A 144,179-nucleotide genomic window follows, 5' to 3' on the forward strand; every position below is an offset into this window, starting at 1 on the left:
ACAAATGCCGGTGTGACTGCTGTTTATGGGGTTAATACATATTTGCTATCTTAAATCCCAGAAACTTTCCATCGTGACATCATAATAACATAAAACATGAGCTGTATAGGTCAGGGATGGTGCCGTGACTAAATTACTACACAGTTTCAAACAAAAACCCATAAATACTGTGAATGAGATATTCCCCACTCAGATTCTGTAAAAAAAAAGTTAGCTTGTATTTTTACCTTGGCTTTACGTAGTATTTGTGATACACAGTCTTCATACACACTGTGCACATCTGAAACAAACCCAGTTGAACAGAACAGAACAGAAAGAAATGAAAATACAGCTGCAGAGGTATGAAAACAGGTTCCAGATGAGGATCAAATGATTAGAAAATATCCAAACATTGTATCAGCAGGTCTGCAGCTCATCTATTGGTTCTCATCCATACAGTTGTACTTAAAGGGGTTGAAGGTCAATTGGCCTCCACAGCAGGGGCTGGGGCGAGGGGCTCAACAGAGGGGCTTAATACACTTTTATTATAGTAAAAGCATTTTTTGTTGATGCCTCCAAATCAAGTTCAAAGTCTTTCACATGAGTGACCAGTGGTATTGTTTTGCACTGAATTTCAACCTAGAACCGGATTCACATCGGGTTTAGAAGATGAAATGATTGATGATACAAATATATCAAACAATAAAGTATTCCCCTTCAAAATAAAGCCACTTGTTGAATTGGGTAACCTGTAAAAGGGAATCTAATCTGTTTTACTCCTACAGTAGTCTGGTGTTATTTAAGCAATAGGATGTATAAAATGTTTACAGAACTGTTGCAGCTATCAGCGGTAGACTGAGGGCAGATACGTGTGTGGAGAAAAGCAAATCTGTCTTGCAGAAAGTGTTTTATCAGCATTACCAGGTGTGCAATAATTATTGCATTTCTACGCTTATGTGGCCTTCTGTACGATTTATGACTAATTATCAAAAAAAGGCTGAATGTGCGATAATGTGACCATTTCATGAATGCATGTTTGTAATCAGCTCACGACAGTCTGATGATGGGACATGTTTCCAGCCCATCATGCGAGTGGAAGATTCAGGTTTGTTTGACTCAGTACAATGAGCAAGGAGGTCTTCATTACTTTGACCATATTAGTATTTCAGCTTGAAGGGCCAAATTCTTCTATACAAAAACACTCATAACCACATGTCTTCCATTTGAATTTAAAACCTATTCAATATATTATTGTGACTTTTGACTATGTTGATGGTGTAAAGACCTCCGTCTTCAATAGAAGTCAATGCATTGGACGAGAAGCTGGTCCTTATCCAAGATGGTGGCCACAGTCAATGATGCTTATACTTACTACATAGACTATAAGTTTCAATTTATTGCCTGTTTGGCTCGTCATGCAGCTTATATTGGGCAGTCACTCAAAGGGGCCAAATTATACACAATTCACAATTTCCAACAGTAATATGCATCATCATACTGAAGAATGAAGAAAATCTGTCATCTCTCTTCCTGGCTTGTTTCAATTTTTAAAAAGTGTTTTCCAACGAGCGAATCAGAACTAAAATCCTATATTGTGTCATCGGGGGTTTAGCCAATCCTAATCAAGGTAGACCCTCCCTTTGACCCTCCCACAATTAGGCAGTATGCTCTGGCTAATGGCATCACCAGGGGAACTACTTCCTTGTTTCCTAATCTCCCCAAGATGGGCAGGTGTGGGTGGAGCCAGTCCAGCTCACACAGACACTGCAGATTCTGAATGCAGCTCATATGATCCACTATTCAAATGGATGAAAATCAAGGAAAAGCTGAATTTGGGGCAATACAATTGTGAAAACAATGTTTTTGGACCTATGAGACCCATGTGAAAGTGTTAAAGCTGTATAATATGATCCCTTTAAGAAAAGGTGATGTTTTCATATAATTGGGACATATTTGCATAGGCTGCTTATATAAGCTCCTTGGTGAAACAGTTTGAGGTGTCTTATGCCAGTACATACTGTCTTGGACCACTACATGGCACTGACTGTAGAATAAACTGCAGAACACTGTAGATATAATGAAGAACACACTGAAGAACAGACCTGGGCATATTATGGAAACATCCGACCCTCTTCCTGTCCCAGACCAGACCACATGATCTTCAAGAGGCTGCAGCCCAACTTTACAAAAAACATGGCTCAGTCAGATAATAGAATATATGACAAATAGACATCAACATGTCAGATTTCTGCTTCTCCGAGGAACTGGAGAACAAGTTTGGCATCTATGTATTAACATTGGGATATTTTGATTTGATTTGTATCTGTTTTATATTATCACAGTGGAAACACATTCAGGGATATTTGATCTTAAACTGAATTATTCACAATAGTCTATGAGGAATGTTAAAAAATGACTTTTAGACAGTCTGTGAAGAACGTTAAAGATCCCAATTATAAGTTTTTGAGGCTTGTGTTTTATTGAGCTTATAGTTGACGCAATTCTACTCCTTGAGTGGTATCAGTGGGATTATTTGTAAACTCATCAGTAGCTCAATTCAAAACTATAATATGTTTGTTACCTTTCCAAAACAAACATTTTAATCAAAGTGCGACTCTTTAACTTTTCACTCTCATCGTGAAGTCCAGTCAGGCTATTTATTGTTTTCAGAGAAAAAAGGGCAATTTTCACATTTTTAATTATACTGGATACATATAGCGCTCTAGGTTGCTTGGCAACAACACTGCAATGTCAAGTCAGGTTTGGCATGATTTATTATCACAAAATTTTATCTCTGAGCTTAGAGGTAAGAAGAGGAGCTACGGGCGACGGCATGACGGGTAATTACACCGAAAAACTGACTGCTTTGCTGAATGTTTTCTTCCAGTATCTTGAAAACTGATATTTTCCTACGTGCCTCCTCCTCTCTGCCGCTGACAGGATGATGAGAATTCATTTATATTCTGCATGATATGCTAATAGAAGCATTGAATATTGCATCATAATCCACTACATTTGGAGTCCGTCTGAAGAGATTTTCTCACAAGCTGAACCAGTTGTGTCGGTAGCAGTGCAGTTATTTGTCTATGTACAAATAATAGTGCTTAATTAAATAATAATAACTTTATTTGTATAGCACTTTTCTAAACTCATTTACAAAGTGCTTTACATTAAACTCCAATAAAATTAAAAATGAAATACAGAGCATACAATTAAAATAGAGATAAGAATAAATGAAAACTAAAAACAAGAGAACATGAGTGTCTAAAAGCCAAGCGATTGAAATTAGTTATTAAAATGAGACTTAAAACAGGATACTGAGTTTGCCTGTCTGAGATCTTCCGGAAGGGAGTTCCAGAGCTGAAGGGCCCAGACAGCAAAGTCCCGGTCGCCCTTGGTGATGAGCCTAGTTTTTGGAACCATTAGTTGGCCCCTGCCAGAGGATCTCAGACAACGTGCTGGCTTATCTACATAGTGAATTTATCAACCAATCATTTTTCTGTGTTGCCTGCTCTGTCATGGTTTTTTTTTTTCTCTGTACTGCAGAGGAACCAAGAAAGAAAAGCCCCAGATAAACATAGTATTGATCTCTAAGACTTTATGAACAACTGTTCTGTCTGACTATCAATAGGAGATTGATTAAAGCTTCAACAAGCTTTTCCTGCTTCTTAAAACATGTTCTGAAAAAACAAGAAAAGAAAATTGCAGTAAATCAAATTGTACAGGAGAAGTGTTTGGGGAATGTGGAGATTCTGTCCTGCATTTTCCTGTGCAGCACTTTTTTACTTGAACATGTTCAGTAAACATCAGAGCATCTGATTGGCCTTAATAAGCTTTTTTGAGTGGGAGACTTATGGCCTCTGGTGACTGAAGTAATTATGAGAGAAACACTATATGGAATAGAGCCACATGACTTAAGGCCTCAAAAAAGTCATCATTAAATATGCAGATAGATACAGACAGTGTTCTGTCCATTTTCTGCGTGCATCACGTGCATGACATTGATATTGTCATTTATAAATGAGATATTTAAGGTAGAATTGGTAAATGGATATCACTTAGATAGCACTTTTCCACCACTTGAGCAGTCCCTTGCTTTACACTGTTAATATTACAGTAAAAAGGTGGCGCAGCGGTTAGCGCTCTCTCCTTTCTGTGTGGAGTTTGCATGTTCTCCCCATGTGTGTGAGGGTTTCCTCTGGGTACTTCGGTTTCAGCCACGGTACAAAAAACATACACCAGGGGTCCCTGAGCAAGACCCTCAGCCCCCACCAGCCCCCCCCCCCCCTCCTGAGCGCTGCGCTATGTGGCTGCCTACACTGGGTCAAACCGGTGAAGAAATTTCCCCAAGGGGATTAATGAAGTATGATTCTTCTTCTTCTAATCAAATTTACCCATTCACACACACACACACTCATACACACCAATGAAGGTGGCTGCCATGCAACGTCCTCAACCCATCCATTTTGAGCCATTTGGGCTTCAGTGTCTTGCTTAAGGTCACTTCGGCATGTGCACATGGTGAGATGGGGAGACGGGGAATCAAACCTGACCATTTCACTAAATCCTAACTGCGTGTGAGTAATTGAGACGCATAACATTAAACAAAGAGCATTTGAGGAGTGCTCAATATTGTTAATGTGTTTATTTTGGGCATTTTTAGCATCACTACTGGTGTGTGTATAAATGTATATATATATAATAGCATGACATTTTGCTGAATGTTGAGTGGGTGTTGTCTCTTCTGCTGCCAAAGTGCACACCTGACATGTTGAGCATTAATATCACCAAGCCTCTGAAAGTGTGCTCTGCTCAGATGGTACAGCAGGTTGCCTTCTGCTCCAAAGGTGAGCAGTTTGATCCCGCATCATGACCATTCACCGTGTGTGAGAATCCTGTTGTAACACCTTGAAGGGAAGCTGTCACAGTTTCTGTCTGTGAATCATTTTTGGATCTCAATGAGTGAAAAGGGCTGTAAATATACACATCCATCCTAATTACAGCAAGTTTAAAATAACTAAATCTCCTTTCATTTGACTTGTGGGCTGTTCAAGGAGACGTCCCAACATGTACAGATACGCACTCACTGAAACTAAACAAAGTGCACCATGACAACAACAGGAATCTACTAAGGCACAAAAACAGAAATGATCAAATGCGTACAGATCACACCACTGCTTCCTTTGCCTTTTTTGTGTGTGTTCTCTGTGAGCTACAAAGAACACAAGTAAACAAATGACAAAACAAAAAATATTACTTTAACATTTTCTTAAAACGTGTTTGCATGTTGCTGGTGAAGCTCAGCCGCAGATATTAAAAGATGCTTATTTTCTCTTGAACTTATGTGGAGGTGTACAAGTGAAAATGAAAACGAAATGGAAAATCCTGTGAAAAGAAAATGGCGCTTTGAAAGACGGGTGAAGCTTTGTTTGTTCCTAAATTATGCAGGAGCGGCACAAAAAGAAAAGTATCGACTTGAACTCTTGTTGGTAACAAGAAAAGAGAATTAGACTTTTGAACAATCTGCCGTTTCTCTTTCTTGTAGAAATGATTTGCAACTTAGAAAGTTCTCAGAAATGGATCCATCGCCTCGAGCAACTGCAATTACTGTCAGCCTGAGATCTGACTGTGCGAAGCCATCTACATTTCTGTTAATTTGTTTTTTACTTTGAATGGATGCACTTCATGGTTAATTTTCAGCCAACCCAGAAAATAACAGCTCCATTTTTAGTAGCCTTTCGGGAGGTTGGTGCAGCCTGTCGGTGATTCTTCCAGCTTTTTGATGCTATATTGATGTGACGTCTGAAACACAAAAGCAATAAGTGCAAATTATAATGAGTAGCAGAAAGTCTCCCTAATGTATGCAATGTTATGCAACACTCTAAAACCAATTACCGACACTGAGTGTATTCCCTTCTAAACAAAATACCAAATGTAAGATACGAAATGATTGTCTTTTGACAAATTAATGACTTTTTCCACAACAACTTTGTGTCCTTCAGCTGGGATTTCCATAGAAAGCCACTGTTCACAAAAGCACTTCATAAAAACACTCAGCAGGAGGAAACCTGACCCAGTGCCCTCAGCACAGCCCTCCAAAATAACCCCGACCTCATCTTGCGGCAGAAGCGTCTGCTTGATATTCCCGACCATAAATGAAACATACTCCGTGTTTTGCTGGACCGGCTCATGCGTTGCCCTCTGGTTTGATTCGAGTGCACCTCTGCGCCATCTTTATGCAAAGCACACTGATGAAGCAGCCACTTATCATTAAGAGGCTGGCGTTGTTATACATCAGGGTTCTGTGTTATCAGCTAATATATGCATTATTAATCTGGACGAGGTACAGCACCGCATCTGCACGCATACCTATTAGGAGGCAGAGATATAAATTCCCACCCACGCTTATAACACCGTCATCAGGGAGGGGGGAGTGTAGTTTACAAGACAATCCTCTCTGTGTTGATGTGAGAAAACTTTTGTTCACAACACCTTGTTCAGTCTGGCAGCAAAGACCAATACTCGATGGTGAGCCAAGTTAATCCAAGAATAAAAAAAGAAAGAGGATATTTATATGTGTAGACACGTTGTGATAAAGGGCAGATTTATTTCCAGTCTGCAATCTACATGTGCAAATGACACACACACAGATGTCATGAGAATATATACCAAAGCTGTCACATCTTTTTCTTTAGAATGTGATGGTTTCTGTGTGGGATGGATGATCAAAAGACAATCATTTCAATGGTGCCACAAAATGCAAGTACAACAGAAACACATCCACTTCAACTTATTTAAGAAATAAACTTTTTTTTTTTTTTAAAAAAGGTAAAACTGGAGGAAAATTTCTTTGGTGTAAAGTCTCATTGTAGAAAAAGAGAAATGACTGAATGTAGTTGTTGCATGTGAAAAGTTCTGCAAAAAGAGCTGGAGGTATTTACATATTCCAAGCATTTAGCATTGGAAGCTGCTAAATGGTAGAGAGTGGTGTCTCAACTGACATCTGATCAATCAGTTTGCACCAGTGGACTCTAAATGAAGGGGGTATACATAAACTATTTTGATGATAGATGATGGATTTGGCTGCTGGAGACTGGGGTACCCCGAATGGAGAGACCTGCACTTTCTCATGAACTGACTCCCATAAGAAACCTTTGGGATCAGCTGAATTGCTGTGTAGAGGCTTGTAACTCTGTACCCCAGAACCTTAATGGCCTGAGGGCTGCACTTCCAGAAGAGTTTGATGCCATGCTTCAGCAGACGATAAGTCGACTTGTAAACAGCCTGAGACGTTTTTGTCAGGCTGTGATTGATAACTCATGAACACACGACAAGTTATTGAGACACTGACATTATATGTTGTGCTGTACCCACCACCGTCTTTGGCTTTTGTTTCAATACATTGTTTAAAATGAGAAAATCACCATGGCATGCTTCGATTTAAACTTTTGACCTTTTCCATAAACGTTATCCGCAAACCAAACATCTCTAACTTGTTGTTAAGAGTGCATATAATGAAACTTTGAATATCATTTATTGAACTTCTGTTTTCTTCATATTTGTTTTCAATAAATTCCTCAGAAGTAATAAAATAATTTGAGCAATGGCAGTTTTTGGAACCTGTACCTCTGGTGTGCTCATCGTAATTATTACACAAAAAATTACAGAAAAGCTTAATAAAAGTAAATGTCACTAAAATGTTAAATGTAACTGTTTAGGAGATACACTTAATGATTAGCCATCATTTCTGTTGTGTAATCGAAAAAGCTCCATCAATATTAAGGCTGGCTTTGTGTCTTTGCTCATAAGAAGACCATTGGGAATCGCCGCAACAATAATTATGTTTTTCTGTCAGTCACTGAGAATGATGACAGATTGCATCATAAAGATTGCAACAGGAATACTTTTCAGGGGAAAGGGCTTTGCTGCCATAGATCAAAAAATATGTCAAAAACATCACAGAGCCTTTGTTTTTCCTCTGTGGTGTTGTTGTTTCCCCTTTGTACATCTGAGCTGCTGTAGCTGTCTGAGACTTAAAGAATGACTACATTATGCATCGAACCACAAAGATTAGGCTTTAGCTAATGGCTTCAGGCTTTTTTTTTTTTTTATTATTATTCCAAGAACTTAAATTGACATAGAAAGTATTAAAAGCAGGAAATAGTTATAATGTCTCCATTGTGTCACTGTATATAGATTTATAAGTTGTGTTTCCCCCCGTTTCCATGGATATGGAGACGGAGCAAGAATTCCACCTTGGGAATCGTTTCCAAAAAGTTGCATTTTCAATGGCTCTGAGCACCGTTTTGGTGTAAACTAACCAGAGGTGGAAAGTGACAAATTACATTTACTCATGTTACTGTAATTGAGTAGATTTTATGTGTACTGTTTTTAAGTCGTTTTTAATCTCTGTAGTTTTACTTTAACTTAAGTATGTTTTTTTTTTTTTTTTTAACTATTGTACTCCACTACATTTTCAATTATATGTTTCCGAGTATAACATTTACTGCAGTGAATGATGGGTAGGAGAACAAACTGCCGCTAAAGTCACATTAAAGATGGAGTCCGATGTCGGTGGTACGGAGCCAACGCAAAGCAAAACCTCATCAACTTCTGCAGAGGTTGAACTCGAAAAAAACCCGATGTGAACGGTCCTATTTAAGGGACCACTTCAGCTTGAAGTGCAAGAAAGGCAACAGCATTATTATTCAATGTAAGCGGTGTTTGTCCAGAGAGGCCGCGGTAGATTTATATCCCGTTGACTTTCTTGTGCTGCCCAGGAGAGACCATTCTCCTGCTGTCAAAATAGAAACCAAGTAACTTTTACTTTTACTGAATCTTATATGAGCTACTTGTTACTTTTACTTGAGTAAGTTTTTCGACTGGTAATTTTACTTGTACTTGATAAAAAATTTTATCAAAGTAATTGTATTTTGACTTGAGTAGAATATTTTAGCACTCTTTCCACCTCTGAATGTAACTCTAAAATTCTATTTTCACGTGAAATCATGGTCATGTAACGGGACCTTTGATCTGTGATAGACAAGTGACTTGTCCAGGGTGTTTCCTGTCTTTCTCCAAACATCAGCTGTAAACTGCTCTTTAAACCATGTATGGAACATGGATCATTAGATTGATCGATGTGGTGTTATACCTTTTTAGTGGATCTGTCTGACCACAGATTATAAAAAAACATTCCTCATTTTCACTTCTCAGATGATTTTCACGACTATTTGTCAGCTGTTTCAACAAGTGCATTTTATAATTGCATAACTTTGCCAGTTATTAGTAGCCTTTGGCCTGACCACTAACTAATAATACTTTATTAATCCTCCTGGGAAAATTCCTTTTTCCCCACATTGACCAGTCCTATTTCTAGTTTGCAGAGATGCAGCCACATTAAGGAACTCCAGGGTGCTGATGGGGGGGGTCAAAGGTCTTGCTCAGGGACCCACAATGGTGACCTGTCAGCTGTGGGACTCGAATCTGCGAATCACATGGACGTTTCTGCTGCAGCCTGAACAGAGTCGTGTCCGTGTAGTTGTTAGTAATCCCTCCAAACGCTTCGAAACGGAGCTCTGAGTGCAGCAGCGGTGGCAAGCCGGCAGGCAGCAGACGATATGCGGCATTAGAGACAAGAGTGAAGGAGAGAAGACAGAAAGCAGAGGGAGGGAGGGAGAGAGAGAGGGAAAGTTGTAGGGAGGCAGGAGGAGAGAGAAAAGTAGGAGGTGTCTGATAGTCGGGGGGGGAACTAAACTCTCCCCAGGGGGAAGGTTTGTGTCAGCCACATGCTCCGGCTGGTCCTCACTGACTCAGGTCTTTTGTTATGCTGATTTACTCAGCCTTTTGTCCCAGACACTGATGGAGCACAGTGTGTGTGTGTGTGTGTGTGTGTGTGTGTGTGTGTGTGTGTGTGTGTGTGTGTGTGTGTGTGTGTGTGTGTGTGTGTGTGTGTGTGTGTGTGTGTTACAAGAAAGAGAAGACTTATTTAGTTTCCAATGCAAAGCAGGCTCAATCTGAAGTGGACGTATCAATAATCACATAATACAAAAAAGGAAAAAAAAAGATGTCGGCATAATGCGATGTCGCACAAGTTGAGGGATTTTCAAAGTGTCTGAGGATGAGGCCTTCCTCGGAGTGCTTCCACCACATTACACTCGAACCCCCCATGGCCCCACGCTCACACCCTTTGTCTCAGGCCAAGTATGCCACAAGTTTTTTTTACTGCAATTGGTTGTTGGGATCCAAAAACAAAACATTCTCATATTTGGTCTGCCACTGTTACGCTGTCTTTCTTTGAGTACAAAATATTATTTTAAGAGTTCATCTTTTTTTCATATAAAATCAGTTGTATAAATGAAATGCATAATCTTTCCACCACTTTTTTCATATCAACATTATGCTGTCAAAACTAGTGAGAGTAGTATTGTGCAGATCAGCACTGAAATATTGACACTTCAGACACCAGATATGTCTGTTGAAATATCAATATCTGCATTGTAATTACTCATTTTAGAAAGAAAGGTGTGTTGACTCTTCAATGTTGCTATTTAGGTTCTACATCTTCCTTGTTGGCATTCTTCTCCACATAGGATCAGCGGTGCTATCATGGCTGTATAAATGCCACATACATGTTGGAGCGCGAGATCAACAAAACTGAGATACTTTCTGATGAAGACTGACCACTAACAGTCATGTTTGAAGCAAAGGTGAAGCATATGAAAGAATACCACAGCTCCTGGTATCTTTTAAATGACAGAAAATACCTTCAGCTCAATTCTCTTGGCACATAAGGTTTGGATCACTCTTACACATTGGGCTTGTGTAAAAAGTCACAGTGAGTCAAATCAACTACGATGTAATTCATTAATTTCAAAACTTTTCAAACAAAAAAATAAAAAATACAAATTAAAAGCTGGGAATGGAATGTATTGGATTATAAATTTACTAGTGTATTCATTTTCTAACAAACATTCTTGCTTTGAATCTACATTTGTTTGTCATTTGTAATATTTATATTCATACATTGACATTGCAATGAAACATCCAGTGGTTAATAAACATCTTCATACCAATACATAGGATGGATGGATGGATGGATGGGGTAAAACAGAAGCACAGAGAGAGCGAGAGGGAGAGAGAGAGAGAGAGAGAGAGGCACGTGTCAGGATGAGAAGTGAACCTACTCAACGGGGAGAGGGAGAGAGAGTATGGGAGAGGGTGTCCCTCTTCTTCGTGTCCATCCCCCTGTGTTTGACGTCACGGGCTGAGAGATACAAAACCAGCTGCTCTCGGCAGAGCTCCTCATTCGATTTGCCTTCACACGCTCTGGCATACCCCCTCTTCAGTTCAGCACTGGCGTCTGCACTCAGTCGCGGCGCCACGCTCGCCACGACACCCGCAGCCACCACGCATTCATCTCCGCACACCGACATTGCACTCCAGCAACAGGACAAACCACTTCCTCTCTCACTCCTCATGACTTCCAACATGCTTCGTATGTTGTGAAGGAATTCCTTATTTTCTGTGACGAAAGGAGTACTACAGCTCTCTCTGACCCAGACCCCATCCCAAAGACCAGCAGATGTGAGCAAAAAGGAGAGGCGGAGAGAGGGGGAAACACAATCTCCCACACACCCACCCCTCCTCAACTTGAGGAACAATAGTCAGCCTCCAGTTGGAGGAGAGGGGTCAGCCTTTGTCCCTCTCCCCCCGCACTCCCCGCTCGACTGAAGAGCAGACAGACGCTGTCACATTGACCTGCTGCTGCGAGAAGAGAGGACGGAGCAACACAAGCCGCTGCGCTGTCGCTCGGACTGATTCAGTACCTGGACAGTTCCAGAGCCACGGGCAGAGTCAGCACGTGTTTTCCTTCATCTCCAGGACTTTACTTTGATTTTTTGGTCCGGAGAATAAAAATCCAAGGATGCAGCCACCGATCTCACTCCAGCTCGGCCGTCCTTGTGGTCCCTCTCCATCCCTGGGAGCGCCGGGCAGCATGTTCAGCCTCCCGCAGCTGGAGGAGAAGCAGCTATTTGAGAAGTTTTGGAAGGGGACTTTCAAAGCTGTTGCCACCCCAAGACCAGAGAGTGTCATTGTCGCCAGCATCACTGCCCGAAGGAGAGTGACTGAGTGAGTACTTTTTGAAATATACATCAGACAACCGTGGGGAAAGCTGTCAATGACTGTCAGAGAGAGAAACGTCAGACTCTTGCTGGCTGGATTCCCTAACTTTTTAAGATTTACCCTGATGCATGACATCTACATGCTTGTGTGTTCATAACACATTTTCACAATGATTTTCACACTCGGCAGAACCCAAGTTTTGTCTTTTTAGTAACAGAAGGAAACGGCAACATTTCCCACCAAATGGACATGTATAGACAAACACACAGAATTGTTCCATCAAAATTGGGATCAAATTGGTGGTGTAATTGTGATTTAGACCTTCATCAATACAGTAAGACGTCTATCAATTGTCAGCACTTTTCACATCTTCATTTTAGAATGATCAACACAACAGGGAAAAACAATGGATCTGACACATATGCATTGTGCTACATCTGTTCATGTTAGCAATTTGATCAATCGAATGGATCAAGCCTGCCCAATGTTGTAATACCAATTAGTACCACAAGAGGGTTCAACATGTTGCTGTGACTTCTGTTTGGGTCAAAAAGAAAGAACTCGCAGCAGGTGCCAAAACTAATAAATAGAGCAGTGAACTTAAACTGAACAAAAGTCTTAAGGTCTTTGCAGCTACCATGTAACACCAACCATTTCTTTGTCAGTCCTTTTAATTTGGATGTGACATCCTTGGTAAACCTAAGCTTAATTTTTCCCAAAAAGCCCAAACATCCTTCTAACCATATGTTGGAAAATCAGCACATACTGGATTTCTGCAGGACCTTAGGAATTCAGATGTGTTTATAAATTACCACCAAGCACACATCTGAACAGTCTTTCAGAGATTATATATGCAGCTGAAGGTGACGTGGAGCCGAATGCCGCCGGCCTGAAGACTGTGATGTTCAGTTATTTGCCCCCTTAAAGGTCATGTAGGAGCATCTTTGGGCCTCTGTCAGACCTTTTTCTTTTCTTCCCTTGTGACATGGCTTGATGCCAGAGTCTCAGCTGAAGACGACACTTGTCACGTGATTTTCCCTCCCCCCCGAGCCTTCATCCCTTCGACCAAAGGTTAGCCACTGCAGTCACAGCCTCGGAGGGGATGGTGATTTTGTGATGCCCTTTTTCTGCTTTCTCACTGCTGTTTTGTTTTGATCTCATCCTTGTCTGCACTTTCAACTTTCATCTGCAAGGTTCTGACGGTTTTATTTAGCATTTTTAGTTATCAAATATTTAAGCCATGCGACTTGTATGTGTTTGCTTTTGGTGGAGAGTCGCTGTTGGATCTCATCAATCGAGTTCTGCGTTTGGGCAGTTTAGGGCTTGTCCACATGAGAACGCCGTTTCATGTAAATGCATCATTTTTGGCTGATCAGCCACACAACACGGCCTTTTAAGAGCTTTTTTATTTGTTTTGGTTTTTAAACATGGGTTCCAGAGTGGGGTGATTCTAAAACGCCTCGCCACGACCCTCTCCGCAATCCGCAATGTCACTTAATGACCACAGCAATGGTGGACTACACGCTCCAGGTTGTGCTGCCGAAGCTACTGATAATAATAGGTTTAAAAAGGCCAGGTGTTGGATTTCTTCAGTACAAGGGGAAGCAGGAGAATTCTCTTCTCCTCTTCTCTTGTTCGTGGTCTCCGTGTCTTCTGCGTTTTTTGGTGTATTAAAGGGGCACTGTGACTCACAGCGCCCCTTAAAGGCCTGGCATATGTACTACATCATGTTTGAACTGTGTTCATAGTGACGTGTGGACGGAATTATTTTGGAGAACGCCGGGGAGAAAAAAAAGATCATTTTGGCTCGTGTGGACGGGGGCTTAGTTAGAAGTTGCCAGGAGCTCCAGCCATTGTTGTGTTTACTGCTCCATCTACCACCTGCTGAGAGCTACCCAAACACCGGAGTGACTCACCACATGGGTTGGAGATGTGACCTGAAACCAAAACCCATGATTCAGTGCAGCCAAACATTTTAATGCGGACAGCAACCTATGGTGACCTTCCTCTAATCCAGGACACATAAAGAAACACACGCCCCACACTGATAGTGATACAATGAAGAAAAGATCGAAAACATGACTTATTATGACCAATTTCTTGTGATTCTTTGTAATCTGGATAGTGACAGCCATCCATAATAAATAATTTACACTGTTCGATTCCATATTTTAGCCATTATTGTGAGCTCGCTTTTAACTAGTGCAAGTTGTGTCTTAGCAAGCTCTTTTTTTCCTACCATAGTCATGTCATTTATCTTCCATTTTAACTATCAATATAATTGTTAATTTGTCAGATTCAATTATAGGTTATATTCATGCACTTTTAAAGATCTGCACTCCTGTTTAAATACATGAATATTTGAATATTATATATATATAATATGTATATATGTGTTTGTGTGTATGTATGGTCATTACCTACCATACCTTCACATACAAAGTGTACTTATCTATCAAATGGAGTTGCTTGCTTGGATGACCTTTAAATGGTTTGACACAAACTATCAACTTTCTCTCATGTGAAATTAACTATGTTAATGAGGATTAGAATGGCCCATTTCATCCTACATCTGCACAGGCAGTGCAAAGGCACAGTGAACCAAATAATGTGTCTTTAATGGCTTCTATTACAGCAAGACCATAATGCTGCACATGGCCTGGTTATAAAAGATTTTATTAGCTTGTATGATATCCGGGGGGGGGGGATTTTATTGGAAGAATATGAACAAAAAAGACTTTGTGCCATTGTAACCTCGGCTCTATAATCTGAACAAATAACTGCAGTCTCAAATTTCGGTCAGTGAACCAAAGATATGATAGAATCAAGTCTATTTGTGGAGACAAAGAAAAGAAAAGTAAAAGGATCTAGATAAAAAAGAAATGTAATGTGGCCAGCTGCCGCGATCTGGGCAGCCTCTTTTGCAATAGCCAGAGACTCTGGAGCGCAGCCCAGCTGTCTCTTCAACTTTAGCTTCTTTGGGGAAGGAGGCTCTCCTCCAGTGGCTCTGCCCTCTTCACGGGCTCCGTCCGGATGACAGTGATGATGATGGGATAGTGTTGCAGGGGTAGGCAGGAGAGCAAACATCCCCTGGAGAGCAGACGTAATGTTGTTAATTCACCCAGGATCTGTTTGCGGAAGACAACAAGCACATATAGTCCGGCGGAACAGTGTGTATCTAAAGGAGAGGGAGGAATGTAGAGGGACTTTTTGGTTGATACAAATTGTAAATAACGAGTGAAACACAACAAACAAAACACAGCGCTGGGGGAATGCAATTGCAGGGAGAAAGGAGGCTCGGGCATCCTCCCTTCTCCTCCTTGCTGCACTGTTGATTTGTGCCCGAGCAGAGTGTGACTGGGGAATGCTTAGACCATCAGAATGCATGGCCTCAGGCTCACTCCTCTGCCTCGATCTCTCTCCAAGAGGAAACATTATTATTCACTGTGGATAACTGAGGGGTGATGAACAATTGTATTGAAAGCGAGAGGGCATTATGTACAACAAGAGGAGATGGAGAGGCAGAGAGGAGGCAGAAGGCGAGCCACGGGGAGATGTTTCATGTTCAATCAGCATGACTTTCTTTTTCTCCGTGTGCCTCAATTCTCCTCCTCTTTCTCTCTTTCAATTTTACTCCTGGAATTAAAGAAAAAAAAGAAAAGAAAATGCTGTGGGGACGTGATAGCCACAGAGGAGTAATTAGAGTTTGTTGTTGTTCCTCTGTCTTCTCCGTCTCCTCCTCAGGCCACTGGCATGGAGGAGGGGAGGAGTTCACCAGATCTGTGCAGCTGGGTGGGGCTTTTGTTCAAGACCATTATGACCCCGCAAGCTGTTTTGTTCATGGGTGGGGGGGGGGGGGGGGCTCCTCATTAAAAATGCAACTTGGCTAACTTCAGGTTGTGTAGTGTGTAGATATGTGTTTGTGTGTGTTTGTGTGCATTCATGTGCATCTGCACTGGGGATGCTTTTCCAGCAATTGTGAGGATTTGAAGTGTGTGCGTGTGTGCGTGTGTGCGTGTGTGCGTGTGTGTGTCTCTGCTGCGTTAGTGGGGTCTTGTCCAACTCTGGCAGATGGTAAGCTAGAGAGAGTGCAACGGGAGGGGTGTGTGTGTGTGTGTGTGTGTGTGTGTGTGTGTGTGTGTGTGGGGTAGGGGGTTTCAGGCCTCTTACCTCAGCAGATGCTGGTTTAACGAGTAGAGAAAGAAGCGGGTTTGGAGAGGCTTGTAGGCAGACAGCCCCAGTGGGACCGTGCACTGGGATGGACAAAATAACATAAACACCTTTGAATTGACGGTAATGCCGTCCACCTGCAGCCGGAGGACTAATTACCACCCTATTCCCAGGAAAACGGGGATGTGGAATAACACAAAACAGGTTGCACAAAAATCATTTTCCTCCTTTGGATTCGGTATCAGCTGCACGGTGGTCGTTCGAAGAGGAGCTAACTAAACTAATGTGTTGCACTGGCTTTTCTGTTAACTGCACAGAGAGGGTTTGGGAACCGAGGAGATAACTTGCTGCAGGTTGGATACAAGAAATTAAGAAACTCACAGCAATTAAGAAAATGAAGAAAGTCCTCATCAGGTTCTATGTGATTTCATTTGTACAGTCGTGGAGATTTCAGGTCAAACTGGATGCTACACGTCTGTCATCCTCACTGTTTTGGCAGTTTAATGTTTGTTGGGCGTTTCCAAGAACTCCGTCCATTGTTGTTTCAAGTGTTGGCACCTGCTGCTTTTTCTTCTCCTGTTTAGTTGTGAGCACATTAGATGCTAGAAATTTCCACTGCACCATGTTGTGGTACAAAGTGGTATTACAAGACATAGTGATTAGGGGCCAGCTGGTTAGCTTTGGAAGCTTTTCTTGATCCTTGAAGAAACATCTTGGTTATAATGTCAAAATTATAGTTCACTGAAATTACTTGATTAGTCAATTACTTTTGAATAAATCTGTGTTGTTTTTTTGTTTTGTTTTTTTAAATTAGTTTTACTATTTCCTTGAGCCGTCCTGGAACCTCTTTTGGCCCACAGGCCTTATGTTTGAAACCCTGCTTCACGTGTTAATTTTCTCAATGAGCTTAGCAAATGTAAAGGCCTTTTTACCATCGACCGTTGTCCTCAAGAGTTTGTGCCACCAGTGTTGTGCACACCTCTTCAGGCATCAAGATCACACAACTTCTAAGACAAAATGTCCCTTTCAGTTTCTCCAGCTCCCGCCCCAGTAAAGCCTGCCGGAGCACCCAGTGCCCTTACAAACAAGCAAACAGAGGCATCGAAATGCTTGAGTGAGAATAAATGAATACTGGATGTAGTGAAACATCAAGGACTAGCGTTGGGAGCGCCTCCTGGGAGGAGGCGTCCCTCCCTTTGTCCCGCTCTCTCTCCGCAAGAATGACAAACAGGATTTAGTGATGGATGAGGGGTTTGTCTGCTGTTATACATCTCTCTGCCCGTGCTTCTCCCCTCTTCATCGCTGAGTATCTTTACCCAACTTGTCTCTCTTTCCTCACGTCAGTGTCTCTCTCCTCGCCCGGCTCAGTATCTTTTCAGTGTGCGTTAACTCGCCCTCTGTGTGTCTGTGTCATATTACTGAGGGCAGGCGGGATGTGGTTGCTGAAGCATGCTGACAAGGGAGTAGGAGATGATGCCAACTCCCCGGGCAGAAATCACCAAAATGGATTCGTATTTGATATTGATTCTGGGATCTGTCTGAATCAAACCACCGTCTGCAGCTCAACACTTGATGCACTGCGCTGGTGTGTTTTTTTTTTTTTTTTTTTATAGCAGGAGGCTTTTCTTACAACAGAAATAATAATTGGTGGACTGGATTTACGTTTATTAGATCTGCGTGGCTAATCCCATTGAGTTAACAAGCCACAGACATCGTCACCGCTTTTAGCCGTGTGCTAGAACACACTTAAGAACGTCTGAACAGTGATAATGCTTAGAACCTTTTTTTAAAAATAATATGAAACAATAGACTGCTAAAGGAAAGAACCTAATGCCATAAAACTGTGTAAATAATATGATGTAAGATCTAGTCTTGTACACGCACAATAAGAATATGTATATATTTAGCTGGTAAATAATAAACAAGTGTGTATAACTAAGTCAGGTTAAGTGATGCAGAAACATGAAAATCTATTTCCACTTAATCTTTTACATGAAAGGCATAATTTTTTTCATTTTTGCTTCAGAAGAGTCTTGCGTTTACACGGTACGACAAGATGGTGCTTTTAGTTGTTGTTAGGTGGAATGAAACCACACACGAGCACAGAGAACAATACACTATAAATATTAAAAATGAAGAGTACATGGACATTCGTATGGACAGACGATGAAGCTGGAATGTGATGATGGTGACTCTCTACTATAAAACTACCAAGTCCCAAGGAGACTATGGACTGGGGGTCATGACACTCTGGAGGCAAACAGTGTTATTGTCCATCAACTCACGCATGTGCAGAGGAACTGTTTACTACAGCAATGCTGCACATACGAAGTAGTGGCATTTCTTGGACGTTGTGTTTTCCCAGCAGGTTTTTAAAGAGCTTCTCGAATAAATTACAACGATAGAATATTTTCTCAGAGTTCGGCGATGCTGTCAAAGATTTGTGATTCAGGAAATTTTAATTATGTTCCATTTTTAGTCATAATGTAGAAAAGTGTTCTATAAAGAAGCCATTTCTTTGGAGCAGGGTATTTTGTGGGAAAATAATTGCCTGCAGTAACTGATGACGTGAGTGATTGTTGCAGAATAAGTGCAGTACAGAGTTTTTTCTTAAAAAGCTTTTTCATTATGTTGAAAAAAAGTGAAAAAGCAGGCGCTGTTTCCATAACTGCCAATTGCTGGATGAACCTAATGCTCAATCCTACTGTGTCAGCAGCAGTTAAATTATAGACACAATGAAAGTATCAGATAGAAATTGCCTTTTAATGTAGTTATTAAATTCAAAAGATGGGATCATTGTAAATAACTAATGATTTGTCCAAGTTTGACATCCTGAACTCAAGAGCAGTATTTGATTTTAAAAAATGAAGTTTGATCACAGCCAACTCTCTGACTTCCCATGTTGGTGTGCACATGTTCACAAAGAATAGAAATTAATCATCGTTTTATTTCAGCCGACATTGGAGGCTTGAAAGAAAAGGTCACTGCTGTCAGCGGCAGAGGAATACACACTGTGCAATGTTTGACACATTGATGTTTGCAGCATCAAACATTTTTCCATGTTCAGTTGTTTCGTTATCATGAGGTTAAATAATCTCATCTTATCTTACCTCCATTAAAAATTGTCTCATGATTAATGGGGCAGGTTAAAAAAATTTAAATAAATAAATAAATGACTATATATATATATATATATATATATATATATATATATATATATATATATATATATATATATTTACAAAACAGTAAATAATAAATTAGTTCATTCTATTCTGCAGTCAAATGTAGACACTTAACTTAATATTCAAATGTATCTCGAACGTTAACATCCATTACGAAAAGCAGCAGCAATCGTCATGGCTTGATCAGGTTTTGTTGAATTATGTTTAAGTGAATGAAGGATTGTTCACCATGGATTTGTACATGTAAATAAGTGTTTAAGTCAAAATACAACAGAATAGTGTACCTTCAATGGTTGTTTGGATCTGGTGATCTGTGATTTCAGCAGATGTGTTTTTGTTTTTTGATGCAAAACCTCTTAATTTACCTACAGGTATATAATAAAGTTACCTTGACCTTGATCTTGACCTTTAAATATTGCAAGTAAGTTAAGTGCTTCCCAAAAAAAAAATATCAAGAAATTAAATAGATTTCTCCTGATTTCAGCATTTAAAAAAAATGATTAATTAGATAAAGACTTAATGTACTGTAATCCAAAAGGAGCTATTATTTTGAGATTTACTTTATCATTAATTATCATTATACATCAAACTACATCTTACAGTTTTGCCAGGATGCATTTCTTTGCTGAAATGTTTTCTCTTTTTGAACTAATCCCATTGTTTTCTGTCCCTCACTTTGACTCGTGAGACAGGCCATGATTAATGCTTTCCACACCAGGCGATGCTGTCATGTACTCCATGGTAAAGGCGACCCACTGAGGCAACAGTTCACCATGTCCGACTGCTTCTACACTTATCAATTAACTATCCAGCAGCCGTCCATATTTCCTTTCACCTCTTTCATGCTCTCACTGTATCGTGAACGTCAGCGTTAAATCATGAAATTCTCACCGAGCAGCAATCTAATTTTGTCTTAATCTATAAAAACTGTGCATGATTTAGTCATAAGATTCAGTGAAGGAATTTGTTCACTTTATCTCCCAAAAGAAAAAAAAAAACTGACAGCAGCACATTACCAGCAGAATGAGAAAGATGGCCACTGGCTCACAGCACAAAATGACTGTAATAAATCACCTCAGGGGGAGTTTGAAGGTGTTATTGATGAATGCCAATGACTCGACAATTACTTCAAAAGGTGATATTTCTGCCTTTTTAAAGCATGCGCTGACATTTCCAAAATTTCCCTCACATCTAGGTATCTCCAAGGCGATGTGAGAAATGAGTTTAGCTTTAATGACACTTCCATCGATCTGCGAGACGATACTCTGCACTTTGTGTGCTGACTTTTGATGGATGTTTAATACAGCGCCAGTACGGCGGGTGTAAAGGCTGCACGAGTCCCTGTGAATGGAGACCTCAAAGAAGCCTTCGCGATCTGAATCCAGTCAATATTGCTGTCCTTTTTAGAGATCTCATGCATGAAATGGTGCGAGGTGGTGTGCTTGTTTGAGTTTATGAATCGGTGGAAAAAAAGCTGCTCTCAGTCTGAGGCATGTTAACATAGATGTGACCCTGGATGAAGCGAGTGCTGGAGACGAATGAAGCCACAAAAGGTAACATCAACATTGCTTTAATTTATTTACTTTGAGCCACATTGATGCAGTAATTGTTAATAATTTTTTCTATTTATTCTAATGTAATATTCTAATATTCTGAGATACTGGATTTGGGGTTTTCATTAGCTGTAAACCACAATCATCAAGATTTAAAATAACAAATACCGGAAAAACGTCACCCTGTGCGGAATGAATCAATATGATTTATCAAGTTTTCCTTTTTGAATTGAACCACTGAAATAATGTAACTTTCGATGATGTTTTAATTAACTGAGAACAGTTCAAATCCTGTTGACAGATCTCAAACACTATTCAGAAACATTGTTGTGTAATGCGTTATATGCAACAAAAGTTGCTTCTAATTGTTTTTTTCCTTTATTACTACTATGATTAGATTTGAGGTCACATCTATCACATTTGTTTTTCCAAGTATTGCTCAGACTCACTTCGAGTTTGTATGCAATTATTGTAGTTGTGCTTGTTACTAATGCGTCATCATTAATTTGGAAGAAAAACAACTAAAGTTAATAAATGTGGTCACTTGTTGATAACAAGGTTTAAAAGGGCGAGCTGAAATTGGCCGTAGCTGTTGGTGTGAGCTGTGGAGAGGGTGTGGGTGTGTTTCTTGATTTGGATAATTCCTTCAGAGCTAAACAGCAGCAGCAGCATTTTTGAAGATGAAAGCGGCGAGCCAAGCGTTAACCCATTCCTTCAAACATCAGCTCTAAGCTCCTGTGAAATTTCCCCTCAGGCAGCCCGAGTTGCCGGCGTGTGGTCCACCTCAGTGAGGAAGACATCAAGTAGATCCTCTTTTGCTCAGAAAGGTGCTGGTTAGTGAGAAGCCCCCAATCCCGACAGGCGCCATGCCATTTGTACTATTGTGTGTCCATAATCTACAACTTGTGATTGCAAGGTTTGGATCTTATTTTATGTAATCGGAACTGTTCCATGTCTTGCATCTAATTCTGCTTCATATTATTAAGATCCTGATACGACATGGTTATGGAAACTATGGACCATGTTTATAACATTATAGGATTATCTTGTGGCGCTTTCCCTTCATTTCTGTACTGATAACAACAGAGATTAAGAAAGTACAGATCGACTTCCACTCCCTCTCATGTTTAGGTGCTAGCTGGAGGCGTTATCTTTGCACAATGTCCCTTCTTTGTTAAATCTATGAGCCGTGCAGTATCTTATAGAAGGCAGAGCAACATCCAGCACAGTGGAAATGTGTTTGCCAGTATTAGACCAATGCGTTAGTCCTTTTCACCTCCACTAATTACACTGTTTGGATGCAACATACATTTGTACCCATGTCTGATACCATAGGTGGTCTTAAAATGTGGAGTTACATTATTACATATCTTTCAGGAGCAAGTTAGTAATGTGGTTTGTTTCTTTTATGCTAATTGTGTAAATAACAAACAAAACCAGGGTTTAAGTTGACAGCATTGGGGTTTTTTTTCTCCATCTTTATTCTTAACTGTGTAGATCGGGGAAGTCGAACTCATTTTACTTCTGGGGCTACATACAGAACAATTTGATCTCAATTTGAGGGGACCAGTAAATAATAGCATGAGGACTCTAAATCTCTTTGTTTTAATGCAACACCGTATTAGTGTGTCATTAAGAAGTTCACATTTAATGAACATCCCTTTTCAACACGACAAACCTTAAATTTAGAATTAAAGAACAGCAATTTAAGCAAAATCATATCTCAGTTCACCATGTGCTCGTTACAGCTTACAGATCAGTGAATTTCTACTGTACAGTTTACATATTCAAATGATAAAACATTTGGCCACATGTAGTCGAAACTCGAAATATAGTGGGCGAGCTCAAATCAAGAACAGAATAACACATTTTATTGAAATAATGCAACATGAAAATGATTTGCCTTTTTTTTAAACGGTCTATGCTGTCTTTCTCTAATTACATTGTTAGTTAATGTGATGTACTACAGATCACGTTCTTACAGTCTAACATTACTTGAGTACTAAATCGTACAAAGACTGAGCATGACTCAGTTTCTCACCAGCTTAAGGATTAAACCGTGCATCCTATCACCTTCCATCTTGATCATGCATCATTAAATAAATATGATGCCATTAAAAGTCCAATAATGTCCATTCAGATACAAGAGACACACATGGTAAACGCTTGCACTACAGCTTTTAAAGTTGTGTAAACCATATTTTCCTGACAGAGCACTGAAAATGACATAAAATCAGCATATTTCATTTCAGTCAAACGCAGAATTCTAGCTTCAGTTAAACCTACCACGCTTCTACATGTTCTGCACCAGTGGACAGATTTGAAGTTTTAATGCTTGAATTAATTAAATTCTGTAATGATAATGGGAAAAAATAGAAGAAGGAAGAAATCAGCCCGGTTTAAAAGTTACCGGCTTGTTCATTAAAATTTGAAGTGCTTGCGGACAGATGCAGACTGAGCGGGAGGAGAGTATGGAGCTCCTCTGCACCTGCTGCGAGAATCCAGTGCACTGACATTTAAAAACACTCTTGGCATTTAAGTCTATTAACATAGTAAATTGTGTTGCTTATTCAGGTCGTGTGTGTGTGTGTGTGTGTGTGTGTGTGTGTGTGTGTGTGTGTGTGTGTGTGTGTGTGTGTGTGTGTGTGTGTGTGTGTGTGTGTGTGTGTGTGTGTGTGTGTGTGTGTGTGTGTGTGTGTGTGTGTGTGTGTGTGTGTGTGTCATTTTGTCTGCTGAGCAGGAGCTCAACAGGAGTAAATATAATACATGAAGACTTTAAAGCGAGGATACATAATCAATCCATGGAGACCTCATGAAGAATATACTTGCTGCATTTTTTCTGTTGTCTTTGTGTTACAACTGTACATATAACAACAACAACATCAACAAAAACTAATCAGGTATCTTAAAATGCAGCAACACAGCAGGTTAAAGTGCTGTAATTCTTAATGATAGTGTTATTTGTAAAAAGTCTTGTGGGCTGATAACGTTGACTCCACTTGACTTTAGTTGAAGTTGCAGGCACAGACAGATCCATTCATCCTCTACACACACTATCTTCCGGGTTGCAGGGAGCTGAAGCTGATCCCAGTTAAGCCTGGACAGAGCCGTCCATTTCTGTTTTATACCACTTCATCCAACCTAGGGCAGCTATACACTCAAAAAGCGTTGAAATAGTACCCAAAAATGTTTGTAAAACAGAACACACAGGGACACCCAGGAAGTCCAAACTTGAATCTGAGGGCAGGGTACTGAGTAAACATGAGCTGGAATTCATAGAAAGGCATAGATAGACGGATGAAACAGACGCTGTGACAGACTGGACTGAGGGCTTAAACAGACACACTGGCAGGCAGGGCTGATGAGACCCAGCAGACAACAATCAAAAGTAATCGGGGACGAGAGGGAGCACAGAGGAGAACACAAGGGCAAGGAGAGTTACGCTGGACATCAGGCAACATGAGGGAATCCAAGACATGAAGACAAAGTACAAAACAAACAGGACTATGACGCTGTGTTAAATGAAACATCAGAAGTCTCAATATACTAAATAGCTAAGAATTGAGATGATCATTCAATTCAATTTGAATTTCTATAGCCCCATATACAACACTGTCATCTCATGGCACTTTAACAGAGGAAAACACAACAATTATCAAAACAACATCAATGTAATAGTTCACAGATTCACAAGGAGGTAAAACACTGGAACTCGATTTCAGTTCACTTAAATGATACTTGAATAATTCCTCATTTCTTTCTTTGCTTCATTGAATTACTTTAGAATGCATGGGTGCTGTATGAAGAGGACATGCAGAACATTGTTGTTCTACTTATGTGCTGAAATACATCGTATAGCAGTTGTCACCTTGCGCAGTTCATCGTAGGCGCGGCAGCGTTTCAAGTGAAAACCTATCAGGGTTTGTTGGGAAAAGTTTCATGTTCACACAGTAACATTTTGAAAACGATGTCTGTTTACATGGAAATGGAAAAAAAAATATGTAGTGAGCATGTAGGGCCACTAGTGAGTGCTGTTGTTTGCTTTTGTAATGAGAATACATGCAAATAAGCAGAGAACAGAAGCGCAGATGCCGCCATTGTTGTTATGGTTCATCTACTCGCACATGTGCATGAAAACAATTTACTACGGCTGTGGTGGGCATGCACAGTTACAACATTTCAGAAATAGTACAATTTTCTCATTTCCAGAGTTTTTCCAGAGTGTGAGGGGTTTGTTTTTTTTTGTGTTTTTTTTTTTTCAAAAGTTGTGTTTATCCTCATTTCCATGGAGAGAGAAGCTGAGCATTTTCTAAAAGTTTCACCGTGGGAGTCATTTGCAAAAAATAATAGTTTTCAGTGGCTCCGAGCACCACTGTCATGTAAACAGACACACAAAACGCAACAAAAGTTTTTTTGATTTCACTCGAAAAAAGTTTCCGTGTTACGTATCCTTCTGTTACACAGTGTAACAAGTAAAACTGTCCCTGGGAGCGTTTAGAGTCGCAGAGCTGCTGGAGCCAATTCGATACAAACACAGAAAGTCACACTCTCATTCGAATGAAATTAAAATGTTGAATTTGAATGTGATGTTAGAGCAAACCGGAGTACCCAGAGAAATCTCATGCCTGCATTCAAACAGGCTTAGAGCACATTACCTTGAATACCACTCAGGATGCTGATCTTGTTGCTGCTGCGAAGCTTAACTTTGTTCAAAGGTGTTGAAAGATAGTGTGAAGTTTTTCAGTGATGAAAACCAACAAACACAATGAGGTCAAAGCAACTACCTTCATAAGCAAATATCAGCGGGGACTGCTTTGCTTTCTCTTATTGTGTGCCATACAGATACGTATATAGTGCATACAGCAGCACGTGAAAGCCACATGCTGTGGACGGCGGAGGATGTGGCGGCTATATGTCATTGACTTATTGTGGAAGGTGAAAGAGAAAAAAAAAATCCACAGGCAAATAAATGAGAAATGAAAAGGGAAGATTAGAAATGAATGGGAAAAAGTGGTTGAAAAGTAGATGGTTCTAAATGGAAAATGAAAGAAGAAAAAGTATGAAAGGAGGTTGGAAATAAAGAAATAAAAGGGTTGTGATGTGAGCGACATTTTGAGATTGTCCATTTCAGGTCGCTGGAGCAGCCAAGGTTATTACATTTGACTGGATATCATATTCCAGCCCATGAATAGAAATCTTTTCTGGAGTCTCGGCCAAAGGAAATTGAATTGTGTGTAGGCACATAATGTACAACATTGAATAAACCCATAATAGAGAATGAGAGGGGAGGTGAAACTCGCCTTTGTCCTCTGCTGGCTCAACATGAAATGGACAGTAGTAAATCTTCCAGACAGTAAGAGATGACCTATTCCTCTGAGCGATTCATTACCACGGAGTGTGGCACTCGTAGAGGGACGGCTCGCTCATTACAGCCTATTAGATCTTCAAAAGCCGGAGATGTCCCCACGCATAAAAAAGGTATGAGCCAACTTTGGGCTTTAACTGCTAATTATTTCCGCCTGCAGTAAAAGAGGCAGAGCTCTGAAGAGAAACATAAACACATGTAAATTGTAAGTGAGCCAAAGACTTAATTTCCTAAAGTCAAATATCACCGTCGAATATATTCTTAATGACAAGTTCTGGGAATTGATCCTTTGCCCGAGAGTTGGTATGACCGCACACACTTTTGCGCACAGATCCAACATTTAATCCCTCCCCGAATTATATGCTGAGGATGACAAGTTAACGTCTGACAAAATATAGTCATCTAAAAAGTACTGTTGTTGAATATGTAAGATAAGTAGGTATACAATATGAATTCTAAGTAAATTCAACTATAAGATTTTGAATTTACTACTGTAAACATATTTATTCAATTATTTGACCTTCGTAAAAGTAATGTCATCCCTTTTAAATCTGTTCTGTTTCTTCTCCAGCTTGTTGATATGTATGTCTTCAATCTGTAACTCTTTTTCGGCAGAAGCTTCGTTTACATGACATTTCAAAGTGACGTGATTTTAAACCTTCATTGATTTTGGGGTGTCTGTTTACACAAAAACGGCACTCCGAGCAACTGAAAATGAAGCTTTTTGAAAACTGCTCCCAAGGTAGAACTTTTTGAAAATGCTCCGACTCTGTCTTCGGAGGAAAGGAAGAAACGGAGGAAAACACAACTTTTCTGAAACAATGCCACAGCACATATGTACTACGGCCGTCTGTGTACTTGTGACAAACGCTCGGCTCTGTCAGATAGCGGATCTATGGAAGTCACACAGATGGTTCTCACTTGTTTTCTATGGATGTTTCATGGATTATGGTTGATTTATCAGGGATTGAAGCTTTAGATAATATGTCACTGTGAAATTACCTGCTTCCACTACATGCATGGACGATCACATTTTGCAAAAAATTGCAAAATGTGTCTTGTGTCTGAAAGCAATCAGCTAACACATTGTTGATTAGGAAAAGCATTAGAATAAATACATTAGAAAAAATGGAGAGGTTGCAGGAGATTTTCTGGTTGTCCATCAATATGACAGACGGGGTGTTAAACTGTCATAACCTGTTAGCAATCTTTAATATTCTGTTGATCTAATCATTTAAAAATACGGTCTATCTAGCATTTGAGTTTAGTTAATATTTCTCATTAAGAAACCAACAAACAAGGTATTTGATGGTGCATATATTACTGCATGGAGAAAAACATGAACAACGTTTCAGACTGTGGGGACACTTTTCGATGTAATTTTCAACTTTTTTTGTTGCACATTGACAGCCAAGGCCAAGATTACTTTGGGAACATATGAATATAAGTTGACACAAATAAAAAAGCAGGATAAATTATTCATAAGCATATTAACCTGGAAGAAATAGCTCTGTCCTCATTTTCTGAACAATGAATTAATCAACCCAATAAGGAAAATGTGTGACATGTAAAAACTACTTTTTTTTGGAGTTGGGGTTTGGTCTGTTGCTTTCAAAAAGATGAATTGCACTACATCTAGAACAAAGACTCAGCTGTATAGAAATTAATCCAGCAAGAAATTTGGTTTCTCTTCCAACAGCGTCATTGATTTGTTTCATCCAGTTGTTTGTCCACTGAGGACATTTGAGTATCTTTGTGAAGCTTATGCTGATATTCCACTGACTAAAGGTTTTTCATTATGCACTCGAGTTGGAGTGTCTTGCTCTATGACACATCTGTAATGATGAAACAACACTACTGCAAAACTATGAAATCTGATTCATAATTTTTGTTTTTCCACCTTTTGATGTTTTCTGTCTTTTTGCAAGTCAAAATAAGATTTGCTATTGACGGCAACTACAATGTCAGAACGAGTCACCAGGAACAGATAACACGATGAAAGCCATTTGAACAATGAGGATCTCTGTCACTTTAAATATGATATGCTTAAAGAGAATATATGTAATATTTGTACATCAAAATATTCCAAGCTTGTCAGCAGAATGTGAAGAACCAGCAGCTTTGACATCATGTCAAACATATTTGTATAATTTGAGGCACAAATATAAATACATCAATATGAATATAGAAGACATGCAGTATAAAACCACAATTATAAACCAGATCATTGAGACATGAGAAACATATACAATAACTGTAACATCACTGAGCAGAAAAAACAAGAAACCAGGAGGGGAAGACACTGAAAAGGGACAGAAATAACAAATGAAGTCCTTGAAACAAACATGAGGCCCCGTTGACACGACGACGTTTCAAGTAAAACTGCATTGCAAGTGACAAATGTTTTCCATTTTAACTCAGAAACGTGAAAAAGGGAGCCTAAGGCAAGCGTCAAGACACCTTGACCTACCCACTCTTCTAATGCAACTCCAAAACCAAGATGGCCGAATGAGTTTCCCAACTTAGTGTCTCCTTTCTTTCCCATTAAAGAACTAAGAACCGATACATAGTTAAAGGAGTTGTCCTTACCAACATCAGAAAACAGGACTGAGAACAGATTGAACACCACAGTCATTCGCTGTTGTGGACAATTAAAGTGGCAGTAATAAACTGTCATATACCGTCGCTATAAAGTACTGCTGGTACTTTTTCAAAGGCAACAGTTTGATACGTGATAAGAAATAATGATCTTATTCATCGATTAGGATTCAAATTGTCAGTTGTTGCCCAACTGCATTGTCCTCAATGTAAATGATACACTGTGACAGGTTTTGAATATACAGTTGCACCAACAGTCATAACCATAATAAGATCAGTGGTGCTTTAGGGGGGGGAGACACATAGTTATTGCCACATCCAACTGGAATGTGCCATTAGTTAGCACGATCACTCATAATGACAGCGGGCTGAAATCTTCCTCACTCCGAAGCTGCGCTGAGGCAAAACCCCCATTAAATATGCATGCGCACCCCAAGACTCGGCATATTGGAAAATTTGAAAAATCTCATATAATAGGCCGAAGCTCGTTTCACGCTGGCAGCAAATTTAACTCAACAGTCCCGGGAGCATCTTATTTAGGTCCACACACACTCATGCAAAGACTGTCCAGACGAGAAGTTTCACGTCTTTCTTCTACACCTACTATTAACCTTTTTTTTTCTTTCTTTTTTTCTTTTTTAACCATGCGAGTTACGTCTTGTAACCGGACCTGAAGCGGCCATGGCATTCTTTATGAAAATGCAAACTTATCAAAGTCAACTCCTCATCAGTTAAATTAAATCATTTCAAGGCTGAGTGGCTTTCACATCTCTGCCTCCTCCTCCATTTTTCATTTTCACTCCTTGCCCATCCTCATTTCTGGAAGATGGTCTGCCATTCATGTGAAATTGCCGCCATTTGCATATCTGATGCCGGGGTGAGGGTGGAAGCTGCGGCTGCGTTGGTGTCACGAATGCAATCGGAGATGGTGGCGCGGGAATTAATTAGCCCGCCGCATCACTTCCTTCCCCTTCCTCGCCCGGCTCTCACCTCTACTGTCACTTCTTGACACCAAATGTCACACAATAACAAGCAAATCTATAAACCTGCAACACCTCAAAAAGATCACACAGTGTGAAAGGCTGGCTCCCTTTGTGTTCACTTCTTTGTAGAAACTTCCAGGTGAAGTTGCATCAACTTTGAGTCTTGAAATGTTTGGAGTTTTTTTTTTCCCCCCAGCTGGTTCTACATGTTAAGCTGCTAACGTGACTGAGAGTTTGGATCGTTCCGTTCACATTAACAACTGAATAAAGTCTGAAATAGAGTGAACGGGTTTATAGGCACCAATAACAATACACAACCTCCTCAAGCGAATGACCCAAGCTAATCAGAAGTGTTTACACGATGCCATTTTATTCAAATTGGTGTTCAATCATTTTCCTTATGGTCCATGTAACTGCGGCTAATGAAAAGCAACTTTCCAAACGGTCACAAAACTGCAACATGTTGGAATTTATGCCACTAAATCTTTGATAATTCCGGTAAGAATTGCCCTAACACTTCAGCCTGATTTTATTTTTATTCGTGTTCTCAACAGTCGGTTATAAATAATCACTCCATTTCACATTGTGCTTTATGTTCTTATTCAAGCATAAAAACATAGCCACTAGACAGGAGTCCCTTTTTTCTGCATGCTCTTTTAAAGTCATAATATAATTTTTATTGCCTTTTAGAAATAAAATATGACTTTATTATATCTGAGGGGTTGACAGAGATTGTTGATCAATACCTACGTCGCCCAATTTTATGGCACGCTCAGCATATATCAAGCAGTTTTAACTGCGGTTATACCCGCTTTAGGGAAGGTTTTAATGTAACGTGAGGACGCACACAGTCGCAGACTGTGAAGCTCCCTGCACAGTTAAGCACTTTAACAGAGGGGGAGGTACGTGAACGATACCGTTCAGTCTGCTTTATGTCAATTCAGAAAATCTGTCACAGCCTGCCTGTTTTTTCCCACATTAAAGGCAGATTAATTCAAAGAAATGTAGGACACTCGGAAACTGTTTTAGTCAACAAGAAAAAAAAAAAAAAAACAGCCGTTGAATTGGAATTGGAAAGAAATAAGGACAGTGCCAAGTGAACTAGATCAGCAAGACTGTGATGAATTAAGAAAATCCATCATGCCTTAACCTGATGGGATGATCATTTCTGCTTCATTGGATTTCCGATGTGCACATGTACAGGCACACTTGAAAATGTTAAAATTTGCTTTTGTTTAAAGACACAGATGTGAAAGTTGCAGACTAAATATAAAGATTCACCACATATATTAAAAGTAAGTCGCACAAGACGAGTAATGTTTTTATGGCCTGTCCCAACAGCCATTCACAATATCTTATAATGGTAAAAACATTTGAAAGTGCGGCATTCAATCAAAAGTCAAAACTTACGGGACAAGAGTAGAATTCTAATTCTGCAATACATGATGCTGGATGTCGAGCTTCAAATCAGATTTCAGAAGCACACGCTCCCTTCTGCCACGCGGGACAGATACAGATCAGCACTGCCAGAGTGACAAGCTGATTCTGAGCAGCGGACGAATCCAGCATGACAAGGTCAACGTCAAGGTCAAAGTGACAGTGCAGCCCGGGTGGAGAGACGTTCAGGGAGGGCACAGACGTGTTGTTCCAAACCCGTCCCCCCAGTGTGCCACTTCCCAGCGTGACTGTTATTCCCGTTGACAATCCAGTGGCCGACCCGTCCCACTGAGAGCTGATTAGGACAAATGGAGCTGACAGGTTTGTCGCTGTTCTCCGACTAGGAGAGACAAGCCAGGAAGTGCAGTGGAAATCCCCTGTTCTGTCAGGACGGATCTCACAGAGCGGCGATACATGAAATGATCCTTTCAGCAAATTTGGATCACTTACTTCAAACCATTTGTCTCATTCTTACTGATCTTTCAAACCAGTTCCCCAAACGACTGAAAACACTCACTTGTCGAGGCGGTGATCTCTCAAATTGTAACGACTTCAGCAAAGGAGACGTCTGTGTTGCAGTTTTATATCTGCAGACTGCAGAAAATGATTCACACGACATCAGCATAATGCTCAGACACCCATAAGATTGGTGTTTCTGTTGCTCAGGTTTGTGGGAATGGCTCATTTCGTCCCTTAATTAAGTTCAGTAATAGCCTTGTTAACAGCCCAGTCATTAAACATATGTTAAATGTGGTCAGTGGAAGCGATTTGATTGCTCCGGGTGTCATGAGTGCAGAAATGACTTTGCAGATGCAGTTCAGTAAATGGATTGCTGAATCATCCTCTCAATGACCGGTCAGTGTTTTGGAGGAGTTGGAGGTTTTGATGATAAACTGCTCGGCCAGGAGTGTCAATGAGAGGACTGCAGTGTGACGCTGCTCTTCACTTTGAGTTTGAATATTTGAGGGTATTTGACTTTGATGTCAGAAACTCATCAACATAATGCGCCGGCAGCAACTTTATTGCCATAGTTATTATATTCTTTTTTATTTTTGGTGCCCAGATGAGGAATTCTGATGACTTTTCTGATCCCCTGAGGTATCATTAGGTTTTCTTTTGTGTCTCCATCAGTCCTCACTGAAGTTATATTTTGTTCTTCGCTCATCATTCATTTTAAATGTGTTTATTACTGGAATTTTTATGTGACAACCTTGAAAGTAAGTATCCGACTGCTGATGTGATTGATTACATCCAGATGGCTATTTCTATGGTCAATTGAATGGTGAGAGTAGTAGTTTAAAATTCTTCAAATACATAAACATTTGTGTCATATATGTATATATAAAACCGTAGAGCAGAGGTCTGCAACCTTCACAATAAAAAGAGACGTTTTTATTTTTTTAATCTTTCCAACAAATGAAAATTAGCTGAAGCCACAAAACCTTTGTAACCTTCACAATGCACTTGCTTTTAACGTTCATCAAATATTTCTTAATGTATATCACTCAAAACACTGTAAATACTGCTTCCTTTCCTTTGTGTGACACTGTGTATGTACAGTATATAGTTGTTGCTATATTTTTCTTTGTGCCTCATTACTGCCTCTTGTCCAGTTTGTCATTATAAATGAGAACTGATTCTCAAAAGACCTACTTGGTTAAATAAATAAATAAATAAATAAAAACGGAGATAATGTTCATGCATGTAGAGTTTTTCTATAAAGACTAATACTGAGGTTTAGTCATATAATTTATTAAATACAGTTGAGAATTGCTGATATTTTAATAAATCTAAAATTTGTAGCTTTTGTAGTGATTATTTTAACTGCTTTACCAGATTGAGCTGAAGTTGCCTCAAATATTTCCTTTTAAACTGTTTTGTCAGCTTTGAGTTGTTTTCATCATTTCAGTCATTTTTGTTGTTTTTTTATTAAAACATTTTGATTTAACTATTTTTTATTTATTTTTTATCCTTTTAGCTATTTCAGCCATTAAGGACTCTCAAATAATTAATTTGTTGTTTGCTCATATCAATCATCCAACATCTGCTCACACTGTATGACAATCTGTTCACCTCCAAAAATGGTCTTTATTTGGATTTATTCATGGTCATCTTACTCAGATGCATAATGCATCGCCTGAGGTGAAACGCAGAGGGAAGATAACTTTGAAGCAGGTGACAGGAATTTTACTTCACAAATGTCTGAAATATTGTTTTAATTTGTCACTTTGAACTGCAAGTAACAGTCACTTTGAAAGAGCTTCTGCTGTGCAACCAAACCAAAAATAATGTAAAAATCTTAATTGACATGTAAATTCTAAAGCTCAGAGAGCCACTGCTGAATGACTGAAGAGGTTGCAACCTCCAATCGACCTTCATATTTTCTTCTATCGTGCATAAAGTGCCACACATGTATAAACTAGGAAATATATAATAGGAAAAAATTTTTACATTGAAAAAGATGAATAGAGAATGAAAGTATGTAATAACTGTATCTAGATCCGTTGACTAAATCTTTTCTCTATTATGAACTCATTGGTCTTTTTTTGCCAGGAACGACTTTATGATAAATGTCATGTTGTGTATTTATGAGGAATGACCAAAGATCTGTGTTGCTGCACCCTGAGTACAAACAGAAACAGCTGAAGACCAACTACATATAATTGCAGATTTCCTTTACCTGGTCAATACACACAAGTAGTGCGTGGCCACTAAAAGACTTAATCCACCGTCCTCTTCATTTCAGCTTCAACAGTCCTGCTGGATAATAAGTAAAACACTTGAGTTTCCCTAAAAGAGACAAACATCTGCCTTAATTAAAACCACTGGAGTCCCTGAATACACCTAAGATACAGGAAGTATATCTGCAGTGTCAATTATGTTACATCAATGCCCCAAATCCCTCAAATAACACACAAAAAATTCAAAAACAAATTGAGACACAACAGAGGTAAGCGCCTCTGTGAATGTTAATGAGCAAGTGTTGAAGGCAGCAGGTCCATCTTTTCCTTCTCACAGCAAGGGCATTAGAAATGATTAAACATGTATGCATTGCATTATGTAAATTTAAAAAGTAGATCGTCATAGCTGGCATCATCATTTACACGACTCCGTGCAGCTCCGTGCACAATCTCGAGGGAAGCATTACCCAGTTGGAAATTAATTGCGGAGACAGTAGATCACACGGTTAAAGCTGCCATGTGTAACATGAAGCTTCCTCGAGGATTTTACTTTGCTCTGCGGCAATATAAGATTAACAAACACGCTCGGCTTGGATTCCATGTACTAATTTAAACCTTCAGAGGTCTTCTCACAGCAGATTTTGGTCCTGCGAACGGCTCAAGCATTTTTCCTGTTTCATTAATTTCTGATCATACCATTGAAGTGGAGACAGATTTTAGAGAAGCTTTTTAGTAGTTCCTGACACACAAAATTGTGAGAACTTGCCGACAAAATCTTTCCGGAAACTTCACTGACACTGTGCTCTCGTCCCTTTTCAATCTGTACTACATCTTTGGCCTTTTTATATGGAAATGCCTGAAAGTGGAACCCTTCATCACTGTGGCCACCTTTTCTTTAAAAAGTTACCAAGCTGACCTCTGAGTTGGTCAAATGTTTCTGTCTCAGAAGATGGGAGCAATGGTAGACATACTTAACTGGGTGGTAGTTGTGTCTCTTGAAATATTTTGATATTACCTCCCTAGATAATCACTATAGAATAATCTTTTTGAATAATTTAATGGACTTTTGCATTCACTTTTAATAACTGTTCTTACGTTGGTTTATGTCCAGTTCTAGCAGTCTTATCTTACTGGAAGAAATATACCAGACTGATGCCTTTGTGTCAATTTTGCGTTCACTTAATTTTACTTAGACTGTGTGATTGTCCTTGGATGTGAGCTCAACCATTTTTTCAAATAATTACAAAAAAACACAATATGTTTAATTGACAAGAGAGTATGTTCTTGTCATCCGTGCCATAATAGCGTACTCGTGAGAGGAAGTGCTTTTTTGTTTAGTCCAGGACAATAGTTTCTGCCTTCTGTTTGTGGAGTTCCTCCTCCCGCATGCCGCTCAGTGGTGGGTGAGCTGAACTCCATCTTACTTACTTACTACTCCAACTTATTACCTTGTTTCTTCTTCTTTCAATACTACTGCAGCCGTGAATGACTTAAGTTGTCAGCACCTTTATTTCACTTTGAAATCAGCTTCATATCTTGCTGTGTCGAGGCGATCTGTTATACTTTTGTTGCGAGTAAATCATCAAACACAGACGACCCTCATGGAATGAATCACGAGCTCATGCACTTGATGACAGATTTGCTCTGACAAGAGCAGTTCAAACAAAAGTCACTGGGACAGTTGTTGGAATACTGTGAATATCTAAAAATGACTGAAAAGTGCGTGATTCATGAAGATGTGTGTGATCAGCCACAAACTATCAGTTTGTCTTTCAGTTTAAGCAGGCCTTCAAAAAAATTGCCAAGATTGAATCTCATCGACAATCCAGCTTTGTTGGCTGTTGTCTTTGACCTTAAGAGTAAACTAATTATAAATCGAAACATCAACCATCCTCTCATATATGAAGATATGAGCACTGCATGTCCGCCTGAATTGATCTTGTAATCACATTCATCTCACAGGATTGTGGTGATCTGGGGACATGCTGCATAATTATAAGGAATATAATTAATGTCGAGCATATGAGCTCATTTCAGTAGCTTCCTATCACTTTTGATAGAAGCAGCGACACACTGCCATTCCCGTTTTACATCGATGAAAGAATCAGTTATCACTCCCGCCCTGATTCATTTGGAAAACATAAAAGCCTCTCTGATAACCACATAATTAAACTGTTATTTTGGGGCATTCAATTTAAACTTGGGCTCAGCGGTGCCCTTGTAGGAGAAACAGAATAGCTTTGTCTCAGCACTCTCTTTCACTCTCAAGACAGTTTAAGGAAATCTAGTTGCAATGAAACAGCAGATCTGACGAGAACGAGGGCCCTGGATTAAATGATTTTCCTTTGATCCGACCGCAAGTACCTTTTGTCCTCCTCTAAATGGGTTCCAAGCTCAGTAGAAGACTTCTGAATTATTGAGGCGATGTGAGAAGTTTGACAGATATTTTTTTTTCTCCCCATTTTCCTACGTTGCACCGCGGGAAACGTTTGGCAAAGAGTCCAAAGGTTCAAAACAGAAGAGAAATCTGCTGGACGTTTGAAATCATCGCGCCGCCTTGAAAACTTCAGATTTTGAACATCTGTCTCATCTGATCACCTTCCACATTAACCCACATCGCCTGTATTAGATAGGTTTCAGGACTCGCTGCAGCAGAGCGCAGTGAGGTGCATTACATGTTGTGATGGACATCGGGCTGCCAGCTCCACTTTGACTACAGGACATCGTCATCCTGTTTGATATATTCGGTTTGGGGGAGGAGGCGGTCTGCGGCCGATCACGAGATGATTTGCATAAACAAATAGATCCTGACTGGTGGCATAATCCCTCTCATGATGGCCAAAGGGCAAACTTAATGTACTGAGATATCAACGTCAAAGTCAAAGAGCAGAATAGCATCTATTTTTAATCCACTTAAGCGAGTCCTTGATTCCCTGCAAATTCCCCTCCGTTATTCTGCCTGATGAAAAATGCTTTTGAAATACAGCTCTTTTGAAATACAGGTGGTGTGCATGAATCAAAACCACGGTGTGTGCGTGCGCGTTGATAAGGAAAACATTTCGTTGGAACTCACTCTGCATAACAAATACCCAAGAGACATGTGTGCTGGTTGAGCACAACCCGTGGATGTTTTGGACGTGGAGATGTCGGAGAGGAAAAAAAAGAAAAAGAAAGAGAGGCAATTGGCTCGTTGACTTTTCTCTCCTCCTTACCAGAAAACCCCCTCACCGCTTTAAGTGATTGACATATTTACTCCTTCTCCAGCAGAGTCCTCCACCATCTCTCTGCTGTCTGTCACTGCCGTTAACGACACCTCATGCTGTAAAGAACGGGCCGAGAGAGGCGAGATGAGGGGCTAATACTGTATTGGAAAAGGATGAATAATCTCTCAGACATGCTATCTTTTCTCATAAACTCCGGAGCGAGAGAGGACAGTCTCTGACAGACAGACTTCTTGATTGACGGACAGCCAGCAAGGTTAGCCTAAGTCGGATTGTCGGAGTTTAAATTCCCATATATCAACGTGCCGATGTAGCTTTCAGGTCATCATCACGGCTGACCGAATGTGCTATCAGCGCTAATCCTGGCCCAGCCAATCGTTCCCTTTTCCTCAAAGGCCAAATTGCTTCAGTACGTGTTGAGGTTTTTTAATCATTTCCATTTTTTTTTTAAATAATTCAAATATAAAGTAGGAGGACGTGTTTATGAATTTCTTTCTTGATATGGTCCTTTGTAAAGTGTTTTTGCCCTAATTTGACTTTACTAAACAGAATCTGGCATATTTACCCTGAAACTAAAACCAAGACCTTCCAAACCGGAGCCCAAGAACTTTGAGCTAAAGTGGTTTTGCCAATGAATCTTTTAGTTTGCTTTTCACTAAAATCCCATCCGGTCAGTTTGTTGTGATTTTTGTGGAAATGCTTTGCAGAATTGTTGACAATAGTCATAACACAATTCCTGAATTATCCACACCTTTTTGAAGTGGTTTTGTGTTTGTGCTTCTGCCAGCGCAGGACTAGTTACACGTAGAAATTCCTGCGAAAGAAAAATAAAACTACTAAAAATAAATGGGGCTCGCTCAAACAAGGCAGACCGACATAAATATAAAGGTTTTCATGGCACTATTTAGCTGGCCCACCCCACTCAAGATGAAATTGGCCCCCATAACTGAAATGTGTTTGACACCCCTGATAAAGAGCTTTTGACACTTGCTGAGTTACAATACCTAAAAGTAGTTGTTGTTGTTGTTGTTCATGACTGTTTGGACGTACCACACTTGCCCTCTTCGTCAGCTCGGATCAGCACAACTGTCCACAACCCTGAATTGGATAAATTGGTATAGAAGATAGATGGATGATACGTCTGTATTTCATTCAGCTTAAAAAGTGATAGCTTATATGAACTGCACAGAGTTCCCTCCCTCATTTTTCTCAAGTGAGCTCAGGTGAACTCGGCTTGAGTCACTTTCCATCGTTGTTCTTCTGTTTTTCAAAATATGCTGCCACTGAAAATTGGCAGCGTGTTCCCATTTCCCCCCAGAGAGGACAGAGCTGACCCCCACTTCATTCATGATTCACTTTAAGTTTGTCCTACCTTCACTATTATTGTTGCTTCTGAAAAATATGCAAACAGGATTTCTGTGATAAAAGGAAGAGTTTCCTTTCTATGCTCGCAGTCTGAGGGACCGAGCTCTCAGGGACTTCGGCTCCTCACTTCAGTCAGGGTGATGTTTGCTGACAAGGGTAACAAAAAAAAAAAAAAAGCTGTCAAGACACGGCTGCAGATGTTTGAAGCAGACGAAAGGCTTTATGTTACGCACCACATCCAAGCCTTAAGGGAGATTTTGGAATATATCTTATTTCCCAGTATGTTCCGCTCAGTGGAAAATCATATGAAATGTGCAATTCATAACATTGTTTGTTTCTTTATGTTATGCAGCGGCAATGAGGTTTCATACAGTGATTACATATGCTTGATTTTGCCTACGCATCACACATCCTGAAGTCCTGAGGCAGTCTGGTTTCACGCTGAACCCAGAGGGATAAAAACCTGAGAACAGGATTTCAATCAGCTCAAGCTTCCTGTTGTAAGATTAAAACAAGGTGTATAAAGATGCTTTGTTCTGAGGGAAGAGTGACTTGCAGGAAACTTTTCTTGTTTTTTCTGAGGTTATGGGCTCAATCCTCACCTCTGTCCAGCTCATCATTGCTGTGTGAGAGGGTCTGAATCAGTACTCATCATGTAAAAGAGACTGCTAAAAGAATAAAAAACATTTTTACTTCATCATCAGTCTATTATGACCTCCTTCCTTTCATTTTGAAGCCTCCTGCTTATTATGTGGAGAGTAGATGGGCCAGCCTTTAGCTTGACTGTGATGCTGCAGTCTGAAAATTCTCCAAAGACATGAGCCACTTCAGTCTGTGTGAATATTACTCTGTATTCATTCCATTTATCGGTTTACTTGTGTAGTTTTAGTTTCCATTTGAAGTAAATGGCCATGGACAACAGATCAAAACTCATTCTGGTTCATTTGAATTTTCTTTCTCTTGGTTGATGAGCAGCGTCCTTGTCAAACAAATAATCGGTTAAAATGTTGCTGTTTTGGTCAAACAGTGTTCAACAACTTGCACAAGCTGTGATGAAAAGGTTGAGCTCTCTTTTGATTAGCTCTTTTGATGAGCTATGACCCCATCAAACTTAACACATTTCTACTCTCCACCATATGTGTATGCAGCTTACAGTTAACGCTGCTCATCATATCCAATGTACTGCTTTATAGTACGACGGTGCTGAATGGTGAATCCTTTAAACAAAACCTTTAACTTTTAGAGGGATTATCCTTTAATAGGGTTTAAGCCACATATAAGAAGGCTTTAATTAAGCCAATGATTTCAAGCCGTGTTACTGTGATGCTTTTGTCAATTAAATATCATCACAGTTTTCGATGTGTCACATTTGCCTCCCGTCTGGTATTACGTTGATATCGGGACAGAGAGTGCAGTTTACAGTATTTACATTGTGAGATGCAGTGAAATATGTTATTTAAAAAGCTCCACACATTTCAAATTATTATAAAACATTTTGATATCTACGTCAGCGAAGCATATTTTATATCAGAACATGTTGAAAGAGGTGTAACAATAGTGTGTTTGTCAGCTCTAATTCACCCTCATTGTTTCTTCCTGAGGAACAGAGGTTACACAGCTAAATAAATCCCCTCAGGACCTTGACAGCTTTTTACCTTCCCACACATTAAACATAATAGAATAATTCACTTGCCCTTGAGCCCCCTTGCCGTGCATCCATACAGAACTTCTTATTGGGTCGACAGCAAATTGAATGAACCTCCTTTCCATAAAAAGGTAATGGACTCCTTCTGATGGCCCTCTAAATAACGGAGACTGTAGGGGAGGTTAGATGAACCAATTTATTATCCGACTTTGGAGAAGGTGCGTGCGGAGGGTAAGGTCACTCTCTCATTGATCTCCGGTTCCCCCCACAGGGAAATGATAATTATGTGTATCAACATGGCCCGAGGTCACCTACAGCCATCACCGGGAGCAAGTTAGAAACCCTTCAGGGAGGAGAGGTATTGAACCCCGATCGGACACAGATTAAATCTGACGTTTGATTCTGATTGTGTTTGTATGTGATTTGTAGATGTTTGTGTTCATTTATTTAAAAAAAAGAGGTATTTATCGGGCTATTTGAAGACTTCAAAGAATTCAGAGCATTTAATGAGTTTTAACAAGATTTTTTTTTCTCATCGTTAAGAAGGGGAAATTTAATGCTAAAAGCAGAATATTTTAATTAAAAACTCTCCCAGTTAGTTTTCTCCTTGCTAATGGCTCAACGTTTACTGTGTAAGCAGGTTTGTGTTTGTGTTTAGTTTGTGGACTGCACAGCTGAATGCTAAAATTCACACTGTGTTGAAATAGGATTTCAGAAGTCATGGAAACCTGCACTAAGCATGTTTGTTATGCAAAACCAGTCACGGCAACTTAAGTCATGATTGTGGCTCACAACACAAGTCTCTTGACTAACAGAGAGGACAGACTGAGTAAAGTTTCCATATGGTCTACTGTTGAGATGCTATCTGTTGTAGGCAATAAGCCAATTTGATATAATATGATGCAGGATGAGTATGATTCTTGATTGATGTGTGAACGAGTAAAGCCTGTCTGCTGCAATTTCAAAGGGATCACGTAGTCTGGTGGTGTAGGGGTTACCACTGTACAGTTTTAATATCTCTAGTTTGAGTCTGCAAGCTTGATAGAGAGTTAATAGAGGTGAATCAAATCCACCTTTGTGATTCAAAGCAAATGTCGAAGCTCCATATTCAGTGGCAAAAATAAATGTTTGGACGGGAAGATTGTCCCTTGATTGAACTGCTGTGAAAACATACAGCAGTTGCACAGTATTAAAATGCCTATATATCACTAGGCCACCACGCTTGGTCTTTCTGTACCATACTGTTGGATACTTCGATCATCTCAAGTAGGGTAAAGGCATTTCTGTCTGGAAAAAAAAATCACATCAAGCCTATTAGACAGCCAGCAGCTCCCACTCTGATTAGCATCGAGGAGGGAGAGGTGTGTGGAGGACGGGAGAGTCAGTGGGAGTCTTGATTGCCCTGCTCTATTTCTGAGATGATTACTTTAAATGTGAATGGTACCATAGTTAATTGAAGTCTTGTTGCGAGGCGAAATTGATATGTATCACTTGTAAGCAGTACCTCCACACACTTCTACCTGCATATAGGTGCATGGAGGGAGATGCAGAGCAGTTATGTTATGTTGCACTGATCTCTGACAGCTGTGGAAACTGGGATTGTTTCCTGTGTGTAAACAGCAGATGTTTAGGGATCAAGAGAGCCATACTGTTTCTATAATGCCCTAGAGAGACGTACAGGTGGAGATAAGCTATAGAGAAAGAATTCTAAAAAAACCCAACAAGAAATAGAGATGGAGACCCTACACAGGATATTACATTTGTGGCCCACAGGGTACGAGCAGTGGATGTGGGAGGAGGTCCTGACTCTGATACACCACAGAGAGCCGGTGTTACATGAGTCTTGATGAATCAGCTTCAGAGACAAACAGAAAGAGAACAAAGGCTGCATGTAAACAAAGGCTGGAACAAGCCTCTAAGTGTGGTTCAAACGTGACGACAGGCTGGGGGGATGCAAGGTCTCCATTTGCCCTTCGTGCCACACATGGTTGGTGGCAAGAACATGAAGTATAGTTCACCTGTTACCAGAACCAGGACCGTATGGTGAGCATAGCATGAGGCCAGAGGTGACAATTGGAGGCATTTTATTTCAGAGTTCTCAAAATCTTTTCTGCACAATATCTGTAGGACACTTGTGGAGAAGAATTACTCGTTATCACACGGCTTTTCCGAGTCAAACATTAGCTGATCGGTGTTTGGAGCTGAAAAGATGCAAGTTAATCTGCACTTCATACTTTGCATGATCACACTCAAAAGCCTTCTCTACAGTCTGTGTCTTGCATTAAGGCATGGGGACAGAAATGAGAATTGTAACGATACTTGTTAGTTAAGGTATACAACTGTTTGTCACTCTTTGTGGTAGCTTTGCTTTGACATTCCAGTACTAAACTATGTACAGCGTGTCCTTCAGGATTGTTACAACTGCTTAGAATTGATGACTGATAACGTCATAAATAGGTAAGAGTTTGTAGTATGTATCCTCAATGGATGAATATAATCATTATGCTGTCCACTATATCTGTTTTCCATGGGAAAATAGCACAAAACCTGCGAAAAACGGTGCTGAAATGCAAATTTATTCCCAAGTTTGAGAAGTCATTCCTATCATACTCCTTTGAAACAAAATAATTCCATGATTGCAATTGTCGGAGTTGACGTTAGAGGTTTTCATAGTGAATAATACATGCCTTGTTGTAATTATATCAAAGTGTAGAAAGTGACATAGGTTTAATGACAAAATCACAAGGACTCCAGGTGTCACTTCAGAACTGAGCCTCATCTCTCTTTAAAGCAGATTGCTCTGTGCTTTTCCAGTGTGACGAAAACATCAATCCACATGCAGGAATAAAGGCAAACAATCTGGCTCTCTTTTCTCTCCTACTGACAGTAATTATCTAATGAGGGAGCGGAACTTGTGAATCGTGGACATAAGCAAGAAATTCCTGAATAATTCAAACGGCTACTTTGCATGGCAAAGGGATTCGAAGCTGGCGAAGAGGTTGAAGAAAAACAGAGGAAGAGATGAAGAGTCGAGCGTAATGGGGCATGTTTGTCCACTCTTGAATCCGTTGTCTAATTAAACACGCATTTCCAGATCTTGTCAGGAGCCTCCTCGCTGTCGCTTCCACGCCGAGGTGTCGATTGGCTGGCAAGGCGTCGTGGTGCCTGCCATGGCCGCCTGCTAACCTGATATGTTTACTGACACAAATTAGGCTGGGACTTTGTCAGCTCATTAGAACAGGGTGGTGGGAGTGTGACTGAGATTGAAATACCAAATCGTGGAGGGTGCAGTTCCAATCTGTTTGCTTGTTGAAGTGCAAGGCAGTCAGACAGGTGTGTGGAAACACTGCTAAGTTACGTCCGTGAATTATTTCCTCAGAGAAGCTGCAAGAAATGTGATGATGGATAATTGGTGGCTGCAGTGGGGAAGAAGCAGCTGAGGTGGTCCTTAATGTGCACAGTTACGGCTGCTGGTGTGTCAAAGCGAATTCTAAATTGCCTCCAGTGTCATGGAAGAAAAGTTGTTTGTGCTTTTCTTTGCAGTTGCTGGTAAATATTACTTGTTTAATTGGGTGATTAACTTTAAGCCAGATGGCGGTTTTATTCTGTTCTCTCGATTATTTGGAAGAGGTGTGCTGAAAACCTCTCTCAATCCCAAATTCACATTTGAAGGCTAAAACAACGTCCAGATCCTGAACACATCTGTCAGCTGCCTGTCTGGGCGGCTCCTTTTAATGGCTTGGACCAGATTCCTCGCTCCGATTTCACTCACAAATGGAAAATCAGCTCTTTTGTGTGGTTCTTTGGTCAAACTTTGCAGGGCCACCTTCTGCCAGATCTCCACACAGCCGCCCCCCCCCCCAGCAGCTTCCTCCTGGTGTCATAGTTGTGCTAATTCAACATAGGGAGCACAATGATTGTTGCTCGCTGCGCTCCAGATACATTAGCATCTGCACGAGGCTCTCCAGTAATCTCCTTCACACAGGAAGGAGTGCAATGAGGAAGTGAGGCTCACAAGCTGCTAATTAAAGCCCACTATGCCCACTTCCCTCCCTCTACCGCCTCACAAAGAACCCTCTAATCACTCCTAACTCAATTTGGGAGCAAGTAATTGACGCACACGTAAAATTTATGACGCATGAAAAGAAAGAAACACTGCTATATATACCATGTAGGGCCAGGGTTTTTTTTCCCTTCAAAATAATGATAAATAATATAATTTTTTGAAATGCACTGACACTTTTGTGGGATTGATCATTTCTACTATAGCAATACTAAAAAATGTTTTTAAATGAAATATTTTCCCTATATTTTACTGAACATTAGGTTTTCCTTTTGTGATTTGCCTAATTTTCTTCGTATTAATGCCTGTATATGTTTCAAATTAATATAATTGTAAAATAATTCCAATATTTCTGTTTGTTCCAAAAATTCTTATTCTTATTCTTATTCCTATTCTTATTCTCAATCCTGGACTATGTCAATTCAGTTGCTCCATTTTACAGAAATGGCCTCTTTGCTAGTTTTTAAGCCAGATGCCACAAATAAAAGTCAAATTTGTGTCTACAACAGTCAATGTCTATTAAATTATGAGCCAGTGCATCAAGAATATTTATTACTGCATCTTTGAGTAGCTGATATTTATGTGTTTATTTAGTTGTCGAGCAATGTCGATGAGGCCTCCAATCTGGGTTTGTCACCAGGTCTTGATGCCGTTGATGGCTGTGGGATGTTTTTATATACTTTTTTAGCAATTTATTTTTCAAATTAGCAATAATACACTATTTTTATATGCTGCTGTTTTTATTTCACATTTTATATGTTGCTTTTAATCCATATCCTGCCGTTGACAAACTGAATTTGTACAGCAATGTGCAATGACAATAAAGATCTTATATTATCGTTTTCAAAACGATGCCATGTCTCTTTCAGGAAAGAAATGCAAAGCAGCAGCAACAGGGAACAGTGCTTAGTTTTTCTTAAAGTTGTAGCCTCTAATTAACGGCAAAATGCAGCCTCCGTAATCTTTATGTAATTATCCAATCACTCTGCGCTGGAATGGCACGTCGTATGAAGATGTCACTCACTTGCCTCAGCAGTTCGTCCCACAACGTCTTCCTTCTGCTTGGCCTGCACCGGCTCTTACACTGAGTCACTGTGTTAACAGCTCTTCTGGTTTGGTATCATTTCAGCTGTACAGAGAAAAAGCTAATAAAAAGCCTCAAGTGAGGCTTTAGGCTGTAGTTCACTGGTTCATCGCTCAGCTCATGTTATACTTCTCATTTGCATAGCTCTGGAGACAAATCATCAAGAGATGTTTTAATTTTAATGAGATGTTCTTTAGTACAACACATTAAAAACCCAACATGGAGTATATAGTGGGCTGATTTCACTGATATTTGTGCTAAAGTTTTTTTCTAATGATAAAAAAAAATAGAAATATGCTCTTTGATCCAAGTACAAGAATTTGAGAAAAATGAGAATCTGTATATTTCTATACTCTACTTGTGATTGAGTCCTGTCAATACTAAGAGCATTGTATTTCTTTGCGTTAATTAAGTCTTGATGGATTACTGTCTATTGTGATGTTAGTTTAAAGACTATTTTGATAAGAAAACCAGCCTTCAAACTGCACAAACTACAGTTTAAGCTCTATTTTAACCTCTTGTAGCCATAATAACTGTAACTGAAGAAAAGTTGTATCACAGGAGCAAATCGTAAAAGGTTTAGGAGTCATAGTTACAAGTATGGATGCCACATCGTGTCAGGAGCTACATGATCGAAATAAGCAGCTTCATGTAGCTTCATTTTTAACAAATGCTAAATGCTGAAATGAGACTGAATCAGATATGCTGAACTTTACCAACAAATTTGCATTGACCATACACTTCATCAGTGCTACATAGGTTTTTTTTGTCAGACTTTAAGAATAAGGTATGACATATTGTGCTCATTATCTGAAATTTACACTTGATTTGTGCTGCTCTGCTTTGTGAACTTACTACAGCATTTAATTTTGGTTTGACTTGTGCACGCAGCATTTATTTAATCAATAAGCCTGGTAGCAACAGCTACACTTGTGAAAGGGGGGTTGCCGTTCAGGGTCCATCTCCTAATGAGAGGCCACGTTATGATAGAGTGCCATGGTCAGAGGGCACAGACATTCTTTCGGTATTGATCCGTCTCCAACCTCGTCTGCTTCAACCAATCTCCAACCAATCTTCAACCAACCTGTTTGCATATAATTAAAGCCAAATCTTTTCAAAATCCCATGAGAGATGAGCACTTGTTTTTGTGGAAAGTGAATGTGATTGGGAGTCACAGAGCCATCTCTTGTGCTATTATACGTTGACATTTGACTGCCGTGTCAGATTCCTAGTTTTGCCCGTGGTTGAGATTGCTGTGAATTATAACGATGGCTTTGTGCATGTACATTCGCTGAGGTCCAACTCAACCTTGTTTACATTGGCATCAAAGTAACTGTGCATACACAATCTCTATTAAGATTTCTGACATATTCAGAGCTTTCTAATCAACCTTTGCTACAATTCCTAGGTAAACACTTCCCTGGCCGGAGGCGGAGGTCTGAGCCAATCGACTCGTTTGTTCTGTTTGAAAGTGATTGCTGCCGAGTGGAGACTGCTTTAATGTGATTGATGTGTGGTTCACCAAGCGCTGGATTTGGTTGTAATTACTCTTTGTGCTCACCGTGATAAGGAAATTAATCAAGCCATTATGTTGCTCCCATTTTATCATCAGGACACAATAATTGAATAAACCAACCTCACTTGTCTTCAAAGTCACTCTGGCTGGCAGCGCACTCACCCGGCTGGAAGGGTAAAGGCCTCGCGATTGCTGATTGGCTGATAGCGAGGCAACCATGTTGAGCGCGTTTCAAATTCAAAAATGATGATTCGGAAGGGAATAATCAAGGAAGAGTTCTAATTTAATCACAAAGCCACGTTATCAACCATACATCGCATCAACAGCCAAACGAACCATTTTGTTTTGACCCAAAAGGATCCAGTGGAGTGAAAAACACTGTCACCACCCTATAATGTGGGCTGAACAAAAAAATTATCTGCCTATGAGATACAATGTGAACGGACGTCCTCTTCACTGGCATTTAAGACCTTTAGTGGATTGTTCATAGTGCTGTTAAATATGGTTTTTAATGCCCACTTCAATGACATTTTGGTGTGCTTCAACTTCAAAACGAGGGATATACTGTATGTTCAGTCTGAGAGGTTGTGATTATTGTTATGATCTGTGGTCCATTTTCCAAGATGTTTGGAAGAACCTCCATGCAGAGTTCAATAAAAATGTAAACTATTAAGCAATGTATTGTGATTTAGATATGATTTATATATTGATACTGACACTATAAACAGAAAAGCTAAATTTAAAAATCATTTTATTCTCAGCATTCTTGCATGTTGTTGTTTTTTTTTCCCATAACTGCATGAAATATTTCCCATATATTGAATTTTGGGAACTTCTTTCGACTCTAAACTTCTCAGAGATTTTATTGATTTATCTGTTTTCAAATACTAGTTTCAATGTAGATGGTACTACAGATTATTCCAGGTGATGTTAGGATCCATATATATATATTCAGCTTTGGCTGTATCATTCAAACAGTAAAAACAAAGAAAGACAACCACCAATGCATACAACATATTTCCTTTCTAGTTAAATTATAAACCCTGAAACTAAGAAGAAAAACTGAGAACTTCCACTTGTGTTATATAATTACTGCCTAATGCGCTGTCAAAGTTTTCTACTGAAGTTTAGATGGTAGATTTGGAGCGAAGTGATGGCGATGGAAAAGCGCCTGGAGCCACTGATACCTCCTCGCCGAGGCACAACAGCCATTAAATCTGAGATGTTCACTTCTATCATTCTGCCTTTGTGTCGCACATTATAAGTTTTGGGCTGATCTCAGCCACCCAAAAGGATTTGCATCTGTCACTGCAATTTATTCTGGCATGAGGAATGTCCCCAAACATCTATCACCGTTCTGCACACTAGTTGGGCATGAGGAGTTTCTTCGCCATATGAAATGAGCCAGCAGTGTAACACGGCACAGCAAAATGAGTGCTTCTAAGATTCCTCTACTTAACTAAACAAACATTCTCAGTCAGAAGCTTATAAGCTTCATTTACACAAATATCTCATAAATTTCCATATGATTCATGAGATTTTTCTTTTTACAGATGTCTATTGACATTGTAGCAAAGTTCCAAAGTCCTTTTGAATAATTAAGTGGTTGGATCTTTTGATCGGGTGCCCAATTGATTGGGAATACTCAGTTGTGAGTGTGTTTGTGTATTTGCTTTGCTATCTCTTAATCTCTTAACATTTAATCAATAACACTTGACCTAGAAGTAGTCACTTTCACTTTGCATTGAAAAGTTTGAACAGGTTTCACGTACCCCAAGACTTTGCCATGTAAGGGATGCGTTTCATTCACTTTCCGTGGGTGTAATTTCTCACTCGTGTCCTTTGGGTGGTGATAAAGTTGCTCTTGACTCAAGTCTGAAGCGCAGATAAACACTCTGAGCGTAAATTAAAGCAAAGTGACTAGAGACCACCCTGTTGGGATTTTAATTGTGGTAGTAGATCATCTCTTTCCAAGGTAATTATCTCAACTATCATCAGTCCTATAATAACGATAATCAATTGTTCCTGGTAGCTGTGACAGGGATAATGAAAAGTTTATTAGCCTCCATGAACCTCACTCGAGTGGCTGGGGAACTAATTCATCAGTAGAAAAGGGGGGGGGGGAAATACAAATCTCGCAGTTCTGCCCTTCTGTTGTCATTTCTCCCACATTTCCTCTATTTCTTGTGACGATGAAGGTCAAACAAGTCCTTCTTCAGACTAACTTATTGATGCCTGAAATGCTTACAATCTGGAAAGTAAGAGCAAAACTTATTGAGTGCTACTTTGCACAATGTGGCTCCTCTCCACTTTGAATAATCAGAATATTTTAGGTTGTTAAACGGAGAACCACTCCACCGTGCTTAGTATGGCACTGTGAGGAATGTTTATTTAAATTGTTTTTGTTCCAATACACTTTACGCACCCGAGTATAGTTTTCATTAAGGATTTGTCCATGATGTCAAGAGCTGACTACTTGCATCAATGTAACCTAAGTAGAGTTTTTGTTTTTCAACAGAAAAGACTGTATCGAGTTTAAAATAAATAAAGTATGCCTTAAAAATATTGTATTTGTTTTTTAAAAACAACCTGTAGCTTGAAATTCACCATTCTCCTCACAGTCACATACCACCCAGATGTTGTTTTTCCTGTTGTGTCTTTACTATTGATCTTTCCGTACTCATCCCCCTGATTGTTTGTTATTCACTTGCTTTAATAAGAGTGAAGTGACTTGTCTCGACCCAGCATGATGGAGCTCTTGTGACGCTGGCATGGAAACCCAAATGACAGAAGGTCGGCCAATATGGATTTTCGTTAATGGTGGATCCTGTGTTGGTAGGTTTCAAACCAATGAAGGATAAGTGTCTTCAACACCATCAAAAAGACATAATCTTACCTTCTGAATCAATTCTGATAATGATCATAAGAATCAATGCATTTCTTGATGCTGTTAGTCTCGGTTTAAGCTTTAGGATGATTGATCTTGAAGGTCACAAGATACTCTAAGCCATCAAAAGAACTGATTACACTCCACCTACATAAAAATGAGTTTGATAGCATAAAGTACTTTATTTTCATTCATTGTTTTGTTTTGTTTTTTCTAAATGTCCTTCCATCCTACTCTTCTAAATGTTAAATCCCTGGAATAATACAGGGAATAATTTACTGCAACTCAAAGGTGTCTTGATTGGATTTTGGGTGCCAGAAGTCAAAGTCATTATGTTTATTCACTCGATAAAGGTTGACATATAATCTGCAATTCCTCCTTGCAATCTTTACTTTCTGTACACATGTTCAGCTCAGTCCAAAAGTCCAAGTTCAAGGTCAACGTGGTCTTCTAAATCCTGTTCTTCTCATTGAAATAATTGATCAGACATGGTGGATCATTTAATATGCTAACCAGTCTGTCGCATTTTAATTTCCAGGGTCAGAGGGTTCATGTTAAATATACATTCACCACACTGTGGACCGTATGCTCTACAAGTTATAGAACAACTGCTTATACAGTATGAAGTTACAACTGGAAACCAGATTGACAAGTTCTTGGCAATAGAGTGTGTGAAAGCAGACAAAAAAGTTGAACTGTTCTTTTTAAGCTGTGGCACTCTGCTGGTTACTGAGACCTCTGAATGAGAATGGCATTTCACTAAGTCTAAAGGAAGAGCCTGTAGATTATCCACCTGTACAGAATATCTACAAATGTTTACAGTAAAAGATTGATTGAAGTAAATGGACCCTAGAAGCAAGCATCGGTGGAGTCCCACAGCTGAGCCGGAGCGCGTTTGTCTTGTTTTTGCTTTTGCATAATGGAAACTGCACAACTCCCCCTGAAGTGCCTCTCTAATCTCTTTTTGGAGGATCTCATTCTGTCACAGTTGGCCACCCAAACGCACAATGGTTACAAGGAAGAGGTTGCATTTAAGTGGTGCATGTTTTGTTGCATCCCTGCAGTTGCTTCGGACTCGTCCTGCTTTGTACACTGCGGACTCGCTTCAGACGAAACTGATTTGAAAGAGCTTTGTGCATGCAGATACAAACAAGAAAACATCTTGCTGGATGTAATTTGGGCAGCTGCAAATACAAATTTGCATGTATCGCTGGTGTGATTTCTGACACATTTGAAATACAAACACTGGGGCTTTGCAGTGTCAATGTGCAGGCTTGTTTAATGCTTCTGGTGCACCTGTACAGTGTCAGCCGATGTGAGCTTGGGCACCTCCGACAGCGAGCCGGTGTTTGTGCAAAGCAGCTGGCAGATTGCTGCACAGCTCCTGGCAGATATTGAAGCAGTTTATCTCAATTTTACATCGCAAATGGGGTGTGGACAATGAAACTGTACACAAACTGCAATGATATGCCAGTGACTCTGGCACTCGATGATGCTTTATGAGTATTGCCACACAGGGCTGGAACCTCGATAGGCCGGCAGATGGTTGCAAAGGGAGAAAAAAAGGTTAGAAAACAATGCAGGAGAAGTTTATATGGCTCTTCCCAAATGCATCAGTTGTCTGAATAAAGAAATTTCACATCAAACTTATTTAAAGCTGCAGCTCGCAGATACTTGTGGTGATACTTTCCTCCACTGATTATCCAGGTAACAGAACGGAGAGGAAATAAAGTGTTGTTTTGTAGACTGCATGTCTAATTTTGTCCAAATAAAAACAAAATACAAAGATAGATAGATCATTGGAAAAAAAAACCAATGTAAATTGCGATCCTATATCTGTAACTATGGCAACACCCAGCCTCACTCTCCACGACCTATGGAGGTAGTTGTTAGGTAGCTGGTTGTATTGGTCGGGTTTGAACAAAATGCCAGTGGAAGACTCTATGGGGCAGTATTTAGTGCAATAAATCCCCAGTAAAAGATTTGAAGGAATGAAATAAGCCTGCCTTGTATCCTCACTAATTGTTGCAAATTGTTTTATATAAAACTTCTGCTGTAACTCGTCTTTAATCCCAATGTGTCTTTACTTATCAAACCAAGTTTGAATGAAGAAGATAAACTGAAATAGAGCCAATCATATGGTTAAGTATCAGTAACATCCAAGTCATTGTATCTTTCAGTTATATCCATTAGTAATCATAAAGAATGTGGAGCGTAAACATAATTTACAGAAACAATAAGAAAAATATATTGTTCACTGATTTCATCGGTATGCAATTGGTATTGTTTTGATCAGCTATTGATACATGTGATATAAAAACTATGAAATCTCACTAATGACAAAATATTGTAATATCTGACTGCTTGCTGTAAATTGTTGTTTTTGATTCATCATTTGATTAAATGTGAATTATTCTCGAAACAAACTCAAGAAAAATCATTTAGGAAGACGATATTTTAATTCTTCTGAACCAGTGAGCGATGTATTAGTTGATCTCTTAATACTTTCAAGCTTATTCACTCAACTGCATCTTCCATTCTTCTATTTATATCATTGTTATCGTCATAATTGGAGCCAGGAGTTCTTAGCAGACAGTTTTCTTTCTGTAATAAATATGTGTGTTTGTCTTGAACTATAGTCAGCTGCAAATTTGACGCTCCAGTGAATATTTACGGCACCAGGGAGGTAAATTTGGGACCGGCTCAAAATAAACTACACAGCTCGCGTTCAGTTTAATAAAGGATGTTACCCAGGACAACAGTATGACTCACTTATTTTTATTTTATTTCTTTTTAAGTATCAGAGTTGTCAATGGCGCTCTGCAGCACAGTGCAATAAGCTTTCAGCTACACATGGATTGCATATCATCGCAGTTATCCAATATGATGAAGTTTTCAGTGGAGTAAAAACTCAGCATGACCCCAATCTCCTCAATATGACACCTACCCAGTGCTGGGATGCCCTACATGCTGAATTCTTAATTACACAGCGCCCTGCAAAACCACTTTAAAACAACCTCTATTTGAGAGAAGTTGGTGTATTTTTTTTATTTCTAATACAGTATTAGAATTTAAAAAAAAAAAGTGCTTTGAAGAGTTATGAGACAATTTCTGGGATTTTTTAAAGTGAAAGAAATTCATAAATATGTAAAAGTTTAATGTTTTCCCTTTTTCCACTTATATAAGAATATAGTATATGTCTGGTCTCATTTAATATACATGGAGTAGTTCTATTGGGTTATGATACAGGCAGGTCAGTTCAAACCCAGACATTTTGAATAGAAATGTTTGTCATTGTGCTGTCATTGTGAGATTCAGAATTGTCTTACTGAAGTGAACAAGAGCGTTTCTGAAGGAGATCCTGTCAATACTGGTCAGTAATGGAGGCTCACGGGCATGATAAGTATGCAGAGACGTTTCTTGCCTCAAAATCTTCACCTCAGATTATGAAATCAGTTTCTAAGCCAACTAACCGAGAACAACCTGTAACCAATAGTTCTAAGAAAATGTTTATGTTGATGCAGCGTTTTCCACAAGTCAGATTAGTGACATCGTGGCTGAGGAACATGAATGATCACACTCACCCAGTGCTGATTGGATCTTCCTCTTGATTCTGTAAAAGTGAACTACAGGAGTTCTTCATCCAATCCATGCATTGAGAAACATCATTGTTGAGTTTGTGCTCTCGTCTTCGTAAACTCCTTGTAATTTTCACTGCCTAATCAGTGAAGTGCACCTTGAACTATGGTTGGGGCCACTAACATTTCATTCTGTAAAAGCAAAAGACTGAATTGACAGATATTTTTCAGCAGTGTTTGGGAATTGAAGCTACTAACAAGCAAGATGAATGACAGCAGATTAGACCTATTGAATTAAAATGCATGAACATAGCTTTCCCTTTCAAGTGTGTTATTTTTGATAATAAAGCAGTTGCAGAGAATATTGGATTCAATGTGGTTAACTCTTTTTTTTCTTGCGACAGCATTTTTGAAAACAATGTCGCTGGCCACAAAGAAGGCAGACGGGAGCGTATTCTTGCTTAGATAATGTCAAGGAGACAGAATTGCTGCCCAACATGGACAATTGTTACAAGCCATAAGCTTGTACAGGTGAGTCCAGTCAGATGATATATTTTAATTGTACAGAGTGACTTTAGATGAAATGTATCATTTTCTTTACTTTTGCATCTATGTACTATGTCTTAATCTTTACTCTTTTGTACCTATCGACAAATTTCTGCATACTTTTCTGGCATCATTTTGGCAAAATAAATTAAAAATGGTTGCAAGAGTTATATTTGCTTCTTTTAAGTTCCCAGTGTGTTAGATGGATTGTGTAAATAGTTTGAAATCTGAGTTCTTGGTGTATGTAAGACAGGCCCCCCAAAGAGAATATCACAGTGGACTGTTGGAGCCTTTCCTTTGTTTGCATTAGAAGACAATTTCACTTTCTGGAAGAAATCATTCGCACACAAACAGAACCTGATGCAGAAAGCGTGAGCACACACACAGCGCGCTCACCTCTAAGGTGAAAATAGCCTTCCTGTTAGCAGCGTGTTTCTGCGCACCATCTGTCGGTATCGGCATTCGCGCTGCACAGTGAAGTGGAATAGCCCCATGTTGCGAGGAGATAGGCGCTCCCTCTGTGATAGGCACTGGAACAAGAACTGGTCACAGCATGGCCACTCCTCTCACACTCCCGGGACAGAATTAGTCATCGTCGAGAGAGCCGCCGCCAAAGTCTGCACGTTTGGGTTGACACACGTGATGGAAGAAAGGAAGGAAGGAAGGAAGGAAAGAGGGAAGGAGGTCAAAGAGTCAAGAAGTTGGAGAGTATCTGTGCCTGCATTCCTGTCATGCCACAATTCAGTGGGGGGGATTCAATAGAGCAGATCTCCTGCCTATGTCTCCATTTTACCTGTTTTACGGTAAACAAATCCTGTCAGGATTTTGGGGGATTAGTGTCCACATAATTCTCCGTCATCAAGCGCCCTCACTTAATCCGCTCAGTATTTGCATTCATCTAAAGCTTCTTTTTTTCTTTTTGCCAGTTTGGCACTTTGAATTGTCCCTTCAAATACCTTCAACTGCCACACGCCTCATGAGCAGCAGCTACAAAGGGATTGGCCATGCTTGAGAAACGCCGTAGTGAGCGGACGTGGTCGTGCACATGGCAAAGTGAGAGGGTGTTGTTTGACAGAGACAAAACCTTCCCACAGTAAACCCAGGTGCTTATAGCTCAGGAAGGTTTTAGGGGCCGTGAATCGCAGGTTCGGATAAAGGGAAAGCACATTTGTGACGGCGAAATCGATTTTTCTTTTAAAGTCATCAGCTGCTGCTCGAAGGAGTGACGGCGAATAACAAAGAGGCAGCCAGAGGAGGCGGTGAGAGAGGAGAGATTCAGGACACTTTTTCTCTGTGACTTTTCTTAACAACCAGGAGCTGTCGGCACAAATGGATCAGCTGCTCATTTTTCTGTCTCCAGTGAAATGTGTTTCTTGTTCAAGTCTTTGCCAGAAATAAGCCACCAGCTGGAACGTCATTCATGACATTTTGTCTCGCTAAACACGTCAAGCAGCCAAAGACTTTCACTTATATTTACATAGATTCATTGTCCAGGCTTCATAGCGGTGAAGGCTTCCACATCACATGACAGTTCACTGAAAAAGTTTTCAGATCACGGAAGAAAGGTTTCAAAATCCCAGTTTACACAAGCATGTTGCAAAAGTGACAAACTCCCACTTTCTCAGTCCACTTCTCTTCTGAAATACAATTTGAACGGTTAAAAAGTTTCTTTTTATTCTGAAAGTATCAGAATTGTTGCTTGAATCTGATTTCATTGGTGCAGCAGTTTGGAGTCACATAGTTTATTAGCATCAAATCATTTCAATGAGACTTCTTTAATCTTGATCTTGATCGGATTGTCGCATATTTGTGCTTTTATGCCACAGATTTCTGGTCTGCTGCCACAAGTTATGTGGTTTTTTATAAATCAAGGAACTGAAGTAAAGTTAACTGTCAACACAAGATGTTGTAATGTTGAAAATGACCTCATGGGAACTCTCTGGCTTGATCTTCATTGCACGACTTGATGCACCGTCCAACTTCTTCTCTTTTGTCTGCTGAGTAGCGAGCTGCATATGGTGGTAAAAATAGCATTGTCTAGCATTGCTGCAAATTGCACAGAGTGCTTCCTGGTCATAGGAAAAAATCTTCAAGTTAAAAATCCACTATGAAGTCATGCTGTTGTAGTGTGGAATGTGACAAAATTTGCACCTGCAGTGATGATCCTTTTGTAAGAGTGTGTCACAGACCATAAGCTGCTAAAAGCGTCCTGTAGTATCCTGCATGCAGCACTCCACTGTGAGCCTCGTCATGTATAACAGGTGCTAATGTGATATTGCGCGCACATATGTTTAAGCTGATGAACTGACGGCGTCACACTTCTGACAGTTGCACAAAATAACACATACTATCAATTCAGCATGTCTGCCTTCATGAATATGGAAAACCAGACATGCCTCCAAGATCGCACAAAATACTGTGAGGAGTCTACGCTGATAGATTAATGTACAATGTGATTTACTACCTCTGAAAATGCTTGCATTGTTTATGATTGCATCTGTTTTTAAGACATTCAAAAAACAAAACACAAATCAGCTCAGCCTCTAGCAGAGTACGGAGGTATTACAATTCCATTAAGGAGACAATCACAGTGATGGCTTTTATTCTTTTTCTTATTTCTAACATCCAGTCATATAACTTGGAAATAGCAGCTGGGAAAATAGCACATCTTCACTGTCATGAGGCTTTAAAAAAGTTATGCTCACTCGTTTTGTTGGAAATAATCACGTATCATTATTCTAATTGATTTATTTTTTCCTTGATTGACTCCTATACCTCCAAGAGTAGCCACAATATATAATGCAATGTCGATTAGGTGGGAGCATATTTCTCAGTTTGTCCTCTGATGGGGACATCTATTTGGTTCTCCATCAGTACAATGAGAAAATGTTCTGAATCACTTGTAGTTGAAGACTTCTTCCACATCAGCGTCCTTGATGAGACTAATTCTTGTGGTGGGTGTCTTTGTCTCTCCTGTAACCTTTCACGCACTTGGTCATGTTGGAGCACCCAGTCTGCCGTTTTACATTATTAGTTCCCTGTCAGCGGCACTCGCCTCTTACGCAGTGAAGCCTTGGTAAACGAAGGTGAGCGAGATCGGAAGCGACGGCTCCTGCCTGTTTGGTCGCCGGGGGCAGAAGGAGGGGGATGCAGCGTTGACGGCCTAATCTCTGGCTCTGATTATCTTCTCATTACAATCAGACGGGAGCCACCAGATGAAGAAGGGAATGTGTAATTACGCTGAAATCTCCCATGACTAAAACAAGGAATAATAAGCAGGATGTGTGCTCGCATCAAATCACTTAGTTATTTAGTCATTCGCGCCGTCGCCCTGTTTGACAGTGGATGGTCTCCAGATGCTCTGGTGGGAAAAGTTCAACTTCGACGACACCTGACTTACTATTAATTCACTCTGAAAAGATTAAATTCTCAAAATATCACATTTTCCCTCACGTGTTGAACCGATTTCTCGGGTAACGTGTATGTTTTCGTTCCGTAGGTCTTACAAAACAAAACCACAGGTTGCTTTTAAAGAGAGAGACATACTATGTGAAGGGAATAGAAAAAGTAAAAAAGAAAAAAACCTAAGCATTTCAAACTTTAAACATCTCACATTTGCATTTGGCTCGGATACAGAATTTCCTCAGTGACAAAATAACTGCAGTGCTGAAAATACTTAATTTTCTTTGTTCATGTTGCCTCTTCCCATGACGCATGAAATAATGTCTCTGTGTCTCGTTCGAATTTAGGAGAAAAATTAACAGCTAATTTAAATATATTCTTGACTCTAAAAGAACAGTTTAGTGTTTTCTCTCTTGTGGCTCAGTGTATTTGTGATTAAAAACAATGCCCATATTATTTTTACAAAAAACAGACAATTTCGACCGACTATTACTACAATCTCAATTTAAAGTCAATTTTAATGAAACCTTTGCTACGAAATACAATGAATTGAAAAAAAAAAAGACTTCTCCGATAGCTGTTGCATTATGCATGTTTTTACAAACTCACCCGAACAGCATGGCTTTTGATGGCTTGCTGTCTTTAATGTCAACATCACTGACATCTCAACTCGGGTCTCAGTGTGGCATAAGGTCTGCTGCTCTTCAGAAATTTGTTAAAAATCAATGTTTTCTTTGAATTTCTTGCCATTTGTTTGGTGGTTTGCGTTGGAGCCTCTTGCGGGCCCGTTTTGACTCTTCTTTTTGACCTCCCAGTATTACTGTGAACGGTGTTTACATCCCCGTCTGTCTGTAATTTCCACTCCAGAATACGACAGAACTGAAACAGTTCATGATGAAGTCATCAACACTTAAATCATAAAATCAAGCAAATGGATGCTGTCACGCTCAGAAATTCATCACGTTGGGGAGTTTGATGCAAAAATGTATTCCACATCCTCTGTCACAGCCAAATACTCAGAAAATGATTCAAGAGTCAAAGAGGTTCTCATTAGGTGGAGTTCCTCAGCGCAAGACTCCTCCAGTTTGTTCCTCATTACCAATTTAGGAAGTACGCAACCCTACATTAAGACTCCTCATGCAGGTCAACTAGCTGCTCCTGCTACTTTCCCTCCTCTTTCAATAATTATGACCGGATTTCAAAACGAAGAGATTTTCTATCATCCTTGTAATGGTCCACGGGGTAATTTAAACTCTGCAATTAGCTTCTGACCGCACAGAGCGATCACACTGATAGGCAGCCAATATGAGCAGCCTTTTAGCCCTTTTGGGCATTCGCACCGGGAGGCTGATATTTAATTTCACTCACATCTCAAAAGTACATTCATTAAATGACAAAGCTCCACAGAAATGTGCAGGGATGAATGCCATGCAAATGTTACTGCGCGTGAAAAGTTCGCACAAACCTACGATAACAATATCAATGAGATACATGATATAGGATACTGACAAATACAAATCTATCCCTTAATGTGGTAAAGAAAAATGTCTTCATCTGTGTGGTAGAAAACACATTTTCCAAAATGTCAGGGCAGCTGAAGCATGTATATAATCACATTTCTATTGACATGTCGATTTGAATGGTAAATGGCTTTCTTGGAGATTTGCCTGGCAGGAAGAAATGGAGGGGAATAAAACACATACCCAGCAGACCAGAGGGAACAAGGCTAACCGAGCATGTTAAGTCCTCCTCACTTCTCTATCGTACGACAGTCGTACGACGGCGGGGGGAAAAAAAACAAAAAAGCCTCAGACATTAAATCTCCTTTTTGCATTTCTCTGTCCCCCTTCACAGCCCGGAAGCAACAACCTGTCAGCCGCTCCAGACTGATGAGAGGAAAGCCGCAGACACCAGGGTGGACGCAGCGGACAGGAATGGCTGCACCAAAGCACGCAGACACCACAGCCATCGGAGGGCCAGGAGGTGAGTCGGTCTTGGTGCGCCCGGAAAAGCTGAGCAGCAACGCTCCAAATCTTTTGGGGGTGGTTTCAGAGCTCGAGGAGACGTACTCTGAAAAGTGCAAGTTGAGAAATGACAGCGGTTTGAATTGTTGATGAGAGGAAAACATCTGTCATGATGAATGTAAAGTTTGTCTTTTGTAGATCACAGTGCTGATGATAAAGCTGCTTTAACAGCGCACCAGCCGGCGCCTTCAGGGCCCGACTCTCATTGAGGGTAAAAACTAAGCTAATCTCCGTATTCTGGTGCAGAGAGTGTAAACAGTCTTATCAGGTCAGCTCCATGGAGAAACACAAAAGCACCTCACACTTTCAGATCTTCCTTCACCAGCCCCTTGAACCAAAAGTCTCCTTCACAGGCATTTTAGGCTTTTTATTCGGGCAGACTTTTTCCCCTTTTTATACTCCAAGAAACCTCTTCATTAAGCTGACATCTTCAAAGCTTCTGCTGTTTCACAGCATGGAGACGACAGCAATATGTAAAACACCACCGGAGCCGTATCTGAAGTGTAAGACGATCACAAACATGAATCTGTTCTCTTTAGGTGAAGTCCACACCCAGCGGCTACTCGTCTTTGTTTGCGAATGTATGCAGGCTTCTGAAAAGGATTTTCCTGGTGTGCAAGCATGAGAACAAACACATCTGACAGAAGAAAAAAAAAATAATGCTTAGAGAGAAACATTTCAACTCTTTGTTCCCTTTGTTACCAGGCTTTTTCTGTGTCGATTAATAAAAGACTTTTCTCTCTGGCAGCTCCAAACATTAGCCAATTGCACAAAATGACTCAAGATAGAGAAGAAAATGTCCTTTCAAAATACTTTGGATGGAATCTCTTGAATTAATCATTTGATTCTAAACATATCATGTCTCTCAACTTGAGTCACATTTTCAGTGTCAAGCCACTGACAATGCATCTTTCTGATAACAGCTCCAAGGTGGAACTTTTCACAAATACTGTGACTCTTTCTCTGTGTAAACAAGGAAACACACTGTTCATGCTCGCTTGGAACACTGTGCAATGTTCCTGCATATATATTGGGTATATAATATTGGGAGATTTCAAAGTGTAACAATATCTTTATCTGCTCATAAAGTTATGAAGCAGAATTTAACATTCTTGAAATATGTAAACATCGCTTGTGGCTGTAGATTCAGTCATTCCCCTTTGCTCAAAAGTTCCTTCAAATAATTGCCTGTGGCATTCATACAGCAGCAGAACCGCAGCGCTTCCATTTCATCTGTCAGCGGCGGAGACTGTCTTCATTTCACGCGCAGCTTTTTACTTTGATACTCTGTGGGAAATCTTGCTTTTACTCTGTGATTCCGTGTGATTTGGACTGATAAAGTAGATTCACATACTCTTCTTGCTCAGCGAGGCAGCTTTCAGACAAAAAGTAAACAGATGCTCTGAGCCGCTGTGGTGAGTGGGAGTGCTGCTCTAAGTGCTGGTAAGTCGATGAAAAGGAGTCCAGTTTGAGTAAACCATCCATTTGAAGGGTTATCCATGCCAAAACAAAGCGCACTATCATATAGTCCTCTGAGAGAGAACTTTACTCTTGTGAGACATAGCAGACTAAGTTTGACTCGTAGACGGTTACAGATGTACTCTGCAGTTGGTAAACTTGTCATGTCTTTTTATTTGCCTCATATAGTCCATGTCTGTTTACTTTCTCTGCAGTGAAAGAGTGTTTAGCTTCCATTTACTTGTGAAACAAACTCCCACAAAAGCTCGAATCTGCTGCAAGATGTGTTGAGTTTTGATAATTTCGTCTGTGACTCCTGATCTCTTGATATAACCATTGTCAATGGATTTGATGCATAACTGTGTATTAGCTTAATTGTTGGATTGGTAAACAAATCAATTTCCCTACTGTGCTAACCAATATTTCGACAATTTTCTCGGTAGCACAACTGTTGAATCTACCTGGGACGTGTACTTAGTGTGTGATTATCTTCTGCTGTGGGTTGCCAGATGATATCTCACTGCATCGCTGCATCGTTTTTGTGGACTCACTCATTTGTGTTATCTTTTGCTTCATTTCCCGTTCCATTAGTGCTCAATTTCAGTGCAGTGTCATGAAAATCAACAAGGAAGCAAATTGAACTATCATTGTGGGTGGCAGAAGGCTGAAGCCACAATATAACCAGATTGGCATTCAGATGTTGTACCATGTTTGGTAATTGTCAAAATGTTGACAGTACGCACATTTTCTTGATGTTTTAGGGTTAAATCAAGATTTTTATTTTGTGCTGTTTGCATCTTCCCTGCGCTCGCTTCAAACTTTTATAAAGCCACTTTCTATGACAAACTTGTATTCAGACAAGTGTTTTTCGCACCCACACTCTACCCCACCGCCTCCATCCCATCACTTCATTTGAGTACTTTAAATAGAATTTTGCAGAGTTGTTAAAAAACTAAGTCCATCTGAATAGGTGCTGCCAATCTCATAGATATGACATTATAGAACGGAAATGCACCTAGTGTAGCCAAATACTAAGATTTCTTAACTATTTCTAATGGCTGCAATAAAAAGGCAAACAGCCATGTTGTGATGCAAAGATGAAATATGATGATTCAAGGAAAAAGACAAATATGCCTTGACATGTTTTTTTCTAAAGCTAACCAAGTACTTCAAGTGCATTAAAGTCAACTAATAGTAATAAGAACTATTCAACTATTAACATTTAGTTTTTCTTACGCAGGTTTCATTAGTAATATGATAATGAATTGAATGAGCCTACACATCACCGAAAATGTATCTGTTTCACCTATGACATAAAATTTTCATATTCAAAATATGCTTATGTAAAAAGAATGACGTTGCCAACAAATCTATTTTAACAATGTGTCTTTACATGAAATAGGCTGTTTTTTGTTAATCTACTCATATAAGTGATTGAACTTGGTTACAACATCAAACTGATAAAACGTATGTGATGGTGAGAGATAAACTTGTGTGTTATTTATCAAGACAAAGTCCTGCTACCTTCTGCCTGAAACCCCTAATTTCAGACATTAACACATAAAGAGGAAGTGTTACACATCTACCAGCAGACACACTGAAGAATTGTGTTTGTGTTTATTCTCTTTCTTTAAAAAAAAAAAATTAAAAGTAGCTAATGAGCTCGATGTGTTTCCAAATACTTTGTCTCACTTACACAGCACTGCCTGAAAAACGTCTCCTCTGCTGGGCCAGACATTTGTTCTTTGGATTGTTATCTGGCTAAATGGCGAGCAGCAGCACACATTGTCCGAGAAAGGAAGATTTAATTATAACACGAACCACACACACCAGATTCTGTCTCGAAACGTTTTGTCGGCTAGAAGTTTTGGAAGTTTTCAGAAAATAAAGAAAAGAAGAACTAATTGCCTAAATTGAATCGATTAAAACCCCAAATTAGCAGGAGCTATTTAGCATGCATTCACATGAGCACACTCCAGACACAATACCGCCTTACTGATGTTAAAAACAGTAACGGGAGAAATAGGTTGAGCACGTTCTCCTCAGATGTCCCCAAATCTCCTTTTCATACACCATTGTTCCACAAAATCACCGTTCCTGGTCGCACTGGCAATTGACTGCTCTCTCATTCTCCGCTTTCATTCTCCTCTCCCCATCAAAAGAAACAGTTTCTGCTGGCAAAAAGAAATGCTAATGCTTGCCTTGTGCTCTCTTTCTACAAGGCAGGGATGGTGGAGGTGTTAATGAGTGACAAAGCGTTCTCATTACCAGGAGAGGGTACTTGGGCTTGGTCGGCCTAATCAGCCCTAATGCATTTCAGCTCCTAATGCTCCCAAACTGCCGACTACGCTGAGCAGGGCCATTCATTATCGCAGGACACTCCTCCGCATCCAATGAAACAGGCAGAGTCTCCTGAGCTCTGTGGTCGCATATATCAAGGAGGAGTGCAGTTTGTCACTGTCAGGGTCACTCCTGATCACGCTCACCACGTCCATGACCTTTGGCTGGCTCGGCGTGGAGGTACATTTCTTACAATTTGACATATAAATCCAGTAAGAAAGAGGGTTGGTCAGATTTTAGCAGGTGTCAAAGCATGTTGGCACATGTTAGAGTCTTGGGATCAAAAAGTCACACATGAACTGCATTCCGAATAAGTTCTGGGACACAAACTGCACATTGTAATTTATTTTGTTTTTGTTTTTTTGGATGAACTGTGTCATCGATAAACTACAGACCTTTCCTCTCTGTTGTCGTCGTTCAAACACGTGAAACAAGTGAACAACCACTCATCGCTCACATCCAGAGACTTGCAGAACTAACTCAGCTAAGCAAACACACCTTGAAGTTCCGGTCCTTCGTTGAGCGTAGCAGAAACCGCTGTGTGTTTTGCTCCAGTTCTTCAGCACATCACAGTGCATTTTCATAAACCTTCACCTTGTTCCGAGTCTTTAAATCACAGTTGGTTGTTGCCACATGTTTTCTTGAGATTTAGTCTCAATTATTTCAGTTTTCTTTCACACCGCTGGTATTAGAGCTCAGGCGTGACTAATTCATTAATACCCTCAAAGAAGTGTTCTGTTTTCAAGAACTGCTGGGATTAACAAGTCAAGGGTTTTGATTACCTTTGTGCTTGCAGTATTAATGTTGCGTATCTGCGGATTGAAGCAGAGGCAGACACACAGTGTGGAACGGAACAACTCAAACACAAAAACAACATCGTCAAGAAATCAATACAATTAAATGTTCCAGTATAAGTTGTGGGCCAAAGTCAGTTCGGGTGCCTCCAGTGGCTCAAAAACTCTGACATGGTGACACCGAAAGCTTCTTTGAGGAAATCAATGACGTCCTCCAATGAATGTTGTCAAAGAATGTCACTTCAAATATTTGAAACAAAGAAACAACCTTCATTTGGTTCAGTTCACACTGCATTTTAAGAGCGGATCAAACTGCATGGAAAATGTCACGCAATCACCCCAACAGCTGCTGGTTATGGGGTGCTATCGCCCAAAACGAACACTGACCAGAGAGGAAGAAAACATGAAACATGGCTCATTGATTGGTCCGGACGGAAAGCAGATGTCCCACCGCTTTAGTCCATGGTGGCTAGGCTAATTAGCTCATGGCTAATGGGTAGCCACAAACAACCATATAGTCTTCAGACCAGAGCACCTTTCTCTCTACTTTTTCTTCTCTACTTCTTCCTCACTAGTCCCACAAGATATTTTCCCATTTTTTTCTTTCTACGTCTGCTCCTTCTGATTTTCCTAATACCCAAAATGCATTGCGCTCTACCTCACGTCTTCTCACCACACACGATGGAAAGTCTGCCCGCATGAGAACTGAGACTGATGTTTTCAGAGAGAGCAGAGAATAAGAGTTCATGGGAGCGTACACAGATGCCCAAAAGAAGCAGACTTTTCCAGAAAGAGAACTCTGGTCCGGATCAAACTGGGAAAAATGAAGGCGCCCTAACCTTCCTGTAAGACCTCCTGTACTCAGTTCTTGAGTACATATTGCAATCACCATGATGTTACTTATTGTTGCATTTTTACTCTCAGAAGACAACATTTCCTCCAAAGTGTGAATTAATATAATATGTTCTGTGCCATCATTTGCTGCATTGCTTTGACTGCACCATCATGAAATAACACACTGCAATGTTGTCTCGATTACCAGATAGTGTTGTCTCTGAGAAACTTTGCAAGTTTGCGTTTAGTAATTCTTATAATTCTGAAGCAAGTCTTCCTCCTTTGCTGTATTATAATAGAAGACTTTCTTTATTTTTTTCATTTAGCTCATAAAGTATTAGAAAATAGCCCATTGTGATGTCTTCATCCTCTTGACTCTGTTTCACCTCACATTCTCTCTCTTCTTCCTTTTACTTCTTATGAATTTCAGTCACTTCTAGAAAATAAAAACTCACAGAGTGAGCCTGCGGTGCTTCAAAGCCCTTCAGCTCCTTCTCCAGATCAGTCATTTTTGGAGCTTTAAATGAAGTGGACCTCTGGACAGCGATCAAGCTGGTACGAAGATGGAATCTGACAGGAATTTTTTTTCTCTATGAGGAAAGTAGAGAAAGGATGGATAGCATAAAAAGGCAGGCTGAAATGACGGCGTGTGTCGTTGCACATTAAAAGACTTGTTCAGGTATCTAGTGTCTGGGAAATACAGATGGATACCGATGTGCTGTGAATCCCTGCAGCTATTATTGGCACCAACAGGGGAGCAGAAGTCCATGTGTCAGTGAGAGCGACACATATTCCACTTTCTTTTAAGACAACTCAAGTGTCACTGATGGCGTCTGTCCAGGATGTGAAGATGTATTTAAATTTACGGCAAAAAGAACGCAAAGTAATATATTACACCTTAATGAAAGCAGGTGGCTGTCACAGAAACAAGTAAAGTTGCAGTCTAAAATCTCTTTCTCTCTTTTTGAGCGTAGTCACATAATGAGTTTTGACTTTAGTGAAGCTCACTGGCATGTCGTTTGTACTTTCAACCAGCCTGGGTAGGATTTGATCGTCCTGTTGTGATGGGATCATCTCGTACGGGACATTTGGCTCACGGATAATCTTGCTTATGATTGTTGTGAGAGGAAATCAAAATGCATTTCTGTGCGGTTACGCGACTCCAGCAATGAATCATGTGGATTATTTTATTTCTCATCCATTCTGTTCCTCGTGTTTGCCTGCTTATATTTCAGTGGAAAGAAAAACATTACAGATAACGCTCAAATATTATGCTTTTGGTAATGTTTTGTGGATTTTAAAGTCTATTTTAAAAGACTAATTTTGCAATTCTACTTTTTAAATGTTATGGAAGAATATCTTAACATACTGATGCACTGTTACACAGCAGACTTTTATAGAGGATAGTGTGTTTTACACTTTGTATTTAGGGGTGCATGGTGGGGTAGTGGGTAGTGAGAGGTCCTGTTCCAGGCCCAGGCCCAGGCTAAGGCTTTTTTCGAGGTGGAGTTTGCATGTTCTCCCTGGAGAACAAAAGCATGTGTTGGAGGTTAAATTGTTGACTCTAAAATTGTATGTGTGAGTTCCAACACCCCAATCACCCTAACTAGAATAATAAGTGAAGAAGATGGATTAAAGGATGGTTTGCAGAACTGAGTGATTTAAATCTAGAGAGATAAAGACATTACTTCTGTGCAGTTTCTCACACATCAATGTACCTAAATACAATGTTCTTTTCTGGTTCTTTTTACATGGTGTGATCTTATTGAAAATAAACAAGTGTACCTGAGAGAATACACACACACACACACACACATATATATATGGATTTTTTTTTTATTAATACCTGGAGAAATGTGCAATTAGCCTTGAATATGTTTAAGAGTTTAATGTACACTTCTGCAAAGTGAAGCGAATAGCCATGTATAGAAGCTATCCTATATTCAACACCATGTAAGATTATGAAAATACACAGTACACAGTTTATAAGTGATGGTGGAAATAACTCAGCTAGTTCTATTTGAAGTTGGAAGATCAAAAACTTCTTTGAGAGCATTCATGTGCATTTCTCCCTATTTTATTGTAGTGAATACAGCACATGGTTTAAAGGAGTTATAACAAAGTTTTTATTTAATAAGTTGATATAAATGACAAACGGCATTGTATTTGTGCCTCTAACGGCACAGAGGAAATAAATCGAATGGAAATCACCATTCACTCCCAAATTATCTCAACGACTCAAAGACCTCATGCTTTTCCTCAACTCTGAGAAAACTTGGTATATTTTAATGGAGACTTAATGGACTGAATATACATCAAAATTGACTCTTGACACGTGCCTTCTCAACAATATGACATCATTCTGCTGAATCTGTGTACTTTCAATGTTAAGTAAGTTTAAGATGGGCTCACCGTTTTGTCGCATCATGAAATATGGAAAGAAAAACTCAGCATGTCAGATCTGCGCTGTTGTTTCAACCATATAGTTACACAAAGTGGAGGTGACAGATGTGATGGTGCTCGGGACTCTGAACAGTGGCTGTGTTACAAATAAACTGTGACTTGTGACATCTCACCTGTCTGAAGTGGGGAAGAAGTTTGTTGCAGCGTCCCACACTCTGACCCAACTTGTCCTGCTGTCAGGATCATCTGGAGGTGAACAATAAAGTTATTGCTACCTCCGGCGTACGAGCACACTGCTCCATTTTGTACATAAAGACCCTGCTGTTCTGCTGCAGATCTTCACTTAGCTCAGAGGGAAGAGTTTTACAAACAGCTGGAAGCAGCGACGACAACTTCAAACCCTCACAGTGTGTGTGCACTGTGATACACTCGTGCTTGAAGAATACTGCTTTGCACCTTTAAAATCCATAGAAACAGTGCACCAAATGAGTGAAATTCTAGTTTCAGTTGGTCATTTTTTCTTGTGACAGGAACACACCACCTCACCAAACCCTTTTATATTAAGATGTTATATGCTGATGATGCAAGAATTTAAACAAAGTGGACACCGACTAGAAAAAGTATGCAGTCTCTTAGAGTTACATGATTTGATTGCTGCTTGTTGGGGAAAATATCGGTTGTAAGGTTCATAGATTTTAAATGCTTTTCAAAGATTCTTAACTTTTTCTACTTTCAGATTACTACTCCAGATTGCATTTGAGACACATTTTGTCATTATGGGTAAATTAATGCTTGAGGGCTTCAGTACTTAATTGGTGTGGTAAAGAAATAAGGAAAAAAAACACACTTTCCAATCTAAATCTACTGTATTTGTAAAAAAAAGATAATATAGACATACAAACCCCAACCTAACAATATAAAGTGGACAGTATTGTGTATTCAGATATGCTCAAGTCCATTTTTGTCATTTTGAGATCTGGTTGTGCACAAACCATGTGATATAGGACACAGTAACGAATAAATTACATTTTCTTTTAAAGAACTGTAGGTGAAGTTTGGGTAACATCGCATAAGCCAGTAATATTTCCATCTATCTTTCTCTTTAAGCACTGTGCTGCATTTGTGAAGGCAGATTTGCTGCAATATAAAAGCCATCGTGACAGCTGGAGCTTAAGAGTGAGGACAGACGATGTGTATACACTCAAAAACACACAAAGAAGCAAAATACAAATAAAATATTCAACAGTATTATTTACAGTCAGGTTCTGCCTTCATGCTGAGGATGAGTAAATAATTAATTTAGTGCTACCACAAGTGTAACTACTCCTGTAACTTTCTCGTTTTTGAAATGTTCAGGATCTTGTGGCAAACATGGACTTAAAATCAGGTTTTTGTTGATCATTGGATGGTTTAAGATAATAATGTGCAAAATTTGTAAACAGCAGGAAGAAAGTGTGAACATGCTATTTAAACATTGCCGATGCTGGACAATGAACTTATCAATCTATAAGGAGGAGCTCTATTTTCTTCTGTACTTTTTGTAGCACCTGCAGAAACAAACTGTACGTGTACATCATGAGTGCTGAACACAAAGGCCTAGAGCTCAGTACATGATGACTGAATTCATGCAGACGGAATAGAAGCGTATGATGACATAGGTGGAAATCACAGGGGGAACATGAAGTCTGAACTCTCCCTTCCTTGGAATAATGGATCATTGCATTCTCGATGTGTACTTTGAGGATACTATGAACTTTTCAACAATATAATAACACAAATTAAAATGCTTCTGCCTGTTATAAATACAAAATTTGTATATTAAGTTTGGAGAAAAGATATTCAGTTTTTCCATCAACATTTACACAATGGGTGGCTTTTTTGTCTTCAAGTAATTGGTGAAAGTGAGAATATCAATCGAATGTGATAATACAATATACTTGATCCATAAGAGACAGAATTCCCCCCCAAAGGCCAAATTTGTGACTAAATGACAAAATCAGGAAAATTTGATCTGGATCTTCCCTGACTGCAGCTTCATTTTTTTTTTCTCCTCTCTCAATACAGTTCTAAGATTTTAAAGCTGAATTCATTATAAAGCTGAAGGTACAACTAATGTCCTGTATAGAGACAAATTCCAACTATAAATCTGCTAAAGCGAAGGAACAAAAGGGCAACAAATCCAACCAGAATATTCACACTCACAATAAATTTAAATGTGAAAAATCAGTAAAGACTTTTGTTTGTCTCAAAATCAGCATTCAACTAAGGATTACCAGTAAAAGTCAGACTAAAACTATGTGAACCGTACGTGTAGCGCTTTAGCGAGGTTGATGGCTGGTACCTCCCCTGTCCAACTGTGGTGCCTGGAGACACTGAACGTAAAAGTTTTTGAAAACAAGCTGCATAGTTTTCAGTGTTTCTGCCATTTCTGTGTAAATGGACACAAAACACAAAACTTTTGTGAAACAAAAATGCAAAAACCATTTGTTCATTGTTTCACTCACTAAGTGAGCAGTGGCATGTTGTTTGTCCCGATTCTGCAAATACTACCTGGTTATGAAAACTGAAGCACAAGTGTGGTTGATGCAAACCTGCCAATCAATCCGCCCTCTTCAATCACTGATACCCTGAGATGCTTCCAGCTGTGCTTTGCCATAACTGGTGATGAGAAAAAAAGAAGAAGAGAGGATTGGGCACGGAGGCTGACACCTATCAAAATGCTTTGTTGTCGTTGCAGCGTTGCTGTCCAGGTGTTTTATTATTGGGGGAGTTTGCAACCCGAACTTTTATTTTTGAAGTCCTAACTTGGTGGCTTCTCCTTCTCTGTCTGTGTTTGCAGCCACTCCTTTGACGAGGACCCCTCCCCTCGGTCGAAGGGGAAGAAGAAGAAGAGAAAGTCTGAGCGGAAGAGGAAAAGGAAGAGGTGGGTTCCCAGAATAAGACAACTCACTCTGTTAGATGTTTTGTTTGTTTTTTTTCCCCCCCAGAAACAAATACATTGAGAGCTTCAGAGCAGAACAGTTGGAGTTCATGCTGTTCTTTTTTTTTCCCTTTAAATCTGCTTCAGGTCTCCTTCCCACAGCCGGTCACCACTGAGGAAGAAGAAAAAGAAAAAGAAGAAGAGTTCTAAGAAAAGCAAGCGGCATAGGTAGATCATGTTTATTACAGCAATGCTTTAAAAAAAGGCATGACGATTATATTCCGATCAGCTAAAATCACTGTGTCCCCTCCATTTCAGGTACACCTCCAAGAAGTCCAAGCACAGGTATGTATGCAGTTATGTTGTTGTTGTAGCTTAAGTCAAGTTTACAAGACCTTTACAATTGACTTAAAAGTTAAAAGTGAGCACGTTAAGGGCAAACGGTTCTCACCTCGATAAGTTTCCGCCTCGAATGCGACGTAACAGTCTGCGTCTGCTCTCAGTGAGATTACGGTATTTTCACCTAAAAGGAAAATCGTCTATGTGTGTCAGTGAGGAGGCGGTATTAATGCCCCTCGCTCATGACTCTACTCTCTTTCATCCCACCAGCTCTTCCAGTTTAAAACACAAGAGGAAGGATGAACGCAAGCACAAGAAAAGGTCAGTCCGCTACTGTTGCATCAGAATCGTGTACTCTCCAAATCTCGCGCAGCCTTCATTTCCTCTCTCCACGCCGGCCCTACAAGCCTCCCCCTCCTCCCATGGTAAGCCTATCCGTCCTTTTCAGAACACCCACTGCTGAGGAGGAACTCGAGTGGATCCTCCCAACAGTAGAGAAAAAGTCGGGTGAATACAGAAACGTGACGCCCTTTTCTTGGATTTATTTGTCGTTTTATAGCGAGAAGCGTGGATTAAAAAAAAAAAAAAAAAAAAAAACTCTTGCAAAGAGGAAAACTGATGGAACGCTTGAGCCACAAAGAGAAGGGGAAAAAGGGGTGAAAGAGGGGAAGGGAAACCAATTTCATGCTGTGAACTCACAACATTTTGGAATTCGACTTTGGATGAGCGCGTTGTTGTTTGTAAGCACAGACTGGAGCTCAGTGGCTGCTTACTCTGACAGAAAGCCCGGCATTCTGGTTCACTACGGCTCTTCATTCCCTCCGCCTTTTATTCCGATCACATCACTGTTTCATGCTTTACATTCCTCCTGCACTTTCTCCTGTTTTTCCTGCTGTTTCAACACAATGGGACCCTTCAGTCAAAGCAATTAGGTTCAAATTGAAAAAAATAAAAAAAAAGATGCATCCATCTTCTTTTTACATTCTTCAAGTTATACAGGTCGTTGTGATTCTTTTTGGAGCTCCAACCTGCAACTCAGAGATGACTTTTCAAAGGGGAGCTGCTTCTAACAATTCTTTACTGATCCTAAACATGAAGTACAGAACAGCAGGGTCCTTTTGGCTCGGTTCCCTCAGTTTAGTGGTTCCAAAGCTGAGTTGAAGTTCCTCATCAACGTACACCAGAGACACCAACAAGGTCATGAGGCTTTGTCTGCTTTAATGTTGTTACAATGGGATTTCTACGTCTTAAAAAAAAACAACCCAAAAAAGATGATACCATCATCAAGCACCAAACTGCTTTACTTTGAAGACTTTTGTTGATCTGTCACAGTGGGTTTAGGCTTCAATGTGTCACCTCAACGTTAGGGATGGTAATTGATGAGATTTTTAAGATTTCGATTCTGATTAACGAGACGGTTCTTTATCGATCCTCTAATCGATTCTCATCTGCAAACAAGGATCTGCAGTTACCTGCAGTATTAACAGCAGAGGATGTGCTGACATTGCAGCTAAAAAACACAACATTCGTTCAAAGATTTTACTGTGTGCGTATAAAAAATGTTTCTGCATATTTGTTCCCTTTGATGGAATATCCACTTTGCAGGTATTGCAAGTTGCTCTGTTGTCATCCCTCCTCAAAGAATTTCACCAAACTCTCCAGCGTTTGTGCCGCTTGGGCGCCATGTTTCCTGCTGGCTGCACTGGTGAATACCATGCACGTTGCGTAGCTTGTGTAGGCTACGCTATGTGTGTGTTGACGTCATTTGCGCCGGCTGGAATCTAAATAGAAATCCTCTGCAAAATCGGCAAATGATTCCAATACAGCAAGAACCAGTTATTGACTCTGATCTCTACTCACTGTAATGTTTTGACAAATCAGAGACCCATTGAAAGGGTCTGCAGATTTACAAATTTGATGGCTCCAAGGAGAAGAAGGTAGGGAAACCACTGTTCTTCTCGACGATTACCTAAGGTGAAAACGATTTCTAGTGAAAAGCGTTTGTTGGATTTTGGGTGTACAGTGGTACAACGTGCTGTCCAACACCCAGAGCAGCGTCCTGACGGAGCGGACGGACAGCAGGGGGCATGACCAATCTATCAAAAGTGACACGTCGGTCACGCTTCAGTCACACCAGCTGATAAAAGGACATACCACACATCACCACCAGACAATATCTCTCGTGAACACAGAAAAACACTGTGGGAACATGTCAACGGTATATTGTGAAAAACCTCCCTGAAAAGAAGAAAAGCAAAAGACTTATTAACGTTTATTACTGTTTATTACATTTTTACAAAATGGTACAGAAACTGAGGCAAATGCCCTGCAAATCCTCACACAGCAGAAGTGGAAGCCTTTACTTGTTAAATGGTTCCAACCAGGAACAAAACTTTTAAAAGTCATCGCTGAGGAGTTTCTTTCATTCTACCAATCACAGCAGCTCCTTATCAATTTGTCTGCTCTGCTGTGCTCTCCTGCAGTTCGCGGACTCACTCCCGTCGAAGACGGCGCTACCGGAGGTCAGAGTCGGACACTTCTTTCTGCCAATCCTCCTCAGAGGACAGGTAGGGCCCCCACCCCACCCCCAAACACCTCCACCTCTCACTCACTGCTCCCCCGCTTTATCTTATCAGCCCGAGGTGTCTGCCGAGCTCTTGGTCACACCAGAGCGATGACTGATAAGACAGGGGTGACTTCCTCATCTCCGACACAGTCAGACTCTTATCACAGCCTCACAGGAAATGGCCCCAAATTCAGTTCACAGATCAATGCACTCAATTAAAATGGCATAAAGCAAAATACTGGCAGTGTGATGATATGAAAGGGGCTGTTTTTTTTTTTTGACAGCCTTTATAGATTATATTGATTTGACGGCAAACCGACTTATAGCAGCTAGGTATAACCGGATTTTGGTGATAATTAATACAGAAGTCATTCAATTAAGATTCATGCCTTCAGTTGTTTTTGAGTATTTTCTCTTTTCTGGATGAAGTGTCTTTTGTTTGCTGGTGTTGCTTGTCATCCACCTCCACTTGATGACTTTTCTGATGAACATGGAACAATCGAGTTGAAAAATATCAAAGATATGTTTTCAAAGGCCACTTCCTTGAAGAGAAGAAAAGAGAAAATAGTTAATAGAGAAGTAATTATTATATCCCATATGATAAACATAAAAGTCTGAGTTATTAAACCATCAAACATGGCAAAGCAAGGAACATCACCCATATCAGTAATCTTGAATCCATTTAAACAACTTCAATTCAATGTAGTTTCCACATTGTGGTTATTATATATTACTACAACAATTTGAAATCTACAAACTCCAGAAAAGTCAGGATATCGAGAAAAGTGGAATGAAAATGGGCAGCAATGATCACCAAAACCATTTAAATCATTTAAATTAGGAACACGGTATACAAGATTGTGTTGTTGATATCACTGCATGAGCTGAGGGACACTTCAGAAAACCATTGTCTAGGAACATAGGTCATCGCTACGTTCACATGTGCATGAAAGATGAGAAATGACTCAATCAAAATAAAAACAAAAAGCTAGATCTGCAAAAGTGTGCAAAAGCACATTTTTTCCACCCCATTCATTAAACTGTATGCGATATAATCTGAGTTTCCCCCGATGTGATGCAGTGTCACAAAAACTAAACACAGTCTTTTCCCGCAGACACCATCTGCAGAAGTCTGTGGTGCATCAGACACTGGGACATCTGGCCGCTGTTGCAGAGGAAACCCACGCAGTCATGAAGTGGAGACCTACAACCAAATCAGTGTGTAAAATGGCTCCAAAATATCGCTCCATCCTCTCAACCGGCACCGTAAGTACTCCTGAAGGACTCTCATGATGCTGCCCACAGGTTCAATTTGACTTCTCAGATACCGCCATGTCAAGCTGCTCGTCGTCGATCACCATCAAAATTCCTGTAGTTAGGCGTTTTTCAAGTTGTTCTCAACGGTCCCTTTTTAAACACTTATCGAGAGATTTGCAGTTAGTTCCAATTAAATATATTAAAATATTTATATCAGTAAACTATGTTTCAGCCTTGTTGAGGCGTGACTATAAACACAGTATTGCACATAGCCTTGCTTTGAGGTCATATTTCTTATCTTTGCTTATTGTTGTTGTTTTGTTTTGTTTTTTTAAATCATCATTATTATTGTTGTGTCAGACTTCTAAAAAGTAAAACTTCTAACAAAATGACAAGAATGTGCGTATCGTTTTAGATCCTACATTTTTGTATTTTTCTTTTTAGCATTTACCCTTCGGATCAGAAACTTACAATCAAATATATCTGAATGAAAACATCAACGCTGAATACTGTTTGTAAGTTAAACTTTTGGTATACATCTTCCCTATTTGGGTGTAATCCACAGACATACATGCAATAGTTTCTTTCCTTTTGACCTTATAGATGTTTATGTGGTTACTTTTTTAATTATAAGGACAATAAGAGCCAGTCTTCATTAAATAGTGCATGTTTGTGAAAACCATGGACATAATGTTCAGACGGGGACCTCTAGTGGCCAGTTAGCATAGGACAGGAACTATGAAGCATTTTATTAATAATAATTTGGTACATAATCAGTCCATTGTGGGATAATGTTCTCCATAATGATCGATTGTGATAAAAGATTCAATTTCTTTTTTTTTTTTTCGCAAATCAATATCTTTTCAAAATAATCTGCAAATAATAATGCTAGAAAGTTAACAACATGCTTAATGACGTTACAATGGTCAAAGATCTAACTCATGCTAAACACTATATACAAATTTATGCTTCTTTGCATTTCTTCATAAAATTTGAAAATTACTTAATTAATAAAATGACATGTTAATAATTCACTACCCTCAGTATGATTTTAGATTACAGTGGTGTCTCTTTTCTCTGTATAAACACAAGACTCTTGTGTATGTCACTATTGGAAGCAGGCAGCAATCATACTTTAAGTCCATTTGGTAAATATAAGTATTGTATGGTTAACAGAAACATGCAGTAGCAGCATGATTTATGAATGAACAGAAACCAGGAATGTCATTGCTACTGCGATGCACCATGAACCTCTATCCGTGTATGTTCAGTGGATAATGTCTTTGAAAGTGATGAGTAGAAAGGCTTATCACAGCATGTTAAATCTCCCCAAAATAGAGAGGCACAGGGGACAATGGGTTAGACCACGAGATTTGAAAATCAATTAAAGAGTTGATCACTAGTGTCTGAATCTTGCATTTTGGGATGAATGGAAGCAGAACAACATGTCAAGAGCTTTTAAATCTTCAGTCAGGTTGGTTCTTTGTTTTGACCTAATACAACTTTATGTTTTTTACATTTTCTTCTAAGACCTCTTGGTGCTTGTGCATTGACTATCAATCTAGAGTTTGGATTCACTCAAAGCAGCCAAAATGAAAATAAAAAAATATCTGTAGCTTTTCCACTTTAGTCATCAGCTTTATGTTATAATTCCAACGGCAGCTTTCAGCTGTTCCTGTGGCAAACCTGCCTTAGTGCTTAAATAAAACTAAAAGCAAACAGCAAACAAACTCTAAGTTTGACTGGCATCCTGTAAAATGCAGATTTTGAATTCTAAAATAGTCCTGGTTTTTTGCTTTGTTTTTGTTGTTATTGTTTTGGTGTGTTTTTGTCGGATTTTCTTTTATTTTCATTTTCCACAGCCCCATGAAAACAGCTTTGTCCTTAAACTCATAGTCTCTTGCTTAATAGAGCATAAAATAAATGTCATTTCTCTCTAGCAATCATTAAATTATGCTAATAACACAGACGGATGTTTTTAATTACACACCACAGGGTTTTAATTGAAATTCAATAAATTAATCCATATATCGAATCATGCATGGTTTCCAATTTCTCAAAGTCTTTCAGGATGACTTCACACTTGGTGGGTAGCCTCACTGCCACAGAAATACTCAGTCATGAGAAATATTTCATTTCAAGAGGTTTGATTGAGCAAATAAAGCCACAGAAATGATTTTGGCTTAATATTGATTACCTTAAAGAGCAATCTGTAAAGGGGAACACTATGAGGAAAAAAGATCCATAAGATCCATAAGAAACATGTCGAGTCATGCAAGAAAGTAAGTACACCCCAAGGAAATCTGTGATTTTTAAACCATTTTGATCGACAAACATTTGAAACTTAAATACTTTGAAGTCGAAGACTTTATTTTGAAAAAATTAAATAACAGGTGCAGGTGCACCCGTTATCGTCTTTTCTTTACAAGTTTTTCAATTTCCAGTCAGGATCACAGAGCATGGCCAGCTGACACTGAGCAAAGGTTTCTGCCTTTTCATTTCATAAAACCTTTGCGTTTACATGGAAACGTTTTGGAAACGATGTAGTTAGCATGCCAAGCCACAAGTTGGGGCTGTTGGTTGCTTTTGTATTGAATCTACGATTAAATGCACTAAGAAAACAATACACTATAAAACACTAGAAACACGCTAAACATTAACAATAGCGAGTACACGGAAATTCGTATGGACAGACAATGAAGTTGGATCGTTATTCCTGGTGACTCTCCACTATAAAGCTACCAAGTCCCAGGAGAATATGGACTGGGAGACATGACACTCTGGAGGCAAACATTACTGTTATAATACATCTACTGAGCATGTGCAGAAGTTTTTACTCTGGCTGCGGTGAGCATGTGCAGTAGCATTGCTTTAGAAATGCTGCGTTTTCCGAGATGGAGCATTGGAAGCTGTTTTCAATAAGTTGGGTTTTCGGAGGCTCCAAAGCTCCATGAAAACAGAAATCCAAAACACAATGAAAGTTTAGCATTTTCAATGTTTTCATGGAAACGAGGCCTCAGGCTCAGCTTGCACAGGCCACTAGTCCATCACTGACAGACACTGAATTTCCAATTAGCCGAACAAGCATTGCAGGAGCAACTGGAAGTGAACCTTGAACCTTGGGAGGACTAATTATATTTGGCTTTTTTTTTTTTTTTATATCAAAGCCCATTATCTTTAAAAAGTATTACATTTGATATTAAAAAAAAAAGTGTTTATAAACCCCCAATATTTCATGGTGTGTACTTATTTTATTGATATGATTGTGAATGTTGTTTGTTTGAAAACATGTCAACAAACTCAGTGACTTTTCTTCCTGGTGGACGAATGTTTGAGGGAAAGAAAAGCACTGAAGAGCCAGGTGCTAAGCTCCCATGCGAGAGAGAATAATTAAAGTTCGCGTTTGACAAAAGGCCACACTGAAGAATGTCTTTGTTTGAATGAATCTCTGCAGGTGAAATCCTTTACTCTACTCAGATTTTGAATAAATGTGTCCGCCAGAGGTTCAAATTTCCCCCGGGGTCAGTTTGTGGTGTTGACCGTCTAGATGAGATCATGAGAAACTACATGGGAGGACAGGTTAGGGGATCCTTTTACAAGTGTGTCATGTGTCTTGTTTTTTCCCCAACTTGTGGACATTTTACTGTAAAAACACAGCTGAAGCACACTTTGTTCCCCCGATACCGAAAAAAGACGCAATTTGCTATTATAACACTGACTGGCCCTGGGTTTGAAGAGAGCGGTAATGTCTTTTTCTTGCAATTTACGACTCTAATGATGCACTTATGTTACCCGCTCTTCCCTTTTTTTTTTACACCTTACCTACTTAAGGAGGAAATCTTGATTGGTAAGTCGATGCTATCCGCAGATTTAGGGATTTACATGTAGGTCGGTACAGGCTAATTATTGACCTCTTACAGGAGAAAGAGCACAGTCATCTGTCCTATTCTGAGGGCTTTCTTAGTTTAGACTGATGGGATCTCTCTCTGTCTGCAATCCTTTTTCATTTCTACATAAAACCCATTTTTGTGATGTTTGTTCAGTGTTCTTTAAATGAGGGTTTTTCAATGGGGGCTATTGTTTACTCTTGTTCTCTTCACTCCAGTTAGTGCCGGTAGATCTTCTCTATGCATAGTTTTCCTTTCTTCTCTTGCTCTTCGTTTGTACTTTTCATGTAATTGTTTAGTTTAGACTCCCTTAAAGAAAATGTTTTCTTGTTGATTTCGTTCACTTTAGTTGAGTTCAGATTTTCTTTTGAGGTTAATCGCATGCTTCAAATTTGCATGATGTCTTTATCTTTCAAAGCTTTCTGTCCCAAGAAAAGGAAAGGGTTCTCTTCACTTGTGTTTTCGAGGGAATATGTGCCTTCATACTAGAGTATTCACAGTGCATCAAAGTAGGTGGCAGATTTGAGTCGCCGATCGATTTTAAGCCGCGGCCTCTTTGTCTGTTTGCAGATTTTGTCGTCCAAACCTGGGAGTGAGCCCTTGCACGATAACGGGTCACGGCACTTGTCTGGCCAGGTCGAGGGTCCGCACGATTACGATTCAGGGAATGACACGTCCTCGCCGCCGTCGAGCAAAACCGGCGTGTCTCGGGCGAGTGTCACTGACAGCAAGAGGAACCACTGCCAACGGCTGACCTCGCCAGAGAAGCTGAAGTTCACTGACAGAGACAATGCCTCTGATTCAGGAAACTCTGTGACCAGCTACGCCTCCTTGTGCAAACCGTACGGGGAGGACGGCTTGTCGACGACCCTTTTCAGCACAAATGGCAAGAGGTAACGTTTTGTTCGTCGCAAGCGATCCATCTGAATGAACGCTTCCCAGGGAAATCGTAGGCTTCTTCATCTTTTACTTCCATGTTCCGTTTCCTCTTTTGAAATATTCATATTATAAGTAGAGAATAAAAATTTGCATTTCTTGGGGGGTAAAAGAAGAAAAAGACTCTCTGGCTTTATCGTTGAAAGCAGAGAAACATCTGAATGTATTTTCTTCACAGGGAGCAGATAACCTTAGGGTGTCGGCTGGAGGTTGTGAGATCCCCAAAGACATCCAGCTGTTCGCAGAGAAGGAGTGCGTCGTCTCGAAGGCGACTGAAAGCCCGCTTCTCGAGCAGCAGGAGCAGGAGCAGATCCTCAGGGAGTTCCAGATACTCGGGCCGCTACTCTCGCAGCCCCTCGCTCTCATCTTGCAGGTACGTCGACCGCTTTTACATTGTGCCACTCTGACGAATCCCCCGAGCGGCACTCCATACACTCATATCATTGCGTTTGTTTGTTTAACCATATGAATATCTTTTTTCATTCGTTGTACTTGCAGCACGTACTCGCGCTCACCCAGTAACTCGGCTGATCTGAGGCGAAGAGGCAGCGTGGCCAGCCTGAGCTCCAGAGGAAGCTACTGCAGATACAGCCATGACAGGTGAACTTTACAGCTTAATAACCCCTCTACCAGAGGTGTAACACCACATTGTAACACATAAAAAATGAGTTAGAAGCAAAAAACAACATTAAATCAAGAAACGTTTTAAAGCTGTCCTCAGTCCTTGAGAAAAGAAATGTGGCTAGTGCAGTTTGCAAGAAAGTTTCTGAGAAAAGTTCCTTCAGAGCAAAGGCTGTAGGAATAATGATAAGAAAAAAAATAAGAAAACTACGGTAGAAATGGAAACAAAGTCAGCATCCGTCATTTCAGAATGAGACACAGGAGGTAACAGATGTTGGTTTGGTTGGTGAAAACGTACTAGAAGGCAGGTCTGCGGATGCTAAAAGTGAAAGATATTACCAGTTCGCTTCAGAGCTGCACAATTAGTTCAAATGAATTATCACGATATCAACATCTTAAGGAGACCTACTTTCTTACAAGCCAGCCCCCCCCCCCCCTTGGTCACAGCAGATGTAAAATCAAAGCAAGAGAATGATCACTGTTATTTTGAAGAACAAATCAAAAATGTGTTTGTATCATCATGACATGTTCTTCTGATACGGGGCAGCTCATTTTCTGTTTCAGCAAAATGCTGCGACTTCCTGTCAGTCTCTAGACATTGTTAGGCCACACAAAGGATTCTGATCATTTCCTCATATTTATTGATATTAGTAACAATTTACCTGGGATTTACCCTCAGAGACTTCAACACACAAGACAAAGTCAAGAAGTGTTAAATGCAGTTTTATATTCAACAAGTGTTGACTTCTTACATACTGCCGTATAGTTGTGCAGTTTCACAAGAGAGCAAGTTCAGGTTATTTGGCTGAATGCCTTCCTGTGTTGAAAATAAAAGCCATGTTTCAAATTAAAAATCTCAATTGAAAAGTGTTGACTATGTCCACTACTGAGGATATTTCCATGTAAAAGCTTGAATTTAAAACAAGAACCTTTCTAGATTTTAATACACACAATTTAACGATAAATGATGTAACTTGCAATTCGATGTTTTTGTCAAACGTTTATATAAAGTCAAATGAAAGTAAAATAAAAAACCCCTTTATTCATTGTCCAAGAAGAATCTCAGTGGGGTTTTTTTCCTACGTTTCCTGAGAACTTGCAAAACTTGTTTTCCAATTAGTCATATGAGTTTAAAAGAACATTAACAAAGATATTTTCCATTATAGGGTTTATACAGTATCCATCCACCCACCAAACCATTCTTATATAGTTCAGCATAGAAAATATTGCCAGTATTAGACACTACTGCTTACACTACTGCCTGAGCAATAACTGTAAATGTGAGTAAAGACTGTATATCAAGTGCTGCTGGCTTTTTATAAGAAATACATTAACACGTATTATTTTATTCGCAATAAATGTGATGAAAAGAAAAAAATCTTCATTCCATTTATTTCATTTGTAGTCTGAATATCGATAAAGATAGCAAAAGTCATTTTGTCTATTTAAGTGGCCATGACAGACACATTTCAAACCACTTCTCAATAAAATAACACATAATGACTAATGATACCAAACAACTGTGATTAATTCATCCCTGGTGTTTGGGACAGGCCTGACGTCAGTGTTCAGCAGGTGAAACACTCCTGACGCTCTAGATGGACATAACATATTGAAGTTGTCTGTTTCCCAGGCCACGAGACAGGAAGAGAGCAAATAGCTCCAGAAAGGCCGGCCTGAAACACACACGGAAGGTCAGCGGGAAGCGACGAAGACGCAAATCCTACTCGCCTATGAGGAAAAGGAGGAGAGACTCTCCAAGCCATCTGGAAGCACGCCGGATCACAAGGTACCGCTCTCCCAGCTCGGTTATTTATAGAAACAGTGCACATTTTTATGCCGACAGGCAGCAAAAAATGTTCTGCTGGTCCTACCCTCCACCCCCTCAGTTGGACATGTCCCCAGCCTGAAATCTTTCAATCGTGCTGATGAGCTGTGTACCTTGAAACGGCATTTAGCCCGAGGAGGAGATAACTGTCAGCTCTGAAGCCACCACAGGGGCTGGAGAAACAGATGGTGAACATAGACAATCTGAAATGTTCAAGAAAAAGACATTAGGATACCATCTTATTGAAAGGAAAAACAAAAAAAAGAGCAGGCTTGGTACACAGTTACCATGGTGTTTCTTTCATTTCACACTGCATCCTGAACACGACAAAGGAAACACACAGACAAATACAGGCACGGCAGCCACTTAAAGGATATAAACTACCACCCTGTATTGAGTTAATGCACCTCTTATCTGTATTGTTTCATCATTCAGTGTCACAGCTATAAAAGAGATATTCACTGTCCAAGAGGAATGAATCAGTTATATATGCAACAGCCTCACCATATATGCAGTATCTGATATGAATAACACATACGCCTCTCTCTATATTATATCTAACAAATATTAGATTCACACTCTCCAGATGGCAGTGTGAAAGCATTTCTGTGATGCTAAATCACTTTGACATTATAATATTGTTCAACAGAAACAGTTGTGCTTGCCTGAAGTTTGAATATACCAATAACATACAGACGTTTATGACCGCACAACAGGCTTCATCAATATTGTGCACAAGTAGAATACAGTGGGAAATACAAAAGGAAATTTAATCCTAGCTTCATGAAATGTGTCATGTTGTGTAAATGCTAAAACGAAATGCAATAATGTGTGAATTGTTATATACTTCCATACGACTATTATTCAATTGAAAAATACAGTTTTTGTGTTTTCATTTCAGAACAGTTTTGCATTTCCACAACAACATTTTGAAAACGATGTCCGTTTACACGGAAACGGTAGAGATGCTGAAAACGACGCCATGTTCATGTTGAGCAGAGAACAATATGTCGTACAAATTAGCAATGGCTAGTACATACAGTAGATATTTATATGAACTGACGACATAGTTTTATTGCTATTCCGGGTGATTCTCAACTACCAAGTCCCAGGAGAATATGGACTGGGAGTCATGACACTCATTGGTATTGTCCCTCCACTCGTGCACATGCAGAAGAACTAGTTACCATGGCCATGGTGCGCATGCACAGGAGCAGCATTTCACAAGTTTATATGGAGGAGGAGTCAAAGCATTTTCAAAAAGTTAGGTTTACTTGAAATGTTTTCGAGTAAACAGGACCTAAATACGAAACCAATCATTAAAAAATGTCACATATCACTAAAAAAGCCTAATCCTTATTCATCTTCTGACATCCTTCCATATATTTTCACTGCTTTATATAGCAGGAGAGATAATGTCTTAGATGTACTTGTATCCACACACACATTTGTACAGTCTTTCCTCACAGGGATTGTTATTCATGTTGTCTGTTGGCTGGTCACACATGACCAACGCTGCACACCGCTGCCCACAAAGACCATCAGTGATATTCCTCCATTTGCTATTTGGTCAGTTGTATTGTGCATCCCATTGGTAGATCAGCTTTCACGGTTTGTGTACAATATCATGTTTTTGCTCTTTATGTAAACAGACCTAACGGCACTCCGGACAATTCAATTGTCTTTTTAGAATTAAATATACTGCGAGTTGTTTACAGCTACTTATTCACATCTAGAAATGAGGTTGTAAAACAGGAGCGCTGAGCTCGGGATGTGCTCTGCAGACCTGAGGGGGATTACATGGTGTGGTGCTAATTGTTTGTTGATTTGTAGCAACATGTTAACTCTTTCGGGCTCCAATGGTTGAATCCACTGTTTCAGTAAAAGACTACTGGTTTATTCTTCTCCGCAGTGCCAGAAAGAGACCCATCCCTTACTTCCGACCCAGCCCTTCCTCCAGCAGCCGTGCAACCAGCGTGTCGTCCTGGAGCAGCCTGTTCACCCGCAGCCGCAGCCGCAGCCCCCTCCACAGCATCAGCCGCAGCCGGAGCCGCGGCCGCAGCCACAGCTACTCCTCCTACCGGAGCTACAGTCGCAGCTCGTCGTGGAACTCCATCTTTGGGACGCGCAGCCGCAGCCGGAGCCGGAGCCGGAGCCGCAGCCGCAGCCGCAGCCGCAGCCGGAGCCGCGGTTCGTTCCACAGACGGCACAAAACAAGGCATTAGGCCTCTCCAAGAAAACATTAAGGGACTGAAGCAGCAGTCGAGTTCCCACTAGAGAGTTAGGCCAGCGATCCACTGTATGCCTCGACGCGCCCTGGATGCTTGAGTGGAAACGTCCCAGCGGGTGGTCCCACCACATCTTTCACACAGGCGGTCTGGCTACTCGGCCCACAGAGACCACTGCAGACTGAATGTCTTTTTTTGTTTTGTGGGGGCTTGTTTGTTTAGTTCTTGTACTGCGTACTCTTGCATCAGCACTCACAATGGCCCGAGACTGTTTATCTCTTATATTTACTATAAAAAACTACACATAAGAAAGAAAGACAAACACTGCTCATGCGTCATCTGCAGTCCGTACATTCCTCATCTCTGCACTTCATGGTGGATTTATAATGCAAATGCTTGAAAACTGTTTATTGATTTCGTAATTGATGGTTATGTGACGTGACATAACAAAGGGGTTCCAAGAAGCATTGAATTACTTATTACACACGCGCAGATCAACACTTGACTGATGTCCGACGTGACGTCCAACATCCACAGCCCCACGTCTGGTCCCAGATTTTCACACGCGGAGGTAACATTTGAGTTGTTTGAACCAGGTGTTTACAAGCAGCTTTGCAGCGATTGTTATCGTGAATGAGGAAAAGGTTTGTGGATCTGATCTCAGCGCTTCACAAGGACGAGAACAAACATGTTTTCTTGGTCGAAAGCAACTTGACGGCAAGCAAACTGCCTGTCAGCTCAAATGTCAAATTAATTTATCCTCTGATCAAGTGGAAAACAATTGAAATGTCAGCCTGGGTGATACAATGGAGGGCGATCGAAAGCCTATGTTGGGGAGGGGCTATAACAAATTCTTGCTGTATCACAGGAGGTATTTTTCTTGACAGCACGTTGTGAATTGAAACAGCTGATGGGTTTTGAAAAGGGTACGTTTACAGATAATGAGCTTTGGATCTGCTTTAATTACCATTTTGAGCCATCTGTAGTTATTTCACCATTCAGTCCTTCTCTGATTTTTGTTCATTTGGATTTTAAATTTAGGTTTGGAAAGAAGAGGCTGCACCTCATGTGCTGAAAATAACTGAAGCTTAAAAATAGCATTAACTCACTGTTCACTTGAAAGAACATTTTCTTTCCACAACACTGAAACCAAATGCACAAACCAGCTGGTTTTTAAGTTTTAAACTGCGCAGCATCATGCATATTTATTATCTATTTAATATTTATTGTTTTGTAGGTCATTCTCAGTGGTGGTCAAGCTTTCTATGCAACACTGTCAGTTTATTGTTTTTCATGGCTCTGCTGTAAATTGTTTGGGGTTTGTTGAAAATTACTTCTGGGTTTTTACCATATTGCTTGAATTGGATGTTGGAAAGTCAGAGGAGCGGAAACAAGATTCTTTCTGTCCGACCTTTTGTACCGAGTTCTTTTTTTTTTCAAAGAAAAATCTCAATATTTGGAGCCTGCCATGTCATTGAGAATCAGAGAAGTTCAACGCAGCCACGAGAGAACTGATCACATCACATTATTATGTGGTATTAAAGTATCTGACTACAGTGTGATACTGATCTTTTTTTTCTGCCATGGAGGCCACATACTTCCATAAATTCCTCTCACAAGACTGTTTGCTAAAAATAAAGCGGCACATGAGAGCTAACTGAGTATAAAGACCAGAAAGATCCAGCATGACCGAGTCTAGAGGTACGGAAATCTACCAGTCACTCTACATCACACCATTTAATTAATTCTGTGTGTAAGGCCTCATTTTCAAGAAAATATGCCTGGTTTTTGTTTCAGAAAAGTTTTGTGTTCACGTGGCAACATTGCGAAAATGATGTTTAAATGGAAACGGCAGAAAAACTGAAAAGGATGTTATCATGCAGAGCCACAAGTTGGCACTATTGGTTGGTGGCGCAGGGAGAACAACACGCTATAAACATTAACAATGGTGAGAACACAGACACTCGTACGCAGTTGGATTGCTCTTCTGGGAGGCTCTCAACTATACAAATACCAAGTCCCAGGATAATATGGACTGGGAGTCATGACACTCCGGAGTCTGCCACTGTTGCTATTGTCCATCTGCTGGCCCATGCGCAGCGTTTCAGAAAGGTTCTGTTTTCCCAGTTTCCACTGACATGGAGTCGCAGCATTTTTGTAAGGTTGCGTTTTCCCATTTACATGGATCATTTCCCCCAAATTCTATATTCTCATCAATAACAAACATAAATACTATGGATGTTGGCAACTTTCCAGAAAAGGTTGCAGCCAACATCGTTGTTCCAACAAGAAACATGCTTACTGTTTAGTAAGTTTTACTTCGGTAAAGTACATTTTCTTGGCTGGGTCTTTCTGTGTGAAGTCACACAAACACATTCACTTCAGTTTTATTCCGGGATCTGCGAGACATGTTGATTGGCAAGCTCCCGCTGGTTGACGTGTCCCCTCTTTGGCTCAGTTATTTTTAAGAGTAACTAATTCGATGTGAGACTTCCATAAGTACTTCACCATAAATGATTAAAAGAAACAACAACAAAAAAAAACAGGATCAGATGCTTTCTAGTTAAATGTGTGAAAGTAGAAGTCAAGTGAGGTAGGTCCTTATTTGTAAGGCTGCATATCTCCGAGTCCGTATTTCCTTATGTTGCTTTGACCACTAATGGTCACCAGTAGTTGAACCCTTCTCTCCAATACTTAAAGGATTTTAGCATGGATTGATTCCTATGAACTACCAGTTCATGGTATTTCCATGTCATACCTGAGAGTGTGTGTTTTTTCTTTCTCCCATGATCCAAATACACGCTTGTGGCAAAGACGAGGGACTCTAAATTATCCTGTCAAGGTGCGGTTGTGTTTCCTTGTGTTTCTTATTGAGTGGTGACAGTTCCTCTTCTGTCTTCCACCTAAATTCAGCTGAGCTTGGCTACACGACTCTAAAGAAGATAAATTGTGTATAGAAGACAGATGGATAAAGATTCTTACCTCTTGATCAGATCATAATATCATTTTTATCCTATATGAGTGGTGGATGTCAATGTTTCCATTTGGTTGCAGAAAAACAAACCACATTTTCCCCCCAATGTCAAACCACTGCTTCAAAGTTCATTTCAAGGCTGCTGCGACTCCACAGTTTGAATCTGCCTTTGCTCATAATTAAGAGTTATAGTTCTCGATCATTTCCAATCCATCATCCTGTCTGTGCGACTGCTCCAGGCCTGACAGACTGCTCTCTATGCACTCAATACTCTCAGCTTATTTCCCTGAATGTCATCTAAATTGGACGAATGAGGGAAATATGGCGCGGGAAGGAGGAAGGAATTTGGCACAGAAGTTGTTAATAAACAACGAACTGATGATGACTTGTGTCTTCCGGTGTCGACTCGGCGCCAGAAGTGAGATTTGTGCGATGGCGCTGACCGACTTTTTCCAGCCTCAGACGACGGCTCCCCGCCTCCCCTCATCCCACACTGTAAAGTTCACATTCGTTCTTGTGAAAAATTATTTTGAATATGTTAAGTACTGTGGTGTAAATATGCAACTTGCATTGTATAAATTATACAAAAGGTGTGATAAAATGATTCATAGAATGTGTTTCAGGCGTTGTTGGATGTTAAAATGTTACAGCTTGTATGCATCAATCAAAGAATGAGGAGAATAATGAGAAGCTGCCGGTCAACAATCAGCAAACTCCACATGTCTTTCTGTGTAAGTTTCCCTTTGATCATGTCCTCTGTTATTTCAAAAATCTAATGACAAGGTCAAACAGCAATATCAATCCAGTGTTTCAGTGTTGAGTTATGCACATTCTCCCCATTTTTTCATATAAACAAAGCCTCTTGCAACCTCATATATTTCATACTGTCACAATAATCCTGTGTCAGTGTGATCTGTAATAATGTGTCACCTGGAGATTAAACTGTCCTCACCACAACCCATTTGAAATCCACTCTCCCACTGTGTGTTCAGGATAAGCTATATAAACATCATGTTCTGAATAAAAAAAAAAGCGTGGCTGTTTTATTTCTTAATTTATTTTCTTAATAATTCTCTGTCATGGTAAGGCAGTAGGAAATCCTTCATAAAGAACCAGAGGTCTGGATATGGAGGTGAAGACAGGCATTTCCAGGTCCCATATAGGGACACACAAATCTCAGTATGCAAACACCAAACCTGAACCAGACACATGCAAAACAAAAATAAATCTCTGTAAACACAATCCTAATTTCAACTCGACATTCTAAACAAGAAGCACCGATCCACCAATCTATTTACGCACACACACTCACCTCCACAGGTATGCACCCAAGTCGGTCAGTGGTTTGTTAACTGGATGACTTACAAATCTCTTCTTTCCAATGTGGACACCGTTTTACTGAGTTGGCTTCTTAGCAGTTTTAATCTATCCGTGCGGTGACATCAGTGGGTTTCGCCTGAAGCTTTACGTGATTTTCTATTAAAAAGGCGGTGAGTCAGCGGAAGGAGGGGACTGACTTGCGGACACTGCTGCTAAGTTTGGTCAAAGGGAGGCTGGTCCCTGGTCCGCTGCTGCGCCTCCACTGCAAAAAATACACACGTCAGAAACTCCCCAAAGTTTCTAGTTAATGCTGTTTTTGTAAATTAATCCCATCAATTTGTTTAGTCCGTTTAGAACAAGCTCTTGTTTGTGTAGATTTGTCTCCTCTGTGATTATTTGAAGGCGTGTTGTTGGTGTCGGCTTTAACTTTTTGCAGCGGGGGGACTCTGTGGATCCTCCCAGCACTTTCCAGACACTTCGCCGTGTTGCAGACTCCCGTCTGGGAATTCCAGCCCAGTATAAAACCCACAGCCAGAAGAAATCAGTCCACTTAGAGAAGTAAGAAACTCGGAGTCCGCCTTTTTGGAGTTTCTTTGCTGGATCAACAGGTGATTTTGTTGCGTAACGGTGATGTGCGTAATCCCCCAAATATTAGTTTTTTCCACCAAGAGATAAGTGTTTTGTTTTTGTTTTTGTTTTTTTAAACGGAGAATCAACTTTGTTCGGGTTGTTTATAAACGAGACGTAGTTTTTGTCCACTTTTTTTTTTTAAACTTTGTTGGACATGGCAGAGGGAGACTTTTATACCATGGGGAACCGGCAGCGGTTTCCCAGAGACCCATTTGGAGAATCTCCGTTCCGGGATCAGTCTCCGTTCAGGGATCAGCTGGCGTCGCGGTTCATGGAGGATGACTTTGGGATGCCTCCGTTCCCCGAAGACCTGTCCATGGACTGGCCCGGGTGGGCACGGCCAGGCCGGCTTAGCACGCGCCTCGGCTCCTCGCCGTTCGGCAGCCCTTTACGCACAGGCTTCCCGGCGCGTCAGTCCACGGGAGGCCCCGCGCTGTACTCCAGCCGGTACGGCGATTCCTCCCCCCGGAGCTCCCCCACCACCACCGGGGGGGAACCCTGGAAAGTGTGCGTGAACGTCCACAGCTTTAAACCAGAGGAGTTAAACGTCAAGACGAGAGAAGGATTTGTAGAAGTGTCAGGTGAGTTGGAGTGGAGTCAAAAAGTTCATGTCACTTCGAAATCCAACAACATAATGCCTCTATAATTTCTCATAATCTATGACAATACTACATAGTAGATATGGTAACAGTTCAAGTGTGTACTTAATTTAAAATATATTTCTCAGAAAATATCCCCTCTGTATTAGAAAAAAACAAAATTGGAGAAAACAATGATCATATTGGTACTGGGGTTAAAAAGAGTTCAACCGAACACATTGGTTATTATAACCCAGGTTGAATTATGGATTTATGTAATGATTTTCTATTTAGAAAAGTGGGAAATAATCATGTTATTGAGTTAAAATGAACAAAATGTCTAAAAATGGTCATGTTACCTTGAGTGACTGGAACAGTTGTGTAACATCTCCACATTACAGTTCTTCTGAATAGTAACAATGTACACGTATCACAAGTTAGCATCTCTTGTCATTAAAATCATCCAAAATGGAAAAAAAGAGGTTTCTAGATGCTTAGGATTATACCAATGTTAGTGATAACCTCCTGGTGAAAAATAAATGTCTAAAGTTTCATTTCCAAACCAATAACACAGCTATTTCAGTAATCATGTGGTATAATTAACATCTAGCCTTGAATGAATAGTATAATATACTTGTGAAAAACACAGAGTATCTGTTATCAGCTCACACAGGCCATGACCTCAGTGTTGTTTATGGAAAAGCATCAGCATATATAAAGCAAATTCGTTACAGCAATTATTATAATATTTGTTTCACTTGAGTTAAGCCTGGGAGATAAAGCTGAAAAGAAGGCAACAGTAAGGTATTCTAGTAAACCGAAACAATATTATCAAACTCAGGAGGTCACAAAAAGTTTTTGTGTTTCGTGACCTTGCATCTGACTATGGGAAACCTTGGCTATGCTTCAGCATTCAGTACATTTCTATTTATACTGAGAATTTTATAGTCCCAATCCACAATCCAAAACAACAGCTGAGCATCATATAAATAGTTGGAAACAAAACAACAGGCATCCATGTTCAGTAAGGTGCAGTGTTCACAAAGAAACCTGTCAAAGGAAATCAAAGGCATTTTAATGAAACGAGCCTTAAACACCTCAGTCAAAGAAGAACTCACTTCAAACTCGCCAAGACGTATCGGTTCTGGCAGAATGACTGAAGCTGTGTAATGAAAACAGTCTCCCCCCGGCAGAGCGTGATCTCAGCATTAATGAGTGTTGATATGGAGGAGTGGGGCAGATTTTGGAGGACTGGGACTTGAAAGTTGGCAGGCAGATCCTCAAGCTTAGACACCTGTTTCAGATTCTTGGAGAATCACTCCTGCGGCCGCTCATGAGCTGAATTTAGATTTAAGGCAAAGGCCCGTGACAACAGTGTCTGTTTACACCGAGACAAGCTGCTCGCTGCCTCTAAACACCCGAGAGAACCTTCTGGAAATGGGACCTCACGTCTCGTGCCGGTTTGGCCTGTTGGCGTCACGTTGCTGCTCAGACTCTGGTTACTGCAGTAAGTCGTATAAACTGCTTCCTCGAGTTGATACATCAAAAGACGGGAGAATTCCAGGGATAGCCGAGGCTGAGGGCCGGGGGGGGGGGAGGACGGCAGGCCTCTGGGCTCTGAGTTTTTTATAAACGCATTGTTGGTATGCCAGTTGGGTCATTCAATCAGCGCCATGTTGGGCCTGCCTGCCTCACTGACTCGGGCTGCTTCTAAAAGTGTAAGGGACTGTAAAACAAGCATGCCAGAGGTGGCTGCTACATGAATGAACAAACCTCCAACACAGACTCGGGGCCCTTGTGGGTAAAAGCTCACTGAAAAGAGGTAAAGATTGTCTGGAAGCTGTTAATGGTTGAACACAAAGTTACTCAGTAGCGAGGATCATCTGCATTCTGACTGTGGACTCTCTGCATGGTGGCATTTTATAGAATGTCTTCTCTCCTCCAGGCTGCCCTTGAAGGTGCTGTAGGTCACATCAAAACAACCCAGACAGAAAAAGAACTAATATTGGGCCAAGGAAAACAGGAAGTAGGTATTTTGTAAGATGTAAGACTCTAAAACTAACAGAAGGAAAACCGGTTTGATACTCTGTTGAAGTATGGCTGTACAGCATTTCAATAATGTATTTTTTTTATAATTGAAGGAAGTCTTAGAGGTTTGGTACTTGAACAACATCATGTGGCCTCGGTGTCTTCTTTTAAGCTTTAAAGATTGCATTATTGTAAAATTATGCAATTATTAAACTTTATTCAGTCGTTTTACATTCTAACCACATTGATACTGAGCTTGGGCCAAAAATGTAATTCAGTAAATATCTTTCAAAAACATCTGACGTCATGTAGACAATGATTCTAGTTAATGTGCAGAAACCAAGTAAAACAGGCACACAACCTAAAACTAGGCTTCAGGTTGTGAGTTGAGATTCCTTAAAAATAGACCAAAATGAACCAAACATCAGTTTTCAGAGGTTCTTATTGACACTTTAAAATTGATTCCACACTTTATGTTGGCGCTGTGACCGTACTTTGACAGTCGCGTCGTTCAAAGTTATTGATAATGTCATGAAATACCAGCTTCAATGTCGGGATGAGCATCGTCCGGTCTTCCGACTGAATCATTTCTGTTACTAAATGTGACCAAACCACAACTCTACACAGCAGCAAACAGCCATTTTATAAGAAACTGCAGCTCCCTCAGTGGGATCCTGAGGTCAAACACTGATCAAACAGATGATTCTGGGGGGCAGTGACTTTCAGCAGGTAAATGTCACTGCAGTAAATTAGAGTTTGGAAGAGGGAAAGGCAGGGACTTTGACTCACGATTCAAACGGAGACCATCAGAAGCAGCACTAAACAACAAATCGATTCATTTATGTTCTATAACTGAGCTTCAATATCTGTATACGCATTAGTCTGTGATCTGAATGTATGATCTCATACTGTGTTACACATGTGGAATTTGTCATTGAAGTTGAAGTACGAGTGGAGCCATCGCCCTGTTGGGACTCTAACCAAACCATCGTCATCCATTAAATGTGTTCTAGAGATGTTCAGGGGATCAGTTTTACTCCTGAAAACATCACAAGTTTCCAATTAATGTTATGACATCACTGCTGATCGTAACTCGCTCAGATGCAGAGATTCATTGTGTGCTAACATTGTCTGACTCGATCTCTGGTCAAATCCAGAACATTAAGGTGGCGGGAGTGTCACTCCGGTGGGGGTATAGGGTAGCACATAGTTGAGCCTGGAAAGCACAAGAAGGTCGCGAGGTGGCGGAGGTCAAGTCGCCGCTGGCAGCGCTGACATTTAGCAGCCCGGGAGCAGCTGCTCGGAAGTCCGACAGACGAGACCGCCCAGAGGTGGGAGAAGGTGGCGGATGGGTGGACTTTCCAGGACTGGACGTTCTCTCCGACTCCCAAAAGTGCTTTTGTGTGCTAGAGAATCATTCTTGAAAGGAAAAGAAAAAATATTTCCTGCATGTTTTTGCTGCTGTCCACCCTCCAGCTCCCAGAGCGGACAGGGATTGAGCAATGGAAAACCTTTTGTGCCAAGTGAAATGTGTTTCATGCTCAGCTGCATCAACACCCCTTTTTATTTACACCCATAGTAACACAGAGTGATTCGTGACCTCATTTATGTAATACCACTCCTGTGTTGGTGAGTTGCTGTGGCACACAGCCTGTCTGAGTTTTGGCACTTTGCTGATAGTTAGTAGTTTAGCACTGATTTTTCACAATCGCTGACACTCAATTTTCTTTTCATTTATAGAGGACATACTAGACATTACAATGACTCTCTGTGCAATTTTAATTCAATTGAAATCTCTGCAGCATTATAACACATGTCTGTTTTAAAAAAAGTGTATTATTTTAGGTCATTTGCATTGCAACTGAGCTTCATCATCTCTTGATTCATGTAAAATGACGCAATTTCTTCTTCTTTTTTTTCCATTAACAGGGAAACATGAAGAGAAACAAGAAGAAGGAGGCATAGTGACAAAGAATTTCACAAAGAAGATACAGTGAGTACGCTTTGTTGCAATAACCACAGTCATCTTGAAATATTCCAAAGACTGCCGCTGATAGTAATTTATCATAATACTATTGTCAGATAGATTAATTGTTGTGTTCACAGGGGAGTTAGAGTTACTATGGTTATCATGATTCTGTATTACCTCTCTAAAACAGTTTTTGAGTAGGAGAACAAACACCAGAGTTTAGTTTTTGCTGATAACATTGTTTAAATTAACCAACTGTTTTAGGGTGAACAAGTGTCAAGGCAATACAAATTTAGTCAGTGTGTTAAAGCACCAGGAGGGAGAAGTTAAACCGAACCGCGCTTCTCTGGCTTCCCCTTTTAAAAAAAAAAAGTTTCATTTGTGACACAAAGCGCTCTTTCTCTGAACTATTCGCACTCTTTTCGGGCTCTTGTTGGAGCTGATCCTGGATAAGTGTAGGTGAAGGCAGAGTGTGCCCTGAACCGGTCTCTAATCCATCGCAGGACAAACACAAAGAGACAATTTAGAGTCATCTCATAGCCTCAGATTCATGTTTTGTAATCTTGGGAGGAAAACGACACCAAAAAGAAAGACCTGGATGTTAGGAGGCGCGAGTGCTAACCATTACACAACTGTGTGGTCTGTCCTACTGGATGTGTTTTGAACTCAATGTCTATTAGTCTACTTCAATTTGGAATTGAGGTCAAGTGGGATTAACAGTTATTATCGAAACTCGCCCTAGACGTTCATCACAGTGCGCTAAAGGTCAACCAAAGCTAGCGGTGGAACTTGCAATGCTCAGAGAAATGACAAGAAATGACAAGCATTTTTCCCAAACACTTCTCACAGTGACATTTAAAGTTCAATAAAATGGATTGGTTTTGATTAAGTGAAGAAAGAAAACACCAGAAGTCTGAAAGTAAAGACGCTGTTAGCTTCTAGAACTTTTACTCGGCGCCCGTTCCACGGAAGAGGCGCCTCGTGAATATCAACTCCCTCAGCTATCCTAGTTCTGTGAAAACAAGTTAACTCCCGTAAGCCGCCACTCGGAGAACAAAGTGTTCAGCCGGGATCGTACGATACCATGAGGTCTTTAAGGAAAGTCGGAGCTCAGCCATGAAGACTTTTGCTCTCTCACAGCGAGTCACTACAAACATAACGATGGGAGATTATGGAAGGATGGAGAAATGTCCCCAACAGATCTTTAAGTCAACCAGGCGAGACATATACATGACTGATCACACATTTAAACTACATATGTACATACTACATGCTGTTTGGCATCTACAAGCTTCTGCTACTCGGAGCTACGTGCCACCAGAAGCTATCCCCCCTCCCCTTAATAGTACCCCTGACTAAACAGGAGTTTATGTCTCGCTAATCCAGCAGACTATGTCACAGTGTTTGTGTAGGCATTTAAAAAACAGGAGGGCATATAGGCTGACATATAATCGCTCAATGGGAGGGATACACGATTGCATAAACCCAAGTATTGGTATGAACTTACACTGACACACTGAACTCAGAACAGCTGCTCTGCTGCTGCGAGGAGTGCTGACGATTGATGTTCATGGTAGTTTGCAAACTTCTAGGACGTGTTTACACAAAAACGTTTTCAAGTGAAAATGCGAAACTTTTGTTCCTTTTTGGTGTGTGTTTGCACAACATTGATGCTCGGAACAACTGAAAACACAACTTTTTTTTGAAAAGGACTCACAAGGCGTGACTCTATCACTGTGTAAATAAGGGGAAATGCAACTTTTTGAAAATGATCCAACTCCCTCTCCATGGAAACAGGAGAAAACACAACTTTTCAGAAATGCTGCTTCTGCACATGTGCAAGAAGATTGACAATACCAACAATGGTGGCCTCCACAGTGGCATGACTTTCAATCCATATTCTCCTGGGACTTGGTGCTTTTATAGTTGAGAGTCGCCATAATAACAATCCAACTTCATCGTTTGTCCATACGAATGTCTGTGGTCTCATCATTGTTAATGTCTATAGCGTATTGTTCCCTGTGCACATGTGTCTGTGGTTTCATTACACAAACAAACAATGTATTAGTGACCCGTGACTGTGAAAGGTTTCACTTCTGCACATCTCGCTTCAGATATTTCTCAGCACCTGATTGAGGGTCACATTAAAAGTCTCCCGTCTAAACTCTGACTGCGCCACATAAATGAAGCAGAATCATCTTCTGGGGAGTGTTTGTCCAAGCCAAAGCGGCGACACGGAAGTTTCCACAGTCTGCACTTCCATGTGCCTTTGTCCAATTAATTGGGCAGCAGGCAGATTCGGACGTTAGCTCTAATCACTGGTGCGAGTCGCAAGTTAGGACTGGTGCGTCAGTCCTGCTCTACTGCTGTCTTATTGGCTAATTAGTTAGCAGGTGCCCTGGCCTCGCACCATTCATATCCCAATCATTTTAATTGCCTTCAGATCAGGTCTGCGCTGCTTACTGTAGCTAATCAAACCCTGAAGTCAATGACAGTCTGAATAAATAGGAAGAGGGGGTGGAAGTGGTCGGGGTAGCGGGTCATATATAAATAACTGCCCTGGATACACATATCCACTGGTTATATGAGCCAGCGAGGGTTAGCATGTAAGCGCATTACTTTTTGTATGGGTGGTAAGGTTGAGGATGTGTCGTTTGTGTCCTCTTTTTGCATGGCATTGCAAAAAAACTCTGCTTGTGCGTCACATTCTGAAAAGGAAAGTTCAGCGCATCAACAACAGAGCAATGTCAAACATAGATCAAAACCTGCAGCAAGTGAACTCTGATCCATACGAGGTCTCTTCACTGCTTTTGTAGTTGTTTGCTACGAGACGAGACGATTTTGAAGTGTAATCATAATCTACTCATATTTTATATCTACTCATAGTTAACAGGAAACATTTTTTTTTTAATGTTAGAATTATTGCATTCAAAACTGTACTGACTTCAAATACACTTTAAAAGTGAACAAACCCGTTTAACTTGTAACTCTAGTCAGACTCATGAAATGAGCAAACCTGGAATAGCCAAGCTGTTAGTTATCATTATCAGTGAGATTTGTAACTGTAGAAACTCTGCTCAGTATGAAATTACATCTCTCAACTTGTATAGAGAAACAAATGTTGCTGAAACTAAAAACATTGAGTTTTCCTTTTTTTTTTTTTTTTTTTTGGCACAAATAAACCAGACCTGAACTGATTTTAGTTCTTTAAATGATCTCCATTGGGCTTTAGCAGCCAAAAGAATAATAATGATAATAATAATAATAATAACCTGCACAGTGTGACTTTCACGCTAATTCTTTCATCGCTCCATAAATACAGATCAGTCTATGTGTCGGTCCAGGATCGCCCCATGAGAACACAAAACTTTTGAAGTGAACTTGTCTCTTATAAATATTGTGTGTTATTTGTGTCATCTGGGGCTCAACAAAAGAAAAGAATGTGTGCACTGAGTGCTGCCAAAACTGATGGCCTATCCTTTCACATTTATATGATCTCTGTATCCCTGAATGCTAATATTAACTTGCCATGAGCGTCAGTGCTGACCTCCGGATCAATTTAGTCACTGCTAAAATTACACCACGTCCCTCTTACATCTGTAAGTTTATACGTTTTCTAGATATAAAACAGTGCTCCTACAGGACAAAACATTGTGGACCAACTGTGATGGATTTATTTCTTGGGTCTGATCATCCAGTCCTTAACTATTTACCTCCTACTTACTCTAAGTACAAACAATCCTGAAGCATACTTTCACTTTCTGAAGAAAATCTACTCTATAAAATGTTTGATGCTTCAAGCATTAGAAATAAATGCAGAAAGTTTTAAGACAATGGAAAGTGCATGATCAGTGCATTGGCCTGTTTTTGCCGCTCACTTTTTGTGAGAAATATGTTAGTTATTAACAACAACTAAAAACCGCTGCTGTTGCTGAGGGTGAAGGTTGTTATGGAAGCTCGGGTCATGCGGCTCAGATATAACACACGTTTTATTTGTTTGCATTTAAAAGCTCCAGTGGTTTGTGATTCTGAAATCTCTTGTTCTCCCTCTTTACTCTACCCTCATGAGACGCGATACTGAAGTCTGAGTGTGTGGGAAGGAGCGTAGGGTTTATATGTTACACGCACACGCACACGCACACACACACTTCACATACACACCATGTCCGGTCTCGCTTGTCTTGTCTCTGCCCCGGGAAAAGCATACTGGACAGCTTTTTGGCAGCTGCACAAAATCAATGCCTGAGATAAACTGTACGCTTGCCAAAGTTAAATAAACTCCCCGAGCTGGACAGATAAGGTTTCTGCCGGAGTCCCACGTAATGGGCCGGCTGAGTGATCTGACTTTGGCAGAAACAAGCAACTTTGCATCACGGCGAGTGACTCCTCCAACAAAAAGATGGGGGCCACAGTCACAGGTGAATGGACGCAAATATTTCTCTGGCTCACACCAATTTCAGTCACAGGGTGACAGAACCAGCGTCCTCATTATCGGACCTGTCAAGGTTCATGCCCACGACATGTTCAGTAATTGACTAATTAGAATGTTGCTTAATTGTTGCTTTGATGGGAAAACACATGAGATTCAAGCTGGATAAGTCATTCAAGTAACTCTAGTTACCATTAAAGTGACACAAGAAATTCCCCCCCAATTTTTTTTTTTTTTGCGTGTTACCATGACAACTTGTAAGCTAAAGACACATAGCACTTTTTTTATTTTTTTTATTTTAAAGGCATTTAGACACACTTCCCACAATTTTCAAGTGAAAACAGAAAACTTGGATGTCCATTTACACAACAATGTTGCTTGGAGCCTCTAAAAATGCAACTTTTTGAAAACGCTCTTACCCCATCTTCGTGGAAACTTTGTGAAAACATTCGAAATCGGTTTCTGTTTAAACAAGGCAAAGTGCAGCTTTTTCTGGAACACTGCTACTGCGGATGTGCGCCCTGACCTTGGTAAATATTTCTTCTGCACGTGCTCATTAGATGGACAAGAACAACACTCCTCCAGAGAGCCATGACCTTTAGTCCATATTCACCTGGGATTTGGTAGTTTTATAGTTGAGAGTCACCTATGATATCAATCCAACTTTGTTGTCTGTCCTTGTACTCCCATTGTTGATATTTATAGCGTATCGTTTTCTTCATGCGTGTGTGTGTGTGTGTGTGTGTGTGTGTGTGTGTGTGTGTGTGTGTGTGTGTGTGTGTGTGTGTGTGTGTGGTTTCAGTACAAAAACAGCCAACGGTGCCAACTTGTTGCCTGGCATGCTAACAACATCGATTTCATCGTTTCAGCCATTTCCGTGGACATACTTCTCAAAACGTTTGTGTTAGTATTTAACTGGATGACGGTGGCCTACTGCCCATAAGTTGTACTAATACTAATAGGCTGTCAATGATACATTAGATCATTTGTAATTTGTATTAAAATATATCATAATATGTTTTAAAAGTGTGTTTGTATTAAATTAAACATTTTTCAGCAACAGTAATATATATCACAAATGTATCGTTAAACAATATTCGCATGTGCAATATGCATATCACCAATACTTTCAAAAGGTAGACGTTGGTGTCTGAAGTCACAAACTGTGTGACATACAACTTCACGTAACAAAAAGGACGATCTTGTTTCACCACTTCGTTGCAGGTTTGTCTGTTCTTTCGCTGGAAATGATCCACCTATCAAATACATAATGTTTAAAATTTTTTCCCTTTTATTTAGAATGGTGTAACTGGTATATGGTTATGTCATGATCATTAGAGGGTTTTCCCATGTATCTGATTGCACATCACCCTTCGCCGTCAGTTTTGTATCCTTGGACCGGATGTACTACAATAGATTTTCTATTAGCCCACTTTTAGATGACGCTTGTATTTCTCCTACATCAATTCCCTTGATAGACTGAATGTCTTTCTTTCACCCACTGAGCCCCCTGCCACTGTTTCCAACCGGGTTTTCTTTGTAGAGGCTTTTCTCATCTGAATGATCTTGAGTCTGAAAATAAAGTTGAAGTGGACCTTTAAACCTCGGTGACGAACCGTACGTGACGTTTACACACACAAATAGCCCTGACGCGACCCCTCTGTCTGCTCCGGTGAGGCGCTCCGGTCCGTTCTGACTTACATTTCACAGAGCAGCGAGGAGCCAGTGGAAGGTCTTTGCTAATTAAATGGAGGAGGCAAAGTCTCCTCCTCCGAACACTCCAGCCTGCTGTTTATATTCACTCCCAAATGCACTCGGCTGGTCGCACAGAAAACCTGCAGTGACCATATTTGGGCATGCTGTCGGAGGACGACTCTGTGTGTGTGTGTGTGTGTGTGTGTGTGTGTGTGTGTGTGTGTGTGTGTGTGTGTGTGTGTGTGTGTGTGTGTGTGTGTGTGTGTGTGTGTGTGTGTGTGTGTGTGTGTGTGTGTGTGTGTGTGTGTGTGTGTGTGCTATAGACTGATATTTTGCATGTAGATCATTTGTGTACTTGGATGCATTTTTTCGTGAAATGTAGAAATGTAAGTAAATAATGAAAAAAAGAAATCCAACTGATCAAATTCCTACTAAAAAAGCTTTCATGATCAATGATATTTATCTGGTTTTCTGGGCGTGCGTGTGTGTTTTCCATTAACAGCTGAGTTCGAAGGCAATTATCCCAGTATTCTGAAGAAAATGTGTTTTCATTGTGAGACGGGTCAAAACATAAACTGTGCAGGAAAAATATTAGTAATTGTTTGTGTGTCAGATGAGAGCTGCATATTAGCAGAGTATACACTGGTGGAACTGTATAGGTGTTCTGCAGGCGGACAGGAGGAGGCAAATCTCATAAATTGAAAGCAGCCTTCAATTTAAAAAAAAAAAAAATAGATGACTGAGGGTTTTTTGCACTTCCCTGCTCTTTTGTTGCAGAGATGGAAGATTTTTTTAAATAATAAATTGTGATGGTTTTCACTTTTTTGTATATAAAATAGGCAGAGGGACTGTTTTTGCAATAACTGTATTTTTGTAGGCATTTTCTTCCTGAGTCAAAGGGCTCTGGAAAAATTTGTAACTGTCATTGACAAAGCGTCAATGCAGAAATTGCAGCATTTAACAGTCTGTGCACAGCATCTCAGATGCTAAAGAGGGCCACCGGATTTAGCCTGACCTTGATTCAGAATATGTTTCTTCAGGCTGCTTCTCCTCAATTTTGTCCCCCCCACACGAGCAAACTTCTCCCCACTTTATCTGCGTTGAAACATTCAGACGGGCTGTTCTTCCTCTTCTGCCTCCTCAGGATCCCCGTAGACGTGGACCCTCTGACAGTCTTCGCGTCCTTGTCCCCCGAAGGAGTCCTCATCATCGAAGCTCGCCAGACGCCTCCGTATTACCTCTTCAGCAGCGAGGGATCCCCAAGCGGAGAACTGCAGGAGGTGGAGGCCTCCAAACCCCAGGAAGCCGCGGCGGTCTGAGCCCACCGCCCTGATTCCGTTTGGTATACAATGTGTGGCCTTCAGCTTCATGCAGTGAAAGCTGTAATGGGGAGTTTATTTTGGTCTAAATATATAAATATATCTCTTTAGAAAGTGAAAAAGTAAAAAAAAAAAAAAAAAACTTAAAGTTTGCCAAGATCAGTTGAGTCTCACAACTTTATTTCCGTATACTGTATTAAATATGATTAGCATTTGAATGGCAATCATTAATTTTGTTCAAGGTAAATATTTTTCTTTCATGAATATATCTTGAAAATGTGAAGATTGTGAAAGATTCTAAAACTTAACACAGAAGTTATAATAGTAATCAGAGAAAAAATGTAGTGAGGCATTTGTGTCAAAAAGAAAAAGCTTTATCAAGTTTCTCTTGACATATTATAATTACTGATCTTATAAGACTTTACGGACTGTTAACAGCTATTAACATGCCAAATATTGGAGGTATTTGTTGTAAATGTTCCTGTTTTGGATGTGTAAACAGTACATCAACTCTGGGAAAATAGTTTATAACGCACTTTAAGGTCAGAACTAATATTGATTCATTTGCTATTTCATTAATTGGTAAAATATTTGGAGCATGTCCGAAATAAAAGTAAAGAAAAAAATTAATGGAAAAAAAATCAACTAAAATTTGACTGAAAACTTGGCCTAAATTTGTCACACCATCCTGTGTGTTTATATATTGATCCATACATATACAGTGACTAGAGTTGTATGTGACTATATATTCGTATATAATCCACAATTCCACCAGTGAAGAAGTCATAACATGTGTTCCATAAATGCACTGACAACAGGATGTGTTGTCCTATTCGGAATTCATGTTTATTTTATTATTATTGCAAACACTGTAAATATGACCATGTAATCCAACGTCTTTAAAATTTTTGCTTCAATGAGCAGGTTTTACTATTCACTGAAAGTAGAGTATGTCATATGTTAGCTGCATTGAAACACGACGTGAAATAACCAATAGATGCTGACACAACAGCGATGACGTATATTTCATACTTATTACTGTGGCATTAATAAATCCTGAGGTTAGCATGTAAACTAAAATGATGTTGTACCATTTTACTCCACAGGGTGGTGTATTGAGTAATATTAGCAATGTGCATGTGCTTAAGACCCCATTGACATGACAACATTTGAAGTAAGAATGCATCGTTTTGCACTTTCATGAAACCACACACACACACACACACACACACACACACACACACACACACACACACACACACACACACACACACACACACACACACACATGCTCGTAGAGAAACATTAGCAATGGTGAGTACACAGACATTCGTATGGACAGACAACCAAGTTGGATTGCTGTTACTGGTGATTCTCAACTATAAAACTAGCAGGTCCCAGGAGAGTCATGCCACTCTGGAGGCCGCCGTTGTTGTTATTGTCCATCTACTCACGTCTGTGCAGAAACAAGTATTCACCATGGCTGTGGTGTACATGCACAGTAGCAGGGTTTTAGAAAAGTTGCATTTCCCACCGTTTCCATGGAGATGTAGTCAGAGCATTTTCAAACTAATTGCGTTTTCAGTGGCTCCGGGTATAAACGTTTCTTTTTTTTATCGTGGGTACATGTCGTTTGAAAAGAGCCTGAAGTAACAAATGAGGAACAAAATCCAGGAGACGTCAACATTGGTCGATGAGAGCAATGTCAGCCCATCCGAGCGCTCTCTCTCAAAACCACTTAATGTATATAAGTAGTCTCATTTAGACCTAATATATTTTGTCTTTAAGTCTAATCGCCACCTTGTCTCAGGGCGAAGAAGGTACACTCACATTACAAAATAAAGAAGTGAAGCCACAAACATACAAATAAAAGCTGCTTATTCTGCGCCCACCTTGTTGAATCTACTTATCGTTTGAATGCAGCCTCGTTCCCTTCTCAAGAGGGCTTCTTTGAATAGCTGTTCAGTAACCATATTTAATATCTCTGACCTTAAATCTGTTTATATCTCTGTTCTCATGAGTTATGAATTCTAACCTACTTATGTGCTGCTTACATATGCAGACTAGAGGAAGTGGCTGCCAACATATGTGCAGCTTGATGCATTATAAATGGTAACCCTGCCAATAATCAGTGCACTATAATGCAAACACTATATACACATATTAATAAGATTTGTATTAGCATAAAGCACATTCAGTGGAGGAGTCTTTACAGTGTGTTAGAGATTATTTCTTATTGATTTGAGTGCCTTGACATCCTGAAATACCTACTTACCTTTCCTGACACTGAAATCAAAAAATATTATATCCGAATATATTTTGAGCCCACAAACGGCTTCAGTGGAGGAGCTATGTGCATTAATACTGTTTCCTGCCAAAGAGTATTGTAAATATACAGTAATATGTTGTGATTAATCATGAATATTCATCTGAAGTGTTCCACATTTTGCGATTTAGGTTTGCATATTTTTTCTGTTTTCTATTGGAGCTTTAAGGAAGATCGCTATGTGAACGATATTTTTCTTTCCTGCCTTCTTTTTTTTTTTCTTCTGTTGATGTCTTTGTATCGACTGACGCAATAAAACAAATAAAACAAACCAAAAAAAAAAAAACCCTGAAGAAACAAAAATGTCCAGCCAATCTCAGTGTGTCTTAACGTCTGTGTCTTTTCATTGAGAGCCGTGCCACTTATGGGGCCCGGCTCCGGGGACGCGGAGAGCCCGTGGTGTTATTGTTGGATAACAGAAGGAATTGGCCAGCAGATTAGCGGAGGGCTTAGTGTGCCGGGCGAGATTGGCACTGCTGCGTCCTGCAGAATGGACCAAACTCATCGAGGCAGCCCTGCCAAAGCTTTTGAATGCGTATGCAGAGGAAGAGAAAGAAAGAAAAATGGGGGCAGTTCCATTCCATGTTGTGTGATGCAAAATAATGTAATCTTCTCAGTGTACTGGAATCAAGAGGGATGATCTGTTGGTATTAAAAAAAAAAAAAAAAAAAGTTTCCAAACTGGCATTACATTGTGGGAACAACAAAAAAAGGGTTTTTACAGTTTGGTTTTTACTTTGCTTGTGCTTTGTTTGATGTATAAATCCATATGAACATTCAAGTATTTATGATTAATATAGGTCATATGTGTGGACCAAACCCAACAATCTCAAATAGGCAGGCACAGATGATGGTGTAAAGAAAAACTGTTTTTACCAAGAAGAAACCTGAAGAACCAGGTTCAGTGTGTAGGACAGAGAATAACAAGCAAACAAATTGATAGTGAATTCACACACGATACATGATGTGAGCACAGATCACAAACGTCCACCAGTCGCTCTGTCAAAGGTCCTGCAGGAAGGTCAAGACAATACTGGAAGGAACAGAAACAGCTCCAACTCGGAATTGAAGTCAAACCTATAAAATAAATGTAGGCCGACAATACAAAGCTGTCGATTGAGTAGCACTGTGTTCAGTTTGTTTGTGTTTGAGACAGATTATGAGAATGCAAGAGGAAATGACCACAATCCACACAATATTTCAGATCTTCACATGCTAATGCTTTATTGGAGTTAAGACAGCATGGTTATGTTGCTGTGACACGGACTGACTGCAATGCCTAATGCAGGCTGCTTCACTGTTGCTGCATGTGAGCCTCCAGCTCCTGGCTCTGCTGCTCGCTCTGTGCACCTTTCAGCTCCTGCTCCTCAGGAAGGGTCATCTCAGCAGCCTCCATTGAGCCCACCACCACCTGGATCTCCCCAACCTCCACTGGCTCCTTGGCTTCTGGCACTTTGGACTCGTCTAGGCGTTCTGGACTTTCCAGGACTTCGTATTGCTCAGAAGAGGAATCTTGAAGACCTTCAACATCTGCCGGCACAGACATGAGTGCCTCTCGGTTCTCGTCCTCGTCCTCCTCCTGTCCCCTCTTGTCTTCATGCTGCTGAAGTCCACCAGTGCTGCTGCTGCCAGTTTGGACCAGATCACCGCAGATCTCTTCACCATGATCTTGTGAAGATGGAAACTCTGGGTGGTGTGGTGCTCTGCAGTCTTCTCTCTGAGAGACTTCTTCTTCCTCCTGGTGGACTTGTTCAGCACTGCCCTCTGTCTCCACCTGCGGTTTGTGCAGAAGAATATAAATGTCATTCAGTAATCATGCTGCACCTTGACAAAGACAGACATTAAATAGGATGTAAGAAATCTGCTCAACAACAGAACTACTTGGTAAACACTGTAGTGTTAAATAGTATATAGTGCAGAGTTCTTTTTTAGTACCATAGCAGTTAATGTAACATGGTCGTCAATGAGCAGCACAGCCGATAATCATCTGATGTTTTTATTTTGGCTGGCCTCTGTTTTCAGGTTTGATCCCATCATTGTTCAAGAACAGTGGTGTGCAGTCCGGGTCAAAAATGTTTTTTTCTTTTGTTTTGTAATCAAAAAGTGATTCTGAAATCTGTGTCTGGAATGAATTAGGCTACTTGTTCAGCATGCAACTTTATCCAGACAGCGACTAGTTATATTTTGTGGAGCTCAAATCTCCTACGTCCTATAAACGCATCACAGCTCCTTTCCTCTGCTGTGGCCAGCAGTAATTTCATTGCTTGTCTCTGATCGAAGCTGCATGCTGCTATTGGGTTAAAATGTTGAGTGACAGTACCATTAGCCAATCACATTTTAACGTGTTATTGACGGAACGCCCCAGGGCAAGTGGTGTCGTCATTGAAATGAGCTTGAGTGATTGGTCCATGTGCATGATGACGCACTGTTATTATCTGCCATTCTGGAGGTGGTGGCGGCTAATTTAACAACAAGATTGGGTGATACGATAGCGGACCTGCTTCGGGGGCCTTTTTGAAGGTGCCCGTTTGCAGAAGAAATGGAAATGGTGAGTAGCGGAAGACCAAAGGCTTTGTGCAGCATTTTACAGCGGGAAACTACCAACATTATGACTGGGTGACAGCTAGCTGGGAGCACAACATGCTGTTCTGCTGGCCATGTTTACTCTTCATTACAAGCTCCGGAACATGGAATAGCAGTGGTTTTACCAGCCTCTTAGAGCGATTCATCAAAAAGGATCGCAGGATGGATTTCATCTACAAGTGATGGGTGAGTGCTAGGTTTTTTTTTTTTTTTTTACTTTCTCTAGATTAGATTGACGCTGCTGTTGGCATTTGGTGCTGTTTTAAATTGTAAAGTGGTGTTTCCCATACAATCCTGGCGGCCGCCACGATTAAATTATGTCAGGTTTTGGTTCGACCAAGGCAATGTCCCTCAGTTCATTCATCTCCGCACAGCCTCTTTCTCCATTATTGTCATTCACACAGACAGAGGAGCGCGCATGCATGACAGTCGTGCGCGAGACTCCCACTTACTGCTGGCACTGACTGAAACACCACCAGAATTGTATTTCTGGACCAACATGTCGATAGTCAGATGAGAGGAAACAATGATTTCTCATGGGATTACATGACTGGATCAGTTGAGGCTAGTGGTACATGTCCGCACAAGTCACATGCATTGTTTGGATAATATAGTTTTAACTCACTCAAATGTACATTTTAGTCCCTTTTGGTTATTTCAGTTCAACTTCACAAACCTTAACAATTTTGAGGATCAACAAAGTACAATATAGAAATGCTAAAACCTTTGAGAAAACCTTTTGCTTTATCTTTTTCCACAAACAGCACCGTGAAAACAAACACTCAAAGCAAGTCAGAATATTTTCAGGTTCTGTAATTCTTTGTAGGTAAAGTCAACTGAGGTCTGAGATTAAACTTTTAGCAAGGTCAAGTAATCCGAGTCAAGTGCACAATTTAAAGGTTTACTTAAAAAAGCTTTAGGCGGGGGTCGTTTCATAATTAAACACTCCTGTATACAGAGCATTTAAACTACCTACCTTTAGGATTGGTGGATTAGTTTTCTGTGTCTCAAAACAACAGCAAAAAGTACATGTGAATATAGTTCGAGGGTTAGGGGTAACCACCTTTATGGGAATGATGATAGCAGCAGGAACAAAGGTGTCAGGAACCGGCGCTTCCACGGTCAGAATGCCATCGACAGACAGTGTGGAGGTGATTTTGGTAGCATCCACCTCCACTGGGAGCCTGAAAATGACACCACTGTGTTTACAATGTCACTACATACAAGGTGCAGCTACTGAAACTAATGTACATAATATCTAATTTTTCAGCTCAGTGAGCATTTTAGAGATGGGGTGGTGTTGAGAGCGTACCTTCAGCGCTGCGTGCCTGGCTGCCGCTCGGTCTTTAGCATGGCTTAAACTGTGCATATTTCATCATCTGCGGGTTAATGTCAGTGTTTACTTTGCATACCTGTATTTCCTTGTGAAACATCTGGCAATAAATCCATGCTCGTCTGGCCTCTCCTCGTGTTTCCCTGGGGATGGATTACCATTTGTGGGGGAAGAACGTGAGGACGCGCGGAGGAATCAAGCAACACAGAAAAACCACTCAACACAGAAATTAATTTCTGCCACAGAGCTGTGATTTTAATTTCCCCGAGCACATTATTTAAGCAGCTTTCTAATTCTGTCACATTCAGCTTCCTTCTCATCAGTGTTTGGTTTGAAGGGCTTTATTCTCTCAACTGTGGGAAAAGTCTATTTAGATAACTCTGTTACTCTTTGAGATAATAATATTAGATAAGATTAATACTACTTTATTAGGAGTAGAAGTTACCCTGTGTGCAAAAGCAATTAGCAATGTTAGCAAAGTGAACTTTCCGAGCTGTTTAATTAACGGAGCCGATGTTCTTTACCTTTAACCTCAAGGAATTGGTCTTTGAGGCTGAGAGAAATCTCAGAGGGAGAGAAGTGAACCACGTCCATGCTGACCCTCCACTTTGTAGTCTTCTGGCTGGGGTGATGCAACGACCCAGCGATGTGGGGAACAAACAGCGGTGCCGGAACGAAACCCAGCGAGGGGTACGCCGCCAAACCCCTCTGCAGCCAGTCCACCCGCGGCGCTTCTCCCGACCCCAGGTAAGGGGGCAGGCCAAGGTCCTGATTGAAAAGCCGGCTGGACCGCCACCCCTTTCTCAGCGGGTACAAGGGGGCTATGCTTGTGCTGTTTCCCCCACATGACATGTCTTCTTTAGCCTGATCGCTCATATCTTCAGAAAAAGGAAAAAAAAAACAACCCCCACACACACAGCAGCAGTCTTTTGATGTCACTCAGCGAGTAACTTTTAGGCTCTTGGGCCGAAATTCTTGTAATTAAAATCTACCTAATGAAGGAGGGAGTGAAAGAAGACTCATCAGAGCTCTGGAGAACTCTCCGAAGGGGCTTTATATATCGCTCCTGTCTGGCTTAGCACGTATTAGGCGCTCATGCCGATCCCATGAGAAGGCTGGGGGTACGGGCATGGGGTGATGGGTGTGGAGGCAAGGCCGTTACCTCTCGCTGGCCTGAAGAAGGCCGCAGACTAATGAGATGTATTTATAACTTTTGAAGGTGTGATGGCAAATAGCGAACAGTTGGTCCCTGGCTGGTTTGTGCTTCAGCTGCTGCGTCTGTTGCCTGAGGAGCCCTTCTTCTCACATCCCAGTGAACTCTATTCTCTCAGCGGTGACTGAGCGCCTCAGTCTTGTCGCGAGTCGATCGCGCCACTCTGTCCTCTTCCCGTATGTTTCACTCCTTTGAGGGTCACATAAAATATCTCTGAGAGTTTGTTTTTTTTGTGTCATCTGAAGTGTTTCACCAGTGTGTTTGTGCGTGCGTGCGCGTGCGTGCGTGCTGAGAGCCCGAAGTTCCTCGGCAGACCATTTTTCTTGTGCTCGGCAGTTTCAACAGGATTATTATTGTTCCCTCCTTTATCAAGTGTGACAGACTTGTCAGTGCTTCATTTTTAGAGCCGTGTGCCCTGAGATCTGGGCATACTGTCCATTGGAGCACAAAACAGATTGAACAGATGTTTCTGACACTTTGTGTGATGCCTCACCCACAGACTCTGTCTGTAGGACACGCTACGAGAGGTTAAATCAGGATTCTGCCGCTGCCGCTGCTGGAGAAGAATGAAAAATTGGTTTGTCTGTTTCAGTCATTAAAGATTTCCATCTGGGCTACTGAAAAAGCAATTCGACTCATTGATACCCATAAGATGTTCACATGCGTCTCTAAAATCTGATCAGTGTTTTAGAACAATTTGCAATTTGTTAAGCAAAGATTAGAGCAGTTATGCTATACTTTGAGCATCGAAGTGGATAAATTCAAAACATCCCGTCATAGATCATAAACTAATCTCTTTGATTGGTTGAATAAGAAACGTTTTTTTCTAAAGGCCCATTCCAGAATACTTTTGTCAAAAATGTCCCATAATCATCTTAAAACTCAACAGAGAATGATAAATAGACCAAACAGCATTGATCGAATCTCACACACTAAACCATTGAGTGATGGAGATTCTCTGCACTGAGTGACAATAATGAGTCACTTTGTCATCCGATCTGCTTTACGCAAAGCTCTCACACTTTTGACCGTTAATCCGGCAGTTGCCAAAAACTTAAACCACCGTCATTTAATATTCGACCAGTGCCAGAGCTTACTGTCTCCTTCTGTTGCTGGACTGAGCTCAGACCAACCAGGAGGGTTCAGTAAACTATCTTTTAGTATAAAGTTGTATTAGAAGACTAGACTGGCTGGGGTGATATTGTTAACTCGGGAAGATACTCTTACTCGTGGAGAGGGCGTCAGGACTTCTTGTTACTTCTTGCGCTAGTTACCGTTTGAAAACAGAAGCAAAGGCTTTCTACTGAGGCCACGATTACACGACAACGTTTCTACTGAAATCACTTTTTTTTTTTTTGCATTTTTATTTCAGAAAATTTTGACGTTTTGGAAAAGATGTCCGTTTACACACAAAAGGCAGAAATGCTGAAAACGATGTGTATATATATTTCTAGAATTATAATGGGCAAAGACTAGGTTCAAAAGAAACCTTAGTCAAACACAAGGATGATATTGACCTGTGAAATTGTTTTTAAATATATTCATTGCCCTGATTTTAAGTCAGACTTTGTCCTTTTATCTCAGATTTTCTGCACTGCTGTACTGTGTGTGTGTGTGTGTGTGTGTGTGTGTGTGTGTGTGTGTGTGTGTGTGTGTGTGTGTGTGTGTGTGTGTGTGTGTGTGTGTGTGTGTGTGTGTGTGTGTGTGTGTGTGTGTGTGTGTGTGTGTGTGTGTGTGTGTGTGTGTGTGTGTGTGTAAATATATTTTTGCAAGTTCCAGCCAAACGGCAGCAAATGACGCCACTAATGACTTCCTCCTCCACTCTTCCTCTGCTTGTTAATTAGTGGCCGAGGGTCGTAGTCGTTGTCCCTCCTGTGTTTCAGTGTGTTTTTTTATTTTTTTTTTTTCTTCCTCTGCCTCACAAAACAGATACTTGGTCGCAAACAGATTTCTACAGGACATCCATAATCAGAAAGAAAGGTTTTTCTCCTGCATGGACTTTGATGAGCTGATAGTATAAGAAGGGGAATTAATATTGATTTTGCCACATTATCATGATTTATTCATTTGTTTTGATTGCACACAGAGACGTGGCGATAAAAAATAAATTTAATCGAAAATACAGCTAAGAACGACAGCAAACATTAAAGATGACAGGCTTTTTAAATCAGTGTCCAGATCCACTGTATTTATATATTTTTCCAGGAATAAATAAATAGACGCACATAAGTCCCAAACCCAATATCAAGATTGATATTGTATGTTCCACTCATGGCCTAAATATGACTGATTTGTTGAATAAACTGTGTTGGTGAAAACAATACAAAGCAAGGTATTGACAATAGCAGCAAATGTTGTGTTAATTTCATTCTTCCAAACACTCAGAGAGCCTAGGTTTCTGATAAAAAAAAAAAAAAGTTTAAAAACAGGGTGTGCTGCTGAAAAGAATTAGACTTGTGCATAAATTATTCATCTGGGGCAGCTTGGATAAAATTAGAAGTATCAAGTTAACAAAGTGACCAAAATCCAATTTTCCCACCTTGGAAACATATAGCTAAGACAGGGTGATTAATAATTAATGTAAGTTTGAATAATTTCTTGTGGTAGTAGTTTCTGCCTTTAGTTGCCTCTAAAACGCACTCCTGTTTAATTCTAGCTTCTTTTTTGCCTTAATGTAGCCTGTTTTAAATAAATCAAACACATTCTTTATAGTTGATAAAACGTTTCGCCCACTCATTGTGTCATGGTTTTAAATAGTTATATCTCCTTTACTTACAGCACTCTACTCTGCGAGTATGCTGGCTACACAGAGCTCCTCTGCTCCTTTAATCATTCATTTTTGAAAAATATATGTGTAGAATAAATCTATGCAACTTGTAATGATTCATGGTGGATTTCAAATGAGTTTGTTTTTCATCGTTTTAATACTTTAATTTTGAAACTAGGAGAAAAATAAATAAATGAAAAGTGATCAATACTTGGGTCCACAGGTCATATACAAATTAAATAAACTTGGATATGAGACCATAAGTCCAACAACAGATGCATTTGATGCAGACTGTGGACACAGAGCTGCAGGATTTCTATTGTAAAGTCACTAACTAACACAAAGAAAGAAGTTTATATGATCTATAAATCTATTGGAATCCATTGTTAACAATTCTATCCTCTAACGTGAAACATCAACAACTCAGACATTCAACCCAAATTTGGTATTTGTTGTGAGGAAAAATGTGCAACGTGAGAGTTTGGTTTGGGGGTGCTGAGGCACAATTTCATACTTGTTGACTTCCCCTCCTGGTGTCTGATTGCTGCCCTGATGTGTTTCACCCATGTCTGAGTGCATGATTGTCTTCACCTGGTCGCTCTGGTATGTATTTGGAAGCGTCTGTGTGTTCTGGTTGTTGGTCCATTTGTGTTCCTGTGTTTGGACTTTGCAGCATCACATTGTAATTCTCCTGTTGTTTGGTTTTTGTTTTTTTCTTCTGTTAACATTTGTTTCCCAACAATTTCCCACAAAAAAACATGAAACTTAAAAAACAAAAAGAAAACATTTTTTCCAACAAAATTTGGGGAGTGTGGGGTAGTTAAGTAGCAATCAAGTCTCTTTTCTTTGTTGCTGGTTTCTCCATGTGAATGAGCCATTTGTCCCAGATTCTTATAAAGATGGATTCTTTTATTTTCAACTCGTGTGTGAGTTTGTCCATAATGAAAATGTCCTCTATCACTGATACTCAGTTTTTATGATTCTGTGCCTCAGCCGTGAGCCATTTCTTCTTTCTTTGCTGCTGACATGAGAATCTTTAACAGGCATGGGTCACCCTTGCCATGACTGATTCCTACCATGGTAAATATAAACGATTGACTAATGATTTCAAAATATTCCCTTTGTGGTGTAGTGTTTTAGTTAAGTCTTGTTCTGTTGCAATATAAGAATCCATCTCTATAGGCGCTCTCACTGAATTTGACTAGTGGTTCATTTTTGTGTCGATATAAAAACTGAGAAAACAGTAAAACCCTAATCATTTCTGAAAACAAAAATGCAAAAACAACATTTTTTCCACTTAAAACGTTGATTCGGTATGAGTCTAAAGACTTCAGAAGTCATGCCTGTAACCACATCTGCACTAAATCATTATTATTTCTTGCATAAGGATTACCTTCAAAGAGCTGCAGCAGTTTATTCGTATCAAACAAAATAAAGAAAGGAACTTTTGAAGGAACCCAAACTCTCACACTCCCTCTGCCTCTCTCTGTTATCTTTTCCCTGATTCATCTTATTCCGTCTGGCTGCTGTTAAAAATCAAGAAGTCTTCACAGTACTGCTCCTGTTTTCCTTCCTTGAACTGTTAATACCCCTCTCAAGTCACATTTTTATATCTCCCCCTGTGTATGTTATGGCTTTCAGTTCATAGCAGGGCTTCTATCTCTCATTCATCGGCCTCTCGCTTCCCCCACGGGCTCCGCAGACTAGTCTCATCCAGACCTGTCACTTCATCTACTTTTAATGGACACTGAGCTGTTTTTTTGTGCCCAAGCACATCAAGTGTGTCTCAAAATCAAATCTTCGAGCCGAGATGAAAACACATTCAGGACTCGCAGTCAAATGATGGGGACGCGTACCCGTGACCCAGTTTACTTGACAAACGGGCCTGAGTGTGATTGGAGTTGGGGAGAATCTCAGCGACGGTTCCGTGGGCCCAGCAGGCACAATCAGTTTCCCTAAACTGTAGCACAGATGATGGGTGTGATCCCCCTGAAGTCTGCTCCCGCTAACAAACACATCGGTGGCAAGACATTGCCGTTTGTGAGACGATCACAGGCGCCGAAGCTCAGGGGAGTGCTTAGCCATGCCCCGATTGTGAGGCTTCAAACTGTGCGGCGTGGATCGGCGGGACATTAGCCTATAATGCATCAAAGTGGGGATGAAGTGTCAAATGGCTGGTTTGTTTCTGTGGACACTGCATTCATCATTGTTATTGTGAGGGTGGCTCAGTCCGTCTGGCCGGTAAAAAGAGAGACGTGGCCTGTATCAAAAGTGACACACCAGAATGGAGTGGCTTATCTATGGAAATATATATTTTTTTGGGGGGGGGAGGCTTCTAACAAGTCATTGCAGCAGGCAGTGACTCAGAGCAACACTTAAACTCTGATCGAACGTACAACAACAAAGAAATTCATTCACTAAATTGGTTTGAGCATCCTTGTTTCCCAATCCATTGTCTCTATGACTACAGTGAACACGAGCAGGGCTGCATACACTGTAAATCACCAAGGGACGAAAACAAGGCAATCTCATCCTCTGCAGTTTCCTGCCCTGTGTTATTGCATTTACAATGATTTTGATTCAGCCCTCCGTGGTGCTGTTGAGACAAATGCTATACAAACGTTGTTTAGCGTGCGTGCGTGCGTGCGTGTACTTGTGGTGGGTCCATGTGTTGTGTGCGGTTGCTGTGTTGGAAGCTCGCGTTGTGAACGCCAGTGAAGGAAATACGGTAAATTTGCATGGAATGGCTCTTCAGAGGTTCAAGCCGGTTGGTTCAAACTTCTGATTCTGGTTCTCTGGTGAAAGATGTTGAAGAATAGAATGAACAAGAACTGCATTTTCCCCCATTTCCACAGAGACAGAGCCCTAGTGTGTATTAAAAAAAAAAAAAAAAAGAGTTGCTTTTACCTCCGTTTCCACGGAGAAGCAACATTTTCTAAAAGTTGTATTTTCATCCGTTTCCACAGACTCGAAGTGGGAGCATTTTCAAAAAGTTGCGTTTCAGTGGCTTTGAGCACCGTTCCGAAGTTTAGCGTTTTCTCTTGGAAACCTTGCATAAACGTACCCCCAGAATGCTCCCAAAGTTTTCCAATTAAAGCATTGCCATGGTAATGGGGTCTTTATCGGCTCGGATTCCTCATTAGAAATGTTACTGTTGTAAGAAGTGACTAAAGAAGGCGTCGGGCTGCTGCGTGCAGCGCTCTCACCACCTACTCATGCCAGCGGCGTCCTCATGCAGTGATGTTCCACTGCTCCACGTCACCTGCTGCCGACATAAAGAACCAAGCCTGATTCGAGGTTAGGAACCGCTGAGACGAGTGAAAACAATCCCTGTTGTACTCTGACGCCGCAACAAAGCAGCGACGCGTGAGCTCACTGTGGACCGGAACGTCATCTGCGAGCACAAAAACGGACGCCGACGAACCCTAACCCACTTTCAAACTCCAGAAAAAAAAGGCACTTTATTCCTTCAACATCTGGTTATGCTAAAGGACAAATCCGTTACTTGACTACTGATTTTATTTCATCTACTTGAAGTTGTAGATGATGCTGGCCATCTATTTTACCATTAACCCCATCGTGAAAGAGCATTTGCCAGAAGTTTGACTTAGGTTGATATATTTAGCCTAAATCATGATATGTTTATCTTATTTCTTTAATGTTTGTTTAAATTTTTAGTAAAAATTGAAGAAATTTATGTATGTTAGTTTATTAAGCTGATAAAATTCAATTTGTCTCAGTTACACTTACAAATGAATTCCATTCAAAAACGATGTGTGATTGATAGATTTACCTCTGCTGATATTTATTTTTAATACGATTCTTTCCTCACAATTAAAGGAGAAGTCAAGCAGACACCTATGACCTTCTGGATATCCTCGACACAATGAGGCACTCTGGAGTAGATCATACCTTTCCTGTTTTTATCACTTTGTGCACACACAGTGTCCAAACTCCAAGATCTCAGCTCTTTGTGCCTTCTGGAGTATCAGAGGAGCAACAACAGTGTCCCGGCTTGACTCAAAAAGAGATTTGCAGCAAATGAGCTCATCCATCAGCAGAAGTGTGTGCCGACAAGGGGATGATGATGATGGTGATGAGGAGGAGGAAGATGAAGAGAGACGGCAGTGTGTGGTACAGGAGCCAAGCTGAGGCGGGACCAGTGAAATATGACGGCTGTGGCATTTCCAAGCCCCCCCAACACCTTTGTTTGTCCTTTGGATGTTGCACTTTGAAGACTTTAGAGTGAGCCTTTTCAGTTCAGGTGTCGGTAGACCACAAGGTGATTGTTTTCTTTTTCTCAACATATTTGGATCCTAAAACATTTGATTCCCCCCTGAACCAGTATGACAGTATGGAGGTGACAGTATCATTCATAAACAAATAAAACTATAGCACCCTTGGAAATTCATTCAACTGGAATCTTTCTTATTAAATAATTAGAGCATAGAACTATTATTTACTATTATTAAAACACATCTTCCCAGTATCAGTGTAGTGGAGGGATTGTTCTCCGGGTACTTTGGTTTCCTATCAACGATGAAAAACATCCACAGGAGAGTCAGAGGCACAGCGACCGCTGCCCTCGATGCCCACCCAGAAGGAGCGAGGCAAGGGGGCAGTCCTCTACTCCGACCACCACCCACTCCCAGACCCCAAAACCCCACCGGAATCCCTTCTCCGGTCTACCCGAATCCTTGTATGTAGTGCATTGAAAACTTTCTCCATGGGTGTGGGACTTGGGGATGAGTATGAGGGGACTTGCTAGTTTTAGGCTTGAGAGTCACCCAAATAGCAATCCAACATGGTCATATGACCATTTCAATGTCAAAAGACACAATAAGAATTAATTTTCAATTAGAACACATTTATACTGGGCCTAAGTATGGCAGGAATACTCGTGATGCTAGGGAAGATAACTGAGCGTGTCCAGTCTCTGACCACTATGCTGTAACACAAGATGGCAAAGTGAAGCAGAGCATTTATTTTATACTCTATTTGGTTAGATAGATACGTTGAAGCAATTTACTTGTCATCTTAACCTTAGACACGATAAACTGCCACAGCTATGAGAGGCTGATTGAAATGAATCTAGACACAAGTCCAGTGTGTGTTTTATTTATTTATTTATTTTTTTCTTCTATTGCACAAATGTAGCATGTTTTCAATCTTAGGGCATTCGCGTTGACTTTTTATTGTTTTTGTTTTCTTTTTGTTTTTTTATGGAGTCCTGTTTCAGTGAATAGCAGATGTACCTACATGTTCAGTTCCAATGTTTTCTACAATGAATCCAAATGAAGCCCGTGCAGATACAGCGCGGTAATGGTTGGCACTGCTGTGTCACAGGGGAAAAAGCATTTATGTTCTCGCTATGCATGCATGGGTTTACTTCCAGATGTCCTCGACACAGCCCAAAGACATGTGAGGTTAATTGATTATCGTAAACTGCCGATAGGTGTTAATGTGTCTGTCTCTCTATGACCTGTCCTGTTTTCCCCGGACCGAATGAGGCGGTATAGAAGATGGATGAAGATTTGTCATGCATACCAGACTGAACGGACGCCTCTTTGCCTCCCCTGTGATCATCTATTCATAGGCAACTGCAGATGACCCACTAAAGATAGTCGACTGTTCCATTAACATCAAGCCTCCAGATTCCACATCAGGGGCTACCGTATGACTCTGAATCATTAAGCCAACATTTATTCTGCTTTTCTACCCTGTTATGTAAGTGCTACTGTACAAAACAGAGGTTTAGCTTGCACAAGAAGACTTTTTTTTTTTCCCCCACTCATTGCAGTTAATTATGTGGAGATTAATTGCCTGATTATCTGTCATTTCCACATTAGAGACCGATTTTACTCTTGGCCTGCTGCCCGCCTTGCCTCTGCAGAGGTCACATGGGGATGCAGCAGTCTTTCATGAGTGAAGAAGCGCTCGGAGCTCCAGAGCCGCACTAAAGACAAACGGATAATAGCTGCCCCCCTTTGTTTTTAAGCGCTTTGTTTTTTCGAGTTTGCCTTTTATTACTTTCCCGAGGTCGAGAACAAAAAAAAAAAAAAAGGCCAATTCTGTTTCCTCGAGAAAGCATCTGGCCAGGTGAGAGTTACATCTGCAGGTGTTAACCTGGATACAGGGAAAGAGACTGGTAATATAAATATAGTGCCGGGCAGAGTTGTGCTGTTTCACATATTTATAGAGTAAGCCACATCGAGAAAGATTATATTTCTTGGAGCAGGTATGTGTTTAGTGCTTAGCGCCTCAGTGTCCTGCAGCCAGTGGGGGAAAAAAAACTGTGGCATTTGGTCAGGCGTGTGCATGCGTGTGTGTGCGTGCATGTACAACCCCCTAACCCCTCCACAGGGTGTAGAGACAACATCCTCCAGGGGCAGCCAAGGGTACCTCCAACCGGCTGACATTTCTGACAGCCTCTGATAGAGCCCAGAGTGCTGAATTATTCATACAGGTGTTATGGGGAAAGGTTGCCATTTTCACAGGAGAGACTAACCCCCCAGATGAATTGCGGCTGTTTATCCCTGCAAGTGAATACAGTAGTAATGATTTTGGGGGGCTGTCATAGCTTTTAAGGCCGAACAGCAGCACGTCTTGAAAGCTTGTAGATCTCATTGCTTCTCCAGTCGCTGCAGACCTCTTAAATCTCAATTAGCCCAGTTTCCGATTACTGCACAGACAGCTGAAGGAGAAATTTATTATTTGCTTGTTTTTAGTGATCGCTTTGTCATAATGGACATGAGAATCGTGTCATTGTCACAGTTTTAAAGGGTGAATGGAAATTTAGCCAAAACACTTAAATGCTTGTTTTTACACACCCTCACACTTGGTGGCCAAGAGCGGCCATTTTTGGCATTTCTTTCTACCTAGTAAGGATTTTCAGGGGCTTTAAAACAAATTCAACATCAAAATGAATAGAACAGCTTCTATATATGTCTTCTTTATTAAAATGTGCAATATTCCGTCAAATTATTTCATGGCAGCATAGTGACATAGTGGGATGTTGAGATGCATTTTATTTGACAAACCATTTAACCATTTTTCTTAAGGTGTCAGATTTGTCACCTTGAACAGGAAGCTGAGAGTCCCTTTGAAAGAGTCTTCTGTGCAGCACCATCAAAAGTAAGAAAACATTTCTTATTCATAAGTACTTTGTGGGAGCTACAGTAAGCCACTTCAGAGGGGCTGAAGAGCCACAGGTTGCAGGCCCCTGATATGATGGAGAGGAGGGATGCAGTCAACAATTCCCTATTAGATCATAAAAAATAAAAAATAAAAACTTCTTACTGCTTATTTCATTTGTATAAATGACACAAGAGCTGGAAAATAGTCAGATTGTTAGGTCATCCGCCAGTAAACAAAGTTTGTTCTGATCATTTGGGTCATGTCATTAGAAATATGGTTTGTTGTGGGTCGACAAAGCGAGGGCAACCCTGGATGGATGGACGGATGGATGGATGGATGGATGGATGGTTGGATGGATGGATGGATGGCTTTCGGCACAGACAACATTTTCAGGAGAAAACGCAAAACTTTCTTTGCGTTCCTTGTGTCCAGTTGTATGACAACAGTGCTCAGTCACTAAAAATGCAGCTTTAACGCTCTGACTTTGTCTCCATGGAAACAGAGGAAAACACAACTTTTATGAAATGCTGCTACTGCGCATGCGCATCATAATAAATAGTTATTCTGCACATGTGTGAGTAGACGGACAATGACAACGACTTGTGGCCTCCAGGTGTCATGACTCTTAGTCCATATTCTCCTGGAATTTGGTAGTCTTATAGTTGAGTCTCCCGGACTTTCAATTCAACTTTCTTTTCTGTCTATACGAACGTCTGTGTACTCGCAAATGTTTTTTGCGTATAGTTGTCTGCAAGCATGTGTGTAGTTTCATTACAAAAACAAAGTATAGCACCCACGAGTGGCCCAAGACTAAAACTACATTGCTTTCAAAACGTTGCCATGTAAACACACAATTATTCTGAAATGAGAAATGCCAAAACAATGTATTTTTAAAAGACAAAACACACGGTCAAACACAAAAATATTCCAGAAATAGTGGGAAAATAGTCATTAGGTTTGTCACTTTTTCAGAAGAGTTGTGAAAAAAAGGTCTCGCGACTCAGTATAGCAACATGTTTGCACAGTTGGCACGACTGGCAACAAGAGTAAAGAAAAGTTAATGTTTGAAAATGAAATCATTTGAATGAATGAAGGAAAAGTTGACAAAAGGCCCAAATCTTTCTGTGTAGGAATTTGTTCCATGCAGGTAATCTCAAAAGCACAGACACACTTCCATTGGTTGTCTCTTTGGAAGTGGAATGCTTAAATAAGACATTAACAATGAAATATAAGCTGCAATAAAGAGGATGTGTCGGGCGCTCAAGTTTTTATTGTATTCTGAACTGAATTTTTCCGGACCACTCCGGGCCCTGAAACAGCAAGCGACTCACTTCTGTTCCCCAACAGATGATAACCACTCTGCTGTGCACCGTGAGAGTCCGGTTTGCTTTCATTTCTCCAACGGTCTCCTTCCTCCTCTGTCTTAGTACCTGAACAAAGACAAACAAAAGCTTAACGACAGTGTTTTGGCTCCGAGCCCTGCCAGCGCTCCTCCGTCATCTCTTGACTGCGCCAGCTTGTGTTGTCGCGCTCTGCCATTTGTCACCGGCGATGTTGACACGAAACATCCCACGCTGTCTTGTCAACACCGCGGTGAGTCCTGTTCCTCGTCACGCCGCGGCTGACGGATCACACGGCCCGACTTACATTCTTCTGCTCGACATACAATCAGGATTTAATTATGTAATGTGCTCGGACTGGTTTGTGTCAGTCCACCGTGCCCATTGTCTTTAACCCGCGCATTAGAAATTCACAACTGGGAAAATGTGTCGAGATGCGAGAGTGGAGGGTTCACAATGAAGCCGGGAACGTCTTAGTTGGGTCTAATCACACTCGAGATCCCTCACCGACCGCAACCCCTATCTCTTGTGTTGCCTGGCAACAAGCTGCAACCCAAGGGCTCCCATGATCTGATCTGTTCAGAAATACTGTCTCCCTCCACCACCAGCTGTTCCGAATTGTTTACATCGCAGTCATTTCTCTAAGCACCTTTTCAAATCCTCCTTCCTCGCATTATCGTCGCTAGCGAGCTCCTCCATCCAGCCCCTGCATTTGTGGCGACGATTCACACTCACAAAGGGAGAATAACTTGTTATCGACTGGTAGGACAGACAGCGGCGACGAGCAAAGGCGTAATTGTGTTTCGCTGCCGAGCGTTCTGGCTTGCAAACACCAGTTTCATTGTGCGGTTACGTATTGATGATAAACTGCTTGTTGTCATTGCCTTTTACTTTCTTGTCCCTCCCAATACTGCAGCTCGTCATTGACTAGGCAGCTTTATTCTGTCCTCTCCCCCTTTTGCCTCCCCTTTCTTTTTAACGCGCTATTGTTCTGCCTTCACGTCAGTCTCATGCACAGCCAGTTTTGTTACGGTCGCACGTCAATTGCGAGTAGAGACACACACACACACACACACACACACACACACACACACACACACACACACACACACACACACACACACACACACACACACACGTCTGCCAGTTAGAAGATATTAATCAATTAGAACAAACAACATCAGCAGAACTAAAGTGAAAGAGTCACTTTAGCAGAAAGAGCTAACAAAATTTGTCATATCTGAGGCAAGGTCAGCGAGCCACCTCCCACACTCTTGGCAGCCAGTAGACACTCCAGGGGAAAAACTTTTTTTTTTTTTTTTTTTTTGCACATTTGAAGCTACGAGTCATTAGCGATGCTGATAGAAACACACTTTAATTAAGACTGCAGCATTTTTTGGGGGGGGACTTAGATGTCACGTCTGAAGATTAATAAGTAATATCAGGGGTGTGGTGGTATGCAAATGGAACAGACATGCCTCTGAGCAAAACTGGTGCAACTGGCATATCGCGGAGCCAAATTAGCATGCTGGAGCACAGTGCCCCCCCCCCCCCCCCCCCCAAGGCTCGAGTGCTTGGCTCCACTTGTGGACGAAATATTACCAGCCAGCTGCTCGCTAGATAACAAATAGGAACTAGATCAGCAGCAGGTTGAAACATATGCAGGTGTTTGTGCTTCCCGTTGGCCTGCCTTCACCTTTAAAAAAAAAAAAAAAAAGTTAATTTGCTTGGAGAGGAAAGGTCAGGAAACTATTAGAAGTTCACTCAAGCCTCACTCGCCTTATTTGTGGCTGTCTTGTCATGCTTCTTGGTAATATTTTTTGTAAATGGCTCCGGACGGCCAAATTATGTCAAGCCAACTTAATAAATTCATTCCTCCTCAGCATAACAGACACACAGCTGATCAAATATAACTGCAATTTTTACATCATGGTTTAATGAGGAGAGCTGGAATCGTAGCCCTTTCTTTCAAAGTGAGTTGTTCACAGCGTTACATATCCAGTATGTTTTGGCGAGCTCAAAGACTGAGACCACTGGGGTCCTTCTCCGACTGAGCCACTGGAAGGCACAGGCTTCTTTTTAGCTCCCTGTATGTCTTTTAATGATTTATTGGTAGCGTTCTTTGAAAGTTTGTGTCGAATTTCATAAAACCGAATGTGCGAAAAACTCATCGCCTATTCGGAGTAGTATATTTGATTGCATTGGATGGCTACAGAGAAAACTTCTGTGAGATCCGAGTTGTCTCATAAAAACAGAAAACAACATGGCGATCCACCCGCTGATATATTTCTAAAACTTTGTGAACTTTAATTGAACTTTAGTTAGTTTAGACCTGCAGAATGTTGTAAATTCTTAAAAATACTTTAGTTGTATAAACATTTGAAAGAGATATTTCTATTTTTCATATATATTTTGGTATATTTAATACATTGTACTCCAAGCAACGTAACCACAGCTCATTGTAAGCCAATGGGAAAATCTGTATTGTTATGTAATTGCTATTTTGCTGGTTTGCTCAGTTGTTGGCTACAATGAGTGATGTTGAGCAGCTTTTGTTCCGTTTATATGACAACGTTTCAAGTGAAAACACATTTAGTGTGTCCGAAAAGTTTGGTGGTTTGGTTTTGAAAACGATATTCATTTAGACTGAAACTGCATAAGCGCTGAAAAGGATGTAGTTAGCATGCCAGGCCATGAGCTGGCGCTATTGTTTGTTTTTGTATTGAAGGCACACACGCATGCGTGCAGAGTACAATACTGTACCAAAGAATAACAATCCCGATTACGAGGACATTTGTCTGGACAGACTCCCAAGTTGGATTACTGCCTTCGAAAAGTTTTCGTAAATTTCCACCTTGGGAGCCGTTTTCAAAAAGTTGCATTTTCAGTGGCTCTGAACGCCTTGGTCCTGGAAACGGACGCACAAAACACAACAAAAGTTTGGCGTTTTCACTTAAAAACATTGTGTAAATTAAAGCTCAGTGTCCAGAGATGTTCTACAAATACCAGGAGCAGAACAGAATGTGTTCATAGTGTTAAGATTAAAAAGTGAATTTCAATTATGTGAAGACAGAAACAAACACATTTAATGTCGAAACAGGAAACGTAAAAAGACACTAAGCACAGCAGCAAGCTCATGAATGTGATGCATTAAACATCACGCAGATTCATTATAAAAACTGTTGGATGGATTAAGCGCAAAATAAATCATAATTTTCTTTTAATATAATAATAAGACTTTGCAAGCCACTGAAGCAATTCAAGTCTTTAATATTCCTTAAGCCGGTAGCTGGGAATACTTTAGAAATCCCACAACTTGCTAATACAGTAGGTGTGCTTGAAGTCTGGATCACAATGTGCTATAGCAGCAACACCTTGACACTTCGTTATTAGAGAATAAATGTAATATGCGAGACCCATGAGCCCAAGACCAAGTGGAATCCAAAGGCTCTTTGAAAATCACAATTTTCCCTTTGTGAAGTTCCCAGTTTGATCCGTGTTCAGATGTTTGTTTGTTTGGTTTTTTTTTCCCCACTCAGGAATTGGACATTTCCAAATTTCAGGCGTCATAACCCTTCCTGTTATATATGTTCCTACCTCAGTTATTACAGACTTCTGCTCCTTTAATAAGTCATGTTTTGGAGCTTTGGAAAGTCGGTCTGCGATAAGCATAATGTTTTTTTGAAGCCTAAGACTGCGGCTGAATCTTCTTTCTTGACCTTTGAGGTGCCAATTTAATTTTGTTTCTTGCGGTAGTTTGATTTTGCATCACTAATGTTTGCAAAACTATATCAACTTAAAGGTATATCTGTATCATCTTAATGCAATCTAGTGGCCGACAAAGGCACAGAAACTCCTATTATTTGTTCTTGGCACGAAGCCATTCATTCTGAGGACTGGGTATATGACCTGAAAAATACACTTTTACTCTCACTGTACAGTTTCATAAACTCTATATTGAATCATTGTTCAAATCTATTTATATTTCCCCCAGCATGGTCTCTTTTTGATTTGGTGTCTGTGTATCTCAGAATCATATTGAAATTTCTATTGACTGCTGAGGTTCAACAACATCCATATGAGCCACGCCACACTTTCCCTTTCATTTTAAAATGTACGCAACCGTGTAATATTCCTTTTGAAAGCCAGTTGATTCAAACAACAAAGAAGAACGCAGCCGACGCGGCACTCGCCGCCTTGACTCTCCTCTCCAGCTCGCTGTAACAAGCTCGGCAGCAGCCTGCACTCTGACCCGCGTTTTCTCAGCCTCCCAGACACTCGTATGAAGTGATTAAGAAGCGCAGTCGTGCCTCGCCGGCTGATCTCCCTGGTAAAGTTACCTCAGCGCTTGATTTGGAGTGTCTTCTTTTAATTTTCCACCTCGGTGTTGATGCAAAGGTAATTGCGTGTGCAGGATGAGAAAAACAAGAAGACCAATATTGGAGGAAAGGTTAAGGTTGGGTGCTAAAATGCCATAATTAAGCCATTAATCTGGCTGGATTTAACACGTTTTCCCCATAATGCTTTAGTTTTGGTGTAATTTGGGCCTGTTTGCTGCTGATTTGGATCATTTCCTCTATGATTTTGCTTGGGATGTTTATGTGTCTTAACAACTGTGGGAGATTAACGTGCAGGTTTGACGCTTGCAACTTTTTATGTAATTTTGTCATCGTTTATCATTAAGATGGCCCGGGGCTGATGTGTTTATGGCTCCTCTCTGCTTTGTAGGCATTTGACATCTGTGATTGGGTGAGGCCAGAGCTGCTTCCACCTCTCGCAGAAAGGGGAACGGGAGAGTGAGGAGGAGAGAAGCTGAAGAAAACAGAGCCACGACCTTGATGTCTCTACTCTGACTCAGACAGTGATTCAGATGCGTAAGACAACAACTCCCATCGGCTTAGTTTCATTTCATCCTGCTGAGCCCGTGTTAGTTTCTCCACTCAGAGACAGGGTGGTTGCACTCTGTAGTGTATCTTCTTATTTTGCTCTAAAGTAAAACTGGATGCTCAAACAACAGGTCTCCACACTTAAAAAACTTTTACCAGATACTCTTTGCTCTGGTACTGGGATGTCAAACACATTTTAATTATTGGGCACATACAGAACCATTTCATCTTTAAAAGGCCAGACTGGAAATATAGTGCCATAATAACCTTTAAATTTAATCTTAAAAGTTTTTCTTTGTTGTTACACAGCGTATAGGAGGTGAAAATATCTTTTATTTCTGTAAAACCAAACAATTACTATTGAAAATGAGGATAAGCTCAACATAAAGTTAATTTTATTTAAACCCTCGGGTGCAAAATACAGTTATAAGTCCAAAAAGGTTTCTCCTATAGCTGTTGCATTATGCATGTTTGAACAAACTAAGCCAGACAGCAATGGCTTTGAGGCTCGTTGAAAAGAACGATGTCGCTCTCTTTCATGGCAGCACCACACCGATATCTCAGCTCACATCTCAGTGTTGTGTTGCATCCACTACAATTAAGAAATCAACATTTTCTTACAATTTTCACAATGTGCTTGGTGGTTTGGTGGGCCACATTGGAGACCCATGGGCCTTATGTTTGACACCTCCGCTCTAGTACATGTTAAATCCATTACAAGCAGGCCCGAAGCATAATTCAAATTTAAGTTTTCGTTACAAAAATGTATGAAGCAACTTTCTTCCATTAAACCTTTTTGGTTGGTAATGATTGGAATGAGAGGGGACTGCATGCGAACCAGGCCTGGTTGCTCTGTGACAAACATTATCGGGTACAGTTCTATTCTGAGGCGGAGCTGGAGGCAGCTGAGTCCTCTCTGGCTGGGGGAGTAGCACACTGATGGCTCGTGGGCAGCTCATCGTCCTCTGCAATATCTCTGCTGCAAGAACTGCAAACCTCCTCCTCTGCCGTCTCGTTGCCATTTTCTCAAACCACGCTGACATACAGTATGTTTATAACAAAGTGCACACATACTGTACTTCCCTCCCACCTGCCTGTACAAACAAAATAAATGGTGTTAAATACAGATACAAATGGATGTGTAGTTGGTTCATTTAGCCATTTTTAATGAATGTATGATGCACAAGAAAAAAAAGGCAAAAAACATCCCCAAGAAGAGAAGGACGGTGGGAAGAATTGAGATAGGAAGCAGGATTTAATATCGCCTATTCAATTTATTTTACCCTCACATGAAGAATGTTTGAATATTTAGAACCTGCAAACCTTTTCCACAAGATTGCATGTGGGTCCTGCAAGATTGAAACCCTAACGCAGTACTCTTCTTGTATTCTAACCCCTCTATCGTTAACTCTTTGCAGATGTTCATGGTGAATATACAGCGTTTCTTTAGCCGGCAGGAGTTTCTGGCTTCTAAAAAGAATTTCAGATATTGATTTGTTTGACCTCCGAACAGCTTTCTGTGTTGCTTTAGTGTATTTATACTGAGCTATGTGTTTTTTGCATTGTGTTGACATCTGGTTTCTTAATGCCGCACTGCCTGGGAGCAAGGCCGTCACTATCTGATACAGAAGTGTTAATAGCTTGCAGTGATTTCTCCTGATCCAGCACCATATAATTTGATGAACCTCTGGGCATTTTAACGTCTGAGAAAGGGTTTGATTAAAATATTCAATAAATCGAATTAATTGTGGCCTTTGTAAATAATTGATTGCCATAAATTACATTTTATTACATCTTTGTATTTGATATAAATAAATTAAAAAAAGTTCCTATTCTGACTTTAGTAGGTGATTGAATCAATAAATACTGTATATATAGAGATGTTCACACAACAAAATTGTGCCTGTGTGTGCTGAACAGTTAAATAGACCCATCATCACCATTTAAATCAAGAAAACGTTGATTGAAGTTTTGAATTAAGAGTGCGGTTTTGAACCCAGACACAGTTAAATGAAATATTACAGATTTAATGACTAAATGACCAGCAAACATTGATGGAAATATTCCCTTTCATGCTCGAATAAGTGCATTTTAATTAAAACCAAAACTCTTCCCTTTAATAAAGTCGGCCTTTTATAACAGACTCCATCGCGGTTTTATGTTAAAATATGAAATAACATTGAGCTCGACTGAGATGTTCGTCTGAATGCAGCTTCAAAATGAGAGATTTGTGCTTTCATGTGCCCACACACTGCTGCACAAAACATACCGGCGCTTCTTCTCCTCAATATCATGAAATTCCTATCATTTTCTGGGCCTGGAACCCATTTGTGGGTTGTGAGACACCAGTTTAAAATCACTAGTCTAAAGAGCTTTGAGACTGCTGAAACTGCAATATATAAGTGAGCTTCATTCACCATTTAAATATAACACGAACAACAACTTCATTTTAGCTCAGGAGTGGCTGACAGTCACATTACTGCTTGTGTAAGCTATCGAGATCAAAATGCAGCTCCACCTCAAGCCCAGACTATATGTCTGCTGTTTGTCACAGACCAAATTCAGTGAGTTAAATGACGGTTTTCATCTAATATTGCGAGAATGCCGTTCGCTTCGTAACCTGTTACTTACAGTTGTTCAAAGCTCGAGACCTTTCAATGAGTCTGCATCGTCCGGAGTTGTATGTGAAGCACTCAAGGCTCGCCGTTTGTCATTGCTTGATTCTTTCTATGTCGTGAGCAACATGACACAGTGACGTGCTTGGTGGAAGTGCTTTAATTGAGCGTGTGCTTTTGTACCGATCGTTTTATGTCTAGAAACACTTTGTTTGCTCTCGGGCTTGGTAATGGAGTTGTGTGAATCCCACTCTCCACCCTCCACACAAGCAACTCCATGTTTTTTCTTTACCCTTCAGCCTGTCACATTCTGTTTCTAACCTTCAGACATACAGACCTCACACAATGCGGTACTGTAATTCACCATGTGAAGTTTGTGGGCAGAGTTATTGTAGCTGTCCAAGTGTAGAGATAGCTGTAATTGCAGCCTCGCACAAGAAGCCACTTTAATCTGAAGTCTCCGACATTTAAAATACATTGTTTGAGAATGCGTTTAACATTCTCACGATAAATTATTACCTCTTGTGTCTGTTATTCTGCAATTGTGATATTTGGAGCAACATTTATACACTTCAGCCTGTCTCACATTATGAGGAGGATCGTTATGAGGCTGTTTCAAAGAATTCCCGGCACTTTTCCACCCTTTCATGTCAGTCAGCATTCACATTCGTGTCAAAGCGACGTGTTACTACACCCCAGCAAACATCAAACAACAAAACAAACAGGCAGAATGCTGAATAATTAATGCAATGACGGATAGTCCTGATGCTTTCATTTTCAGTTTCTTTCATGTACAGCAGACTCTTTTGAAGATGCGTTGAACTGGTGCTCACCTTGAAAAGGAAAAAAAAAAAAAAAGAAAAAGTTTTCTCAGACAAATCTGCCTCGTTAGAAACTCAGATGGCGGCTGACAGTGAATGCAAACAGACGCTGAGTTTACCAAAGGAACGTTTAGTGCAGGCCTACAGTGGCCTTGAAAGAAATCCTCAAGTGGCCCAGAAACAGCTGACTGAGACTTGGATCGGGCAGGAAAAGCAGCAGTACACACAACCGACACTGTACCAGACCCTGAATGCAGCGATCCAGGGAACCGAGCAGCATAAACCCACAGTGTGCGATAGTGTTTCTGGGGAGCTAACATTAGCGCCGTAGCAATGCTCCGAGAACAAACATCATGACTTTCTTTACCCTCGAATGGAAAGCCGAGCATGAAAACATGGCGCCTCAGCGGCTCAAACATCTGGTTGCTTTTTGCGAGGAAGGATGAGAACAGGGCAACTTGCAATATTTGCACAGTGGATATTTCATCAGAGGGAGGAATTATGACCAATATGCAGAAGCATTTGCACACACAGCGTGCGATAACTTGAATGAATGTCGATCCGCTAAAACCAGCGGTAGCGGCAACATTAGCCCGTCCTCCGTTGTTAGTACTGCAGATAACTACTGATCATTTTTCTCCAAATGAGAATCGATAAGAGAATTGATAAAGTACCAAATCGTTAAACAAAATCAAAAAACGGAATCGTTAGAATTTGATCAGTTCCCATCTCTAACTTTGAGGGAGGACCGGGTTCACCCTGGACATCAGCGGTCCATCACAAGACAAACACACTGAGACACAGAATCCCACACATTGACATTTATACCTAGGAGTGATTGAGGGTCATCAATTAACCTTGCAGGCTTGTTTTTGGACTATTTAATGATCTTTAAAGCAAAATCTGCCGGCATTTGATGTCATTCTCAAAGAATTTCATCATCAAGTTCTCACACATTATGAAATATCCGTACTGTTTTTATAAATGATTTACTCCTCACTTGATGTGATGATAATGGCTGAGTATTTGTGGATAAGGTTGTTTGTTTTGGGTTTTTTTTCCAGCATGCGTCATTTTACTGCATACATGGATCATCCGTTTTACATTTTTATTTGCACTGTTGCACATGGATAAATCTTTGGTGCTTGTCCTGCGTTTTAAATATGCCTTACACATTTTCTATTGCCACAGCCTTGTTCTCCAGCCTGTCCGGCGAATAAAAAGAATAAAAGCTTATTTGAAGGCCGTTACCTGACATGTGACAGATCCTAATCTTAGCAGAATATCCGCCTGGCGGATAAATGGCCCTCGTCGATAATGAAATGAGCTTCGGGAGTGACTCCGAGGGCAGCGACATTTGTGCCCGGTGTGGATGGGGGCGGCGGGAAGGATGAGGCCGGATTCATATTGTGTTTGATGTGTTCGGAGAGATCATGGGAATTGATGTGGTCATAAAGCCCGGGAGCGTAAAAATGTCAGGGTGACGGACGGCGCTGCTTGACTGCGGGTGACAGTGTAACAAAGCTTTTAGAGGGAGGGAGTGTTTGGTGTTTGTTCCAAGCAAACCGCAGTTGTGTGTCTAAGTGTCGCAACGCTTATGTCTTGTATTTTCATCCACTTGGCTGGAGATTAAACTGTGTCGGTGGTTTCGCTGTCTGACCATCATGGGAATAAACCACTGCTTGATGACTTGATGATATCTTTCCACGTGAACAGCTTATATTCGGAATTCAGAGATATGAATTTATAAATGCGGATCATAGTGAAAATGGTGTCTTTTTGATTATTATTGAGAATGACATGCATTCTCGAGGGAAACTGTCAACACCAACATAAACTACAAACAAGAAGTAATTACATTTCTGTTTGGTAGATTATTTATCAGTTTTAATAAATGTCACAGCTTGTTAATTTCCCTTTTAACCTCATAACATGCTCTCAGGGGTGAAACAAGGCATTCAAAAAATGTAATCATTTCTTTAACCGGAGCTTGAAACACACATGGACGCTTTAAAACATAAACATTTCTTCGACAAGATCCAAACCTTCTAAAGAATGGAAAAAAAGTCCTAAAGCTTGACTTTGACTTTTCAAACCACATGTGGCCTCTTTAAAAAAAAATAAAAAATAAAAATCACACTTCAGATGTAGATCTGCATTAATAAAAAAGTAGACAAGGATTCTTTAAACAAGATCCAGATTTTTATAACCAGACCGAGGACTGTTGAAGGCTCTGTTTACATCACAACATTTCAAGTGATGACACATAATTTTTACATTTTCGTTTAAGGAAAGTTTGTCGTTTACATGGCAACATTTTGAAAACGATGTCCGTTTACATTGAAATGACATTAAAGCTGAAAACGATGTAGTTAGCCTGTTGGGCCACTGGGTAGTGCTGTTGTTTGTTTTTATAATATAACCACATGCATGCATGCAGAGAACAATACGCTGTAAACATTAACAATGGCAAGTACATTACTTTTAGTTATTCTATTGAGAGGTATAGCCATAAAATCCTAATTTCTTTGGTGCCTGCAGGCCAACTAACAGCGATTAATGACATTTCCATGGTGACCTCGCGCAGCTTAGTCTACAGCAATCATACATTATTCAGGAGAAAGGCTGGTAATACAAGCCTGACATTATTTTAATCAGCCAGGACACTGAAACCACAGGTGAAGTGAACGAGTGACTAGTTCATTACAGTGGAGGCTGTCAGCAGGTTGGACGTATTAGGCAGCGAGAGGACAATCAGTTATTACAGCTAATGTGTTTCAAGCAGGAAAAAAAAAAATGCAGAGTGAGAAGCTCAGAGGCCACATTCACACCTGATATTAAAACATGCTTCAAATCAGGATGTGATAGCAATGTGATTACATTCTCACCTTCTTATTATGTACCTTTGAAAAATAAAACCTAAAAAGCCAACATGCTTTGTCCAGCTCAAGTCCTCTTTGCATTCATGTTCTGGAAAACGAAGAAGTTTATGTGACGTTTTTCAAGTGAAAGCCAAACACTATAGTTGTGTTTTGGGTCTCCCTTTACAAGACAACGGTGCTCAGAGCAACTGAAAATGAAAACATTTGCTCTGACAATGCTCATGTTTTATAACGCTGCTACTATGCATGTTCAAAGAGTGTGTCAGCACACGGTCGAGCAGATGCACACTAACAACAATGGCGGCCTCCAGAGTGTCATGACTGAGTTGAGAGTCACCTGGAATAGCAATCCAAATGCGAAAACGATGCGTTTTCATATGAAGCGTCATGTAAACGGGGCCTAAGACGGCGGGAAGGTCAAAGTTCATCTGTGTTCCTGACCTCTTTTCTGCCAACTCCAGTTCCCTCCCAGCCCTTGAGACTGATATCTGGAGCCGTTGCTCTGCACAGAACAGTCTTGAACACCACATCAGAAATATTTCCTATATAAGAAGATGTGAAATACAACAAGTTGAAAAGTTTCAAACATCAACCATCTTGTTTCAGTTTGTTAGACCATAAATACATTTTTCATGCGACAGCTGATGTACTCTGCTGGGGGAAACAAACTCTGGATAGATATTGAGTTTTATATTTGTGAGGAGGTCATCTGCTGTCCGAAAAAGCTGCTGGAAGCAACGACTGTGGACTCCTCTGACCAAGCAAGCCTCCTCGTGGTCTGCTGGCGCCCTCACAAAACTCTTCTCAGGTCAGAGGTTATGACCACCCACACACAACTGGCCAATACAGTGTGTATATTTAGACATGAAGTTTGCCTTTAACGTTGCCAGAAGCAAAATTCACAGACATAGATTTATAGAGGTCCAGTCTCATCCTCCTAAACGGCTACTTAATGTGCTGTTAAGTGATTTAAAAGTTTGGTATAATTCAAAAAATGATAGACAGAATATGAGAAGACAGAAAGGACAACGGCTTATTTTGTTTCTTTTTTTTTTTGTCAGTAATGTCATTTTATTGTTGGTGAAAACACATTATCTTGAACGCTGTACTATGGTGGTGGCAACTCGCTGACGACTACAGAAACTGAACGGCCAAAGAAGACTTTACTAACATGGGTGTCGTAAGAGACATACAAATTCAGATTGCACTTATTTTTCTCCAGGTTGTGAGCCATATAACTGACAAAAATGTATTTAAAAAAAAAAAAAAAGTTTTTCTTTTTCCTTTTTTTTTTTGCTGCAATCAAATTAGACAAATTGTGGCCACAGAACTTAAATGAGTATGACACCTCTTGTCTAATCTATTTTCTAAGCGCAGAGGCAGTCAACACTGCTCAATGTTTTCACTTGAGCGTAACTTAACCAGAAATCCACTGCACAAGATCATGTGGGATCTGGGATCCGCTCCAGCGCCCTGGGAACCTGAACAGAAAAAAAAAACAACCCCAGTATAGACCGACAATGAGTAGCAGTAAGAATTCCTCATTCCAGATGCAAAGGTTCAGTGGAGGCTGTGCAGCAGCTCGTCTGCCTTCAGTCCAACTGGAGGGAACCGGCAGAAGGATCCAGTAACACAGATTTGAGCCCAAAGTGACTCACCTCTGCTACCCAGTGCTCAGAAATGAAATTACCTCAATCTTTACATACTGTAGGAACAAAGTGGTGCAACAGATAATCTCCTCCTGAGTACCTTTTAAAGCATGCCGTTAAATCCTGTCCCGTATAACTTATACGATCATGAATCTTTAATCCCGCCATTATTTTAGACGTCGTTCATGTTTGACAGAGTGATGGTTCGTTCTCGGTGAGACCAAAGCGCCGGGACCATGACAGCCCCCCCCCCCCCCCCCCCCCCCCCCCTGTCTTCAGAGTCTCACAAAGTGCCATGCATAATACATGTGACTGTCATTTGCTATTGAAGAGGGATTCCAGTGCTTGAAACCTCAAGTCCAAAGGCTAAAGCACAGTGACGTGAGTGACACATCCATCAGTGACTGGCTTATTACGGCGCCCGACCTCTGCACGCGGGCCGATGAGTAACTTCTGTCGAGTCCGTGCTGTTCTCAAAGCGAGCCGCTCGACAAGACGTGGACGAAGGCCCGCGATGAAAGGTGGTGGTGTTCAGGTGCTGCAGGGGCACACCGACAGTGCTCGATGAAATAGAAAGTCCAAAGCTCCCGAGGCGGGTGGGGGTCCGGGCTTTGCAAGGAGATTGCATTCTTCCATCTTCGTCCCTCTCCCCTCGGGTCCCAGCTCCGGTGATATTGACCCACCACAGGCGGTCCAGGGAAAGAAAATGGAAAGAGAGTGCAGAAGCAGCAGCCGGGTGGTGCTCGCAGTCATGTTTCAGGACGGCTCTGACACGACATTCGTATTCCACTTCAATTCCTCAAAGACACGTTCCCCTCTTCACATCTGTTTTCCTTTCGGTTTCCTTCATAATGAGCCCTCTCCTCCACTTCTTACTTTTGTTGTCGCGCAGGTTGATGTTGTGGCGTCTTCAAGTGTCAGACAAGACGTGAACTGCGATAACGGATGGATTCATAAAGCTTCCTCGCTCCCGGACGACGGCTCCTTGTAGACCGCAACACAGGAGTAATATTGCACACCACTGAAGGCCTTGAATTATTGATAGAAAAACGTCTTTTTTTTTTTTTTAATCCAAGAAAAAAATTTTTATGAAAGAAAGCTGAAATGCAACTTTTTTTTTTTCTTTTTTTTTTTTTTGGTGCCCAAACATCATCATGTTACATCCCCCAGGGCCTGCACTCAGCGTCAAATCCAATTTCCCAGAAAGTCTTAAGCTTTATGGGCCAAATGATCCAGCTGAGGTATTACTGTACAGGAAGACAAGGAGAGGATGAAATGAAACATTATCACAAGGTTACGACACTGCTGGGCTCTCCACCAGGCGAGCTGCTCTGATGTCGGACATCAATCTAAAAAAAAACTGCACCGTTTTTACGATAAAATGAATTATGATTTTGATAATAGCCGGAGCGACTCTCGAGCTGCTCCTGCCTCGGAGGCCCGTTTCGACTAGTGGTGAGCCGCAGAAGGTCAGCGGAGTGATGAATGCGTCGTGGTGGCAGCTATTACTTTTCCTGCGCGCAGACCCTGGCCGAGGCGCGACTGCAACAAAGACGCCGATAAAAACGGAGAGCGGCCGAGAACAGATGGGAGATTGTACTCTCAACTGAGGTATCGCTCGCTCTTTATTTATTGCTCTCCGTTGAATGTGGTTGTGTAAACCAATTCCAGAAAAGTTTGCATGTAAAGACAAAATTTGTGAAGACATCAGAAGACTTTTCATTGTTGAATAAAAAATGCATGCATTGGGTCAGTGGTTTGCATACTCACAGTGTAAATCTATGTGGATCTTGTCTGTTTTTTTTGTGTTTGAGTTTTTGTAACTCTAAAATTGCATTCATCTGAGTATCACAAGTACAAGTTAGACTTGAGATCACAGCTATAAACAGGATGCAGTCATCCTCTCTTTGCCTGGGATCATTGAAGGCAGACTGGTACAAATTACAAAGTTCAAAAACTCGTATAGGTGGGTTTCTTTTTTTTTTTTCTTCTCGACGGGTTATACTTTAAAATACTGTACTTTCAATAATGAAAACCTTCCCATTAGATTATATGGAAGTTACTTTGTATTGTGCTGCATTTATTGCCAACTCAGTCCTTCCAGACTTGTAAAACCACTATTTCACCACAAGATGGTGTATTGAGTCAATGCGTGTCATGGTCATCCTGTGGCTTTTGAATTCAATGTGGTGTGCAATCGAATTTTAAAAGTAGGGAAAAAACACAACTATCTGCAATGAGCAAGCAAACATGATGGTGAAAATGGAAAGAAAGTTGCAGCAGGACTGGACTCAGAGGGTTTTCTTGGGTTATGAAGGTAAAGAATGAGCTAAATAAGCAAAGAAAACAGGTGATGCAGTAAACACAACTCAGCAACAAATTGAATAAAAACAAACTGTGGGTACTCTGAAATCCAGACTGGATGGGAACGTGTCTCACTCTACCTTTAATGGAGAAGAGTGTGTGCAGTGGAGTGGTTGCTGGTGAAATATTGACTTTAGGAATGATTAACTAGAATAGACCTTAATAAGAATTAATTCAAACTGAGAATGGCGCAAATAGAATAAAATAACTTTCTAATGTATCTGTCTTGTAATTACAATATCAAAAGTGGTGCAAAAGTGGTACTTTTACTGTGAGGTGTTTTGAGGTTAAAAAAAAAAAAAAAAAGAGAGAGCAGAGGATGGGTAAAATTAAAGTGGGCAACATAAAGTGTCAAACAACAAACATTTCACATCCCATAAACATGTTTCACATAAAGAAGCTTCAGTTTTTGGCATTTTTATTTCAGAAAAGTTTCCCATTTCACAGCAATGCTGGGGGGGAGGGGAGCAATATGAAGACACTTTGCAGCCTTGGGCGTGCGTGCTTCCACAAACCCCACTGTAAGACTATGAGGCTAATTTTATTTCACCAGCAATAATCCTCCACTGCTTCATCGCTGATCTGCTGGCGACAAGCATCCCTGCAATCTGCTGTTTACGTCTGGAACTCTGTGTTGCCTTTAATCTGCTGTTATCACTAAAACAATGTGACCGCTCTGGACAAATAGTAAAAAAAAAAAAACTGTTACTTTTAAGGAAAGTTGCAGGTTTCGTCTGGTATTTTTACACTTTGCAGGCCGTTTTTTTTTTTTTTTTTGGCTTATGAACTGCATCACATTCCACGTCTAAACATTTGACTGTTAAATGTCTTTATAGAAAAACAATCACATTTTATATCTGGTTCATTTCCTCCGCGACACTCTGCAGTCACACCAATTTGACCATTGAAGATATTTGTTGTTCGTTACAGTGATTTAAGGGAAACACAGATGATAACGGCTTCTCTCTGTGTTGTTTTATCACCTGACATCCGATTACTGCTTCTTTAGCTCAATAGTTCCCCAGAGCCAGACTCTAAAATCTGAAGGCACGACTTTTCCTGAACAGTCCGTGCTGCTGAGCAGCAGCTGTCGGCCCATTGTAGCACTGGGTAAAAACGCTCAGGCAGTCACGAAAAAGCTTTTCAATTTCTGTCCCCGACACTTTCAACTTTCTGAACGAGCTCTGATCTCAGCAGGGGGGGTCAGAGTTTTCCCTGCGACCCGCCTTTGAAAAAAGTCCTCTACCTGCCAGGCTCTGCTGAAAGGGAGAAGCCCTTCAATGTGACAAGTGTGCACACATATAGTGAAGAAACTGGGATTGCAGGCACGCACGTTCACTCGTCTGAACCTCGAGAGTCGGACACAAAAGGCATGGTCACACAATCCAATATGGATTCTGACACAAGCGGACAATAAAAGGTGAAGAGACGCCTTCACACAGACACACACACACTCCTGAGAGGTCGGTGTGTGTCAGCAGAGGACATTCAGAGAGCTGGTGTCACTGTTGCTGGAGGACGGCGAGGTCGTCTGCCCTGATGGTGAAGCCGACGGCCGTGTCGCTGCACACTCGAGCTTCGCTTTACTCTGCGAGAGGCAGGACACGGAGAGAAAGGAAGACGTACCTGGCGTCTCTCTCCGCTTTCCTCGTGTTGTCTTTAATTGAGAGATAATACGATGTGTCTTTGCCAAGCTCATGCTCATTTGTGTGTCTGATTATTTCTTCACACGTGAAGATCAAATAGTGAAGACTACATTTTTTTATTTTTTTTTTTTTATGAAGTGGCACAATGTCTGTTCTTTCTGTAGTTTGCTGGACTGTTATTCTTTATCTTATGACTAATTGTCCCAGCACAGATGGCTAGACATCACAGGGAGATATTTCTAGCATAGCAATAAATAAATAAAAAAAAAAAGAAGGAAAAAAACAAAGGCTTGGTGCAGAGCACCGAAAAGCTTTGAACTTTTACTTTGTACCGAGTTTTGGTCAGTCCCTTCAAAGTATCAGAGAGTCAGTCAACAGTGGGGGGAAATATACTGACTTCTAAGGTTTAAATAAAGTGAATTCATAAGAGGCGTGGGCTCTGCAAGCTTAGTAACGCAGTACTTAGTGTGATACTTTTCACTAGTGAAAAGGGTATCAGAAAGGTAAAATCATTTCAACCATATTTCAAATCACTTTTCTGATTAGGGAAAGAAAATACCCATTTAAAATTCAAAACTACATGACGATTTTCTTAAAATTAGTAGCTACGGCTCCCGAGGTGTAACTTTTTGAAAATGCTCCGACTCAGTCTCTGTGTAAACGCAGGAAAACGCAACTTTTCTGAAACGCTGCTACTGTGCATGCGCAACATTGCCATAGTAAATAGTTCTCCTGCACATGTGCGAGTAGATGGGAAGTAACAGCGTTTGCCTCCGGAGTGTCATGACTCCCAGTGCATATTCTCCTGGGATTATAGTTTAGAATCATCTGTAGAAGTAGTCCAACTTGACGTGCATGTGTGTGGTTTGATTGCAAAAGCAATAAGCAACATGAATTAAAAAATAAAAAAAATGCAAAAACAGTTCAATTTAATTTGAAATACTGTTATATAAACGGGGCCTTAACCCACTTTGATCATCTAATTACCACAATATATTCATGCCCACATACATATAAATGCATTTATATGAGTCTTTACATCCAGTCTGTCACTGCTGTGTCTGTTACGCTCATGGGAGGCCCCAGTGGAGGAACACTCCAAAATGTCCTTATGTTATACTTGAAAATACTTTGGAGACCATCATTGCTTCCAGTTCCATACAAAAATGCATCCACACAAGTTTGATAGAAGACTTGTTATCGGTCTTATTATAAATAAACTGATGCGCTGCATTGACAACGAGCTTTCTTCTCTGGACCAATACCCCGTAAAGATTTTTGCCTTTGTCTGAGGTTGTGTTTGGCTTATTTCCATAGTGATATCTTCTTTGGCCTTTTGTCCGTGCTGGGCTATCAGATTCAGAGTCCTCCACTCCACTTGGTTCCAGCTCAGCTGGAGGCTCTTTGTCTATCCCTCATCGACTTGTTCTTCTCAGCTGCGTGTTCAGGAAACCTTCAGAAGGCTGTTTGACCACGGAACATCTCAATAACATGGCTAATAGAAACAGTGGGCATTGAGGTCATTTCTTCGCAAGATCCGCAATTATATTCTAATGACTTGTTTTGATTTTATTGGTAGATGGAAACTGGAAACAATAAGCCTTCGTTAGGCTGTGAAAAGCAATTTACTGTTTAGTTCAGGTCATATACATAAAGCAAAGAAGACATCATCATCATCAAACCACTAAATGAACACAAGTTGCATTTTATGTCTTTCTGGTTTTTTATTAAATTTTCAGTGAGAGCATGTCAACTCTCATGTGATTCATGAAATTTGAATTTTTACTTTCTTAGTGTAACAAATGTATTGTAGGATCTTATGTTTTCCACTGTTGCTGTGGTTTGACCATCCATTCGTCCACCGTTTGATACATCTTTACAGCCATTAACTCATTTGGAATATTTTTGGACTATGGGAGAAAACGAGAAAGCCTGAAGTCCACACAGAAAGGCTCTCAAAAGTATTGTCCAAATATGTACAAGCGGTGAAACATCACTGTCTCACCATCAAAAAGGTTTTAGTTTTGTCTTGGATTTTGCTCGCGTATTTTTGAAATGCAAAAATGATAATGATGCCGTGGTTTGAACTGGCATCTTACAGCATGTCTGCATACAATCCAAAGATTGAACTGTTGTCAGACTATCTGTCTCTGTCTTTGCCCTGCGATGGCCATGGTGTACCCTGCTCCAAAAAAAAACCCACCTGAAACACTTCTCATAAATTCACCTCTCATGGTGATCATAAAATGTTCAGATTCAACATTGACCCTGCAGGTTCTGCCGGCTCTGATCCTCAAAATGCCCTGTGCCTCCACCCAGCTTTGCAGCATGCAGCCCTTTGGGCATTTCGTCATCTGATCCCCCCCCCTCAGATTACAGTTTTCATATCATTAACTCCTGATGAAAGACTGTTAAACTCACCATCACCGCCTGAGTCATTGTCAGGTTGTCGTTTCTTCTGTTTCCTCTCCATTACTCTTTTTTTCCCCCCCTCCCCTCACAGTTCTCTTCCCTCCCATGTGAGCTCTCAATCCAATCATAAAAGGAGTCCCAAAAAAAAAAAAAAAAAAAATCAAAGGATTAATTCAGCGCCATTGGTTTAAAGCAATTAACTGCTGTTCCGGCTAATCCCTGGAGTTATGTCTCAAATCCAGAAATTGGCCACTGGAGATGTGCCACTCTGCCCACACCACATTGTTTTCCCTTGTAAATGAAGTTGAAAGACTTTTTGGAACAAAAAAGAAAAAAAAAAGTATTTCTTGAAACTCTTTGATGGGGGGGGGGAAAGAAATTGTAAAACTTTGAATAATTAGGAGGTCTATCTTTGCATTTCAATGCTTCCCCCAGTATTTTTTCTTCTTTCTTTTTTTCCACTGCACAGATAGTTAATCCGCCACATTCATTTGGGGTAATTAAAAGAAAAGAACTCTATTTATTTAATCTAAAGCCAGCCAATTTGCAGAAGTTATTGGCTATTACAAATTTGGCTGCAGGTTTTTATAGCTCTTCCTCCTGAGAAATCACGCTATACATTTTAATAAGCGCCTCATATCCTTGATTTTCCACAGTGTGATTAATTTTGTCACAGCTCATAAAGGGGTTGAGTCATTTAGGCTGGTATTTAACATTTTAATGGATGATCTACACTCTCTGGAAGGTGTATTGTGTAACTGGTGCATGTGACATCTATCTATAAACTGCTATAGATATCGAAAGGTGGTGCTCGTGGTGTGGTGAGCGGATATCAACACCAGGGGGAGCTGTGAGAGTAAACATGATTTCTCCTGCACAGTGTTGGCCTCATTTAGCATTGTGGAGGGTGCTGTGTAGGGAAACTTGTGTTTCAGCACAATTAAGTTATACAATTCATATAGCTCCATCAATATTTTTTTTATTCTAAGTGAACACAAACCTGACAGAAAGCAAAAGAAATATCAGGATGCCATAGCTTGCTGCTTAAATGCATACTGAGACTAAGATAATAATTAGTGTTATGGAAAAAGGATTTGGGCAGCCCTGGTTCATTGATTCTAATCCAGAAATAACAAAAGAGTGAAGCATTATTTTCAGCATTCGTCGTTATATGACACAATTTTGTCATCTTGCTCTTTCAATCTTAAACATCTTGAAATAATCTACATCCACGAATGCACGCAAGATGATGAATCTGACAAAGCCTTGGCAGGACTGAGTGTTTGGCTTACATAAACCTTCTAATGCTACACAGATTATTACAGCTATGAACAGTTACAGATGGATAATGAAATACACTGAGGTCACATTTGAAGAGAGATGGAACTAAAGTAGCTTTTTTTTTTTTTTTGTAGGTCTTCATTTTACCTTCTAATATCCACCACAAGAAATGAAACACCATATTATTAGATGCTGTGTTTAAACGGCTCTGTCATCATCTGTCTGAACTCTAGCACATTAAACCTGAATAGTAACATCGTACGGACAAATAAGGGTTATCGTATGTAAATTAAAAAGATTTACAGTCCTATATAATTTTCAAATTATACTCAATTATACAAGTTTGTCCGACAAATACATTCATTTTCTTAACACAGAAGTGTGCTGGAGGGATAATTCGCAGTGAACAAGTTTGCAATACTGTACTTGACCACAAGATGGTGTAGTGAGTCATTCTGACCAAAGAAGACCTGGTAGATGTAACGATGAGTTTATTTACTTTATCAAATATCAGTTCTTCATATCTATGAATAAATTAATACTTTATTGATCCTGACTTGAATCTCAGCTGCTTTTAAACAATCACACTACATCAAAAAATGTGTGTATAAATAGAAATACAATACAAACACAAACAGAATGAATTACACTCCTAAAGTCTAATGAATTGAAAATAACGCCATCATACATGAAATGTGTGCAAAACGATTTTGTACACGGACATTGAATACCCCTAAAACTTTGAATATACTGAGAACATAATAATCACTTTACAGATACAACTGAAACTATAACTATAGAAACATTGTGGGACAACAAGCATGAAAAGATTTTAAAATTCAGTCTGGGTTTTAACTGCTGCTGCAAAGTCAATAAGTCCAAGCTCGTTTTCATGATTCTTTAACAAGATGGTGTTTGATGAATTGAAGCCATTTCCTACTACACCGTCTGTCCACCGCCACCTAATGCACAGAAGTGGAATTACATTAGTGCACCTTTGAAGGATTGCTTTAGACTGCTGCAAAGTTACCAAACCATCCTAAATCCATAATATCACAAGATGGCGCAAGTCATTCCAACAGAGAAAACTGGTGGCTGGAAGGATGAATACAAGCTCTTCGCTACGAGATTGTTTCTTCACAGCCACTTAATGAACAAAAGCAGCACTATTTAAATATTACAAAGTGTAACGCCTGTCAAAACACACACTCCAGTACAGATGGGATATACAGTCAATGACGCAGAAGCAAAGACTTTAATTCCACCAGTGATGAACTGTAAACGTGACATAAAGTCCAAAGCCATGACGACTGTGATTGTGTAAAGAAAAGAAAAGCAGAGAAAACAAAGCTCCACCCTTCAGAAGAACTTCTTCTCACTTCACTCTGCACTGACAGTCTTTCAATTTGTGGCTCTATTTTTAGTTCCCCTTGCCCCTTCAGGCCACCGCTGGCCTATTCACAGTTTTAGAGGCAGTGACGTGAAAGGCTATGTGAAGAATTCGCTGTGAAGCGTGAGCGCGACGGTGTTGTCGATAAGGGACAAAAGGGCAGGTCGTAAAAACGCTATCGCAGACAGGTCAGTGGTGTTTTCTCACCGGCTGATTTTAGCTGTGATCGCCGTGATTACCAGCACTCAGTGACTGATTATAGCCAGCGCTGCTTTTAATGATCACCACTTTGTTCCAACACCACGGCCTCAGATTTGACTTTAAGGATATGGAGGTACTTTTGAGCATGCGGGTGGACACTTAGAATTTGCAGGCTGTTGAATTTGTTGACATACTGTGCGAGCTGTGTGTCGTGGCTCCCTGAAACTTCCAGATAATGATTGAAAAGGAATCGGAATGTGTAAAACAGTCAAAAAGGCACCTTTGAAACTTCATCGATGCAGCCTAAGATACACTTTGTATATATGCAGGAAAATAGGATTTAAAGGTTCAATACATTTTGTGGCTCCAGGCAAAAACGCCTCTTTTGGTAAAAGTTGCAGACCCCTGTCCTCGAGGAAATGAATAGAATTAAGATTTAATAGATCAACAAATACAATTATTGTCCTTCCATACATAGACTTTGTTTTCCAAGATTTTCTATAAATCTAATAATGGTTTGTTGGTATTTCTCTATTTGTGTAAAGAGAAAAATCCACCATTAATTATTGGAAAAACTCCAGTTTTGTTAATTATTCTCTCTTAAAAACCAACAAAATCATCCCAGTTTCTGGAGGATGATAGTGATGTAGCCTTACATTGGATCAATAATTACTTTATCCTGAAGGCGCGTCTGGGAAACGGCCGTTATTTTCTGTACGTCCTAAACATGTCAAACACCATAATTCAGTCTCTAGTCAACACAAAGTGTTTCATCCATTTGACCAATCCTTCCTTTTATGGGCTGTATTTGTTCCAACTGTCATCGCTTTAATAGTTTTCCCATTTTGAGCACTTCAGCCACACCCATAATTCACTAATTCATGTGTTTGGGAGAGAAAGAACAGCCAGATAAATGCATCGTTTCATAGATTTCCACTGTATACAGTCAACGGCAGACTGAGACGTCATTTAACATGAATCCTGAACCTCATTTGACCAGACTTTCTCTTTCTATCACTAAAAGTGGTGCCAATTTGGTCCAAGACTGAGAAAAGTATTTGAATGACAAGTGTTTGTTTTAGGCTCGCAACTCTACGGCTGAAACCACACAAAAAAACATGTTTTCATCTTCAGTGACGATTAAAAATGAGCCAATTTATATTTTTTACAAGAGTGTTAAGGGTATGCACTTGTACGCATGACATACTTTGCAGTCTGTTCATTTGTCATTAATTGCTTTTATATAGACTTGTTTCTACTTTTATTACTCACGCAGAGTTGCAAAGCAGCTTTCCATTCTTGATCCCGAGGCTTTTTTCTGAGGGTTTAAAAATTTGACTAAACAATTTTCTTCAATGTTCGTCATGCAAATCTTGCAGCTGATAAACCCTGACACAGTGGTTGTAATTCATGTGGGTCTTTTTTTAAGGGAGAAGTGAGCTGACACTAGGAAAACACTGATAGCTCATTGTCCTGTAAAGCACTTCTTTATGACAGGAAATGTCTATGGACTTGGGGAATCAAGGTTATACTGTAGATTAGTGGTTTTAAAAGTGTTGGGTGGGCGCCACTGGGGGGCAGCAGAAAACTTTAGAGGTTGCAGGAGCAGGAAAAACCTCCATTTCAGAACTGAATTTATTGTAAATGTAACAGTGACAGAGACGAATTAAAGTATCAAATAAGCTTCAAGGCAAAAGCAGGTGGGGAGGGGGTTTTGTGGGTTTTTTTGACTTACAGTGGAAGACTTTAAGTCCAATGGATCCTAACATGCGTTGGAGTACCCAATGTGGTTGAAGCTCTGTGGGGGCAGTGAGTCCGTCCTGCCAAGCCCCCGTCAGGGTCAGACATACAGTCAACACCGGGGGCCTTCATGCAGACTGAACTGAGGACATGACTCACAGCTACAAGAGATTAAAACAACCATTTAGTCTCTAGGTTTTTCCCTAAAGTGGCATCATTTATTCCAAATCACTCATTTATTTCCCTCCTTGAAGAGATTAGTATAATGTTGGATTTACATTGGGGAGCTCATCTTTCTCCTCACATAAAATGATGCTATTCTTTATTGCCGTTGTGTGATCACTCATTGCAGCTCGGGGTGCTTACAAATTCTCCTGCTGCTAATCTTGTATTTGATCATGCTTTAATTGGACTTCGAGATTTGATGTCTTTCGGATTCCCCCTTCAGATCAATGTGAGAATCAAAGCCTTATTTGCGATTCTATGAGTGTGTGTGTGTTGCATGTTTAAATATATCTTAAATGCAGAAGGTGTTAATAGTCTGCAGCTCTTACAGCTTCTCTCATTTCATTTTCCTCTCCTATCAAGGGAGGGAGACTTTGTATTGCACCAGCCTCTTCATCATGTGACCAGCAACCCCCCCGACAGACTGAGGCCACAACAAATATATGGTGTGCAGCCTGGTGAAGACATTATCTTCAGACGAATGCAGAGGCGGGGGGTGATGAAGAGAGTTCACTGGGTCAAGATTGGTTCAGTTATGTGGTGGCCCACATGTGTGAACGTGTATTCACATAAGGTATGCATGTTCGTATGCGCAATAAACATATTTC

The 144,179-nt window shown here is 40.4% G+C and overlaps 3 protein-coding genes across 3 annotated transcripts; 2 read left to right on the forward strand and 1 right to left on the reverse strand.

Moving 5' to 3' along the window:
- Window positions 1-11,285: 11,285 nt before the first annotated feature.
- On the forward strand, window positions 11,286-83,816 carry srrm4 (serine/arginine repetitive matrix 4; the record flags this gene model as incomplete). The annotated part of the gene is made up of 13 exons (XM_080466533.1): window positions 11,286-12,111; window positions 59,239-59,367; window positions 70,077-70,160; window positions 70,305-70,385; window positions 70,476-70,502; window positions 70,767-70,817; window positions 72,980-73,063; window positions 74,178-74,328; window positions 78,777-79,099; window positions 79,321-79,515; window positions 79,641-79,742; window positions 81,397-81,552; window positions 83,504-83,816. The coding sequence occupies exons 1-13, from the start codon at window positions 11,906-11,908 to the stop codon at window positions 83,814-83,816; spliced, it is 1,902 nt and encodes a 633-aa protein (XP_080322659.1). The 5' UTR covers window positions 11,286-11,905.
- A 4,798-nt stretch (window positions 83,817-88,614) lies between these two features.
- hspb8 (heat shock protein b8) lies at window positions 88,615-101,598 on the forward strand. The gene is made up of 3 exons (XM_080468054.1): window positions 88,615-89,324; window positions 93,279-93,342; window positions 100,587-101,598. The coding sequence occupies exons 1-3, from the start codon at window positions 88,898-88,900 to the stop codon at window positions 100,759-100,761; spliced, it is 666 nt and encodes a 221-aa protein (XP_080324180.1). The 5' UTR covers window positions 88,615-88,897; the 3' UTR covers window positions 100,762-101,598.
- Window positions 101,599-104,287: 2,689 nt separating this feature from the next.
- Window positions 104,288-108,074, reverse strand: LOC308112059 (uncharacterized protein). The gene is made up of 4 exons (XM_080467267.1): window positions 107,527-108,074; window positions 107,082-107,145; window positions 106,733-106,853; window positions 104,288-104,860 (listed from the first exon to the last, which is right to left on the reverse strand). Exons 1-4 carry the CDS (start codon window positions 107,876-107,878, stop codon window positions 104,381-104,383), a joined length of 1,017 nt encoding a protein of 338 aa, XP_080323393.1. The 5' UTR covers window positions 107,879-108,074; the 3' UTR covers window positions 104,288-104,380.
- Window positions 108,075-144,179: the final 36,105 nt, after the last annotated feature.

The sequence above is a fragment of the Lipophrys pholis genome, assembly GCF_963383615.2.
Source record: "Lipophrys pholis genome assembly, chromosome: 7".
NCBI lineage: Eukaryota > Metazoa > Chordata > Actinopteri > Blenniiformes > Blenniidae > Lipophrys > Lipophrys pholis.

Coding starts and splice junctions, on each gene's coding strand:
- hspb8 (XM_080468054.1), top strand. CDS start 88,898: ATGGCAGAGGGAGACTTTTATACCATGGGGAACCGGCAGCGGTTTCCC. Junction 89,325..93,278: donor AGGATTTGTAGAAGTGTCAG/GTGAGTTGGAGT, acceptor TTCCATTAACAG/GGAAACATGAAGAGAAACAA. Junction 93,343..100,586: donor AATTTCACAAAGAAGATACA/GTGAGTACGCTT, acceptor CTGCCTCCTCAG/GATCCCCGTAGACGTGGACC.
- LOC308112059 (XM_080467267.1), bottom strand. CDS start 107,878: ATGAGCGATCAGGCTAAAGAAGACATGTCATGTGGGGGAAACAGCACA. Junction 107,146..107,526: donor CCAATTCCTTGAGGTTAAAG/GTAAAGAACATC, acceptor ATCCATCCCCAG/GGAAACACGAGGAGAGGCCA. Junction 106,854..107,081: donor TGTTTCACAAGGAAATACAG/GTATGCAAAGTA, acceptor TGTCATTTTCAG/GCTCCCAGTGGAGGTGGATG.